This window comes from Paroedura picta, chromosome 8 (assembly GCF_049243985.1).
Source record: "Paroedura picta isolate Pp20150507F chromosome 8, Ppicta_v3.0, whole genome shotgun sequence".
NCBI lineage: Eukaryota > Metazoa > Chordata > Lepidosauria > Squamata > Gekkonidae > Paroedura > Paroedura picta.
Window position 1 is genome coordinate 5,785,811 of NC_135376.1, and position 144,179 is coordinate 5,929,989.

The 144,179-nt window shown below is 45.2% G+C and overlaps 3 protein-coding genes and 1 long non-coding RNA gene across 4 annotated transcripts; 3 read left to right on the forward strand and 1 right to left on the reverse strand.

Moving 5' to 3' along the window:
* Nucleotides 1–4,838: 4,838 nt before the first annotated feature.
* Nucleotides 4,839–32,761, forward strand: LOC143842891 (cytochrome P450 2J5-like). The gene is made up of 9 exons (XM_077348196.1): nucleotides 4,839–5,116; nucleotides 15,052–15,214; nucleotides 21,758–21,907; nucleotides 22,938–23,098; nucleotides 25,297–25,473; nucleotides 26,226–26,367; nucleotides 28,851–29,038; nucleotides 29,534–29,675; nucleotides 32,571–32,761. Exons 1-9 carry the CDS (start codon nucleotides 4,955–4,957, stop codon nucleotides 32,759–32,761), a joined length of 1,476 nt encoding a protein of 491 aa, XP_077204311.1. The 5' UTR covers nucleotides 4,839–4,954.
* A 25,157-nt stretch (nucleotides 32,762–57,918) lies between these two features.
* On the forward strand, nucleotides 57,919–84,305 carry LOC143842892 (cytochrome P450 2J5-like). Its single transcript, XM_077348197.1, has 9 exons — nucleotides 57,919–58,080; nucleotides 63,899–64,061; nucleotides 70,595–70,744; nucleotides 71,775–71,935; nucleotides 74,651–74,827; nucleotides 75,568–75,709; nucleotides 80,174–80,361; nucleotides 80,857–80,998; nucleotides 83,894–84,305. The coding sequence occupies exons 1-9, from the start codon at nucleotides 57,919–57,921 to the stop codon at nucleotides 84,082–84,084; spliced, it is 1,476 nt and encodes a 491-aa protein (XP_077204312.1). The 3' UTR covers nucleotides 84,085–84,305.
* A 2,962-nt stretch (nucleotides 84,306–87,267) lies between these two features.
* LOC143842894 (uncharacterized) lies at nucleotides 87,268–90,988 on the reverse strand. Its single transcript, XR_013233388.1, has 3 exons — nucleotides 90,915–90,988; nucleotides 89,841–90,082; nucleotides 87,268–88,773 (listed from the first exon to the last, which is right to left on the reverse strand). It is a non-coding gene; the product is annotated as an uncharacterized LOC143842894 (long non-coding RNA).
* An 11,176-nt stretch (nucleotides 90,989–102,164) lies between these two features.
* Nucleotides 102,165–128,870, forward strand: LOC143842893 (cytochrome P450 2J5-like). Its single transcript, XM_077348199.1, has 9 exons — nucleotides 102,165–102,326; nucleotides 103,801–103,963; nucleotides 112,631–112,780; nucleotides 113,830–113,990; nucleotides 117,409–117,585; nucleotides 120,380–120,521; nucleotides 122,636–122,823; nucleotides 127,008–127,149; nucleotides 128,683–128,870. Exons 1-9 carry the CDS (start codon nucleotides 102,165–102,167, stop codon nucleotides 128,868–128,870), a joined length of 1,473 nt encoding a protein of 490 aa, XP_077204314.1.
* Nucleotides 128,871–144,179: the final 15,309 nt, after the last annotated feature.

Consider the following 144,179-nt stretch of genomic DNA (forward strand, 5'->3'; position numbering starts at 1 on the left):
TGCAGTGTTTTCTTAATACACAGAATTTTTTGGAACATTCACTTCAGGACTGGTAATAATAAAAATTCTTTAGTACTTCAAAAAGAATCTCAGACAGGGTGTTTTCAAGAATGGTCTTGAGTGGGCCATATGAGTGGTGTACCACACACCCAATGCACCACCGGATATGCTGCTGGCCCCGCGAGAAGTGGAATTAATAGGAGCTAACCCCATTCCTAGGTCAAACCAATATGCACTGAAGGCCAGGCTAAAAATACCACCTCCTCCTCCATTGGGTGCTGAGCGTATCTTAACTTGCCCAAAGAAACTTATGAATCCAAATGTATTTCTCAATGCTCTGCGGGACCCAATGCCTCCTGGTGCTTCTCTAAGACTGTTTACGCACTGGGAATTTCACTGCCCCAGCTCCCGTGCAGGAGCAAAAATTGGGGGTGGATGAGGCGTACCAGGATAAATGCTTCTCCATGTGGGTGCAGGAAGAGGTGGGGCAACCTGCCACAACTAAAACTCTAGCCTGCAGCCTGGCATGAAACTTCCAGTGCATAAATGGTCTAAATGAGCTAGTCAAAAACTGGCATGACAGAATGCTGATTGTCATTAATGATATCACCCTCTAACATCCTGTCCATTGCCACCAAAAGTGGATCACCTCAAACACGGAGGAGCTCCATGAGATGAAATGGGAAGTGAGATGGCTACAGCAAGTTTGGAGGAAAACTCCTGATGAAGGATCGAGAGCATCCTTTTCAACTGTAGATTTCCCAGGGGGGCTGAAGGAGGCAGTGGTCTGGCCTCTGCTGAAGAAACCATCCCTGGATCCATGAGAGCCTAACTGGCACCCTGTCTTGCACTTAGCAATTTTAGGGAAGGTGGTGGGAAAAGCTTCCATGGACAAACTGACAGCATTCATGGAAGAAGCTTTGGTTCTAGACCCGGCCCAGTCAGGTTTCTGGCTTGGCTATGGGATTGAGACAGCACTGGTCACCCTGAGGACTTTCACCATCAGCTGGTCAGCACTGCTAATTCTACATGATCGCATGGCAGCATATAACACAGTAGGCCACGTGCTGCTAGCTCACCACCACGCCAACACTGGGATTTGAAGGACAGTCCTTCAATGGCTCATCTGTTTCCTCCAGAGTCGCAAACAGAGGACAGCAATAGGAGAGAACCAATCCATTGTGGGGTGCCACAAGGGGCCGTTCTTTCCCCAGTCCTATTTGACATCTTTATGAACCCTCTTGTCCAGCTGAAAAGGAGGTTTGGACTGGGATGTCATCAGAGGGTGTTAAAGTACCCATATGGAAAATCAGATCCGTCTCATGATGTAATAAACCATTTTGCGACATCCGTTTTCCCAAAGCAAAGTTCGGGCAGACATTCCAGCCCAATTAATCTTTTTTTTTAATAGTTTCAAATTTTATTTATAATCCATTACAAAAAAATACATTTAACCATCTCCAAAATTACATGTTTATAGATTATATTACATTTACAAATAAGAACTTCCAACTGTATTTGTTGAAGAATATACAAAAAAACCCATTAATTCTCCTATACAAAATTTCAATCCATTCTCAATCCCCCTTATAAATCATAAATCATAACCAATAGTCATAAATCCACAACTATACTTTTTTCTAATATACTCTATCCATACATTCCATTTTGTCTTAAAGTCCACTATTTGTTTCTCTTCGACATAAGTTGTCAATTTTGCCATCTGAGTGATTTCTAATGTTTTCAACTGCCAATCAAATATGGTGGGCGTCTCTTTTAACTTCCATTTTTTTGCCCAGACTATCCCCATTGTCAAATATCTAAATAACTCTCCATATTTCTTATCTTTTTCATTTACCAGAAAATCTAAAAGATAAGCTTCAGGATTTAGAGCTATGGAGTCCTTAAAGATTTTTGAGATTTCTTTGTGGATATCCTGCCAAAAGTGTCTTGCTCTTTTGCAGGTCCACCACATATGAAACATTGTCCCTCTCACTTCCCCGCATTTCCAACATTCGTTTGATAGGCTTTTATTCATTTTTGATAATTTACGCGGAGTCATGTACCAACAATAATGCATTCTGTAATAGTTTTCCTTAATATAATAACTATTCGTAAATTTCAGATCTTTACTCCACATTTTTTGCCAGGTTTCCAATAGAATGTTATGACCAAGATTCCTTGCCCAAATAATCATAAAATCTTTGACCACCTCACCCTCCGTATACAGTAATAAACATAATTCATAAATTTCTTGATTAAATGATTATCATCTTTACATAAATATAACTCTGTGATTTTTCTACTTCAAATTCCCATAGCTTCCTATCCCTTTCATATCTGTCCTTAATCTGTCTATATAGCCGCCAGTCTACATATTTATATTCTTGCACTAATTTCTCATGAGATTTAATTCTAACCTGCATTATCCCTTCTTGGGCAAAAGTCTCAGTTATATCCTTATAGTTCAACCATTTAGTTTCTGCTGTTGTTTGCCCTCTGAACAGAGCTTCCTGTGGTGACAGCCATAAAGGAATTTTAGAATATAATTTCCTTTCATACTTATTCCAAACCTTAAATAAAGCAAATCTTACAACATGATGTAAAAATTGTTTATTTGCTTTCTCTTTTTCGTACCATAAATATGCGTGCCAGCCAAACCTCAAACTTGCACCTTCTAATGTTAATAATCTCTGGTCTCTTAAAACTATCCATTCCTTTATCCAAACCAGACTACATGCAGCAAAATACATCCTTAAATTTGGTAATGCCTGGCCTCCCCTCTTTAGCATCACAAAGAATTTTTATTTTTATTTTTTCTCCCTCTCCAAACAAAACTTGCCAAATCCTTCTGCCAACTTCTGAATGGCTGCAGAGGAAAGAACATGCAGTAATGGGTTTAAACTACAAGTACAACGATATAGGCTAGATATCAGGGAAAAATTTTTTACAATCAGAGTAGTTCAGCAGTGGAATAGGCTGCCTAAGAAGGTGGTGAGCTCCCCCTCACTGGCAGTCTGCATATCTGAGGTTGTAGATATTTCTCCCTGCAATCTTAATCCCAATTTGTGACTCATCTAATCCTGCCTTTCTCATGATGTGCTCCGCATACCAGTTAAATAGGCAAGGCGACAGTATACAGCCTTACCGAACTCCTTTCTCGATTTTGAACCAATCAGTGATTCCATGCCCGATTCTCATTGTTGCTTCTTGACCTGCATATAGGTTTCTCAAGAGACAGATAAGATGCTCTGGAATTCCCATCTGTTTAAGAAGTTGCCACAATTTGTTGTGCTCCACACAATCAAAGGCTTTAGCATAGTCAATGAAGCAGAAGCAGATGTTCTTTTGGAACTCCCTAGCTTTCTCCATGATCCAGCATATGTTGACAATTTCATCTCTAGTTCCTCTGTCTCTTTGAAATCCTGCCTGTACTTCTGGGAATTCAAGGTCCACATATTTTGAGCAGAACTTTGCTAGCATGAGAAATGAGTGAAATGGCGCGGTAGTTTGAACATTCTTTGGCATTGCCCTTCTTTGGGATTGGCATGTAAATTGACCTTTTCCAGTCCTTTTCCAGTCCTGTGGCCACTGCTGAGTTTTCCAAATTTGCTGGCATATTGAGTGTAGTACTTTTACTGCATTGTCCTTTAAGATTTTGAATAGTTCAACTGGAATGCTGTCACCTCCACTAGCTCAGACTTCAGACCATTTCATATTTTGCTGAATTCAACTCAGTGAGGAGCAATTCGGGGGATACAGATTTGGCTGAAATGTTCTAAATATCTTTTCTGTGCACATGCCTTACTAGGTCACAATGGGGAGCTCATATTTGACCTTTGCTCTCCCAGCTGCACTGGCTCCAGACTGAGGGCTGAATCAGGTTCAAGGATCTGGTTGTTATTTTCGAAGCCTGAAATGTCCTGGGATCCTTGTGACAGCTTCTTCCACAATGCCCCCCAAAGAGCATTGAGATTGTAATCAGAACTTGTTCAGTATCCACAGCCCCATATAGGAAAAACTGACCAACCTGGGTCAGAGCCTTTTCAGCCCTGGCCCCATGCTGGTACCACCTTATGAGACCTTGAACAGTCCTGCAGCACCTTCAAGATGGAGCTCTTCCACCAGGCCTATGGTTGAGGCCTAGAAACTACATCAGGAGGCAGATTGGATTCACAGGTTGAAAAAAAATGCCTCATATTATTGTTATTGTTATTGTTATTGTTATTGTTATTGTTATTGTTATTGTTATTGTTATTGTTATTGTTATTGTTATTGTTATTGTTATTGTTATTGTTATTGTTATTGTTATTGTTATTGTTATTGTTATTGTTATCTTTCTATTTATTGCCCGCCACTCCCTTACGGCTCGTAAGGGACTCAATACAAGTTTGGATGTGCCATGTGATTTATATTATTATTGTTGTTGTTATTATTGTTATTGTTATTATTAATTTCCTGATTTATTATCTGGAGGAGATACCGCTGTAACTTCTGTAAGTTTTGTAATAATGCCACGTGACTCTAGGTTTCAACTAATATCTATCAATTAGTTCAACTAAAACTAAACATACTTTCTGTGGCGAAAGTCTATTCCAGTATGCTATAAATGGGAGGTATATTGCCACTAACATCTCCTGGGCTATAGCATTCTTTGTGAATCTTCTTATCAGCCGAAACCTTATACATTCATACTACGTGCCAGACCTTATCAGCCTAAGATAGGGATGGATCATAGTGGTAATTCCGAAACACATGGATTACCACATCCCCAAATTAGTTTTTATTGGTGCCAGGAGATGTCTTGTGTATTTATCTTTACCTCTTACTACAGAGTATATAAAAAGATGTCATTGGAAAAATGAGTTGCAGTCCGTAAGAACATTCACTGCAGGAAGGACATCCAGCCCAAATTCTGGAAAGATATCAAGACAGAGAAAAGGGAGCAAGGATCATGTTGGGAGTGTTGATTGCCCTGCTGACGTGTCTCCTGATGCTTCACTTCCTGAGACAACGCTGGTCACAAACGTCCTACCCTCCTGGACCCCTTCGGCTCCCCATGATTGGAAGTATTTGGCGAATAGGGGTCAAGGTTCATAAAGATACTTACATCAAGGTATGTAAATCCATATGAATAATCATTGTAGTTAATTAAAGTCAGAACCCTTTTGAATCATTTTCTTATGAGACTCACACAGAGGATGGAGTAGATTTGTTCTCTCTTGCCCCAGAGGGATGGATCAGAACCAATGAGAGGAAATTGATGCAAAAGAAATTCCGTCTAAACACCCGGAAGATGTTTCTGGGAGTTAGAGCAGTTTCTAAGTGGAACAGGTTTCCTTGGGAAGCTGGAGGTTCTCCATCTTTGGAAATGTTTAAACAGAGTCTGGATAGCACATCTGACAGTGGGGCTGATTCTGTGAAGTTTCAAGGGGATGGCAGGTTACAGTGGATGAGCAATAGGTTTGTGAGTGTCCTATGTTGTGTGGGGGTTAGACTAGATGACCCAGGAGGACCCTTCCAACTCTATTATTTTATGATTCTACTAGAAACTAAGCCTGCTGTAGTGCGAATACAGCGGGTGCTAGGAAGGCATCGCGGGGCTGGACCCGAGGCCTGGTGTAGTGGTCCGGGTGGTTGCAGCCTACCTGGCTCTGTGGGGCGAGCGGCTCCGGTGTCAGCAGGTGCGCAGCGTCCCGGTGAGGTTGTGAGTGCGTCTGGGTGGGGTGGCTGGTCGCGGCGGCCTGTTGCGAGGGTGGGTCCACGGCTCCGTGAGGCCGCGGCGGGAGCCACCGGCGGCAGCGTGTCCCAACGTGCGAGGCGTTGCGGTTGCAGCTGGATTGACAAAGGGAGTGTTGCTGGCGGCGGGAAGTGGCGGCACGGGCTGCTCCCAGCCGCGCAGGCCGTTCCTGGCCATACAAGCCACTCCCGGCCATGCGGGCCAGTGGCGAGGTGGGCGATTGCTGGGTACGGCGGCAAGCGGCGGCGCTGTGATGGGCGCGTTCGGAAGGCCCTCCAGGGCACGGGAGCAGGCGGCAATCAGCGGCGGCAATGTAATGACGGCGGTGGCTGGCGGCATGGGGCCGAAGTGGGAGGGGGCAGATTGGGAGGCTTTCCATGGCTACGGCGTTCTGAGGGCGGTGGGAGAAGGCGGCGATTGATGTCGGCTCCCCCCAATGGGCAGGGTCCCTAGGGTGGGAAAGGAGCAGGGACGAAGATGGAGGAGTGGCGCTTTGCGTGGCTCCCCATTGGCAGCTTGGCCATGGATGGACACTTGGAGGGCCCAATCAGGAGCCGCTTTGCGGCTCCTGATTGGACCCCTCTGAGTTTTTATCCCGGACGGGTCCCGCCCTAACTCCTCCCCACCAGCACTTACAGCTTTATTTAGTCCGCGGCGCCCCACGCCGCGGGACAGTTAAAGATGATTCTCCTTAGCTAAATGGAAATCAGTAACCATGTTCAAGAGAAAAATGACTTCTAGTGTTAATTTGACACTTTAGTAACAAACGGTATGACAAATCTTTAAACATTATTGCGCTGCATTACAAAAGCAAAGGCAAAAAGTTAGTTTTAATTTAGCCCTATATTCAAGCCAATTTGGGCAATCTAACAGGACAGTACTAACCCCTCAAAGCTGTTGGAAACAAAATTTTCCTGCATAGTTAAAGAACAGAGAAGGACCCTTAATTGTTACTATATGTAACATGTAGTAACATGCTCTCAACCCATACCAATCTACATGCCCTTGGCCCATGTCACATGCCCTCGATCCGCACTAGTCTGGTTTCCATCCTGGCCATGGGGTGGAGACCACGCTGGTCACTCTGACGGATGATATCCAATGCCAGCTGGATCGAGGCGGGTCTGCCATTCTCGTGTTATTAGATCTGTTGGCCGCATTTGATGTGGTCAACCACGAGCTATTGTTTCACTGCCTTGCCAGGACCGGAATTAGGGGGACTGCGCTGCAATGGCTGGTCTCCTTCCTCCGGAACCGGACACAGACAGTGGCAGTGGGGGGATGAACTATCGGATCCCTGCGAGCTCCCTTGTGGGGTTCCGCAGGGGGAGTAACTCTCCCCCACGCTGTTCAACATCTACATGCGACCTCTGGCCCAGCCGGTTCAGGGTTATGGACTAGGATGTCACCAATATGGACGGCCGGATTCCCCCCCAGATACATTCACCAGTTTTTTGGAAGCAGTAGCTGGATGGCTCAGGCAGAGTCACCTGAAACTCAATCCCTCCAAGACGGAGGTCCTGTGGCTGGGAAGAAGGGGACAGGATCAGGAAGCACATCTCCCATGCCTGAGTGGTGTACAATTAACATCTACACCAGTAGTCAGGAATTTGGGAGTGACTTTTGATGCCTCCCTGTCTATGGAGGCTCAGGTCACAAAAGTAGTCCAGATGGCTTTTTTTCATCTTTGCCAGGCCAGGCTACTAGAATGCTACCTGTCCTTGGAACACCTAGCCACTGTGATCCATGCAACGGTCACTTCCAGACTAGACTACTGTAACTCGCTCTACACAGGCCTACCCTTGACTCTGATCCGGAAGTTACAGCTGGTACAAAATACGGCAGCTAGGGGCCTCACTAGGACACCTTGGAGGGCCCATATTCAGCCAGTACTCTGCCATCTCCATTGGTTATCAGTCTGTTTCCGGGTCAAGTTTAAGGTGTTGGTATTAACTTTAAGGCCATACACAGCTTGGGTCCTACTTACCTGTGGGACCGTTTGGTTGCTTATGCTCCCCGCAGGGCTCTCTGCTCTGCAGGTATGAATCTACTTACTGTCCCGGGCCCCTGGGATGTTCGCCTGGCTTCGACCAGGGCCAGGGTCTTTTTGGTCCTGTTGGAATGAGCTCCTGGAGGAGCTAAGGGCCCTGTCGGAACTACCATCTTTCCGCAGGGCCTGTAAGACGGAGCTCTTCCGCCAGGCATATGGTTGAGGCCAGAATGCCATCTTTTTATTGTAATAATGGGGTATTTATGGGGTTTTATGTGATTTTCTATTTTATTGTGAACTGCCATGAGCCCTTTTGGCGAACGGCGGTATATAAATCCAACTATAAATAAATAAATGTAGAGAAGAAAAGGCTAGAGTAGAATACAGCAGGCACATAATGAAGTCCCAAATGAATCAGAGCAGATTGTAGATCATCATTGTAAAAACTTCAGAAATCACACAAGATGAATTTAACAATCATGGAATGGCCAAATTGTTCTAAACAGACTCGGCCATGTAAAGTATCTCCTACTCATGATTCATTTTAAATGGGAACCAAATTAGTTGATTCCTAAAAATGAAAAAGATGAATGGCATGGTAACATGTAATAGAGAAGAGGAAGGAGCATTTTAAACCCCAAAGATTTAACAGTCACTTCTAATTAGTTATAAGTAGGAAAAATAAAAGAATACATCAGACTATTCACAACTCTGGTAAGGAGAAAGGTTTTCCCATGTCTCTTAAAGAATATCTTTAGGATATCTATAAGAACAAGACAACTCAAAATACAGAAACAAGCAGTTAACTAACATCATGCTGGTATAGATGTTTTGGAAAAAAGGAGCTCAGAACGGGACAAACTAGTTCCATACATCCCTACTAATTAACATATCTGTCACATAACTTGTGAACTAGGAATATGCAAAGAAAAAGAATTCGGCACTTTTCAGATTTGGTTTGAATCAATTTGGCAGAATCCAAATCCACTGAACCGCTACGGTGGGTGGGGGTCTGATGGAAGATCTCCATAGAATCACAGAATCATAGAATCATAGAGTTGGAAGGGGCCATACAGGCCATCTAGTCCAAGGCCCTGCTAAACGCAGGATTAGCCCTAAGCATCCTAAAGCATCCAAGAAAAGTGTGTATCCAACCTTTGCTTGAAGACTGCCAGTGAGGGTGAGCTCACCACCTCCTTAGGCAGCCTATTCCACTGCTGAACTACTCTGACTGTGAAAAACTTTTTCCTGATATCTAGCCTATATCGTTGTACTTGAAGTTTAAACCCATTACTGCGTGTCCTTTCCTCTGCAGCCAGCAGAAACAGCATCCTGCCCTCCTCCAAGTGACAATCTTTCAAATACTTAAAGAGGGCTATCATGTCCCCTCTCAACCTCCTTTTCTCCAGGCTGAACATTCCCAAGTCCCTCAACCTATCTTCATAGGGCTTGGTCCCTTGGCCCCAGATCATCTCTCCTCTGTACCCTTTCAATTTTATCGACGTCCTCCTTGACGTGAGGCCTCCAGAACTGCACACAGTACTCCAGGTGTGGTCTGACCAGTGCCGTATACAATGGGACTCTGACATCTTGTGATTTTGATGTGATGCCTCTGTTGATACAGCCCAAAATGGAATTTGCCTTTTTACCGCTGCATCACACTGCCTGCTCATGTTTAGTTTACAATCCACAAGTACCCCAAGGTCTCGTTCACACACAGTGCTACCTAGAAGCGTATCCCCCATCCAGAAGGCATGCTTTTCATTTTTCTGACTCAGATGCAGAACTTTACACTTATCTTTATTAAATTGCATCTTGTTCTCATTTGCCCATTTTTCCATTATGTTCAGATCTCGTTGAACTCTGTCTCTATCTTCCGGAGTATTTGCCAGTCCTCCCAATTTGGTGTCATCTGCAAACTTGATGAGTAGTCCCTCCACCCCTCATCTAGATCATTAATAAATATGTTAAAAAGTACCGGGCCGAGCACCGAGCCCTGAGGTACCCCGCTACTCACCTCTCTCCAGTCTGATGAAACACCATTGACAACAACTTTTTGAGTGCGGTTCTCTAACCAATTCCCTATCCACCTAACTATCTGAAAATCCAGATTGCAGTCCTTCAACTTATCCATCAGAACATCATGGGGAACCTTGTCAAAAGCTTTACTAAAATCCAAGTAAATGACATCAACCGAATTTCCCCGATCCAGCAAACCTGTTACTTGGTCAAAAAAGGAAACTAGGTTGGTCTGGCAGGACCTGTTGGAGACAAATCCATGCTGACTTCCTTGGATCACCAAATTGTCCTCCAGATGTTTGCAGATCACTCCCTTTAATATCTGCTCCATTATCTTCCCCACAACAGAGGTCAGACTCACTGGTCTGTAGTTTCCTGGATCATCCTTCCTCCCTTTTTTGAAGATCTGAATAACGTTTGCTCTTTTCCAGTCCTCTGGGACATCTCCAGTCCTTAAAGAGATTCCGAAGATGATGGACAAGGGCTGTGCAAGTTCTCTGGAAATTTCTTTGAGTACTCTCGGGTGCATTTCATCCGGCCCAGGGGCTTTGAACTCATCCAGTGCAGCTAAATGCCTCTCGACAACCTCTCTATCCATGTTAACCTGCCACCCAGACACTATCCTTTGGCTACGGCCATCTCTAGATGTGCCTAAACTCTTTGACCTGTGGGAAAAAACAGATGTAAAATAGGCACTAAGCCTTTCTGCTTTCTCTGCATCTTTCGTTAGAGTTTGTCCATCCGCACCCAACAGTGGGCCTATTGCCTCCTTTACTTTACGTTTGCTCCTCACATAACTGAAAAATCTTTTCTTGTTACAATGGGCTTCCCTGGCCAATCTTAGCTCACTCTCAGCTTTGGCCTTTCTGATGATTGATCTACAGTGCCTAGTAACCTGTAGGTACTCTTCTTTAGAGCTCTGTCCTTCCCTCCATTTCCTGAACATTTTCCTTTTCTTTCTTAGTTCCTCTTGAAGTTCTCTGTTCATCCAAATAGGCTTCTTAGAGCTCCTGCAGTGTTTTCTTCTTTCTGGGATAGTCATTGATTGAGCATGCAATAGCTCTTGTTTGAGTAGCGCCCACCCTTCACATACTCCCTTCCCTTCCAGCATTCTCGTCCATGGTATGACACTCATCATGTCTCCGAGTTTATTAAAGTTTGCCCTACGAAAATCCAACATCCACGTCTGGCTACAAGCTTCCTTGGCTCCCCATCTCAAAAGGAATTCTATGAGGACATAGTCACTTCCCCCTAGGGTCCCCACCTCCTTCACCTCATCCACCAACTCTTGCCTGTTGGTCAGTATTAAGTCCAGTATGGCTGAACCTCTTGTGGGTTCATCTACCATTTGATAAATGAAATTGTCAGCCAGGCAGGTCAGAAAGTTGCATGACTGAGGAGTTGCATGACTGAAAGTTGCATGACTGAGTTGCATGACCGTTCATGGCATGAATGGTCCACCATGCTTTGCAGTGGCAGTAGCAGCAGGGGGCATGGGGGTACCACCGCTCAATGGTGGAGTAGCAGCATGCTTCACAAAGCCAAACAATATGTTTGGTGTCCCTGCAGGCTGTTGGCTGCAGAGGAGAGGACACGCAGTAATGGGTTTAAACTTCAAGTACAACGATATAGGCTAGATATCAGGAAAAAGTTTTTCACAGTCAGAGTAGTTCAGCTGATCCTGCGTTGAGCAGGAGGTTGGACTAGATGGCCTGTATGGCCCCTTCCAACTCTCTGATTCTATGATTCTATGATTCTATGACACTGTAGAGGAGAGGAGCCTGTTCTTAAAAGACCCGGCCCTTCCCTTGTGCATGGGACTGCCCCAGCAGGCCTCTGATGCTGGCCATGGCAAAAAAGGGAATGTGGAAGAATCCGTGTTCCCTTACTGCGGGCCATCAGAGGCCCTGATTCGGGCCAGGGCCAGGGAATAGCCAGGATGTCGGCAATGTTATCTCCAGAGTTCTTATTAACCTGGAATGTCCCTTTCTAATCCGCTATGACATCTTCATATAAACAGGATTTAGCAGAACCAAGTTCCAATGTCCAATCTGCCAGGAAGATACGACGCAGGTGGGAGGGAAGTGGTGTGTAACACCTAAGCTTCAAGGAAGAAGAAAAGGTTAAAATGCAGTGAACAAATAAATCATCCCTTAATATAGCTGATTTGTCTTGGACAGCCTTTTGACCATGGAGAAACCTCCAAAATATCTTTCAGGCTTCGAGGAACCCAGGAAGTGGTGACATGACCTTCAGAGAAGTGGTCACAAAAGTTAGATACGGGAGCCAACCAATCAATCGCTCAATCTTTTTTTTTTTATAGAAAGTTTTTATTTTATTTTCCAGAGTTAAAGACAGTGAGATACATGCAATCTACATTGTTAATACAGAAAAGGAGAGCTATGCTCTTCATTTGATACACTTGGTTCCCCATTTTAATCCCTTTTGTAAATAGTTCAGGTAAGGGCCCCATTGTTCTTGAAAGGCCTCTTCTATTCTTCCGTTAACTATTAGTGTCAGTTTGGCTTTCTTGGCAAGATCAGCTAGTTTATTCACCCAGTCTTCTGTCGAGGGTAGTTCTTGCGTTTTCCATTTCTTGGCCAATTCTAGTTTTGCTGCCGTCGTCGCATAGAAGAAGAAGCTCTGTATGTGGGTTAGGAAGCACTGTGGAAAAACATTTTGGTTCCCCGTTTCAATCTTAAAAACCCTCTTCTCTCCATTTAAGATTATAAGACTGGCTACAATATTATGGACTTTTACCCAAAGCTTATAGACTTTTTTCACGTTTACACCACATTTAAAAAGAGAAGTTTACTTTGTTACCATCATTTCAACATTTGTTTGCATAGTTTCTGATATTTTTAACAATCATAAACAGTTTATACTTAACGTAGTCCTAGAGCCCTCCACATTTCCACTAGAGAAAGGGAAAAAGGGAAAAAAAATAATCCTGCTTAGTTGTACAGAAAGAAGAGAAACAAATATATATAAGTGTACATTGTTAATACCAAAAATAATAAAATGGAGTCTTCATTAATTAGTAGAATAAATTTTTCGTTAGTTATATTTACACCTCTTCAGTTAGGAACCTCCTTTTAGTTATGCTTTAAATTTAGGCTGAAAGTCACTACAGAGATATGTTAGATAATTCAAATTCAGCTATCATAGGAAATCTAAAACCCCACACTATAATGTAAGCCCATTCCATTAGGTGTCTCCTTTTAGTTATGCTTTGATTTTGGGCTGGTAGACACTGCAAAATTAGGTTTATTAATACAAATTCAGCTTACTTAGAAGATCTTAGACCCCAGATTAACTTCTTAACTAGTTATATTGCCTATATGGCTACATATAGGAGGTAAAAGAGGAAAAGAATTTCAACCACTGTGTTACATTTCCATTCCCCAAGCTTCTTAAGGGGGTCTCATTTCGAGGCTTATTACGTCTTGTGGCTCCCGTTGACTAATGTTCTGTCCTATTGGTCTTTGGCTGGGAAAGTACAGTTGTAGTCTTTCCCTCGGAGTATACATCGATAAATCTTGAAGCAGTTGTACCTCCTGGACTCCAATATCAGTACAGATGTTTTTCCATGAAGCTCCTTTCAATCGATTGCTTTCACCGCTGATCCATATGTCTTTTAATTGATTCTTGTGTATTGTTGCTTTGGAGTGGCTATATATCTTCTCAGGTAGGGTGTCCTTATCTGAGCTGCAAGACTCTGACATCCCCTTTTCCATCTCCATAATTTCAGATTCCTCTTCTGCTGGTAATTTTCCACCTTGTTTAGAGCTATCATCAGCCACTACTATTGGTTCATCATTCCTGTTAGAGACTTCTTCCTTAATGCCTTTAAACTCCATGAGCATATTTTTAAGTGAGCCATTTATAGATTCTTTCAGGTCTTGTGTTTGTTTCTCTAGAAGATATGCAAATTTTTTAAACGAAAACATGTTCCAGGTTTGGAATTTTGTTAGACTTAATCAATTATGCATATGTTGTTTCCAAAATATATTTGCAATTTTGCAAATAACCAGTAGAGGTCCTACAGAGTCCTAACGAAAGCAACAGTCTGTTTTGAATTAAAGGAATGTCTCTAAGGCTTAGTTCTCGCGAGATTTCATGGCTCTAATCTCTCTTATCTTCGAAGACAAAAACAGATGCAATAAGAACTGTTACTTATTAGTTTGAGTTAATTTAAGTCCTTCTTCTGCTTAGAAAAGAAAATTAGCCTGCCTCATAATGAGGTGGCATCAAGCAGAGCCAGAAACGGGGGGAAAAGTAAAGACGGAGAAGCGGGAAAACACTTGCATCTCTGCGTTGATTAATGACTCAATATCTTGGAATTTGGCAGTTTCACCCCCTCAGTGGTAATAAATAAATAGTCTTCCTGTCACTCTGGCTTGTTTGGATTAGTGAGAGCAACTCTCCACGCCGAGAGTTCATTCCAGGGAAGAGGGTGCCGGGGGAAGCCCCACTCACTGTTTGTAGGCTCGATCTGATGTCTGCCAGATGTTTTCACTCCGGAGTTGTGGTGAGTCGAAGGTCTTGCTGGGAGGTATCCAATTAGCTTTATAGATTAAAATAAGCTTTGTAGATTGCAGAGTTGAAAAAGGAGGAAAAGGAAAAAAGATTTTAAGATGGCGGACGGCGCTTGCTGGACCCTGTGCACACTGAGCTTACGTTCCAGTGGGAGATTAATTTCCCTGCGGAACAGAGAGGCCCCAGAGATTCACAAGGAATTCCTGAGAAGATTTATGGGTGGGTTAGCGTACCCAAAACCCGATTCTGTCAATCACAGCAGCGATTGACCCTCAGTGGAACAGGAGCTCGAAGTATTCGAGCTATCCAAGTGCCATGGCTCCGCCTTCTCCCAATCGCTCAATCTTTTAACCCTTCCATAGGAGAAAGAGAATAGGCCTGTAGAGCAATAGCAAAAGTGGGCTTCAGTGACTTCTAGTGATGTCAGCGGCCATCCAAAGATTGGGAAAGGACCATAAACCCCCTGAGGAGCTCTCTTGTAACCCCAGGTTGCCCCAGAACACTAGTTGGGAATCCCTAGTCTAGGATTTGACTTGGACAGCTGGAGGTTGACAGGGAAGAGAAAAGTAGAAAAGATGCTGACAATGCCCCTCAGAAAAGGGAGCAGAGAGCAGGTGGGGAAAAGCAGAAATCTGAGAGAAGGGAAATGAGCAGAGAGTATCACATGGTCAAGAGCTGAAGAGGTAAAGAAGAGTGTACTGCAACAGTCAAACAGTCAAATTAATTTAATGTTTTCTCTTGTCTCTTTCCTTGGAAATGGCAGCTGGCCAAAAAATATGGAAACATTTATGTGCTGTGGCTGGGGCCTATGCCTTATGTTGTACTGTCCGGATATGAAGCCGTGAAAGAAGGCCTGTTCAACCATTCAGATGCTTTTGCTGCGCGGCTTTTGACACCATTCCTGAAAACTATTGCAAAGGGACAGGGTAAGATGTTGGGAAGGGTTTTTAAAAAAATGGCTTAAGTGAAATATTATCCTTGTCCGCCCTGCAGTCACAAGATACATGGCGCAAGAGAGAGAAAAATCACTTTTAAATTCATCTGTCTGGTGAAAACTGCAAATGAATACATATTTCTTTTTGAGAAGCAAAGCCCTCATTAACTTCCGTCTTCCAGTAGTCAAAAATCTAGAGCTGGTACACACCATACAACCTACCCAATACAAGCCACCTTGACCATTTCCAATTCTTAAGGCCCCTGCAATCCCAACAGTTACCTTTTGGTGTCACTAGTGAGCACCCAGGTGAAGTTTAGCGGTTTGGCATCTTAAGAACAACCCCACAGGACCAACTTTATTTATCCATTTATAATTTAATGTATACCCCGCCCCTCTCAACTAGGTCATCCCAAGGCAGCTTATAATAAAAAAAATATACACAATAAAACCCATAAAACATTAAAATACAATCCATAAAACAGAATTACCAAAAACAGAAATCCACAGATGACTGCAAAAAACCCACGGTTACTCTCCAATTCAATCAATCAGCAGTTAGAATCTTCCAACATCTACCTTCCTTAACTCCACTAGGCTTACTGCACAAGATGTAATTTGCACCTCATTGGGTGGAACCCAAGTTGGTCACTCTGGGCATTCCCCCTGGCCTACACCAAATGCCTGGTAGATGATCTCCATCTTACAGGCCCTGTGAAACCTTGACAGCTCCATCAGGGCCCTCAGCTCTTCTGGGAGCTCATTCCACCAGGCTGGGAGGCCAGGCATATATCCAACTATATAAACTGATTCTATGATTCTATGATATCCTGGGGCCATGGGACCACCAGCAAATGCATACTCCCAGATCCCTGTTGGGGGGCATAAGCAGATAAGTTGTCTCTCATGTAAGCAGGACCCAGGCCCTGTATAGCCTTGAAGGTTAGAATTAAAACCCTGAACTTGATCCAGAATGAAACTGGTAGGCAGTGCAGTGGTTTTAGCACACAGGATGAATATCGACCCTACAAGATGTCCTAGTGAGGACCCTCGCAGGTGCGTTCTGTACCAATTGCGACCTCTATGTCGAGGACAAGTGAAGGCCCACATTGAGAGAGTTACAGAAGTCTAACCTGGAAGTGACTGTTCAATGGACCACTGTACCTAAGTGTTCCAAAGCCAGGTAGGGTGCTAGTAGCCATGCTTGGAATAGTTGGAAAAACACCATCTGGACTACATTTGCAGGTGTTAATTTTACCCCATCCAGGCATCGGAGATACACTGCCTGATCCTGTCCCTTTCTTCCCAACCACAGGACCTCTGTCTTGTAGGGGTTCAGTTTCAGATGACTCTGCCTAAGTGATCCAGTCACTGCTTCCAAACAGCTGGCAAATGTATCTGTGGGGGAGTCCATCCATCCATCCCACAGAAGGTAGAGCTTGGTGTCATCCACATATTGGTGACAACCCAGCCCAAAGCCTCTGGGCTAAAGGGCACATATAGATGTTGGAGAGTGTGGGGGAGAGTATCACCCCCTGCAGCATCCCACATGGAAGTGTTGAGGAGTTTCATAAATCATCCCCCACCGCAATGTTCTGCATCCAATTCTGGAGAAAGGAGATCAGTGATTGCAGCGCAGTCCCCCAAATCCTGGTCACAGCGAGGTGGTGGGCCATCAGCTTGTGGTTGACTACAACAAATGTAGCCGACAGGTCTAAAAGCATGAGGATGGCTGAACCACCCCAATCCAGATAGCACTGAATAGCATCTGTTAAGGAAACCAACACAGTCTCCACCCCATGTTCAGGACAGAAAACAGACTGGTATGGATCATGGGCTGAAGTTTCCTCCAAAAACACCAGAAGCTGCTCCACCGCAGCCCCCTCCACTACCTTACCCAGAATCACAAAATGCAAGACTGGGTGGTAATTGGTGGGGTCCCAGAAGAGGGTGTACCACTGCCTCCTTAAGCCCTTCAGGGAACTCCCAGTTGTTAGGGAGAGATTTACAATCTCCCTCAAAGGGCCTCCTATCCTCCTGTCATGCAATTTGAGCAACCAGGACAGACAGGGATCTAAGGGGCAAGTGGTCGCCTTCACCGACCCCAGCAGTTTGTCCATTTCAGTTAACCAGAGCCATATGAAGCTATCAGATGTCACCTCCAGTTTGTGAACTGTATCAATCATGACAGGAAGGTCTTGGCAGAGCAACAGGACTTTGCCCACAGAATGGCTCGCTAAAGCCTCTAAGTTGAAATCCAATTCCTAAAATTTTGACACAATTCCTTGAGGGTGCTGAAAGATCTAATAACTCTAAATAATTTTGCCAAGTGAGAGCCTGCGGATTCAATTTCTGCGATCACCTTTTGCCGCTTTCACAGCATTCTAATATGCATTCGTAAGTGTGTGATGAGATGTCCTTGTTGCCTCATCGTGAGTGTTTCTCCACACCCGCTCTAGCCATCTCACTTCCCTCTTCCTCTCTCGGAATTCCTGAGAATACCAAGAGGCCCATTTGAGACAAGGTCAAAGAAGGTGCTGAGGAAGAATGTTATCAATAGCAGCAGACAGGTGGGACTCCCAATCATCCACCATATCTGCCAACAGAATGACACAGGGCATTGGGTCATGAAGAGCATTCAGAAATCTCTCAAATTCCATAAGTATCTGTGGGCAGACTAAAATACTTCCATAACCCAAACATGGAAGGGGTGGTGTCCTTACTTTCAGCCTTCAGGGCATGGTGTTTTGGGGGAAGATGTTATTCACCACCAGATCCAACTCAACACATATGCCAAAGATTTGGTTTTGTACGCGGTGGTGTCCAAATTGGCCGACGCAGCCAGAGCCACACCATGGGGGGAGGTACAGGTACCAGTGTGTCAATTGGTGTACACATGCAGGTGTAGAGCTTGGCACCTGTATGTCTGCGCCAAGTTGCGCACTGGTGCCCGCGCCTCCCCTCCCCCCTCTGCAGCATGATGCTGGCTGTGTCTGCCTGGAACGGCCAATTCAGATGCGAACATGCAAAACCCTATTCGAGTGTATGGCAATCCTGGCAATAAACTGTGAGAACCCTACTGTCTCCATGGCAGACTCCAGACCCAGACCAGAATCCAGAGATTGTGCATCCACATGGACATTGAAGTCAGCCAAAACAAAAAGCCCAAGTGGCCTCCACCTCTAGGAGGGCTGACAGGAAATCCGGGGGTACAGTGGGTAAACGGTACACCACCCAGATAGCCATATTCTTGACCGATTCCCATACGAAGCCGACACATTCAACCCCTGGAATCGAAAGCACAGGGAGTGTCTGGAAGTGAACGGTCTCCAGGATGAGGATCGCCACCTCCCTTAGCATGGAGCCAGTAGTGGTGCAGGACCAAGAACCCAGGCAGGGCTAGATCTTTCAAGGTGACAGTAATGCCTTCCCTGACCCAAGTTTCAGTCACGCAAGCCAGGTTGGCCTCATGCCTTGCAAAATAGTCTTGCAAGGTTGAGGACTTCTCAACCTGGCACTGCAAAAGATTAGCACTGGGTCAACACTAGCCCTCACTCCTCCAGACCTGGGGAATGAATGGAGGTTTGAAAGCTTGCGTATGTATTGACAAGGTGGATGTTCATGGGAAACCCATGGATATGGCCTTCTTTGACCTGTGTACTTTACCAGCTTCCTGAATTGTAATTGAACCAATCACTTGCTGATTGCAATTCCAACAATACCCCTTCTCAAGCAGCAAGTCATTTCTCAAACTTAGTCATCTGTCACTGCTACATATTGTAACGCAAATGCCATAGTAAAGATTTTAGTAAAGCTTTTGATAAGGTTCCCCATGATGTTCTGATGGATAAACTGAAGGACTACAATCTGGATTTTCAGATAGTTAGGTGGATAGGGAATTGGTTAGAGAATCGCACTCAAAAAGTTGTTGTCAATGGTGTTTAATCAGACTGGAGGGAGGTGAGTAGCGGGGTACCTCAGGGCTCGGTGCTCAGTCCGGTACTGGAGCAGGGCAGGATGCTGTTCCCATTGGCTGCAGAGGAAAGGACATGCAGTAATGGGTTTAAACTACAACAATATAGGCCAGATATCAGGAAATAATAAATACATAATAATCTGACAATACAGTAGTCATAAGAAATGGAAACCATCGAGCTGGCTTGAATTGGGTAAATAATATTGTGAGTACCAGCCCCAGATTTTTGAGTCCTGGAAGATGGAAGTTAATGAGGGTGCTGCTTCTCAAAAACAAATATGTGTTTGTGTACAATACTGTCAAGTCACAGTATTGTGAGGACAGGGTCTTTGAAAGCAAATGAGAAGCAGAATTTATTTGCCATTCTCTTCCTCTACAGAGTCGTCCTTGAAGGTTTTTGTACTGACCATATTTAACTTCAAGCATCTTGTGAGGTCAGACTATACCATGCTGCCTTCTATTGGGACTTTTGGACTAGACCTGACCCTAAGTCCCTCCAGAAAAATAGAATCGCAGAGTTTTTGTAGAGTGTTTGTAGGTATTGGATACTTTTTTTGTGGACTAGGCACAGATCCAAACTCACAGCATGTTGAGGTGAAAAGGTATAATTTCTACTAAAAACATTACATGTGAATTTATATCATATTCATCTGCTTCAGTCTCCTTACTGAAGCACAAAAACTTAGTGAGTTGTTATAAAGAAACATGATGCAATTCCCTATGGCTGAGTTGTACTGCAGAACTACATGCCCACACATTGGTAGATGGAGAGAGCTAATGGAGGATACTTCCTCTCTGCAAACAGAAGAGTCTTTCTCTTCCTGAAGAAAGAGGAAGTGGGTGGTAGCCCCCCTTAAAGAAAGGGATCTCCCAGCCACGATGACTGGAAATTTCCAACCACTTGGCTTGCATTCCCTGTGATCCCAGCAGTGACCTTTAGGTGTCACTAGTGACCACATGACATAACAACAACCTTACAGGGTTGACTTCACCCAATTATTTGCTGAATATAATTACAACACCTTTGATTCCCAAAGTAAACATAGGACAGTTCTTCAGGGCCTGAAGAACAGAGTTGTTCTACCAGGCCTATGAGATTGTGGCCTCCCAAGGTCAATTACTGCAAATTATTGTACACTGCAAGGCAATGGCCCACCCACCAGAGGATAAATGATACAGCAGTTTTGAAATGAGCTTTGTCTGTGCATTTAGATCAATAAAATCAGAGTCCAGTAGCACCTTTAAGTCCAACAAAGAATTGTTCAAGGTGTGAGCTTTTGAGTGCAAGGACTCTTCGTCAGGCTAAGAACTGACCATCATAACAGTAGGAATATATAAGCAAAAGTTGGTCAGTTCTTAATCTGACGAAGAGTCCTTGCACTCAAAAGCTCACGCCTTGAATAAATCTTTGTTGGTCTTAAAGGAGCTACTGGACTCTGATTTTATTGTGCTACTTCAGACCAACACGGCTACTCATTTGAATCTGTCCATTTAGATATTATGAATGATTATGGTATTATTTATTGTTATTATACATATTGCTACCCACCCTGAGACGCCAGGGAAGGAAGGATTTTGAATAAAATTTTGTTTTTATTATTTGGTTGTTGTTATTGTTAAAGTTATACAAGCTAGCCAATATCAGACACATATCACTGAGCCAGACAGAGACTGATTCTGCATTACAATGCAGTTGTATAATTTCTAAACAAGGAGTAGATTTCCAGCAATTAGCCATACTGAAGCATTCCATGTTGTTCTCTAGGCTAGCGGTCCCCAACTTTCTTGTAGTCGGGGACTGCCTCCAAGGGTGGGAGAGAGCCAGCGGCCCGGCCACAGCAGCTGCACATAAACGCGCACGTGCAGTTGCTGCGCATGCGCGTTTTCGCCACTGCGCATGCGCAGAACAGCCGCACGTGCACGTTTTCGCCAGCAGGGGGCGCAAACACGCATGCACGATGGCTCCGCATGTGCGCGTTTGCGTCGCTGGCGTGCCAGCGGCCATGCCTGCCTCTTCCCCGCCTCTCGCTGTGGGGGGGAAGGCAGGCGCGGCCACTGGCGGCCCGGTACCATGGCCTTAACGACCCAGTACTGGGCCGCGGACCGGGGGTTGAAGACCCCTGCTCTAGGCCACTGATCCCCAACCTTTTTCCGGTTGAGAACCATCTCCGTGGATGGGGAAGAGCCGGCAGCCCAGGTGCTGCAGATGCGCAGCAGCTTTGCACAAATGCACATATGAAGAGCTGCTGCGCATGCACGTTTGCACCCACGGGGGCACAAATGGGCATGCACTGTAGCTCCACGCATGCGCATTTGCGTCTCCCGGTGTGCCAGCGGCCATGCCTGACTCTTCCCCCTCCTGCAGCGAGAGGCTAGCCGGACTGCAAGCTTCTCACTGTGGCGGGGGGGGGGAAGAGGCAGGTGTGGCCACCGGCAGCCTGGTACCAAGGCTTTCGCGGCCTGGTACTGGCCCGCATACTGGGGGTTGACGACCCCCGCTCTAGGCTGTCAAACTTAACTTGAAAGCAGTAATTTCTCATTGCTTCTTCCTGGCTTTAGGTATTATATTTTCAAATGGCCACACCTGGAAGCAGCAGAGGAAGTTTGGGGTAACCACCATGCGAAAGCTGGGAATAGGGAAGAAAGGCATGGAGCACCAAATACAAGAGGAAGCCCATCAGCTGGTTGAGATCTTTGCACGTGCAAAAGGTATGTGATGTCAGGAAGCTGGGCTAGCCAACAGTCTACCAACACAAACATACCAGCCCCAATTTCGCCTCTGATGTTTGAGGTCCCACGGAGCCACACTTGTGAGTGCCTGGCAATCCTCCTTCCACATCAGCTAACTTCATCAGAAAGCCAGTTTACTGATGTGATTAAGAATAGTAGCCTCTAATCTGGAGGACCAGGTTTGAATCCCTTCTCCTCCTCCATAGGTAGCCAGCTGGGTTACTTTGGGCCAGTCAGTTTCCTCAGAGCTCTCTCAGCCCCACCTACCCACAGGATGTGGGGAGAGGAATGTACAGAACTTTGCTTCTGAACCATATTCTGCATGATCATACAACTTCTGGGGTTTCTCAAAGCCTAAAAAAATGTTTCAGGGGTTTCTCAATGGTAAAAAAGTTGAGAAATTCTGGCACAGACCCTCACATAGACCCCGGCCATCTTGGACATGCTGTTGTAAAATGAGCACCTGGGGAAGGACAGCAGTTGGCAAGCAGCTATTCCTCCAGAGGTGCACAAGGCAAGTGAGCTGTCCCCATAGTGACCAGGAGCTGGCCAGCAGGAGAAACAGGCCTTTGATTTGGGAAGGGAACATTCCCTGCAGGCCATTCCTTGCAAAGGTCATGTGGTGGGTTACCCATGACCGTAGGAAAAGCCTTGGAGGACAGAGTGGAAGCGGGCATACAGACTGAGCCACACGAAGACTGGCTCAAGCATGCGAAAAACTATTCACATTGCAAAAGTGAGGATTTCTGGAGGTCTTAAGGAACAAATGGAATCCAAGAAGACATCTCAGAATGACCTTTATTAAAACCTTTTGGGGTTGGGTGTGAGGGGATCGTTGTCTATGTTGTATAATGTGGGAAATACTCTGGTATATTCTTTTAATGTTTTCTGAAAGGTAAACCACTCTTAAGATTGCAAACCTCACTTCCTTTTACCTTGCACCACTACAATGTCCACTCTGAATGTACACAAAGAAGGGGAAATATTTTGAAACCAATTTTATTTGCAGGTCAGCCATTTGACCCCGCAATGCCCATTTTTAATTCCATCTCCAATGTGATCTGTGCGGTTGTTTTTGGACACCGGTTTCCAGTCGAAGATAAAGAATTCATCAAGTTGATGGGAGATGTTTATGGTTTGCTTACATTTCTATGTAGCATCTCGCAATTTGTAAGTCATTTTCTTTTATTTTCCTAGTACGGCATCTCCTAGATTTCCTTTCCTGACATCTTTATTTTTTGAAAAAGGTTCTATCAGTATGAGAAGACTTTCAATTTGATAATGAAGAACAGAAAAACAGACATCCTTCTTTTGTCATATTGATTTCCGTATAGACTAGGTGATATATCTTGTGTAAATGTATGGTCTTATTTTACCCATACGGGCCATGCAGAACCAGTGAGAAACATAGTCTATCTGAACAACGTTGTAGAATGGAAGTAAACAATTCTACTTATAGAGAAAGTATAAGAGTAAATTTACATGCAGCATAATGACAATGGTTAACACATTCCAGAGAAAATTAGGAAAAACAGCTGTTTGAATTTGTGTTCACTTGAGATTGACTTGCACAGGAAACATTTTGTGTACAATAAAGTGTCCACATCTTTCCCCAATACAATAAAACCAAAAGATTTGAGGACGACTCACTGCCTACGTGATTGGCTGTCCGTAGGTGTAGGCTTCCAATAGAGAGTGTCCACTTTCCCATGGATAGCCAATGGCGAGTCTGCCCTGCTCCCAGACACCTCCTCCTTCTTCCAGGTGGAAGAAGAGCTGGTTCTCTATGCTGGCCCACCTCCATAAGGTATGCCTGCCACAGAGTGGGGGCTGGGAGGGGGGGGAGAGGCTGGGCCACAGGCCAGCCCTGGGAAGCCCAGTGCAGCCTGTATGGCCACACACCCATGATCCTGTGGGCGGGGCCAGAAAGGATGACTGCTGGCCAAATGAGGCCCATGGTTGCCTGTAGATGCATCTCCGTGATCCAACCAACTCCAGAGCAGCTGTGGTATGCCTGGAAATTGTCACTCACCAGTCCTATGGGACGCTGGATGGTCTGGGAAAGCCAATCTGCAGCCCCTTATGCCTGGACCTGCATAACAGGCCCTGCAAAGGGTGCTCTCTGGCCCCATGGGGCCCACAGCAGCCTATTAGTCCTACTTCGTGACCAAGCCCAGGGATCACAGAAAGCCCTGGAAAGGCCCCTTGCTGGCCTTACAAGGCTCAAAGCAGCCTGTAGAGGCCCCACTGTGGCCCATCTGATTTCAGGGGGTGCAGAAGGCCCTGGAAAGCCCCCCCCCCTTCCAGCCCTACGGGTCCCATGGACACCTGTAGAGGAATCTCCATGGACCATCCCACTTTGGGAGGTTGTCAAAGGTCCAGAGTGCCCTTGGGGCACTCATCTGTGTATCCTAACAAGTGGGGGGACGGGGAATCTTCCTTCCTTTCTCTCTCACTCTTTCCCCATCTCTTTCTCTATCCCTTCCTTCATTCCCTTCCTTTTCTTTGTTTTTTTTTGTTTCTTCTTTAATCCCCCTTCCTTCCTTCCTTCCTTCCTTCCTTCCTTCCTTCCTTCCTTCCTTCCTTCCTTCCTTCCTTCCTTCCTTCCTTCCTTCCTTCCTTCCTTCCTTCCTTCCTTTCCCCATGGTTCCTTCTTCTTTTTCTTCCTATCCCTCTACTTCTATTACTTTCTCTCTTTTTCTCTCTTTTTCTCTTCCTTCCTACCTTCCCTCCTTCCTTTTTCTGTCTTCCTCCCTTTTTATCTCCCCCCTTCCCCCTCTTCCTTTTCCTTCCTTCCATCTTTCCTTCCTGTCTCTCTTCCTTCATCCCCCTTCCTTGCATTCTTTCATTTTCCCTTCCTTTCTTCTTTCCTGCCTTCATAGCAGGAGGCTGTTCTGTTGGCCGAGTTTAAATATGAACGAGAAGCTCCAGGCTGCTTAAAAGAGTCAAATAATTTATTAAGAACAACTATGTCTAGAAAGAGGAGAGATGAGTGTTTCCTAACTATCTCACTGTTGTCTGTTCAGAAGGGGGAAGGGTGCTCAATGGAGCAGGAAGTCTCCAGATGAGCCAATTAGGACGTAGGAGGAGAGTATTCGAAATACTAAATTGCCATCTGCTCTGACACCCCCTACAGGACTCTCTCTGTATTCTGCTCAATCATGCAGACTGCAGATTTTGCAGTTTTTAACTTGTCTAAACCTTACTGCCCAGCAGGTTCTTCCTTTGGTCTCACATTACACTCACTGAGTGAAAAATTAATTTCCATACTTGAACCCCCCCGTGCAGATTTGAGACCCCCAGCAGTGGTTTTATAGACTGAGCCAGCTGATAGTACTGATAGGATTTTGCTTCCATCTTCCTTCTAGATCTATGAACTTTTGCCAGAGATCATGAAACACCTCCCGGGGCCCCACAGGAAGGCCTTAGCAAGTGTAGAGGCTGTGCTTTCGTTTGCAAGGAAGGAGATAGAAAAGCATAAGGAGTACCAAGCTGTCCATGAGCCGCAAGATTTCATTGATTTCTATCTAAATCAGATGAAGAAAGTAAGTAGTCACCTTCTACATGAAATCAGATCCACTCAATAAAAAAGAAAATGATGACACCACATGCAAATGGCATTATTTGAAAACTGTATGGCTCTTTCACTGCGTGAGCTTCAGGTTTAGAAAACTGAATGGAGACCTCTCCAGCTCAGAAACTTTGTGCCACTTCTGTATCAGACAGGTGTGGTTTGGTATTGGTGGAATGAGAAGGGATTGATCTGAACAGCCAGCGTTTTCCAAGTATCCCTGTGGATGATCCCCAGCACAGCCAGTAAACCCCCACCCCCCAAAAAAAAGGGCCCCACAAGTTAGCCCTTCCCTATCAGTTCCAGATGAAACAGGAAATTCCAGCATGTGGTAGAGGCTACTTGTTCTTGCAGAGAAGAAGCAGTTCGTATAACTTCAGGGTGCAGTTCCCCACAGTCACCACCAGATGGCACTAGCAGGTAACTCTAGGAGTGCCATGTTGCACGTCCGGCGGCTTCACCGGATAGCTTCTGAAGGGAGATACTATTAAGTTGCAGATTTCCTCCCAAAGGGGAGCTGCTCCTCCTTGGATGACAAAATTGATTGCATCCATTAATCAGACTCATGGCATTCATAGGTTTCTTGTAGAATGTGGCTCTAGGTGTGATGGCAACCTATCTGATCCTCCCTCAGGCCATTTTGTGGACTCTTCTCTCCATGGCTTCAGAGTCAAAATGGTTATTGCTTGTTGAAAACGCCATCTCATTTTCTTTCCATCGACACAGAGCGAGAATGATCCCAACTCTACTTACAATGAAGAGAATCTGTCTCATTGTATTGTTGACCTCTTCATCGCAGGAACAGAAACTTCAGCCTTGACACTGCAATGGGGACTGCTCCTCATGGCAAATCACCCAAACATCCAAGGTAAGAAGGACTTCTGTATTGACTTGAAGAAAGGCCACCTTTATGGCCCACGGTTGTAATTCTTTTAAGCTTCCATACCGAGCAGCTAATTAACAACACAAGTTTCAAGGATTACCCCAGCACGTACCTGCAAAGGAAAGCAGAGTGGAAAATAGAAGACAGTAAACAAGAATCCCTAGGATTCTAAGTAAATATCATTGTGAAGAACGTGAGCATCTGGATGGTGTACCATTCACCCATGGCTACCCCCAGATGCCCTGCTGGGCCTGCTGGAGGAGGTGGCTGCTTGGCCATTGCAGTTCCCCAGATTGTTGATCCTGTAAAACTTTGATGTCTATGCGGACTCACTGTCCGCAGGTCCTGGCCTGTACCTGGTGTTGACCATGGAGATGCTGGGGTTCTCACAGATTTTTGCTGGTCCCATTCATCAGGCCAGCCACTCCCTTGATTTGGTCTTTGGTGCAGGGGTAGAGGTAGAACTGGTGGCAAATAACATCATTCCATGGTCTGACCACCATGCTCTGAAGGATAGACTCAGGACACCAACCCCTCCATGCTTGGGAGATGGAATAATCTTAGTCCACCCACAGAGACTTATGGAATCTGATGGATTCCTGAATGCTCTGCGGGACCTGATGCCCTCCAACATCTCGTTAGACTGGTTGGCTGCCATTGACAATATTGCTCCTGAGCACCCTCCCTGCCCTCCCCTCAAATAAGCTCCTTGGTTTTCCTCGGAGCTTTCGGAGAGAAAGACGGAGGTTAAATGGCAAGAGAGAGAGTGGCAGAAGACTTGTGATGAAGCAGCAAGGACATCTCATTGCACGCGTATGAGGGCATACGGGATGGTGGTGAAAGTGGCAAAATGAGAGTATATTATTGCGGAAAGGGCATCCACTAGCTCTTGACCTGCACAATTGTTTAGGGTACTTCAGACTCTTACCGCCCTTGAAGAAGGGCACCCAAATAGTAGTGAATTGGAATTCTGCTGAGAGGCTTTAGATATATTGTCGTTCCGCCACAACCTTACAGCCACGGTTGATACATATTGTGAAATGGAGGCTCTGTGGCCATCGAGGGGGATTAGTTTTGATCCAAAGTGGACAAATCTCTATCCAAAGTGGACAAATTGCTGGGATCAGTTAGGGCGACCACCTGCCCCCTTGATTCCTGTCCGTCGTGGTTGCTCAAATCAGATGACCGGAGAATAGGTGTTCCTCTGAGAGAGATTGTCAACCTCTCCCTTACATCAGGAGAGTTTCCTCAGAAGCCCAAGGTGACAGTGGTTCATCCTCTTCTGAAGAAACCATAGCTGGATCCGCTGGATCTCCTTCAAGGAGATCTGTGGTCAGTGTCATTTGCCTCCTTTTGTCCCTAATTTACTGGAGGGAAGTCTACCTGGCCTCGACCCTGGCCAGTGCTTCTTCAGTCCTGGCACCAACCTGGTGGAATCAGTTCCAGCTTTTAGTCCTGTAGGGCCTGTAAGATGGAGCTCTTTGCCAGATCTTTGGTTGAGGCCTAGCTGGTTAAGATCTTGTCTTCCCCCACTTGAGAAATTTAGATCAGCGTAGCTCCCCTGGCCCACACATATGGTGTCATCCATCTGTTTGTGCAGGGGGATAGGTCGCAGCTGGTTGAAATTGGCAATGTTTTGAGGGCGTGGTGGGATACCAGTTAAATCATAAATAAAAAACTTCTTGCTAGCAGGATAAAGAAACTCCTTGACCTATTTCCCTTGCTCTTCTAAGGGCCTGGCTCTTCCTGGATGCAGTTCCCTGGGAGGCTCCAGCCTTCTGGAATTCCCAAGAGATCTGAGCAATTCTGAAGCTGCTGCCCCCACGTCCCAGCTGTGACTTGTGCCCTCATTTCCCCACCATGCTGGTCATCAGGCAGTGGCCTGTTAAAGGGCCAGTCCCTCTCAAGCAATGGAGCAGAAGGCCATGTGAACATGTGATGCATGTTGGGTCATTAGAGCCCAGTAGAATCAGGGAACCTGGTGGTGGCCCAAATTCCCCATCCATACCTAGAATCTAAATAAAACATATATATGAATTCTATTCAGTGTTTTCATCCTGATGTTTTGCAATCCTTGTTGAAACATGTTCAAACTTTCATCCCCTACCACCCATTCACTTCCTTTCATTCTATTTTGGATCAGATAAAAACAGTTAAGTATCTATTTCATTCTTTGCACAAGCTGTGAACTATCTATACAACAGACTCAAATGACCCATTTATTGTATTCTACTTATGGAAAGGCCATTTGTCACGGGGACCAATTTGGGTGGAAAGACTCCAGTTCTTTTAATTTTTATGTTTCTTTTCATAGCAAATTCTATATGTGCTGCTTTGGGACCCAAGACTATACCTCAATTTATACTCCAATATTTTGAACATGTGATATTTAATAGTTTCACTGGTTCATCAATGAGGTTCAGAAGAATGTAGTACCCATAATAAAGATTTGTCATTGTTTTCCTCAGAGAAAGTCCACAATGAGATCGACGATGTTTTGGGCTCCTCTCAAGAATTCCACTACCAAGATCAGAAGAAACTGCCCTACACGAAGGCTGTGATACATGAGATCATGCGTTTCCAATATATCTTATTACCAGGAGGCCCCAGACAAAGTACAAAAGATGTGAACATGCGTGGTTTCTTTATTCCAAAGGTACAAGATATTCTTCTGGTTGCACTTTTGGATTCTAAGACTGATATATTTGAAATATTTATCTGTGACAACACCTGATTTATCCGGCTCCATCTGTGCTGATCATTCCTGAAATTCAAGTTGGAATGTCTTGTTTTCTTAGCTTCTCTGTCCATACATCTAAGTTTAGGTTGTTCTTCCTGGTTCCACCTTGAGGCAATTAGGATTTTACCTGCAGTTGTTGCACATGAGAAGATTGCTCTAGGAAGCAGACTGAATAAAGACTCAGACTGAATAAGGAATCCAATAAATAAATCAGGGTATATTGTGTTTTAACGTTATGGTGGTTGACTGGTGGTACAGGACTTCATAAGATTGCTCTAATTTCTTTAGAGTAGGGGTCAAGCAATTACTGGCGACCCTGGGACACAACAACTACTAGCATTGGGACAATGACTGGGAAAGAGCAATGTCCTTGTTTGTATGCATCCTGAAGCAACTGTTTCATTCTTCCAGGGAGCCATTATTATTTCAGATCTACGATCTGTTCTTCTTGATCCTACACATTGGGAAACGCCAGAAGAGTTCAACCCAAATCATTTTTTGGACGAGGATGGAAATTTTGTGGAGAGAGAAGCGTTTCTTCCTTTTGGTGCAGGTAAATGCAAAATGTGGATGTGGTGGAACAGGCCCTCTTTTGCTTTGCAAGCCCTATTCTGCCTTGCCCACCCCCTTTTCTGTCTGGTTGCCACTTCCTGGAGGAGGTATAAAGGTATATCTCAGGGTAACTGCCAGCACCACCTGGTTGTTGTACAGGGCTGCCTGCTTTGAGCATCAGCTACCCCTCCCAGTTCTGAAGTCTCAGTTCCATGCCTCCCACAGCCCAGCACAGAAGCAACATGGAGACAATTTACTGCAGGGTACATCCCTCCAGATGAGTAGCTGCTTTCCAATTTCTTTCCCATGACCCTGGGCTTTTCATTCGCTCTCAACTACTGTTTCCAAGATCTGAGTGCACAACATTGATCAAGGAACCACTGACAGCTTCAAATTTATAAAGTTGTATTAAAGGAAAAATATTTAAAGGCATACTTGTAGCACAGCATAGAGTTCAGCAAAAGAGTCAAGAGAAATTGGGTTAAACTCATTCTTTTTGTCTCTATTTGAAAATAAACCCTACCTGATATAAAAAATAGTATGCCCTCCTTTCTTAAGAGATTACAAATTCTTAGTGGATATTCAACCATTCACCAAGCAGCCACATGGTCCAAGATGGCTGCTCACCTCTTATCAAACCACATCATCCTCCTTCTTTGATGGTCAGTAGGCGAATGAGACCCTCCAGCTCTGGACAACTATTTCCAATGTGTAAGTGTATAACGTTGATTAGGGAACCACTGACAGCTTCAAATTTTAAAGGAATAATATTTAAAGGCATTCTTTTAGCACAGCATAGAGTTCAGCAAAAGTCAAGAGAAATAGGGTAAAACGCAATCCTTCTGTCCCACTGTGAAAAATAACCCTATCTGATATAAAAAATAGTTTACACTCCTTTCTTAAGAGATGACAAATTCTTAGTGGATAATCACCCATTCACCTGGCAGCCACATGGTCCAAGATGGCTGCTCACCTTTTATCAAACCACCGCAGCCAAAAGAAACCCTCCAGGGGCTTCAATCACCTTCTGGGCTTTCTGGGAAGAAGAAACTCTTCTCCCCTTTCAGATTCTGCCTACAGGAAGCGGAAACAGCTTGGACAACTCCTTTGTTTCCTGGCTTGATCAATTAGCATTGGAAGAAAGCTGAGCAAGTGATTAATGTCACCCTCCCTCTCTCACCGCAGGTCAGAGGAAAACAAACTCTGTCCTTTTGAAATAGCCTAGAAAGGGGAGGGGGGTAGCATTTCACCACACCTGTTGATAGCTGTTCACAGGATTCTCTGAAGGTTTAAATTTAGGAATATTTTCTTCTAGCACAGAATGTTCTTAGTAATCACTAAATTACCAAAACTTTATGACAAATATTAGTATGACATTTGGTTAGAAAACACCTGAAAATTAAATTCGTCATTTTTTTGTCTTTTTTTTTTGTTTATTTAATATTTATACCACCCTCCTGATGGACCCCCTCAGTGCAATGTACAATACCGTATATGAATATAAAATAACTAAAGAATTAAAATTGAATTAAAACAGCAATGGCCTTCAGTTTAAAATATCTGGGCCAGCAGCCCCATTTCTTGAACCCTTACCATCATGCTCAAATCAGAATTTTGTCTGGATCTCCCCAAATTGATGGTAGATGGTAAACAAATGGGTAGGTGGGGCATATCATCGGCCCAACCTACCTAGACACAGGACCTCTGCCTTTGAAGGGCTGAGTTTCAGATGAATCTGCTTGAGCCATTCGATGACTGATTCCAGACTTCTGGCAAGATATTCTTGGAGTGTATCTGGGTGGCTCTCTATCAGGAGATGGAACTGGGTGTTATCTTCATATTCATCACGCCAAAGCTCAAATCTCCAGATCACCTGGGGAAGAGGGCACATAAGGTTGCTAAACAAGGTTGGGGAGAGAATTACAGTTTGTGGCATCCCACAGTGGAGGTGACATCGCAGAGCCTGTATCTCTACAACAGCAACCCTCTAGCCACAGCCCTGGAGGAAGATCAGCCACTGATGGGTTCTCCCCTATAATCTGGCCTTGGTGAGGTGGTGAGCCAGAAACTCAAGGTCAAATGCTGCCAGGAATTCCAAAACCATGAGCAGCACCAACCCTCCCCAGTCCAGCTGTATCCTTGGAAATACCGGACAGCAGTAAAGAGTCAGAGAACTAATAAAATCCACCTGGAAAGATTTCTCAAAGTATTGAGGTCCTGAAGCTATTAAAATGTAGCTGTCTGGCCAATGTTAACCCACTGCAGATTGTAGTATTGTGACTATGCTTCTTGAAAGCAAAGAGTATGCTGAATTTCAGTCCAATTTGAGCTCTGTTTTTGCCATAATATGATTTTAGAGGCTATAAATCCATACAGGAGATAGGGATGTGTATTAAAAGGGATGGGAGTTTGGGCCATTCATCCTGCTAGGCCAACTCTATCATCCACCAAATTTTCCAGGATCCCTGGAATTTTTCACCTAGTTTCCTCCCACCCCCCTCCCCAAGCCCCTGCTGTTACATGCATTATGACATACTTAAAGGACTTGAAGAATGATTTGATAGCCAGATACTGGGTACAATGAGACTTCTCCCAGGGACAATCAATGGACTGCAGTTCAGTGTAGTCCTACTCTTGTGTTGGTTCTCTTGACTTTTGTTGGACAGGGGGGCAGAAGAACAGGAAGTAAACAGCTTGGCAATGACCTGCATTCTGGAGCATTTACTGTTGCAGCAACAGAAGTTGCTGAGGATCGACTTTTGAAGAGAGAAGTCTTGGCCATCAGCTCATGCTATTTTAATGAAGTCCAAGCCTGATGTTCACCGAAGTGAAGAATGAATAGGTCGCTCAGGTGAATAGGTTGCTCACTTGTTGCCTTCCTTTGTTTCCTTTTCAGGGGCCCGTGTCTGTCTGGGAGAGCAGCTGGCAAGGGTTGAGATCTTCATCTTCTTTGCCAACCTACTGAGGGCATTCACTTTTCAGCTGCCAGAAGGAGTGAAAGAACTCAACACAGATCCTATTGTTAGGTTAACATTAGCTCCCCGCCCATATAAGCTCTGTGCTGTTCCCCGCAACAGTTCATCATAAACAATATAAATTGGAATGGCTCATTTCTCCTTCAGTTCTTGCTTCATCCTTAACTCGCTCTCCTATGCTTAATTAATTCTGTCCTTGATTTCTCTATCAGAGCTTGACAGATGAAATTCCCCAAGATGAAATTCAGGCAAATCTGTGATGTTCCCCATTGGAACCCCGGGATCCAATAGGTTTAAATCAACCTACTACAATTCACCAATGGAATGCAGCGGTGGGAAGATCTATTGTTCTCAATTGTAGGTAGTTGGGTTTCTTGTGTTTCGGTTCAGTCCTGACTCTTGTAGCACCATGCTGAAATTGCAGTAGAGAGCTGATTGAACTCCCAGTGTGCCTGCCTTCCTTCCAACCCATGGATTTAATGCACTCCCTGCAGTGCTGCCCTTGAGGCTGATCCGGAAATGCCAGCTGATCCAGAACACAGCAGTACAACTCCATGCCAGGACTCAGTGGCTTCAGGCTGGATCAGGTCCAAGGTTTCATTGCTAACCTTCAAAGACCTAAATGGTCTGGGACCCTTGTAGCTATGGGACTGCCTCTTCTTCTCCACTCCCCAAGGAGCACTAAGATCCAGTGACCAACCCTTGCAAAGGACCTCAGTCTCAAATAGATAAGACTGGGCTCAACCTGAGATAAGCTTTCTTGGTGGGACGTTCTCCCTGATGAAATCAGGGCCCTCAGGGACCTTCAAAAGTTTTGGAGGGTCTCCAAAAGTGTTGTATAAAGTGTCACTGGAAGTTTAATCCTGTTATATTGGAAGACTACAAGATTTATGTTATTATGGAAATGTATTATTAATAAAGTTACTAATAAAGTTTTAAAAAAAAGTTTTGGAGGGTCTCCAAGACAGAGCTGTTCTGACAACTACAGTTGAGGCCAGGAAATATACACCAGACTGTAACTCCAGACTATAAAGAAATGCTGCTTTGGAAGGAGACTCTGAGGCATTGTGCCACACTGTGGTTCAGGGTTGCCAGTCTCCAGGCAGGACCTGGGGATTCCCTGGAATAACAGCTCCTCTCTGGACTCCAAAGATCATATCCCCAATTAAAGGGATGCTTGGTAGGGGGAATTCTGAGGCATTGCACCCCACTGAGGTTCAGAGATGCCAGCCTCCAGTTGGGACCTGTAGAAATCCAAAGAATTACAGCTCCTCTCCTGGGCCTAGTCTGCACACACAGGATAATGTACTTTCAATGTGCTTTGGTAGCTGGATTTTCCTGTGCGGAACAGGAAAATCTACTTCGAAAGTGCATTGAAAGTGCATTATCTATTGTGTGCAGACTAGGTCCTGGCAACAGAATCTCGTGGTGTTTAATCCCAAGACCAACACTGAATGCAGGGTTTGCTTTAGTGTGAAAGAATCGGTGGGAGTGGTGGGCATGGAGACAGGGTGAGTTCTGGTGGGGGTGTGACTTTTCTGGAGCCATTTTGTTAGTGGCCAGGGAGGGGATCAAAGTGGCTAGGAACTGCTGCACAGCCTTTGTTTTCTTTGAAGGCTCCCTATCCCGTTCCCCCACTAAGCTACAGACTTATGTTTCCATCTTCTCTTCCCCACCCTCTGATGGGGCAGCCCCTCATCTGCTGTTCCTGGAGAAGGGCGGTGCTGCTTCTGTGTTTACAGAGGCAGAGGGACATGACACGGTCTGCTCAGGGCATGGATTAACAGGGTATTTCCGCACATTAGTGAAAATAGCATTGTTCCAGCGGAATGGCAAAGCGTGTTATTTTATTGCGCTTCCCAGGCTCTCCTCACCTTATCTCTGACTCACCTTTGTCTGCTGCCATTTTGCATGTCTCACCCTCCACATATTCCGGCAGCTCCACATGACGTTGCACACATCCAGCATCTGGATAGCCGGCAGCTTGCTACATCCTCCTCTTTAAAGCACGAATTCGGGAATCACATGAAGTTGATTCACCAATCTAAAAAGCCCGATCGTAAGATTTTGTGATCTTAAGGTGACTAATGAAGGGTCTCACTGCCAGTGCGCACTCACAGCCACTATGTACTGTTTCATTTGATAGTTCATGCTGGGAGCAGTTACAAGACAGTCATGAGACAATCTTGGTTGCCTCACCTATCTTCCCATCTGTTCTGCTTCAGCAAAGTTTCTTAATTCTTTGGACGAGATTGTTATCCAGATACTGTTCTGTCATAATAATGCCATAATAATGTCTGATAAAATGAAAGAGGCTAGGCAGGTCCACATTTATGATAGAGAATCTATTTCTAGGCCATATTTTTCTACACCGAAGAAGGAAGAACACAAGCTGATGTGGATGAATACTCTTTAATGACAGGTAGATAGCCTACGGAGCCACAATTTGTCCAAGTACAGTGTCCATTTTTAGAAGTCCTTCATCAGTGATTCCGTGCAATAACAATACTATCAATAAAGAATGTATATAAATATGATTTTATAAAACATTACAATAAACAATACTAAGCCATGCATACCTTACAGTGCTTTCTTAATATACAAAATTGTTTGTAACATTCATCTAAAGACAGGTAATAATCAAAAATTCTTTAATATTTCAAAAAGAATCTCAGACACAGTGTTCTCAAAATGGCCTTGAGTGGGATGCAACCCACCTCACAGGGTGTCTGTTGTGGGGAGAGGAAAGGGAATGCAACTGTAGGCCGCTTTGAGCCATCCTTTAGGTAGAGAAATGCAGCATATAAGAACAAACTCTTCTTCATAAACTGAAAGCTTGGTCACCTGGGTGGTGTACCACATACCCAATGCACCACCGGATACCCTGCCATGGCTGCTAGAAGTGGAATTAATAGAAGCTAACACTGTTCTGTACTAAGACTACTATGCACTGAAGGCCAGGCTAAAAATACCACCTCCTCCTCCATCGGGTGCTGAGCATATCTTAACTTACCCAAAGAAACTTATGAATCCAAATGGATTCCTGAATGCTCTGCAGGACCAATGACTCCCGGTGCTTCTCTAAATGAGCTAGTCAGCAACTGGCATGACAGAATGCTGACTGTCATTGATGATATCACCCTCTGACACCCTGCCAATTCCCACCCTTGAATATGGAGGAGCTCCATGAGATGAAATGAGAAGTGAGATGGCTAGAGCGAGTTTGGACTGAAACTCCTGATGAAGGATCGAGAGGATCCTTTTCAACTGTAGATTTCGCAGGGAAGCTGAAGAAGGCAGTGATCCAGAAACCATCCCTGGATCCACAAGAGCCCAACAACTGGCACCCAGTCTTAGCAATTGTAGGAAAGGTGGTGGAAAGAGATTCCATGGACCAACTGACAGCATTCCTGGAAGAAACTTTGGTTCTAGACCCAGCTCAGACAGGTTTCTGGCCTGGCCATGGGATGGAGACAGCACTGGTCGCCATAATGGATGACCTTCACCATCAGCTGGTCAGCACTGCTAATTCTACATGATCTCATGGCGGCATTTGACACAGTAGACCACGTGCTGCTAGCTTGCTATCTCACCAAAACTGGGATTTGAGGGACAGTCCTTCAGTGGTTCATCTGTTTCCTCCAGAGTCGCAAACAGAGGACAACAATAGGAGAGAACCAATCCATTGTGGGGTGCCACAAGGGGCCATTCTTTCCCCAGTCCTATTTAACATCTTTATGCACCCTCTTGCTCAGCTGAAAATGAGGTTTGGACCGGGATTTCATCAATATGCTAATTACACATGCTAATTACACATTACATATGCTAATTTTCTTCATGGTGGATGACCCCCCTGACTCACCCCCAGACTCAGACTGAACTGCACAAAAACTGCACAAAAGTTGAGCGGTTTCTCAGTGGAACAGGCTTCCTCGAGAGGTGGCGGGTTCTCCATCTTTGGAAATTTTTAAACAGAGGCTGGAGAGCCATCTGACGGAGAGGCTGATTCTGTGATTCTGCAAAGGGGTAGCAGATTACAGTAGATGAGCGATTGGGATGTGAATATCCCGCATAGTTCATGGGGTTGGACTAGATAACCCATGATGTCCCTTCCAACTCTATGATTCTATGATTCTAAGCTTTAGTGACAGATATGATTTCCGCGTCTGAAAGACACTTTTTTTTTTTTGCAGGACTACAGTAGCAATCAAAATCAGGTTAACCTTCTTGAATTCATAGCACATTGAAGGTCTAACACTAGTCTACTAAGAAACTCTTTTGCTATCTTTCCATTAAGTAAAAATACAAGACAGAGGAACATCTGTGTTGTTCTACATATTTATGAATGATTTGGATATGGTATTAGAGGTGGTACTTATTAAATTTGCAGATGATACTAAACTGGGAGGGGTAGCAAACACAACAGAGGACAGAATCAGAATACGGGATGATCTTGATAAGCTCGAGAAGTGGACTCAAATGAATAAAATGAAATTCAGTAGGGACAAATGTAATGTTCTGTAGTCACTGGCAGTCTTCAAATAAAGGTTGGATACACACTTTTCTTGAATGCTTTAGGTTGCTTTGGGCTGATCCTGTGTTGAGCGGGGGTTGGACTAGATGGCTTGTGTGGCCCCTTCCAACTCTATGATTCTATGATTTAGGTTAAAAAAAAAACCCTTTACACCAATATAGGATAGGGGAGACTTGTCTTGGGAGTAGTATGGCCGAAAAGGATCTAGGAGTCTTACTAGACCATACATTGAACATGAGTCACTTTTATGTAGCTGATCAATCTCCCCCCGATACTTTACTTGTTTCTGAAACTGTGCCCTAGAGAATTTCCTGAGTGTTATTTAGCCAAAAGAATTCCCTCAGTTTTTCTTGGCACTTCACAATTTGTGGATCATCTAAGATGAGATCATTCATCCTCTATCTTCTTTGACTGCTTCTTTGATATTGCAGTGTTAAATCCAGAGGGAGTGGTCTGTGAAAGTGTTGAGGAGCATTTCCACATAAACCGTAATAAGCAGTAGACTCTTAGATATACAGCACTGGTCCGATATCTAATATATTGTTACTGTGATATTGTTACCCGCCACGAGCCACAAGGGAGTGGCGGGATATAAATATAATAATAATAATAATAATAATAATAATAATAATAATAATAATAATAATAATAATAATAATAATAATAATAATAATAATTGATGCTGATGTGAAAAGTAGGTGTAGTTTCTTTTGGATTTATTTCTATCTCTCTAAGCATCCACTAATCACATTGGTTCTAAATAATGAAGGGCTGTTTTTGGTATCTTAGCTTTTTTTGGTGTTTGTTTGCCTATCAATCAGTTGATCAGGAGTGGCCCCAAAATTTCCAACTATCAAGAAGAAGTTGATTCTTATATGCCAATTTTCTCTACCTGAAGGAGTCTCAAAGTGGTTTACAGAATCATAAAATCATAGAGTTGGAAGGGGCCATACAGGCCATCTAGTCCAACCCCCTGTTCAACGCAGGATCAGCCCAATGCATCCTAAAGCATCCAAGAAAAATGTGTATCCAACCTTTGCTTGAAGACTGCCAGTGAGGGGGGAGCTCACCACCTCCTGAGGCAGCCTATTCCACTGCTGAACTATTTTGACTGTGAAACTTTTCCCCCTGATATCTAGCCAATATCGTTGTACTTGTAGTTTAAACCCATTACTGCGTGTCCTCTCCTCTGCAGCCAACGGAAACAGCATCCTGCCCTCCTCCAAGTGACAACCTTTCAAATACTTAAAGAGGGCTATCATGTCCCCTCTCAACCTCCTTTTCTCCAGGCTGAACATTCCCAAGTCCCTCAACCTATCTTCATAGGGCTTGGTCCCTTGGCCCCAGATCATCCTCGTCGCTCTCCTCTGTACCCTTTCAATTTTATCTACGTCCTTCTTGAAGTGAGGCCTCCAGAACTGCACACAGTACTCCAGGTGTGGTCTGACCAGTGCCGTATACAAGGGGACTATGACATCTTGTGATTTTGATGTGATGCCTCTGTTGCTACAGCCCAAAATGGCATTTGCTTTTTATACTGCTGCATCACACTGCCTGCTCATGTTTAGTTTACAGTCCACAAGTAGCCCAAGGTCTCGTTCACACACAGTGTTACCTAGAAGCGTATCCCCCATCCAGTAGGCATGCTTTTCATTTTTCTGACCCAGATGCAGAACTTTACACTTATCTTTATTAAACTGCATCTTGTTCTCATTTGCCCATTTTTCCAATTTTTACAATCTCCTTCCCTTTCCTCCCCCTAAAACAGAAACCCTGTGGGGGAGGTGAGGCTGAGAGAGCCCTGATATTACTGAAGAAGAGTTGGTTCTTATATGACAATTTTCTCTACCCAAAAGAGGCACAAAGTGGCACAAAGTGGCTTACAGTCCCCTTCCCATTCCTCTCCCCACAACAGACACCCTGTGAGTTAGGAGAGGCTGAGAGAGGCCTGATATTGCTGCTCGGTCAGAACAGCTTGATCCATGCCGTTGCAATTCCAAGGTCACCCAGCTGGTAGCCTGTGGGTGAGCACAGAATCAAACCCGGTTCACCAGAAGTCCATTCTCCTAACTGCTACACCAATCTGGCTCTCAAGACCTTACCATCAGCAAAATCCAAAATGGTTTGGAAGAATTCTTCAAAATGCACTCTGTTACCATTGACTGGTTTGTAGAGGTTAGTTATAATCCAGCTCTTAACATCTGGCAGAACGAATTCCAGAAACAAGAAGTAACCCTCTGGTTCTTGGAGCAATCTTTCTTCTCTTAAATTTGGACTTTTAAAATAGATAATGACTTCTTGCTCCTTCACCTTTGATAAGACTACATGGAGCTGTTCCAATTTCTTTTATTTTGAAGAAGATCTCATATCCTTTTCCACATGTGCTTCGTGAAGGCTGAAAGTGTCAGCACCAGTATACTCGATCACTTTAGTACTTTTTACAGGTGAATTCAGGCCATTTACATCAACTGAGATTATTTTAAACTTGTTCATTTTTCTGTGTTGAAGGTCCTCGTTCATAATCAGACTGCTCCCGAAACTAAACAGTTTCTAGAAACTAAACAGAAACTAAACAGAAACTAAACATAATCAGACTGCTCCCGAAACTAAACAGGCCCAGCCCAAGAATAGCCGCCAAAAAAGCACCCAAATTGATCAGACAAAAAATAAAATAAAATAAGAAGAACCCCACCAACTTAGCCACAAAAATCCGAGGGAAAGCAACAGAACTAAACCCAAAATCTCCACAAACAGAAGCAAGAAGCAAGAACAAGTAAGAAAAAACAACAAAGAAAGACAGAAACGGTAAGGAAATCAACTAAATCAGCTAAAATAAAACAGAGGAAAAGAAACAGCAACAGCTGGGCAACAGCCACTGGCAGCCCACTAGCCCTGAGCTGCTCCACGGCCGGAGGCACCCAAAGATCACTGAAGCAGCTAGAAGGAGCCGATTACCCAAAGCAGCCTGTCAGCGCGAAAGCAAAGACCGCCCGCTGCAAGGGACCCTTCCACAGCTGCCCAAACAAAACCGGAGCCTCGGAGCCCGGCCAGTGCCTGCGACAACCGCCCGCACCCGCCACCCGCGGCCACCGCCCGAACAGAGCCGAGACCGCCACAGCTTGCCGCCGCCGCACCTGCCACCCGTAGCCGTAGCCGCCGCCGCCTGCGCCACGCTAGCAACTGGAGGCCGTCACACTCCACGTGCGCCTACAGCGGCCGCCGAACAGAGCCGATCTTTCTCTGGAGCTGCTCCGCCAGTACCGCGCCACGCTCACCACCCGTGCCCGGACCCATCGGCAAAAACCTGCCCACCATCACTGGACTCTGCTGCAGCTGCCCACCATCCCAGCACCGCAGACCCTTACTCCAGCCGCTCGGTGTGTGAGTAAGGAGAGGAAAAAGGAAAAAAGAAAGGAACACTCACATAGTCAAACAAAGAAGAAAAGTGAAGTACGGAACCCTTGGGGGGGGGGGGCTTCTCTCTATAAGGGAGGAAATTACAAACATTAATCTAATCTACCTATAAGGAAGAGGGAGGAATACACAAATGGACGTTAATTGAATTTATTCCTAAAAGGGGGGGGGAATATCAAACAGGCTATTGGAGACTCTGAGTGGGAATAATATCTCTACGTGGGGGAGGGAGAAAGCCACAAACAGACATAATTGTTCCCAGAGGGGGGAAGGGTTGTCAAGTGAAATACTAGAAATTGAGCAGGAATAAACTGGGCGGGAAGAAAATCAAGCGAGGGAGGGGGAGGGAGAAGGTCACAAACAGACATAACTTGCTCCAAGAAGAGGGAAGGGACACCAACGAACTGCTAGAATTGAGCGGGAACAAATCGGGCGGGAATAAATCAAGTAGGGAAAAAACTGTACACCCAGAAGACAGAGGGGAGGAGGGGAGGGGAGGGAGAGAGAGTGAGATAAAGGGGAAGACACCAACCAAACTACCAGCAACTGGGAGGGGGGAAATCAGGCGGGAACACTGTGATGTGCACAGGAAAAAGGGGGGAGAAGGAAAAAAGCCAGAGGAAAGAAGGGAGGAGACAGGAGGGGGGGGAGAAAAAGGGGGGGGAAAGGGGGAGGGAAGGAGGGAGATAACATCTTATATTCAAAAAAGGGGAGGAAGGGAAAGAGATTAGCCCCAATTCATTCATCAACTACCAACCCACATTGATTGAGCCCAAATTAAAATAACACCTCCACTCACCTACCCAGCCAATTAAATTAACACCTCCACTCACCTACCCAGCCAACTAAATCAATACCCCTACCCAGCCAAAGTAATAAATTGGCACCAACTGATCCATCCCAAACCAATACAATTAATTAATTCTGACTCATCCCAAATAAAATTAACACCTTTACCACCAAAAACAGTTAACTACCATCAACTGAGCTATCTCAACCAAGAAGGAGAGGAATAACATTCTATAATCAAAAAGGGGGGGAGAGGGAAAGAGATTAGCCCCAATCCATTCATCAACTACCAACCCACATCTGAGCGATCCCAAATTAAACTAACACCTCCACCCACCTACCCAGCCAATAAAATTAATACCCCACTCACCTACCTAGCCTATTAAATTAATACCTCCACCCACCTACCCAGCCAATTAAATTAATACCCCACCTACCTACCTAGCCTATTAAATTAACACCCCCACTCACCTACCCAACCAATAAAATTAACACCTCCACCCACCTACCTAGCCTATTAAATTAACACCTCCACCCACCTACCCAGCCAAAAAATTAATACTCCACCCACCTACCCAGCCAATTAAATTAATACCCCACCCACCTACCTAGCCTATTAAACTAACACCTCCACCCACCTACCCAGCCAATTAAATTAATACCCCACCCACCTACCTAGCCTATTAAATTAACACCCCCACTCACCTACCCAGCCAATAAAATTAACACCTCCACCCACCTACCTAACCTATTAAATTAACACCTCCACCCACTTACCCAGCCAATAAAATTAATACTCCACCCACCTACCCAGCCAATTAAATTAATACCCCACCCACCCACCTACCTAGCCTATTAAATTAACACCTCCACCCACCTACCCAGCAAATAAAATTAATACCCTACCCACCTACCTACCCTATTAAATTAACACCCCCACTCACCTACCCAACCAATTAACACCTCCACCCACCTACCCAGCCAATAAAATTAATACTCCACCCACCTACCCAGCCAATGAAATTAATACCCCACCCACCTACCTAGCCTATTAAATTAACACCTCCACCCTCCTACCCAGCCAATAAAATTAATACCCCACCCACCTACCTACCCTATTAAATTAACACCCCCACTCACCTACCCAGCCAATTAACACCTCCACCCACCTACCCAGCCAATTAAATTAATACCCCACCCACCTACCCAGCTAATCAAATTAATAATTCTGACCCATTCCAAATAAAATTAACACCTTTACCCACCAAAAACAGTTTACTACCACCAAATGATCTATCTCAACCCAACCACCAATTTACCTATCCCAACCCAACCACCAAGTAATCTATCCCAACCCAACATAATTAAATACCATCAGCTGATTCAGCCCAAACTCACCCGAACAATTAACGCTACCAATTGATTTACCCAATCCCAGCCTGAAGGAATTAAGCCAATCAACCAAACCTACCAACCTAATAATTCACCCCTAACCATCAACTACCCTAACAACCCAACTGAACCCCACCCGACTCATAAACCTATCAGCCCCAACCCAACATGAAATAACACACAGATCACATACACACCACACGCCCCTGGACTGGCAACCCTGAGATGCCACAACAGGCGATCGGGACCACCCTCCAGACAAATGTAACAATACACACAATACACACCCTACACCCAACACATAACTACACACAAGTGGAACCGGGAAGCCGTGAGATGCCATAACAGCGATCAGGGCCAACCTTCCACAGACACACAAAAATTACACATACAACTAGAACAAAAAAGAGCACAGAACCGGGGTTCAACAACAACCCTAGCTAGAACAAAAGCCAACAGTGTCCATGGAGCTCAGAAAGTTTAAAAAGACTGAGGAAGAAGAAAAAGCAGGGGCCCCAATGGGGTCAGGGATCCCAATAATAAGGGGAAAAGGCAGGGACAGCGGATGGCGGAGATACATCAAACCAAGGGGCCCAAAAACCACCCTTACTCGGGCCCCCTCCAGACTCCGCCCCATCCCTCGCGACACTAGGGTGGAGGCTGAGGTAAACAACCCGCCTCTGACACTGGTGCTGTGCAACGCCAGGTCAATAAACAACAAAACCTCTACCCTGCAAAACTACTTTGCGGAGCAAAGAGCGGACCTGGCGTGCGTGACAGAAACCTGGACCAGGGAGGGTGAAACAGTTGCCCTCAAAGATCTAGCCCCTGCCGGGTTCTCTGTCCTCCACCAGTCTCGGACAGCGGGGCGGGGAGGAGGGGTGGCAATCCTGACCCGAGAGGCTTTCTCCTTCAGGGCCCTTCCTGCGCCATCAATTCCAGGCATTGAATGTGTTGGCCTCGGATGGGGATCAATCGAGAGCGTGGCCATCTGGCTAGTGTACCGCGCGCCCAATGCACCGCCAGATGCTCTGCCTGCCCTGCTAGAGGCGGCGGCGGCCTGGATGCTACAGTTCTCCAGCCTATTAATTCTGGGGGACTTTAACGTCCATGCTGAGCTACCGTCCTCTAGAATTGGGCAGGACCTGGTGTCAACCATGGCAACACTAGGGCTCTCGCAATTTGTTGTTGGCCCCACCCATCAAGCAGGTCACACCCTGGATCTTATTTTCGGCGCAGGTTTGGATGTGGATCTGGTCACAACAACAGCCGTGCCATGGTCAGACCACTATGCTCTAAAGGCTCGGCTAAGGCTCCCACCACCTCCTCAGTTGGGCGCCGAGCAAATTTTAGCTCGCCCACGGAGACTTATGGATCCAATAGGATTCCGGAATGCTCTGCGGGAACCAATGCCTCCCGGCACTTCTCTCAATGGCCTGGTCAGTGACTGGCATAACAGACTGCTGACTGCCATTGATGAGATAGCTCCCCGACTCCCTCTCCGGCCCCGTCTCAAGCGAGCCCCCTGGTACACTGAGGAGCTTCGCGACAAGAAACGGGAACTGAGACGGCTAGAGCGAGTTTGGAGGAAGACTCGTGACGAAGCCTCGAGAACATCTTATAGAATGCAGATGAAAGCCTATGAGATGGCGGTGAAGTCAGTAAAACACAATTTTTACTCGGCTACCATCGCATCTGCAGACTCACGCCCAGCTCAATTGTTTAAGGTAGTTCGATCCCTCACTGCCCTGATTGAAGGGCAACAAAACAGTAGCCAATTGGACATCAGCTGTGAGGCATTTGCGAGTCATTTTGCGGACAAAATCTCGACACTCCGCCACGACCTCCCCCCAACCTTAGATACAAAAAGTAAACTAGAGGCCCCTTGGCCGTCTTTGGAGAAAACTATGAGTAACTTCAGACGACTCACGCTGACCGAAGTGGACAGGATTCTAGCGACAACAAGACCAACTACATGCCCACTAGATCCTTGCCCATCCTGGCTCTTGAAAACAGCTGGCATAAAGATAATGGGCCCCCTCCGGGAGATAATCAACCTATCTCTAACAACAGGAGAATTCCCGGAGGGTTTGAAAGAGGCTGTGGTACGTCAACTGTTGAAAAAAAACATCTCTAAACCCACAAGAGCCTAACAACTACAGGCCCGTGTCTCACTTAGCGTTTCTGGGCAAGATGATAGAAAGGGCAGTCGCAAACCAACTGACAGAATACCTGGAAGAAGCTTCGGTCCTAGACCCATCTCAGTCTGGCTTCCGGCCTGGCCATGGGGTAGAGACAGCTCTAATCGCCCTGACGGACGACCTCCGTCGCCAGTTGGATCAAGGCGGGTCGGCACTGCTGATATTATTAGACCTCTCAGCAGCGTTCGACACAGTCGATCACGAGCTTCTAGCTCGCCGCCTCATCGATGCTGGAATACAAGGGACAGCCCTTCAATGGCTGATCTCCTTCCTCCAGGATCGTGGACAGAGGGTTGCAATAGGAGAGAAAACATCAGGCCGCCGGCAACTTACTTGTGGAGTCCCACAAGGAGCGGTCCTCTCTCCTATCCTATTCAACATCTTCATGCGCCCTCTCGCACAGCTGGTACGGAAGTTCGGGCTGGGTTGCCATCAATATGCAGATGACACCCAGCTCTTCCTCCTGATGGATGGCCGCCCTGACTCTCCCCCAGAAGCATTAGCCAGCTGCCTGGAAGCAGTGACGAGATGGCTCAAGCAGAGTCGTCTGAAGCTCAATCCTTTAAAGACGGAGGTCCTGTGGCTAGGTAGGAAGGGCCCTTGCGAGGAAGCGCGCCTGCCTACCCTGGATGGCGTGCAGCTCTCCACGGCTCATGCCGCCAGGAACCTAGGCGTGATTCTGGACGCCTCCCTCACAATGGAGGCCCAGATCACAAAGGTAGCGCGGCTGGCATTCTACCATCTCCGCCAAGCCAAATTACTAGCGCCCTACCTGGCCCCGGAACACCTAGCCACAGTGATCCATGCGACGGTCACCTCTAGACTAGACTTTTGTAACTCGCTCTACGTAGGCCTGCCCTTAGCCCTGACCCGGAAACTACAACTAGTTCAAAATGCAGCAGCCAGGATCCTCACGGCAACACCGTGGAGGTCCCATATCCGGCCTATTCTTCATCAGCTGCAATGGCTACCAGTTGAATTCCGGATCAGACTAAAGGTTCTGGTAATTACCTTCAAGGCCATACGCGGTCAGGGCCCAGTGTACCTGAGGGACCGCCTCCCCGCCTATGCCCCCAAAAGAGCTCTACGCTCTACTGCCTCAAATCAGCTAAGGATCCCTGGCCCTAAAGAAGTCCGTCTGGTCTCGACCAGGGCCAGAGCATTCTCTGTTCTGGCCCCTACCTGGTGGAACGAGCTCCCAGAAGAGATCAGGGCCCTGACGGAGCTTAAACAGTTCCGCAGGGCCTGCAAGAAGGAGCTCCTCCATCAGGCATTTGGCCGAGACCAGACGTAATCAACAGCGACCAAGGGCCCCTGCTCCCCCCCCACCCCCCCTCAGAATTCAATCAATAAACCACCCCCCTCAGAATCCCATCAACAAGCCCTGGACCTGTTTGTATCACAACTGTTTACTGTTATACTGTGTTGTGTTTGGTTGCAATTGTTGGTTATTGACGTATATGTTTTACAGACTGTTTTATGTAAGGTTCCTTGTTATAATGTAAACCGCCCTGAGCCTCCGGGGAGGGCGGTATAGAAGTATGATAAATAAATAAATAAATAATAAATAAATAAATAATCTTTTTCCCCCCTATGTCTTGCTTCATGAGTTGAATTGATCTGCCAGCAACTGAGTTTGAGCTAGAGTCTTAATAATCCAATAATCCAATATCTGCAACGAGATACTTAACTTCTACAATTCATAGGGAGGGAAGGCAGATGACAAATATCTGTTCCAATTAATATTTTCAGTAAGGCCTTGAAGGAGGAGCATGTCTCATGGCTAAAATGGCACTCAGCGCTTAAGACCCACTTAGGGCAGCTGTCCAGCCCCTGAGTGCCTCCCTCTCCAACCAGCTTGCCTGTCAGTCGAGACGTCAGCCAATTGCCTTTCATACCCCACACCTGACCACCCCTCCTCCTTCCACTTTCCTCCAAGAATCAGAGGCAGCAAATCCTTGTTGCATGAGTGCTGCCGGTGAGTTCCCTTCCTAGGGGGCTTCAGACTGCAGCCTTTCCAGGTTCTGGGGGGAGGGAGATGTCATCTGCAGAGTTCTTCCACTCCACCACCACTTCAATCTAGCACCCGTTATATTCCTTAATGCAATCGGCTTGGCCCGTTGTAATATAATAATCTGACTCCAAAATAATCAAAAGGCTAATACAGGCAATAATACAGGTAATATCATCAAGATACGGTCAACGTAATAGCAATGTACATTGAGCAATATAATCAATGTGCATGAACAATATAAACAATAGAATTGCAATGCAGTATTTAGAAACAGTAATAAATGAACAGTAATGATGAGAAGCCAATATGAATAAAGAGAATGAACCAGTTATGGGCGAGAAAATGTACCGATTTGTCCTGAGTAGTAATTTGCTTCCAAAATTTATCAGAGTAGGAATTTTACTCCAAAATCATTCTGAGTAGGAATTTTGCACACTGTTGCTCGCCCCAACCTTCTCTAGCTCCAACTGTCTCTGTAAGATCAAATCCGTGTTTTGCCTCTCTGTCCTTCTCCTCCTGCTTCTCCTCCCTCCCTTTTATTTTATTTTATTTTATTTTTTATTGTGTTTGTTTGTTTATTTATTTACTGCCCTCCCCGGGGGCTCAGGGCAGTTTACATAAGAACAAACAACAGTACATAAAACAAGCTATAAACATGTGAATAACTTTACAATAATAACTAATGGTTGTACCCGTATAACAATGAAACAGTATAAATAATATAGACAATACAACAATGCAACAATGCAAACAGGTCCAGAGCATGTTGGTGGAATTCTGAGGGGGGCAGGGGGGGGAGCAAAGGCCTTTCAGTCGATGTTGATTGCGTCTGGTCTCAACCAAATGCCTGGTGGAAGAGCTCCTTTTTGCAGGCCCTGCGGAACTGTTTAAGCTCCGTCAGGGCCCTAATCTCCTCCGGGAGCTCGTTCCACCAGGTGGGAGCCAGAACAGAGAATGCTCTGGCCCTGGTTGAGACCAGGCGGACTTCTTTAGGGCCAGGGACCATTAGCCGGTTGGTGGCGGTGGAGCGCAGAGCTCTTTTGGGGACATAGGCGGGGAGGTGATCCCTCAGGTACACTGGGCCCTGACCGCCTATGGCCTTGAAGGTAATTACCAGGACCTTTAGTCTGATCCGGAATTCAACTGGCAGCCATTGCAGCTGGTGGAGAATAGGCCGGATGTGAGACCTGCTTGTCTGATCCCACAGCTGTTCCTGTTTATTATTCTTTGGTCTATATGTCCTCCACTTCCTCTTCCTCTCCTTCTTGGCAAGCCCAATTCTTGCGACATGGTTCTTATCGCTGCAGTGGAATGCTGCAACTATAAACAATTGAAAAAAGCATCCCAAAAGTGAAACTATCAAAGTTTATGTCTGATTTGTTTCCTCATATCAGGGATCCAAGGTCTTCAGTCTAGTATCAGAGTTGGTTGGAGTCCAAAAACCCAGTCACAAAGAACAGAGGCGGTGGGGGTAGAGAGAGACAAGCACAGTTCTAAACCAATCAAGTTGGCTGAGTGCAGCTCTTGGGAATACCTATAATTAAATCTAACCTTTAGAGTTGATCACCAAGAACAATTATTTAGTTGGGAAGGAAGGAAGGAAGGAAGGAAGGAAGGAAGGAAGGAAGGAAGGAAGGAAGGAAGGAAGGAAGGAAGGAAGGAAGGAAGGAAGGAAGGAAGGAAGGAAGGAAGAAGTCTGTAGAAGGGTGATCTTGATTTTTCAAAATCAGCCCCTGGTGCCCTTGCAGGGGCTGATGGGGGAGGTGTGGGGGCTTTTTGTAGTGCCCCCAATCCTGCAGGACCCAGTTTGGAGACATGCCTTTACACAGAGTTGGATGCAGCAGGGCCATCTTCCCCCGATCTCCAGAATTTGTTGTTTAGAAACCTAGCAATGATACCACCACTTCACAGAGCTCTCCTCCCACTGAAACCTTCTGTAATCCTGACTGAGCCAAAGGCTCCAACTAGGGATGTCAGGCCCCATGTGGGACCTGGGGATTTCCTGGCATTGCAAACTCTCCTGGTGGCAGAGATCTGGACCCCTGGAGAAAATGGTTGCTCTGGAGGGTAGACTCCATAGTTGATACTCCATTGCGGTCTATCCCTTCTCCAAACACTGTCCACTCTGAGTTCCAAAGTCTTCAGGTATTTCACAGTTCAGACCTGGAAACTCTAGCTCAAAGTGAATAAGGAATCCAACAAATAAATCGGTGCAGTATACAATATCATATATGAATATACAATAACCTCTTGAGACCGGTGCTGCCATAAATACCGAGGCATTGAGAATCATAAACAGATTCTTGGCAGTTGAAACTCATTCAGGCAGGGTAAGGACGCTTCCTCACTTGGTCCTTTCCTACCTAGACTCAGGACCCCTGCCTTTGAAGGGCCGAGTTTCAGATGAATCTGCTTGAGTCATTCGATCAATGATTCCAGACTTCTGGCAAGATAATCTTGGAGTGTATCTGGGTGTCTCTCTATCAGGAGATGGAACTGGGTGTCATCTTTGTACTGATCACACCGAAGCCCAAATCTCCAGATCACCTAAGCAAGAGGGCACATAAGGTTGCTAAACAAGGCTGGGGAGAGAATTGCACCTTGTGGCATCCCACAGTGGAGGTGGCATCACAGAGACTGCATCTCTGCAACAGCAACCCTCTAGCCACAGCCCTGGAGGAAGATCAGCCACTGACGGATTGTCCCCTATATTCTGGCCTTGGCGAGGTGGTGAAGGAGAACCTCAAGGTCAAATGCTGCCATGAGTTCCAATACCATGAGCAGCACTGACCCGCCACAGTCCAGCTGTATCCTTGGAAATCCTGGATGGCAGGAAAGAGGCAGAGAACTAATAAAATCCACCTGGAAAGGTTTCTCAAATAACTGAGCTTCTGAAGCTATTAACATGTAGCTGCCAGACCAATGTGAACCCACTGCAGGTTGTTGCATTGTGCTTCATAATGCTTCTTGAAAGTTCCATTGCAATGAGTATACCCGAATTCAGTCCATTTCGAGCTCTGTTTTTGCCATAATATGATTTTAGAGGCTATAAATGCATACAGGAGATAGGGATGTGTATTAAAAGGGATGGGAGTTTTGGCCATTCATCCTGCTAGGACAGCTCTCTCATCCGCCTAATCTTCTAGGATCCATGGAATTTTTCCCACAGAGACCCTCTCCCACAGAGACCCTGTTATTACATACTTATAGGACTTGAAGAATGATTTTGATAGCCATAGGCTGGGTACAATGAGACTTCTTCCAGCGACAATCAATGGTTCAGTGTAGTCCTAAACTTGTGTTGGTTCTCTTGTCTTTTGTTGGAAAGCAAGGAGGAAAAACAGGAAGTAAACAGCTTGGCAATGACACGCAGTATGGAGGATTTACTGTTGCAGCAACACAAGTTGCTGAGGATCGACTTTTGAAGAGAGAAGTCTTAGCCCATCACCTCATGCTATTTTAATGAAGTCCAAGCCTGATGTTCACCGAAGTGAAGAATGAAAGTCACACAGTGGGAGAGATATCACAAGAGCCGTTATCAAGGGAAATCTCCGTATAATGTAAAACAGTACAAATTAGCTCATTTATCTTTAAAAATTGTTCATATGTTTCACCTTTCCCCCAGAGTTTGAAAAAAAGACAAGAAAAACAAGCAGGAAAGTTTTTGTGAGAAAGATGAACTCACTGCCGCAGCTTGGTAGACAAGACAGGGGGAGGTGTACAAAAACAATTTAGTGTCATTCAAAAGTTACTCACTGATAGCAGGCATTTGAAGTTAGAGAACTTTGAAGTCTCTTCAAAGCAGTTCAGAAAATGAGGAATGAGAAAGAAAAGGCAATCCTTCTTAAAGAAGGCTCTGATGGTAGACTGCATCTTGGCCTTAGTCACGTATAGCTTAAGATCTTGAGAATCTCTCTCCACAGATCAGTAATGGGCCTTTTTAGGGCTCCGGAGCTTTCAGAAGCTCTTATAAGGAGAATTTAGCAAGGTTTGCGCACCTTGCTTGCTTCTGCAGGATGTAGATATGTTCAGCCCCCTATACGGACCAAGAGCTCCTCCTTAGGAGAAGTGGTCAAGCAGCCATCTTTCTCATCTCCTTGGTGCATAGTGCCTTTTGAACACCACCCCTTATGTGACCACAAGTCCCTTGAAAAAATTTAAATCATTTTTGATTTTCGGGGAAGAAATCTTTCAAGTGACACACATTGTGTTACAACACTGAAAAAATATTCTTTTATTTCTGGCATCGCCTGCACGTGTGTTCACCTATTTCTGACTCTGATCTTGGCACATCACCATTTTTAAAAACAAAAGAAGTTCCTCTTACTGGGAATAATGGAAAGGAAGGTGGGTGAGGGGTGGGATGATGCAGACAACTGTAGCGCATTTGAGTGCTGCTGGTTACGTGCTGCCTGTCTGCCGGTGGATCACACTTTTTAGGTTGGTGAATCCACTTTGTGGAGAATTCCACACACAATAAATATAGTGAAATGTTTACCTGATATAGGCATTATATTCCAGGCGCTCTGCATGGCATCATGCACATCGAGCAACTAGCCGGCTGACAGCTTGCTACATCCTCCATTTTAAAGCGCGAGTTCGGGAATCGCATAAAGTGGATTCACCAACCTAAAAAGCATGATCTTAAGATCTTGTGATCGTAAAGTGACTGATGAAGTTTCTCACTGCTAGTGTGTACTCACAGCTAGTTCATGCTGGAAGCAGATACGAGACAATCATAAGAATATCTTGGTTGCCTCACCTATCTTCCCATTTATTCTGCTTAAGCAAAGTTTCTTAATTCTTCGGACGAGATTGTTATCCACATGTGGATATGATTCTGTGATTCAATGTGCTTTTCAAGATAGTGTTCTATCATAATAACACCATAATAACATCTGATAAATAGAAAGAGACTAGGCAGGACCACTTTTATGATGAAGAAACTTTTTCTAGGCCCTTTTTTTCTATACCAAAGAAGGAAGAAAACAAGCTGACATGGATGAATAAAGTTTAATGATGCACAGTCACAGGTAGATAGTCTTCAGAGCCAAAATTTGCCCCAGTACAATGCTCATTTTTGAAGAGAAGTCCTTTATAAGTGATTCTGTCCAATAACAATACTATCAATAAAGGACACAAATAAATACGATTTAATAAAACAATGCAATAAACAATAAAAAAAACCCATGAATACCTGTTTTGCAGTGTTTTCTTAATACACAGAATTTTTTGGAACATTCACTTCAGGACTGGTAATAATAAAAAATTCTTTAGTACTTCAAAAAGAATCTCAGACAGGGTGTTTTCAAGATCGGTCTTGAGTGGGCCATATGAGTGGTGTACCACACACCCAATGCACCACCGGATATGCTGCTGGCCCCGCGAGAAGTGGAATTAATAGGAGCTAACCCCATTCCTGGGTCAAACCAATATGCACTGAAGGCCAGGCTAAAAATACCACCTCCTCCTCCATTGGGTGCTGAGCATATCTTAACTTTCCCAAAGAAACTTATGAATCCAAATGTATTTCTCAATGCTCTGCGGGACCCAATGCCTCCTGGTGCTTCTCTAAGACTGTTTACGCACTGGGAATTTCACTGCCCCAGCTCCCGTGCAGGAGCAAAAATTGGGGGTGGATGAGGCGTACCAGGATAAATGCTTCTCCATGTGGGTGCAGGAAGAGGTGGGGCAACCTGCCACAACTAAAACTCTAGCCTGCAGCCTGGCATGAAACTTCCAGTGCATAAATGGTCTAAATGAGCTAGTCAAAAACTGGCATGACAGAATGCTGATTGTCATTAACGATATCACCCTCTAACATCCTGTCCATTGCCACCAAAAGTGGATCACCTCAAACACGGAGGAGCTCCATGAGATGAAATGGGAAGTGAGACGGCTACAGCAAGTTTGGAGGAAAACTCCTGATGAAGGATCGAGAGCATCCTTTTCAACTGTAGATTTCCCAGGGGGGCTGAAGGAGGCAGTGGTCTGGCCTCTGCTGAAGAAACCATCCCTGGATCCATGAGAGCCTAACAACTGGCACCCTGTCTTGCACTTAGCAATTTTAGGGAAGGTGGTGGGGAAAGCTTCCATGGACAAACTGACAGCATTCATGGAAGAAGCTTTGGTTCTAGAACCAGCCCAGTCAGGTTTCTGGCTTGGCTATGGGATTGAGACAGCACTGGTCACCCTGATGACTTTCACCATCAGCTGGTCAGCACTGCTAATTCTACATGATCGCATGGCAGCATATAACACAGTAGGTCACGTGCTGCTAGCTCACCACCACGCCAACACTGGGGGGCTTTACGCACCGGGATCTTTGTAGCAAATTGGTCACTGAATGAAAAATCGCCATTTATAATAGTGGAATTCGTCGTTATGCATACCTGCCTTTGTAGTGGAATCCAGTTGCGTTTTGTAGTGTTTCCCACAGGCTTCCGGTCTCGGCAGAAATCGCTAGAAAGGAAGCGCTCTTGCCAAGCTCGTCCCGCCCCTGGCCATCAAGCAGCCAATGGGCAGCCGTTAGCATGCTCCCAAACAGCCCCTTTCCCTTTAAGAAAGGTTTTTTTTAAAAAAAAAAACAGACTCATTGCAACGAATCTGTGTAGATTCGTTGCAACGGAGAGACCCATCCAGCTGCCTAGTGTGTTTGAGCTGTCGTTTGATCGTTTGATGGTTTGATCGTTGCCACGCTCCCTCCGAGTGAAAAAAAAAAATCCCCCCCCTCTCACGGGCCCGATTTTCGGCTGAATGAATGTGTAAAAAATAAAGGGAAAATACGTCAGCAAACGGGATTTTCTGTGGTTTGTGCTTAGTGACTAAAGGGGAGGGACTGAAGCCAGGGAAGCCTCTAAACAGAAAGAGGCTCGCTGGTGTGTTTATCCCCGCTCGCTCGGAGAAAAAAAAATGGCGATCGCTTCGCCGGAAGATCAGAGAAGAGAGCCAGGGGGAGGGACTTTGTAGAAACCGCAACAATGTTAATGCACAGGTCTTTTTCGCTAGTGTTGCAGATTGGTTGCAGGAGTGTATCGCTTTCCGGAGGGTGAATCCACTTTTGGGGATTTCCCTGAAAGCGCTACAAGGAAGCGCTTTTTGCAGATTGGTTTCAGGTGTGTGGCAGATTGTCGACGACGTTGTGCAAAACAGCAAATCAATAGCGTTTTCAATTGGCAACCATTGTGCTATTTTGAAGGCGTGCAAAAAGCCCCTGGGATTTGAAGGACAGTCCTTCAATGGCTCATCTGTTTCCTTCAGAGTCGCAAACAGAGGACAGCAATAGGAGAGAACCAATCCATTGTGGGGTGCCACAAGGGGCCGTTCTTTCCCCAGTCCTATTTAACATCTTTATGAACCCTCTTGTCCAGCTGAAAAGGAGGTTTGGACTGGGATGTCATCAGAGGATGTTAAAGTACCCATATGGAAAATCAGATCCGTCTCATGATGTAATAAACCATTTCGCGACATCCGTTTTCCCAAAGCAAAGTTTGGGCAGACATTCCAGCCCAATTAATATATTTTTTTAATAGTTTCAAATTTTATTTATAATCCATTACAAAAAAAATACATTTAGCCATCTCCAAAATTACACGTTAATAGATTATATTACATTTACAAATAAGAACTTCCAACTGTATTTGTTGAAGAATATACAAAAAAAAAACCATTAATTCTCCTATACAAAATTTCAATCCATTCTCAATTCCCCTTATAAATCATAAATCATAACCAATAGTCATAAATCCACAACTATACTTTTTTCTAATATACTCTGTCCATAAATTCCATTTTGTCTTAAAATCCACTATTTGTTTCTCTTCGACATAAGTTGTCAGTTTTGCCATCTGAGTGATTTCTAATGTTTTCAACTGCCAATCAAATATGGTGGGCGTCTCTTTTAACTTTCATTTTTTTGCCCAGACTATCCCCATTGTCAGATATCTAAATAACTCTCCATATTTCTTATCTTTTTCATTTACCAGAAAACCTAAAAGATAAGCTTCAGGATTTAGAGCTATGGAGTCCTTAAAGATTTTTGAGATTTCTTTGTGGATATCCTGCCAAAATTGTCTTGCTCTTTTGCAGGTCTACCACATATGAAACATTGTCCCTCTCACTTCCCCGCATTTCCAACATTCGTTTGATAGGCTTTTATTCATTTTTGATAATTTATGCGGAGTCATGTACCAACAATAATGCATTCTGTAATAGTTTTCCTTAATATAATAACTATTCGTAAATTTCAGATCTTTACTCCACATTTTTTGCCAGGTTTCCAATAGAATGTTATGACCAAGATTCCTTGCCCAAATAATCATAAAATCTTTGACCACCTCACCCTCCGTATACAGTAATAAACATAATTCATAAATTTCTTGATTAAATGATTATCATCTTTACATAAATATAACTCTGTGATTTTTCTACTTCAAATTCCCATAGCTTCCTATCCCTTTCATATCTGTCCTTAATCTGTCTGTATAGCTGCCAGTCTACATATTTATATTCTTGCACTAATTTCTCATGAGATTTAATTCTAACCTGCATTATCCCTTCTTGGGTAAAAGTCTCAATTATATCCTTATAGTTTAACCATTTAGTTTCTGCTGTTGTTTGCCCTCTGAACAGAGCTTCCTGTGGTGACAGCCATAAAGGAATTTTAGAATATAATTTCCTTTCATACTTATTCCAAACCTTAAATAAAGCAAATCTTACAACATGATGTAAAAATTGTTTATTTGCTTTCTCTTTTTCGTACCATAAATATGCGTGCCAGCCAAACCTCAAACTTGCACCTTCTAAAGTTAATAATCTCTGGTCTCTTAAAACTATCAATTCCTTTATCCAAACCAGACTACATGCAGCAAAATACATCCTTAAATTTGGTAATGCCTGTCCTCCCCTCTTTAGCATCACAAAGAATTTTTATTTTTATTTTTTCTCCCTCTCCAAACAAAACTTGCCAAATCCCTCTGCCAACTTCTGAATGGCTGCAGAGGAAAGGACATGCAGTAATGGGTTTAAACTACAAGTACAACGATATAGGCTAGATATCAGGGGGAAAAATTCACAGTCAGAGTAGTTCAGCAGTGGAATAGGCTGCCTAAGAAGGTGGTGAGCTCTCCCTCACTGGCAGTCTGCATATCTGAGGTTGTAGATATTTCTCCTTGCAATCTTAATCCCAATTTGTGACTCATCTAATCCTGCCTTTCTCATGATGTGCTCCGCATACCAGTTAAATAGGCAAGGCGACAGTATACAGCCTTACCAAACTCCTTTCTCGATTTTGAACCAATCAGTGATTCCATGCCCGATTCTCATTGTTGCTTCTTGACCTGCATATAGGTTTCTCAAGAGACAGATAAGATGCTCTGGAATTCCCATCTGTTTAAGAAGTTGCCACAATTTGTTGTGCTCCACACAATCAAAGGCTTTAGCATAGTCAATGAAGCAGAAGCAGATGTTCTTTTGGAACTCCCTAGCTTTCTCCATGATCCAGCATATGTTGACAATGTCATCACTAGTTCCTCTGTCTCTTTGAAATCCTGCCTGTACTTCTGGGAATTCAAGGTCCACATATTTTGAGCAGAACTTTGCTAGCATGAGAAATGAGTGAAATGGCGCGGTAGTTTGAACATTCTTTGGCATTGCCCTTCTTTGGGATTGGTATGTAAATTGACCTTTTCCAGTCCTGTGGCCACTACTGAGTTTTCCAAATTTGCTGGCATATTGAGTGTAGCACTTTTACTGCATCATCTTTTAAGTTTTTTAATAGTTCAACTGGAATGCTGTCACCTCCACTAGCTCAGACTTCAGACCATTTCATATTTTGCTGAATTCAACTCAGTGAGGAGCAATTCGGGGGATACAGATTTGGCTGAAATGTTCTAAATATCTTTTCTGTGCACATGCCTTACTAGGTCACAATGGGGAGCTCATATTTGACCTTTGCTCTCCCAGCTGCACTGGCTCCAGACTGAGGGCTGAATCAGGTTCAAGGATCTGGTTGTTATTTTCGAAGCCTGAAATGTCCTGGGATCCTCGTGACAGCTTCTTACACAATGCCCCCCAAAGAGCATTGAGATTGTAATCAGAACTTGTTCAGTATCCCCAGCCCCATATAGGAAAAACTGACCAACCTGGGTCAGAGCCTTTTCAGCCCTGGCCCCATGCTGGCATCACCTTATGAGACCTTGAACAGTCCTGCAGCACCTTCAAGATGGAGCTGTCCCACCAGGCCTATGGTTGAGGCCTAGAAACTACATCAGGAGGCAGATTGGATTCACAGGTTGAAAAAAAAATGCCTCATAGACTCAATACAAGTTTGGATGTGCCATGCGATTTATGATGATGATGATGATGATGATTATTATTATTATTATTATTATTAATTTCCTGATTTATTATCTGGAGGAGATACCGCTGTAACTTCTGTAAGTTTTGTAATAATGCCACATGACTCTAGGTTTCAACTAATATCTATCAATTAGTTCAACTAAAACTAAACATACTTTCTGTGGCTAAAGTCTATTCCAGTATGCTATAAATGCGAGGTATATTGCCACTAACATCTCCTGGGCTATAGCATTCTTTGTGAATCTTCTTATCAGCCGAAACCTTATACATTCATACTACGTGCCAGACTTTATCACCCTGGGGAACAAAATTGAACAATTTTTCTGGCCTAAGATAGGGATGGATCATGGTGGTAATTCCGAAACACATGGATTACCACATCCCCAAATTAGTTTTTATTGGTGCCAGTAGATGTCTTGTGTATTTATCTTTACCTCTTACTACAGAGTATATAAAAAGATGTCATTGGAAAAATGAGTTGCAGTCCGTAAGAACATTCACTGCAAGAAGGACATCCAGCCCAAATTCTGGAAAGATATCAAGACAGAGAAAAGGGAGCAAGGATCATGTTGGGAGTGTTGGTTGCCCTGTTGACGTGTCTCCTGATGCTTCACTTCCTGAGACAACACTGGTCACAGAAGTCCTACCCTCCTGGACCCCTTCGGCTCCCCATCATTGGAAGTTTTTGGCGAATAGGGGTCAAGGTTCATAAAGATACTAACATCAAGGTATGTAAATCCATATGAATAATCATTGTAGTTAATTAAAGTCAGAACCCTTTTGAATCATTTTCTTATGAGACTCACACAGAGGATGGAGTAGATTTGTTCTCTCTTGCCCCAGGGGGATGGATCAGAACCAATGAGAAGAAATTGATGCAAAAGAAATTCCGTCTAAACACCCAGAAGAAGTTTCTGGGAGTTAGAGCAGTTTCTAAGTGGAACAGGTTTCCTTGGGAAGCTGGAGGTTCTCCATCTTTGGAAATGTTTAAACAGAGTCTGGATAGCACATCTGACAGTGGGGCTGATTCTGTGAAGTTTCAAGGGGGTGGCAGGTTACAGTGGATGAGCAATAGGTTTGTGAGTGTCCTATGTTGTGTGGGGGTTAGACTAGATGACCCAGGAGGACCCTTCCAACTCTATTATTTTATGATTCTACTAGAAACTAAGCCTGCTGTAGTGCGAATACAGCGGGTGCTAGGAAGGCATCGTGGGGCCGGACCCGAGGCCTGGTGTAGTGGTCCGGGTGGTTGCAGCCTACCTGGCTCCGTGGGGCGAGCGGCTCCGGTGTCAGCAGGTGCGCAGTGTCCCGGTGAGGTTGTGAGTGCGTCCGGGTGGGGTGGCTGATCGCGGCGGCCTGTTGCGGGGGTGGGTCCACGGCTCCGTGAGGCCACGGCAGGAGCCACCGGCGGCAGCATGTCCCAACGTGCGAGGCGTTGCGGTTGCAGCTGGATTGACAAAGGGAGTGTTGCTGGCGGCGGGAAGTGGCGGCATGGGCTGCTCCCAGCCGCGCAGGCCGTTCCTGGCCATACAAGCCACTCCCGGCCATGCGGGCCAGTGGCGAGGTGGGCGATTGCTGGGTACGGCGGCAAGCGGCGGCGCTGTGACGGGCGCGTTCGGAAGGCCCTCCAGGGCACGGGAGCAGGCGGCGATCAGCGGTGGCAATGTAATGACAGCGGTGGCTGGCGGCATGGGGCCGAAGTGGGAGGGGGCAGATTGGGAGGCTTTCCATGGCTACAGCGTTCTGAGGGCGGTGGGAGAAGGCGGCGAGTGATGTCGGCTCCCCCCAATGGGCAGGGTCCCTAGGGTGGGAAAGGAGCAGGGACGAAGATGGAGGAGTGGCGCTTTGCGTGGCTCCCCATTGGCAGCTTGGCCATGGATGGACACTTGGAGGGCCCGATCAGGAGCCGCTTTGCGGTTCCTGATTGGACCCCTCTGAGTTTTTATCCCGGACGGGTCCCGCCCTAACTCCTCCCCACCAGCCCTTACAGCTTTATTTAGTCCGCGGCGCCCCACGCCGCGGGATAGTTAAAGATGATTCTCCTTAGCTAAATGGAAATCAGTAACCATGTTCAAGAGAAAAAGGACTTCTAGTGTTAATTTGACACTTTAGTAACAAATGGTATGACAAATCTTTAAACATTATTGCGCTGCATTACAAAAGCAAAGGCAAAAAGTTAGTTTTAATTTAGCCCTAAATTCAAGCCAATTTGGGCAATCTAACAGGACAGTACTAACCCCTCAAAGCTGTTGGAAACAAAATTTTCCTGCATAGTTAAAGAACAGAGAAGGACCCTTAATTGTTACTATATGTAACATGTAGTAACATGCTCTCAACCCATGCCAATCTACATGCCCTTGGCCCATGTCACATGCCCTCGATCCGCACTAGTCTGGTTTCCATCCTGGCCATGGGGTGGAGACCACGCTGGTCACTCTGACGGATGATATCCAATGCCAGCTGGATCGAGGCGGGTATGCCATTCTCGTGTTATTAGATCTGTCGGCCGCATTTGATGGCTGGTCTCCTTCCTCCGGAACCGGACACAGACGGTGGCAGTGGGGGGATGAACTATCGGATCCCTGCGAGCTCCCTTGTGGGGTTCCGCAGGGGGAGTAACTCTCCCCCACGCTGTTCAACATCTACATGCGACCTCTGGCCCAGCCGGTTCAGGGTTATGGACTAGGATGTCACCAATATGGACGGCCGGATTCCCCCCCAGATACATTCACTATGGACGGCCGGATTCCCCCCCAGATAACAGAGGGGCCATACAGGCCATCTAGTCCAAGGCCCTGCTAAACGCAGGATTAGCCCTAAGCATCCTAAAGCATCCAAGAAAAGTGTGTATCCAACCTTTGCTTGAAGACTGCCAGTGAGGGTGAGCTCACCATCTCCTTAGGCAGCCTATTCCACTGCTGAACTACTCTGACTGTGAAAAACGTTTTCCTGATATCTAGCCTATATCGTTGTACTTGAAGTTTAAACCCATTACTGCGTGTCCTTTCCTCTGCAGCCAGCAGAAACAGCATCCTGCCCTCCTCCAAGTGACAACCTTTCAAATACTTAAAGAGGGCTATCTTGTCCCCTCTCAACCTCCTTTTCTCCAGGCTGAACATTCCCAAGTCCCTCAACCTATCTTCATAGGGCTTGGTCCCTTGGCCCCAGATCATCTTCGTCGCTCTCCTCTGTACCCTTTCAATTTTATCGACGTCCTCCTTGACGTGAGGCCTCCAGAACTGCACACAGTACTCCAGGTGTGGTCTGACCAGTGCCGTATACAATGGGACTATGACATCTTGTGATTTTGATGTGATGCCTCTGTTGATACAGCCCAAAATGGCATTTGCCTTTTTTACCGCTGCATCACACTGCCTGCTCATGTTTAGTTTACAATCCACAAGTACCCCAAGGTCTCGTTCACACACAGTGCTACCTAGAAGTGTATCCCCCATCCAGAAGGCATGCTTTTCATTTTTCTGACTCAGATGCAGAACTTTACACTTATCTTTATTAAATTGCATCTTGTTCTGATTTGCCCATTTTTCCATTATGTTCAGATCTCGTTGAACTCTGTCTCTATCTTCCGGAGTATTTGCCAGTCCTCCCAATTTGGTGTCATCTGCAAACTTGATGAGTAGTCCCTCCACCCCTCATCTAGATCATTAATAAATATGTTAAAAAGTACCGGGCCGAGCACCGAGCCCTGAGGTACCCCGCTACTCACCTCTCTCCAGTCTGATGAAACACCATTGACAACAACTCTTTGAGTGCGGTTCTCTAACCAATTCCCTATCCACCTAACTATCTGAAAATCCAGATTGCAGTCCTTCAACTTATCCATCAGAACATCATGGGGAACCTTGTCAAAAGCTTTACTAAAATCCAAGTAAATGACATCAACCGAATTTCCCCGATCCAGCAAACCTGTTACTTGGTCAAAAAAGGAAACTAGGTTGGTCTGGCAGGACCTGTTGGAGACAAATCCATGCTGACTTCCTTGGATCACCAAATTGTCCTGCAGATGTTTGCAGATCACTCCCTTTAATATCTGCTCCATTATCTTCCCCACAACAGAGGTCAGACTCACTGGTCTGTAGTTTCCTGGGTCATCCTTCCTCCCTTTTTTGAAGATCGGAATAACGTTTGCTCTTTTCCAGTCCTCCTTAAAGAGGTTCCGAAGATGATGGACAAGGGCTGTGCAAGTTCTCTGGAAATTTCTTTGAGTACTCTCGGGTGCATTTCATCCGGCCCAGGGGCTTTGAACTCATCCAGTGCAGCTAAATGCCTCTCGACAACCTCTCTATCCATGTTAACCTGCCACCCAGACACTATCCTTTGGCTACAGCCATCTCTAGATGTGCCTAAACTCTTTGACCTGTGGGAAAAAACAGATGTAAAATAGGCACTAAGACTTTCTGCTTTCTCTACATCTTTCGTTAGAGTTTGTCCATCCGCACCCAACAGTGGGCCTATTGCCTCCTTTACTTTACGTTTGCTCCTCACGTAACTGAAAAATCTTTTCTTGTTACAGTAGGCTTCCCTGGCCAATCTTAGCTCACTCTCAGCTTTGGCCTTTCTGATGATTGATCTACAGTGCCTAGTAACCTGTAGGTACTCTTCTTTAGAGCTCTGTCCTTCCCTCCATTTCCTGAACATTTTCCTTTTCTTTCTTAGTTCCTCTTGAAGTTCTATGTTCATCCAAATAGGCTTCTTAGAGCTCCTGCAGTGTTTTCTTCTTTCTGGGATAGTCATTGATTGAGCATGCAATAGCTCTTGTTTGAGTAGCGCCCACCCTTCACATGCTCCCTTCCCTTCCAGCATTCTCGTCCATGGTATGACACTCATCATGTCTCTGAGTTTATTAAAGTTTGCCCTACGAAAATCCAACATCCGCGTCTGGCTACAAGCTTCCTTGGCTCCCCATCTCAAAAGGAATTCTATGAGGACATGGTCACTTCCCCCTAGGGTCCCCACCTCCTTCACCTCATCCACCAACTCTTGCCTGTTGGTCAGTATTAAGTCCAGTATGGCTGAACCTCTTGTGGGTTCATCTACCATTTGATAAATGAAATTGTCAGCCAGGCAGGTCAGAAAGTTGCATGACTGAGGAGTTGCATGACTGAAAGTTGCATGACTGAGTTGCATGACCATTCATGGCATGAATGGTCCACCATGCTTTGCAGTGGCAGTAGCAGCAGGGGGCATGGGGGTACCACCGCTCAATGGTGGAGTAGCAGCATGCTTCACAAAGCCAAACAATATGTTTGGTGTCCCTGCAGGCTGTTGGCTGCAGAGGAGAGGACACGCAGTAATGGGTTTAAACTTCAAGTACAATGATATAGGCTAGCTATCAGGAAAAAATTTTTCACAGTCAGAGTAGTTCAGCAGTGGAATAGCTGCCTAAGGAGGTGGTGAGCTCCCCCTCACTAGCAGTCTTCAAGCAAAGGTTGGATACACACTTTTCTTAGATGCTTTAGGATGCTTAGGGCTGATCCTGCGTTGAGCAGGAGGTTGGACTAGATGGCCTGTATGGCCCCTTCCAACTCTCTGATTCTATGATTCTATGATTCTATGACACTGTAGGTTGGGAGAGGAGCCTGTTCTTAAAAGACCCGGCCCTTCCCTTGTGCATGGGACTGCCCCAGCAGGGCCTCTGATGCTGGCCATGGCAAAAAAGGGAATGTGGAAGAATCCGTGTTCCCTTACTGCGGGCCAACAGAGGCCCTGATTCGGGCCAGGGCCAGGGAATAGCCAGGATGTCGGCAATGTTATCTCCAGAGTTCTTATTAACCTGGAATGTCCCTTTCTAATCCGCTATGACATCTTCATATAAACAGGATTTAGCAGAACCAAGTTCCAATGTCCAATCTGCCAGGAAGATACGACGCAGGTGGGAGGGAAGTGGTGTGTGACACCTAAGCTTCAAGGAAGAAGAAAAGGTTAAAATGCAGTGAACAAATAAATCATCCCTTAATATAGCTGATTTGTCTTGGACAGCCTTTTGACCATGGAGAAACCTCCAAAATATCTTTCAGGCTTCGAGGAACCCAGGAAGTGGTGACATGACCTTCAGAGAAGTGGTCACAAAAGTTAGATACGGGAGCCAACCAATCAATCGCTCAATCTTTTAACCCTTCCATAGGAGAAAGAGAATAGGCCTGTAGAGCAATAGCAAAAGTGGGCTTCAGTGACTTCTGGTGATGTCAGCGGCCATCCAAAGATTGGGAAAGGACCATAAACCCCCTGAGGAGCTCTCTTGTAACCCCAGGTTGCCCCAGAACACTAGTTGGGAATCCCTAGTCTAGGATTTGACTTGGACAGCTGGAGGTTGACAGGAAAGAGAAAAGTAGAAAAGATGCTGACAATGCCCCTCAGAAAAGGGAGCAGAGAGCAGGTGGGGGAAAGCAGAAATCTGAGAGAAGGGAAATGAGCAGAGAGTATCACATGGTCAAGAGCTGAAGAGGTAAAGAAGAGTGTACTGCAACAGTCAAACAGTCAAATTAATTTAATGTTTTCTCTTGTCTCTTTCCTTGGAAATGGCAGCTGGCCAAAAAATATGGAAACATTTATGTGCTGTGGCTGGGGCCTATGCCTTATGTTGTACTGTCCGGATATGAAGCCGTGAAAGAAGGCCTGTTCAACCATTCAGATGCTTTTGCTGCGCGGCTTTTGACACCATTCCTGAAAACTGTTACAAAGGGACAGGGTAAGATGTTGGGAAGTGTTTTTTAAAAAATGGCTTAAGTGAAATATTATCCTTCTCCGCCCTGCAGTCACAAGATACATGGCGCAAGAGAGAGAAAAATCACTTTTAAATTCATCTGTCTGGTGAAAACTGGAAATGAATACATATTTCTTTTTGAGAAGCAAAGCCCTCATTAACTTCCGTCTTCCAGTAGTCAAAAATCTAGAGCTGGTACACACCATACAACTTACCCAATACAAGCCACCTTGACCATTTCCAATTCTTAAGGCCCCTGCAATCCCAGCAGTTACCTTTTGGTGTCACTAGTGAACACCCAGGTGAAGTTTAGCGGTTTGGCATCTTAAGAACAACCCCACAGGACCAACTTTATTTATCCATTTATAATTTAATGTATACCCCGCCCCTCTCAACTAGGTCATCCCAAGGCAGCTTATAATAAAAAAAATATACACAATAAAACCCATAAAACATTAAAATACAATCCATAAAACAGAATTATCAAAAACAGAAATCCACAGATGACTGCAAAAAACCCACGGTTACTCTCCAATTCAATCAATCAGCAGTTAGAATCTTCCAACATCTACCTTCCTTAACTCCACTAGGCTTACTGCACAAGATGTAATTTGCATCTCATTGGGTGGAACCCAAGTTGGTCACTCTGGGCATTCCCCCTGGCCTACACCAAATGCCTGGTAGATGATCTCCATCTTACAGGCCCTGTGAAACCTTGACAGCTCCATCAGGGCCCTCAGCTCTTCTGGGAGCTCATTCCACCAGGCTGGGAGGCCAGGCATATATCCAACTATATAAACTGATTCTATGATTCTATGATATCCTGGGGCCATGGGACCACCAGCAAATGCATACTCACAGATCCCTGTTGGGGGGCATAAGCAGATAAGTTGTCTCTCATGTAAGCAGGACCCAGGCCCTGTATAGCCTTGAAGGTTAGAATTAAAACCCTGAACTTGATCCAGAATGAAACTGGTAGGCAGTGCAGTGGTTTTAGCACACAGGATGAATATAGACCCTACAAGATGTCCTAGTGAGGACCCTCGCAGGTGCGTTCTGTACCAATTGTGACCTCTATGTCGAGGACAAGTGAAGGCCCACATTGAGAGAGTTACAGAAGTCTAACCTGGAAGTGACTGTTCAATGGACCACTGTACCTAAGTGTTCCAAAGCCAGGTAGGGTGCTAGTAGCCATGCTTGGAATAGTTGGAAAAATACCATCTGGACTACATTTGCAGGTGTTAATTTTACCCCATCCAGGCATCGGAGATATACTGCCTGATCCTGTCCCTTTCTTCCCAACCACAGGACCTCTGTCTTGTAGGGGTTCAGTTTCAGATGATTCTGCCTAAGTGATCCAGTCACTGCTTCCAAACAGCTGGCAAATGTATCTGTGGGGGAGTCCATCCATCCATCCCACAGAAGGTAGAGCTTGGTGTCATCCACATATTGGTGACAACCCAGCCCAAAGCCTCTGGGCTAAAGGGCACATATAGATGTTGGAGAGTGTGGGGGAGAGTATCACCCCCTGCAGCATCCCACATGGAAGTGTTGAGGAGTTTCATAAATCATCCCCTACCGCAATGTTCTGCATCCAATTCTGGAGAAAGGAGATCAGTGATTGCAGCGCAGTCCCCCAAATCCTGGTCACAGCGAGGTGGTGGGCCATCAGCTTGTGGTTGACTACAACAAATGTAGCCGACAGGTCTAAAAGCATGAGGATGGCTGAACCGCCCCAATCCAGATAGCACTGAATAGCATCTGTTAAGGAAACCAACACAGTCTCCACCCCATGTTCAGGACAGAAAACAGACTGGTATGGATCATGGGCTGAAGTTTCCTCCAAAAACACCAGAAGCTGCTCCACCGCAGCCCCCTCCACTACCTTACACAGAATCACAAAATGCAAGACTGGGTGGTAATTGGTGGGGTCCCAGAAGAGGGTGTACCACTGCCTCCTTAAGCCCTTCAGGGAACTCCCAGTTGTTAGGGAGAGATTTACAATCTCCCTCAAAGGGCCTCCTATCCTCCTGTCATGCAATTTGAGCAACCAGGACAGACAGGGATCTAAGGGGCAAGTGGTCGCCTTCACCAACCCCAGCAGTTTGTCCATTTCAGTTAACCAGAGCCATATGAAGCTATCAGATGTCACCTCCAGTTTTTGAACTGTATCAATCATGACAGGAAGGTCTCGGCAGAGCAACAGGACTTTGCCCACAGAATGGCTCGCTAAAGCCTCTAAGTTGAAATCCAATTCCTAAAATTTTGACACAATTCCTTGAGGGTGCTGAAATATCTAATAACTCCAAATAATTTTGCCAAGTGAGAGCCTGCGGATTCAATTTCTGCGATCACCTTTTGCCGCTTTCACAGCATTCTAATATGCATTCGTAAGTGTGTGATGAGATGTCCTTGTTGCCTCATCGTGAGTGTTTCTCCACACCCGCTCTAGCCATCCCACTTCCCTCTTCCTCTCTCGGAACTCCTGAGAATACCAAGAAGCCCATTTGAGACAAGTTCAAAGAAGGTGCAGAGGAAGAATTTTATCAATAGCAGCAGACAGGTGGGACTCCCATTCATCCACCATATCTGCCAACAGAATGCCGCAGGGCATTGGGTCATGAAGAGCATTCAGAAATCTCTCAAATTCCATAAGTATCTGTGGGCAGACTAAAATACTTCCATAACCCAAACATGGAAGGGGTGGTGTCCTTACTTCAGCCTTCAGGGCATGGTGTTTTGGGGGAAGATGTTATTCACCACCAGATCCAACTCAACACATATGCCAAAGATTTGGTTGAGGGTAGGTTTGTACGCGGTGGTGTCCAAATTGGCCGACGCAGCCAGAGCCACACCATGGGGGGAGGCACAGGTACCAGTGTGTCAGTTGGTGCACACATGCAGGTGTAGAGCTTGGCACCTGTGTGTCTGCGCCAAGTTGCGCACTGGTGCCCGCGCCTCCCCTCCCCCCTCTGCAGCATGATGCTGGCTGTGTCAGCCTGGAACGGCCAATTCAGATGCTACCATGCAAAACCCTATTCGAGTGTATGGCAATCCTGGCAATAAACTGTGAGAACCCTACTGTCTCCATGGCAGACTCCAGACCCAGACCAGAACCCAGAGATTGTGCATCCACATGGACATTGAAGTCAGCCAAAACAAAAAGCCCAAGTGGCCTCCACCTCTAGGAGGGCTGACAGGAAATCCGGGGGTACAGTGGGTAAACGGTACACCACCCAGATAGCCATATTCTTGACCGATTCCCATACGAAGCCGACACATTCAACCCCTGGAATCGAAAGCACAGGGAGTGTCTGGAAGTGAACGGTCTCCAGGATGAGGATCGCCACCTCCCTTAGCATGGAGCCAGTAGTGGTGCAGGACCAAGAACCCAGGCAGGGCTAGATCTTTCAAGGTGACAGTAATGCCTTCCCTGACCCAAGTTTCAGTCACACAAGCCAGGTTGGCCTCATGCCTTGCAAAATAGTCTTGCAAGGTTGAGGACTTCTCAACCTGGCACTGCAAAAGATTAGCACTGGGTCAACACTAGCCCTCACTCCTCCAGACCTGGGGAATGAATGGAGGTTTGAAAGCTTGCGTATGTATTGACAAGGTGGATGTTCATGGGAAACCCATGGATATGGCCTTCTTTGACCTGTGTACTTTACCAGCTTCCTGAATTGTAATTGAACCAATCACTTGCTGATTGCAATTCCAACAATACCCCTTCTCAAGCAGCAAGTCATTTCTCAAACTTAGTCATCTGTCACTGCTACATATTGTAACGCAAATGCCATAGTAAAGATTTTAGTAAAGCTTTTGATAAGGTTCCCCATGATGTTCTGATGGATAAATTGAAGGACTGCAATCTGGATTTTCAGATAGTTAGGTGGATAGGGAATTGGTTAGAGAACCGCACTCAAAAAGTTGTTGTCAATGGTGTTTAATCAGACTGGAGGGAGGTGAGTAGCGGGATACCTCAGGGCTCAGGGCTCAGTCCGGTACTGGAGCAGGGCAGGATGCTGTTCCCATTGGCTGCAGAGGAAAGGACATGCAGTAATGGGTTTAAACTACAACGATATAGGCCAGATATCAGGAAATAATAAATACATAATAAGCTGACAATACAGTAGTCATAAGAAATGGAAACCATCGAGCTGGCTTGAATTGGGTAAATAGTATTGTGAGTACCAGCCCCAGATTTTTGAGTCCTGGAAGATGGAAGTTAATGAGGGTGCTGCTTCTCAAAAACAAATATGTGTTTGTGTACAATACTGTCAAGTCACAGTATTGTGAAGACAGGGTCTTTGAAAGCAAATGAGAAGCAGAATTTATTTGCCATTCTCTTCCTCTACAGAGTCGTCCTTGAAGGTTTTTGTACTGACCATATTTAACTTCAAGGATCTTGTGAGGTCAGACTATACCATGCTGCCTTCTATTGGGACTTTTGGACTAGACCTGACCCTAAGTCCCTCCAGAAAAATAGAATCGCAGAGTTTTTGTAGAGTGTTTGGAGGTATTGGATACTTTTTTTTGTGGACTAGGCACAGATCCAAACTCACAGCATGTTGAGGCGAAAAGGTATAATTTCTACTAAAAACATTACATGTGAATTTATATCATATTCATCTGCTTCAATCTCCTTACTGAAGCACAAAAACTTAGTGAGTTGTTATAAAGAAACATGATGCAATTCCCTATGGCTGAGTTGTACTGCAGAACTACATGCCCACACATTGGTAGATGGAGAGAGCTAATGGAGGATACTTCCTCTCTGCAAACAGAAGAGTCTTTCTCTTCCTGAAGAAAGAGGAAGTGGGTGGTACCCCCCCTTAAAGAAAGGGATCTCCCAGCCACGATGACTGGAAATTTCCAACCACTTGGCTTGCATTCCCTGTGATCCCAGCAGTGACCTTTAGGTGTCACTAGTGACCACATGACATAACAACAACCTTACAGGGTTGACTTCACCCAATTATTTGCTGAATATAATTACAACACCTTTGATTCCCAAAGTAAACATAGGACAGTTCTTCAGGGCCTGAAGAACAGAGTTGTTCTACCAGGCCTATGAGATTGTGGCCTCCCAAGGTCAATTACTGCAAATTATTGTACACTGCAAGACAATGGCCCACCCACCAGAGAATAAATGATACAGCAGTTTTGAAATGAGCTTTGTCTGTGCATTTAGATCAATAAAATCAGAGTCCAGTAGCACCTTTAAGTCCAACAAAGAATTGTTCAAGGTGTGAGCTTTTGAGTGCTAGGACTCTTCGTCAGACTAAGAAATGACCATCATAACAGTAGGAATATATAAGCAAAAGTTGGTCAGTTCTTAATCTGACGAAGAGTACTTGCACTCAAAAGCTCACGCCTTGAATAAATCTTTGTTGGTCTTAAAGGAGCTACTGGACTCTGATTTTATTGTGCTACTTCAGACCAACACGGCTACTCATTTGAATCTGTCCATTTAGATATTATGAATGATTATGGTATTATTTATTGTTATTATACATATTGCTACCCACCCTGAGATGCCAGGGAAGGAAGGATTTTGAATAAAATTTTGTTTTTATTATTTGGTTGTTGTTATTGTTAAAGTTATACAAGCTAGCCAATATCAGACACATATCACTGAGCCAGACAGAGACTGATTCTGCATTACAATGCAGTTGTATAATTTCTAAACAAGGAGTAGATTTCCAGCAATTAGCCATACTGAAGCATTCCATGTTGTTCTCTAGGCTAGCGGTCCCCAACGTTCTTGTAGTCGGGGACCGCCTCCAAGGGTGGGAGAGAGCCAGCGGCCCGGCCACAGCAGCTGCACATAAACGCGCACGTGCAGTTGCTGCGCATGCGCGTTTTCGCCACTGCGCATGCGCAGAACAGCCACACGTGCACGTTTTTGCCAGCAGGGGGCGCAAACACGCATGCGTTTGCGTCGCTGGCATGCCAGCGGCCATGCCTGCCTCTTCCCCCCCTCTCGCTGCGGGGGGGAAGGCAGGCGCGGCCACTGGCGGCCCGGTACCATGGCCTTAACGACCCAGTACTGGGCCGCGGACCGGGGGTTGAAGACCCCTGCTCTAGGCCACTGATCCCCAACCTTTTTCCGGTTGAGAACCATCTCCGTGGATGGGGAAGAGCCGGCAGCCCAGGTGCTGCAGATGCGCAGCAGCTTTGCACAAATGCACATATGAAGAGCTGCTGCGCATGCACGTTTGCACCCACGGGGGCACAAATGGGCATGCACTGTAGCTCCACGCATGCGCATTTGCGTCTCCCGGTGTGCCAGCGGCCATGCCTGACTCTTCCCCCTCCTGCAGCGAGAGGCTAGCCGGACTGCAAGCTTCTCACTGTGGCGGGGGGGGGGGAAGAGGCAGGTGTGGCCACCGGCAGCCTGGTACCAAGGCTTTCGCGGCCTGGTACTGGCCCGCATACTGGGGGTTGACGACCCCCACTCTAGGCTGTCAAACTTAACTTGAAAGCAGTAATTTCTCATTGCTTCTTCCTGGCTTTAGGTATTATATTTTCAAATGGCCACACCTGGAAGCAGCAGAGGAAGTTTGGGGTAACCACCATGCGAAAGTTGGGAATAGGGAAGAAAGGCATGGAGCACCAAATACAAGAGGAAGCCCATCAGCTGGTTGAGATCTTTGCACGTGCAAAAGGTATGTGATGTCAGGAAGCTGGGCTAGCCAACAGTCTACCAACACAAACATACCAGCCCCAATTTCGCCTCTGATGTTTGAGGTCCCACGGAGCCACAGTTGTGAGTGCCTGGCAATCCTCCTTCCACATCAGCTAACTTCATCAGAAAGCCAGTTTACTGATGTGATTAAGAATAGTAGCCTCTAATCTGGAGGACCAGGTTTGAATCCCTACTCCTCCTCCATAGGTAGCCAGCTGGGTTACTTTGGGCCAGTCAGTTTCCTCAGAGTTCTCTCAGCCCCACCTACCCACAGGATGTGGGGAGAGGAATGTACAGAACTTTGCTTCTGAACCATATTCTGCATGATCATACAACTTCTGGGGTTTCTCAAAGCCTAAAAAAATGTTTCAGGGGTTTCTCAATGGTAAAAAAGTTGAGAAAGCCTGGCACAGACCCTCACATAGACCCCGGCCATCTTGGACATGCTGTTGTAAAATGAGCACCTGGGGAAGGACAGCAGTTGGCAAGCAGCTATTCCTCCAGAGGTGCACAAGGCAAGTGAGCTGTCCCCATAGTGACCAGGAGCTGGCCAGCAGGAGAAACAGGCCTTTGATTTGGGAAGGGAACATTCCCTGCAGGCCATTCCTTGCAAAGGTCATGTGGTGGGTTACCCATGACTGTAGGAAAAGCCTTGGAGGACAGAGTGGAAGCGGGCATACAGACTGAGCCACACGAAGACTGGCTCAAGCATGCGAAAAACTATTCACATTGCAAAAGTGAGGATTTCTGGAGGTCTTAAGGAACAAATGGAATCCAAGAAGACATCTCAGAATGACCTTTATTAAAACCTTTTGGGGTTGGGTGTGAGGGGATCGTTGTCTATGTTGTATAATGTGGGAAATACTCTGGTATATTCTTTTAATGTTTTCTGAAAGGTAAACCACTCTTAAGATTGCAAACCTCACTTCCTTTTACCTTGCACCACTACAATGTCCACTCTGAATGTACACAAAGAAGGGGAAATATTTTGAAACCAATTTTATTTGCAGGTCAGCCATTTGACCCCGCAATGCCCATTTTTAATTCCATCTCCAATGTGATCTGTGCGGTTGTTTTTGGACACCGGTTTCCAGTCGAAGATAAAGAATTCATCAAGTTGATGGGAGATGTTTATGGTTTGCTTACATTTCTATGTAGCATCTCGCAATATGTAAGTCATTTTCTTTTATTTTCCTAGTATGGCATCTCCTAGATTTCCTTTCCTGACATCTTTATTTTTTGAAAAAGGTTCTATCAGTATGAGAAGACTTTCAATTTGATAATGAAGAACAGAAAAACAGACATCCTTCTTTTGTCATATTGATTTCCGTATAGACTAGGTGATATATCTTGTGTAAATGTATGGTCTTATTTTACCCATACGGGCCATGCAGAACCAGTGAGAAACATAGTCTATCTGAACAACGTTGTAGAATGGAAGTAAACAATTCTACTTATAGAGAAAGTATAAGAGTAAATTTACATGCAGCATAATGACAATGGTTAACATTCCAGAGAAAATTAGGAAAAACAGCTGTTTGAATTTGTGTTCACTTGAGATTGACTTGCACAGGAAACATTTTGTGTACAATAAAGTGTCCACATCTTTCCCCAATACAATAAAACCAAAAGATTTGAGGACGACTCACTGACTATGTGATTGGCTGTCCGTGGGTGTAGGCTTCCAATAGAGAGTGTCCACTTTCCCATGGATAGCCAATGGCGAGTCTGCCCTGCTCCCAGACACCTCCTCCTTCTTCCAGGTGGAAGAAGAGCTGGTTCTCTATGCTGGCCCACCTCCATAAGGTATGCCTGCCACAGAGTGGGGGCTGGGAGGGGGGGGAGAGGCTGGGCCACAGGCCAGCCCTGGGAAGCCCAGTGCAGCCTGTATGGCCACACACCCATGATCCTGTGGGCGGGGCCAGAAAGGATGACTGCTGGCCAAATGAGGCCCATGGTTGCCTGTAGATGCATCTCCGTGATCCAACCAACTCCAGAGCAGCTGTGGTATGCCTGGAAATTGTCACTCACCAGTCCTATGGGACGCTGGACGGTCTGGGAAAGCCAATCTGCAGCCCCTTATGCCTGGACCTGCATAACAGGCCCTGCAAAGGGTGCTCTCTGGCCCCATGGGGCCCACAGCAGCCTATTAGTCCTACTTCGTGACCAAGCCCAGGGATCACAGTGTCGGGAACCCGCTTGCTAACTGAAAAAACAGGGTGCCCCTTTGAAGAAAACGTCACGCCAGGCCTGGTGAACGATACAACAGGAACAAGCTTTATTTCAGCAACGTGGAGTCCGCTGGTATGGAGTAAGAGCTTCCACCGAACTCCAGGTGGAAGCTCCCTTTTATACAAAACCCACCTCCTTAGGCTGTATTGCCCCACCCAGTACTTGCGGAGGGAACATGCTGATACAATCATGACTCATGCACATATGCGAGGTTTTCCGGGGTTCCTGATGGCCCATTTTCCTGGAACAAAGGGCCATCTCCGGGCCCTTGTCAAAAGGTGGAGGGGGACATTGAGGTTCTTTAGCGGCCATTGCCACCTCAACGATCGGGTGGGGCGCCCAGCTGCCGGCTTGCCTATGATCACCATGCCCTACCTCCGTGATCGCGGGCGCCTCTGATGGCGGGGTTCGGTCCCGTTCCCAAGCCACCAAGGACCGAACCACGACACACAGAAAGCCCTGGAAAGGCCCCTTGCTGGCCTTACAAGGCTCAAAGCAGCCTGTAGAGGCCCCACTGTGGCCCATCTGATTTCAGGGGGTGCAGAAGGCCCTGGAAAGCCCCCCCCCCTTCCAGCCCTACGGGTCCCATGGACACCTGTAGAGGAATCTCCATGGACCATCCCACTTTGGGAGGTTGTCAAAGGTCCAGAGTGCCCTTGGGCACTCATCTGTGTATCCTAACAAGTGGGGGGACGGGGAATCTTCCTTCCTTTCTCTCTCACTCTTTCCCCATCTCTTTCTCTATCCCTTCCTTCATTCCCTTCCTTTTCTTTGTTTTTTTTTGTTTCTTCTTTAATCCCCCTTCCTTCCTTCCTTCCTTCCTTCCTTCCTTCCTTCCTTCCTTCCTTCCTTCCTTCCTTCCTTCCTTCCTTCCTTCCTTCCTTCCTTCCTTCCTTCCTTCCTTCCTTCCTTCCTTCCTTCCTTTCCCCATGGTTCCTTCTTCTTTTTCTTCCTATCCCTCTACTTCTATTACTCTCTCTCTTTTTCTCTCTTTTTCTCTTCCTTCCTACCTTCCCTCCTTCCTTTTTCTGTCTTCCTCCCTTTTTATCTCCCCCCTTCCCCCTCTTCCTTTTCCTTCCTTCCATCTTTCCTTCCTGTCTCTCTTCCTTCATCCCCCTTCCTTGCATTCTTTCATTTTCCCTTCCTTTCTTCTTTCCTGCCTTCATAGCAGGAGGCTGTTCTGTTGGCCGAGTTTAAATATGAACGAGAAGCTCCAGGCTGCTTAAAAGAGTCAAATAATTTATTAAGAACAACTATGTCTAGAAAGAGGAGAGATGAGTGTTTCCTAACTATCTCACTGTTGTCTGTTCAGAAGGGGGAAGGGTGCTCAATGGAGCAGGAAGTCTCCAGATGAGCCAATTAGGACGTAGGAGGAGAGTATTCGAAATACTAAATTGCCATCTGCTCTGACACCCCCTACAGGACTCTCTCTGTATTCTGCTCAATCATGCAAACTGCAGATTTTGCAGTTTTTAACTTGTCTAAACCTTACTGCCCAGCAGGTTCTTCCTTTGGTCTCACATTACACTAACTGAGTGAAAAATTAATTTCCATACTTGAACCCCCCCGTGCAGATTTGAGACCCCCAGCAGTGGTTTTATAGACTGAGCCAGCTGATAGTACTGATAGAAGTTTGCTTTCATTGTCCTTCTAGCTCTATGAACTTTTGCCAGAGATCATGAAACACCTTCCGGGGCCTCACAGGAAGGCCATAGCAGGTGCAGAGGCTGTGCTTTCACTTGCAAGGGAGGAGATAGAAAAGCATAAGGAGCATCATGGTGCCCATGAGCCACAAGATTTCATTGATTTCTACCTGTCTCAGATGAAGAAAGTAAGTAGTCACCTTCTACATGAAATCAGATCCACTCAATAAAAAAAGAAAATGATGACACCACATGCAAATGGCATTATTTGAAAACTGTATGGCTCTTTCATTGCGTGAGCTTCAGGTTTAGAAAACTGAACGGAGACCTCTCCAGCTCAGAAACTTTGTGCCACTTCTGTATCAGACAGGTGTGGTTTGGTATTGGTGGAATGAGAAGGGATTGATGTGAACAGCCAGCGTTTTCCAAGTATCTCTGTGGATGATCCCCAGCACAGCCAGTAAACCCCCCCCCAAAAAAAGGGCCCCACAAGTTAGCCCTTCCCTATCAGTTCCAGATGAAACAGGAAATTCCAGCATGTGGTAGAGGCTACTTGTTCTTGCAGAGAAGAAGCAGTTCGTATAACTTCAGGGTGCAGGTCCCCACAGTCACCACCAGATGGCATTAGCAGGTAACGCTAGGAGTGCCATGTGCATGTCCTCCGGCATAGCTTCTGAAGGGAGATACTATTAGGTTGCAGATTTCCTCCCAGAGGGGAGCTGCTCCTCCTTGGATGACAAAATTTATTGCATCCATGAATCAGACTCATGGCATTCGTAGGTTTCTTGTAGAATGTGGCTCTAGGTGTGATGGCAACCTATCTGATCCTCCCTCAGGACATTTTGAGGAGTCTTCTCTCCATGTCTTCAGAGTCAAAATGGTTATGGCTTGTTGAAAACGCCATCTCATTTTCTTTCCATCGACACAGAGCGAGAATGATCCCAACTCTACATACAATGAAGAGAATCTGGCTCATTGTATTGGTGACCTCTTCATCGCAGGAACAGAAACTTCAGCCTTGACGCTGCAATGGGCACTGCTCCTCCTGGCAAATCACCCAGACATCCAAGGTAAGAAGGACTTCTGTAGTGACTTGAAGAAAGGCCACCTTTATGGCCCACGGTTGTAATTCTTTTAAGCTTCCATACCGAGCAGCTAATTAACAACACAAGTTCCAAGGATTACCCCAGCACGTACCTGCAAAGGAAAGCAGAGTGGAAAATAGAAGACAGTAGACAAGAATCCCTAGGATTCTAAGTAAATATCATTGTGAAGAACGTGAGCATCTGGATGGTGTACCATTCACCCATGGCTACCCCCAGATGCCCTGCTGGGCCTGCTGGAGGAGGTGGCTGCTTGGCCATTGCAGTTCCCCAGATTGTTGATCCTGTAAAACTTTGATGTCAATGCGGACTCACTGTCCGCAGGTCCTGGCCTGTACCTGGTGTTGACCATGGAGATGCTGGGGTTCTCACAGATTTTTGCTGGTCCCATTCATCAGGCCAGCCACTCCCTTGATTTGGTCTTTGGTGCAGGGGTAGAGGTAGAACTGGTGGCAAATAACATCATTCCATGGCCTGACCACCATGCTCTGAAGGTTAGACTCAGGACACCAACCCCTCCATGCTTGGGAGACGGAACAATCTTAGTCCACCCACAGAGACTTATGGAATCTGATGGATTCCTGAATGCTCTGCGGGACCTGATGCCCTCCAACCTCTCGTTAGACTGGGAGTACCGCCTGTTCGCTGCCATTGACAATATTGCTCCTGAGCACCCTCCCTGCCCTCCCCTCAAATAAGCTCCTTGGTTTTCCTCGGAGCTTTCGGAAAAGACGGAGGTTAAATGGCAAGAGAGAGTGTGGCGGAAGACTTGTGATGAAGCAGCAAGGACATCTCATTGCACGCGTATGAGGGCATACGGGATGGTGGTGAAAGTGGCAAAATGAGAGTATTTTAATGCGGAAAGGGCATCCACTAGCTCTTGACCTGCACAATTGTTTAGGGTACTTTTACCGCCCTTGAAGAAGGGCACCCAAATTGTAGTAAATTGGAATTCTGCTGTGAGGCTTCAGCGATAAAGTTTTGTCGCTCCGCCACAACCTTACTGCCATGGTTGATACATATTGTGAAATGGAAGCTCTGTGGCCATCGAGGGGGATTAGTTTTGATCCAAAGTGGACAAATCTCTATCCAAAGTGGACAAATTGGTGGGATCAATTAGGGCGACCACCTGCCCCCTTGATTCCTGTCCATCGTAGTTGCTCAAATCAGGTGACCGGAGAATAGGTGTTCCTCTGAGAGAGATTGTCAACCTCTCCCTTACATCAGGAGAGTTTCCTCAGAAGCCCAAGGTGACAGTGGTTCATCCTCTTCTGAAGAAACCATAGCTGGATCTGCAGGACCCAGCCATCTACTGCCCGGTATTGCATCTTGCATTCCTGGGTAAGGTAGTTAAAAGACCCATCATGGACCAGAATCAGGGAACCCAGTGGTTGCTCAGATCCTCCATCCTTAGCTAGAATCTAAAACATATTTCTAAATTCTGTTCAGTGTTTTCTTTTCATGGTGGCATCTTTATGTTTTGCAATCCTTGTTTAAAGGTGTTCAATACCCCCCCCCCTTGCCTCAAACTGGCTCCGTGGTATACTGTGGAGCTATGAGAGAGAAAGAGGGAAGTGAGATGGCTAAATTGAATGTGGAGGAAAGCTGGCAACGAGGTGGAACATCTTATTGCAAGCTTATGAAGGTGTACGAAATGGTGGGGGAGGTGGCTAAATGAGAGAGGTCACATCCGCGAGCTCTCAACAGCACAATTATTTAGGGTACTTTGGATTCCAACAGTCCTCAAGGACGGCTGGCAAAATTCTAGTTAATTGGATCTTGGTTTCAAGGCATTAGCGAACTTCATCAGGACCTTCCTGCCATGCTTGTTACACAAAGGGAACTGGAGGCCCCTTGTTGATTTCTGGTGATACGTTTGATGGTTTCAAGTGGCTCTCGGTAGCCGAAGTGCACAAGTTGCCAGGGATGGTGAGGGTGACCATTTTTCCCCTGAATCCCTGTCCATCATGATTGCTCAAGACAAGCAACGAGTGGATTGGAGGCCCTCTGAGAGATATTATCAACCTCTCCCTGTTTCCAGAGGCACTGAATAGGGCAGTGGTTCTTCCCTTACTGAGAAAGTCATTGCTGAACTTGCAGGAGCTGTCCACTCTTGCATTTGGCATTTCTGAGTAAGGTAGTTGAAAGGGCTACTGTGGACTAGCTCCTGGCATACTTGGAAGAAGCTTTGGTCCTCAAGCCATACCAATCGGGTTTCCATCCTGGCCACATGATGAAGACGGTGTTGGTCCCCTTGGCTGATGATCTCCGGTGCCAGCTGGATCGATGCGGATCAGTGGTGCTCATGATTCTAGACCTGTCAGCTGCATTTGATGTGGTCACCCACAAGCTATTGGCTCACCACCTCTCTGTGCCAGGGATATGGGGGACAACACTTCAGTGGTTGCGCTCCTTTCTCCGGAACTATTCACAGAGGGTTGAAGTGAGGAACAGTCCTTCCATCTCTCTTGCGGGGTTCCACAGGGGGCAGTTCTCTCTCATACTCTGTTCAACATCTCTATGGGCCCTCTGGCACAGTTGATTTGGAGTTATCAGCTGGGTTGTCACCATTATGCGGATGAAACCCAACTACATCTCCTTATGGATGACCACCAGGATCCCCTCCCTGGATACATTCGCTGCATGCTTGGAAGCTGTAGCTGGATGGTTAGAGCAGAGTTACCTGAAATTCAGCCCCTCCAAGATGGAGGTCATGTGGCTGGGTGGGAGGGGGTAAGCAAGGAAGTGTGCCTCCTCACCTTGGCCATGGTGCAACTGAACAAATTTCGTCACGAAATTTGGGAGTGATCTTGGACTACTCCTTATCTATGGAGGCCGAGATCACAGAAGTAGCCTGCTTAGCATTCTTCCATCAGCACCAGGTGAGGCTACTAGCACCCAACATGTCCATGGATCACTTGGTCACAGTGATTCATGCAATGGTCGCCTCCAGATTGGACTTCTATAACTCACTCTCCGTGTAGTAGTCCCTGACCCAGAAATTGCAGCTGGTACAAAATTCAGCTACAAGGGTCCTCACTGGTACATTTTGGAGGGCCCACATCCATCCGGTGCTGAGATAGCTGCATTGGTTATAGGTTGCAGCTCAGATCAGTTTCAAGGTTTTGGTATTAACCTTCAAGGAGATCTGTGGTCAGTGCCATTTGCCTCCTTTTGTCCCTAATTTACTGGAGGGAAGTCTACCTGGCCTCGACCCTGGCCAGTGCTTCTTCAGTCCTGGCACCAACCTGGTGGAATCAGTTTCAGCTTTTAGTCCTGTAGGGCCTGTAAGATGGAGCTCTTTGCCAGATCTTTGGTTGAGGCCTAGCTGGTTAAGATCTTGTCTTCCCCCGCTTGAGAAATTTAGATCAGCGTAGCTCCCCTGGCCCATACATATGGTATCATCCATCTGTTTGTGCAGGGGGATAGGTCGCAGCTGGTTGAAATTGGCAATGTTTTGAGGGCGTGGTGGGATACCAGCTAAATCATAAATAAAAAACTTCTTGCTAGCAGGATAAAGAAACTCCTTGACCTATTTCCCTTGCTCTTCTAAGGGCCTGGCTCTTCCTGGATGCAGTTCCCTGGGAGGCTCCAGCCTTCTGGAATTCCCAAGAGATCTGAGCAATTCTGAAGCTGCTGCCCCCACATCCCAGCTGTAACTTGTGCCCTCATTTCCCCACCATGCTGGTCATCAGGCAGTGGCCTGTTAAAGGGCCAGTCCCTCTCAAGCAATGGAGCAGAAGGTCATGTGAACATGTGATGCATGTTGGGTCATTAGAGCCCAGTAGAATCAGGGAACCTGGTGGTGGCCCAAATTCCCCATCCATACCTAGAATCTAAAACAGGGGTAGTCAAACTGCGGCCCTCCAGATGTCCATGGACTACAATTCCCAGGAGCCCCCTGCCAGCATTCTCTGGCAGGGGGCTCCTGGGAATTGTAGTCCATGGACATCTGGAGGGCCGCAGTTTGACTACCCCTGATCTAAAACATATATATGAATTCTATTCAATGTTTTCATCCTGATGTTTTGCAATCCTTGTTGAAACATGTTCAAACTTTCATCCCCTACCACCCATTCACTTCCTTTCATTCTATTTTGGATCAGATAAAAACAGTTAAGTATCTATTTCATTCTTTGCACAAGCTGTGAACTATCTATACAACAGACTCAAATGACCCATTTATTGTATTCTACTTATGGAAAGGCCATTTGTCATGGGGACCAATTTGGGTGGAAAGACTCCAGTTCTTTTAATTTTTTTGTTTCTTTTCATAGCAAATTCTATATGTGCTGCTTTGGGACCCAAGACTATACCTCAATTTATACTCCAATATTTTGAACATGTGGTATTTAATAGTTTCACTGGTTCATCAATGAGGTTCAGAAGAATGTAGTACCCATAATAAAGATTTGTCATTGTTTTCCTCAGAGAAAGTCCACAATGAGATCGACGATGTTTTGGGCTCCTCTCAAGAATTCCACTACCAAGATCAGAAGAAACTGCCCTACACGAAGGCTGTGATACATGAGATCATGCGTTTCCAATATATCTTATTACCAGGGGGCCCCAGACAAAGTACAAAAGATGTGAACATGCGTGGTTTCTTTATTCCAAAGGTACAAGATATTCTTCTGGTTGCACTTTTGGATTCTAAGACTGATATATTTGAAATATTTATCTGTGACAACACCTGATTTATCCGGCTCCATCTGTGCTGATCATTCCTGAAATTCAAGTTGGAATGTCTTGTTTTCTTAGCTTCTCTGTCCATACATCTAAGTTTAGGTTGTTCTTCCTGGTTCCACCTTGAGGCGATTAGGATTTTACCTGCAGTTGTTGCACATGAGAAGATTGCTCTAGGAAGCAGACTGAATAAAGACTCAGACTGAATAAGGAATCCAATAAATAAATCAGGGTATATTGTGTTTTTACGTTATGGTGGTTGACTGGTGGTACAGGACTTCATAAGATTGCTCTAATTTCTTTAGAGTAGGGGTCAAGCAATTACTGGCGACCCTGGGACACAACAACTACTAGCATTGGGACAATGACTGGGAAAGAGCAATGTCCTTGTTTGTATGCATCCTGAAGCAACTGTTTCATTCTTCCAGGGAGCCATTATTATTGCAGATCTACGATCTGTTCTTCTTGATCCTACACATTGGGAAACGCCAGAAGAGTTCAACCCAAATCATTTTTTGGACGAGGATGGAAATTTTGTGGAGAGAGAAGCGTTTCTTCCTTTTGGTGCAGGTAAATGCAAAATGTGGATGTGGTGGAACAGGCCCTCTTTTGCTTTGCAAGCCCTATTCTGCCTTGCCCACCCCCTTTTCTGTCTGGTTGCCACTTCCTGGAGGAGGTATAAAGGTATATCTCAGGGTAACTGCCAGCACCACCTGGTTGTTGTACAGGGCTGCCTGCTTTGAGCATCAGCTACCCCTCCCAGTTCTGAAGTCTCAGTTCCATGCCTCCCACAGCCCAGCACAGAAGCAACATGGAGACAATTTACTGCAGGGTACATCCCTCCAGATGAGTAGCTGCTTTCCAATTTCTTTCCCATGACCCTGGGCTTTTCATTCGCTCTCAACTACTGTTTCCAAGATCTGAGTGCACAACATTGATCAAGGAACCACTGACAGCTTCAAATTTATAAAGTTGTATTAAAGGAAAAATATTTAAAGGCATACTTGTAGCACAGCATAGAGTTCAGCAAAAGAGTCAAGAGAAATTGGGTTAAACTCATTCTTTTTGTCTCTATTTGAAAATAAACCCTACCTGAAATAAAAAATAGTATGCCCTCCTTTCTTAAGAGATTACAAATTCTTAGTGGATATTCAACCATTCACCAAGCAGCCACATGGTCCAAGATGGCTGCTCACCTCTTATCAAACCACATCATCCTCCTTCTTTGATGGTCAGTAGGCGAATGAGACCCTCCAGCTCTGGACAACTATTTCCAATGTGTAAGTGTATAACGTTGATTAGGGAACCACTGACAGCTTCAAATTTTAAAGGAATAATATTTAAAGGCATTCTTTTAGCACAGCATAGAGTTCAGCAAAAGTCAAGAGAAATAGGGTAAAACGCAATCCTTCTGTCCCACTGTGAAAAATAACCCTATCTGATATAAAAAATAGTTTACACTCCTTTCTTAAGAGATGACAAATTCTTAGTGGATAATCACCCATTCACCTGGCAGCCACATGGTCCAAGATGGCTGCTCACCTTTTATCAAACCACCGCAGCCAAAAGAGACCCTCCAGGGGCTTCAATCACTTTCTGGGCATTCTGGGAAGAAGAAATTCTTCTCCCCTCTCAGATTCTGCCTACAGGAAGCGGAAACAGCTTGGACAACTCCTTTGTTTCCTGGCTTGATCAATTAGCATTGGAAGGAAGCTGAGCAAGTGATTAATGTCACCCTCCCTCTCTCACCGCAGGTCAGAGGAAAACAAACTCTGTCCTTTTGAAATAGCCTAGAAAGGGGAGGGGGGTGGCATTTCACCACACCTGTTGATAGCTGTTCACAGGATTCTCTGAAGGTTTAAATTTAGGAATATTGTCTTCTAGCACAGAATGTTCTTAGTAATCACTAAATTACCAAAACTTTATGACAAATATTAGTATGACATTTGGTTAGAAAACACCTGAAAATTAAATTCGTCATTTTTTTGTCTTTTTTTTTTGTTTATTTAATATTTATACCACCCTCCTGATGGACCCCCTCAGTACAATGTACAATACCGTATATGAATATAAAATAACTAAAGAATTAAAATTGAATTAAAACAGCAATGGCCTTCAGTTTAAAATATCTGGGCCAGCAGCCCCATTTCTTGAACCCTTACCATCATGCTCAAATCAGAATTTTGTCTGGATCTCCCCAAGTTGATGGTAGATGGTAAACAAATGGGTAGGTGGAGCATATCATCGGCCCAACCTACCTAGACACAGGACCTCTGCCTTTGAAGGGCTGAGTTTCAGATGAATCTGCTTGAGCCATTCGATGACTGATTCCAGACTTCTGGCAAGATATTCTTGGAGTGTATCTGGGTGGCTCTCTATCAGGAGATGGAACTGGGTGTTATCTTCATATTCATCACGCCAAAGCTCAAATCTCCAGATCACCTGGGGAAGAGGGCACATAAGGTTGCTAAACAAGGTTGGGGAGAGAATTACAGTTTGTGGCATCCCACAGTGGAGGTGACATCGCAGAGCCTGTATCTCTACAACAGCAACCCTCTAGCCACAGCCCTGGAGGAAGATCAGCCACTGATGGGTTCTCCCCTATAATCTGGCCTTGGTGAGGTGGTGAGCCAGAAACTCAAGGTCAAATGCTGCCAGGAATTCCAAAACCATGAGCAGCACCAACCCTCCCCAGTCCAGCTGTATCCTTGGAAATACCGGACAGCAGTAAAGTGTCAGAGAACTAATAAAATCCACCTGGAAAGATTTCTCAAAGTATTGAGGTCCTGAAGCTATTAAAATGTAGCTGTCTGGCCAATGTTAACCCACTGCAGATTGTAGTATTGTGACTATGCTTCTTGAAAGCAAAGAGTATGCTGAATTTCAGTCCAATTTGAGCTCTGTTTTTGCCATAATATGATTTTAGAGGCTATAAATCCATACAGGAGATAGGGATGTGTATTAAAAGGGATGGGAGTTTGGGCCATTCATCCTGCTAGGCCTACTCTATCATCCACCAAATTTTCCAGGATCCCTGGAATTTTTCACCTAGTTTCCTCCCACCCCCCTCCCCAAGCCCCTGCTGTTACATGCATTATGACATACTTAAAGGACTTGAAGAATGATTTGATAGCCAGATACTGGGTACAATGAGACTTCTCCCAGGGACAATCAATGGACTGCAGTTCAGTGTAGTCCTACTCTTGTGTTGGTTCTCTTGACTTTTGTTGGACAGGGGGGCAGAAGAACCGGAAGTAAACAGCTCGGCAATGACCTGCTTTCTGGAGCATTTACTGTTGCAGCAACAGAAGTTGCTGAGGATCGACTTTTGAAGAGAGAAGTCTTGGCCATCAGCTTATGCTATTTTAATGAAGTCCAAGCCTGATGTTCACCGAAGTGAAGAATGAATAGGTCGCTCAGGTGAATAGGTTGCTCACTTGTTGCCTTCCTTTGTTTCCTTTGCAGGGGCCCGTGTCTGTCTGGGAGAGCAGCTGGCAAGGGTTGAGATCTTCATCTTCTTTGCCAACCTGCTGAGGGCATTCACTTTCCTGCTGCCAGAAGGAGTGAAAGAACTCAACACAGATCCTATTGTTAGGTTCACATTAGCTCCCCGCCCATATAAGCTCTGTGCTGTTCCCCGCAACAGTTCATCATAAACAATACAAATTGGAATGGCTCATTTCTCCTTCAGTTCTTGCTTCATCCTTAACTCGCTCTCCTATGCTTAATTAATTCTGTCCTTGATTTCTCTATCAGAGCTTGACAGATGAAATTCCCCAAGATGAAATTCAGGCAAATCTGTGATGTTCCCCATTGGAACCCCGGGATCCAATAGGTTTAAATCAACCTACTACAATTCACCAATGGCATGCAGCGGTGGGAAGATCTATTGTTCTCAATTGTAGGTAGTTGGGTTTCTTGTGTTTCGGTTCAGTCCTGACTCTTGTAGCACCATGCTGAAATTGCAGTAGAGAGCTGATTGAACTCCCAGTGTGCCTGCCTTCCTTCCAACCCATGGATTTAATGCACTCCCTGCAGTGCTGCCCTTGAGGCTGATCCGGAAATGCCAGCTGATCCAGAACACAGCAGTACAACTCCATGCCAGGACTCAGTGGCTTCAGGCTGGATCAGGTCCAAGGTTTCATTGCTAACCTTCAAAGACCTAAATGGTCTGGGACCCTTGTAGCTATGGGACTGCCTCTTCTTCTCCACTCCCCAAGGAGCACTAAGATCCAGTGACCAACCCTTGCACAGGACCTCAGTCTCAAATAGATAAGACTGGGCTCAACCTGAGATAAGCTTTCTTGGTGGGACGTTATCCCTGATGAAATCAGGGCCCTCAGGGACCTTCAAAAGTTTTGGAGGGTCTCCAAAAGTGTTGTATAAAGTGTCACTGGAAGTTTAATCGTGTTATATTGGAAGACTACAAGATTTATGTTATTATGGAAATGTATTATTAATAAAGCTACTAATAAAGTTTAAAAAAAAGTTTTGGAGGGTCTCCAAGACAGAGCTGTTCTGACAACTACAGTTGAGGCCAGGAAATATACACCAGACTGTAACTCCAGACTATAAAGAAATGCTGCTTTGGAAGGAGACTCTGAGGCATTGTGCCACACTGTGGTTCAGGGTTGCCAGTCTCCAGGCAGGACCTGGGGATTCCCTGGAATAACAGCTCCTCTCTGGACTCCAAAGATCATATCCCCAATTAAAGGGATGCTTGGTAGGAGGAATTCTGAGGCATTGCACCCCACTGAGGTTCAGGGATGCCAGCCTCCAGTTAGGACCTGTAGAAATCCAAAGAATTACAGCTCCTCTCCTGGGCCTAGTCTGCACACACAGGATAATGTACTTTCAATGTGCTTTGGTAGCTGGATTTTCCTGTGCGGAACAGGAAAATCTACTTCGAAAGTGCATTGAAAGTGCATTATCTATTGTGTGCAGACTAGGTCCTGGCAAGTCCAACCCCCTGCTCAACACAGGATAAACCCTAAGCATCCTAAAGCATCCAAGAAAAGTGTGTATCCAACCTTTGCTTGAAGACTGCCAATGAGGGGGAGCTCACCACCTCCTTAGGCAGCCTATTCCACTGCTGAACTACTCTGACTGTGAAATTTTTTTTCCTGATATCTAGCCTATATCGTTGTACTTGAAGTTTAAACCCATTACTGCGTGTCCTCTCCTCTGCAGCCAACAGAAACAGCATCCTGCCCTCCTCCAAGTGAAAACCTTTCAAATACTTAAAGAGGGCTATCATGTCCCCTCTCAACCTCCTTTTCTCCAGGCTGAACATTCCCAAGTCCCTCAACCTATCTTCATAGGGCTTGGTCCCTTGGCCCCAGATCATCTTCGTCACTCTCCTCTGCACCCTTTCAATTTTATCTACGTCCTTCTTGTATATGTGACCTTGCAAATGCAATTTCTGTTGCAGGATAATTTCCTCGAATTCTGTGAGTTCCATCTTTATACTATCCTGTGTTTTAAATTCTGTTTTAAACCTGGATTTTAATTGATTATATTCTAACCATTTTATTGAAAATCCTTCTTGGGTTAATGTTTGCAGATCTTTCATTTTCTTTGTTTTTGATATAATATCTTGTGTGATCCTAGCTTGCTGAGAAAAAATCATATACACTTCTACTGGCGATTTTAGCTTGGAGGGAGTGGGAGACAGTCTTTCTTTATATTTTTGCCATATTTTAAAAGCCCCTTTTGTCTGGTCTTTTGATTTATTGATGGCCATTTCATAGATAGTTTTCTCTATCCAGTGTTAGGTCTTTGTTCGTTGGATCAATCATCCAATCAGTAAGCATAGTCAACATACCTGCATGTGAATATAGTTTTAAATTTGGCAGGGCTAAACCTCCTCTTTTCTTGGCATCTTGTAGTATTTTAGCTGCTACTCTATGTTTTTTATACGCCCAGATAAAATTATGTAGTTCTGATTGCCATTTATTTAACTGTTTATCGCCCAACGCTATAGGTGAAACTTGGAATAGGAAGTTGATCTTTGGTAGTGTGTTCATTTTTACTATTGCCATGTGAGCTGACCACGAAATCTTCAACTTTACCCACCTTTCCAAGTCACTTTTGACCTTTTTCCATGTTCTCTCATAATTATTTTTCATCAAACCAGTCAAATCTTTATCTAGATATATCCCCAGATATTTTATCAGTTTTAGATTAATTTCACATCCAGATAGTTGTTTAATGAGATATTTTTCGTCATCTGTTATTCCTTGTAGAAATATTTGAGTCTTGGACTTGTTGGAGTGTTGGACTTGTATCCCACATGTCTGCCAAATAAATTTAATAGTTCAAATAATGTTGGAGTCGAAGTAATAGGATCAGTTACAACACACACCACATCGTCTGTGTAGCATTTTATTCTAAACTCTTTGTTTCCTACTTTAAGCCCTTTTATATCATCTGATGCACGTATTTTTGTCAGAATTTCCAGAATTAGATTGAAGAGTAGTGGTGATAGCGGGCAGCCCTGTCTTGAAGGACAGTCCTTCAATGGCTCATCTGTTTCCTCCAGAGTCACAAACAGAGGACAGCAATAGGAGAGAACCAATCCATTGTGGGGTGCCACAAGGAGCAGACCTCTCCTCAGACCTATTTAACATCTTTATGTACCCTCTTGCCCAGCTGATAAGGAGGTTTGGACTGGGATGTCGTCAATCTGTTGATTACACCCAGCTTTTCCTCATGGTGGATGGCCACCCTGACTCAACCCTTAGACTCTGACAGAAGGCTCATAAACTGCATAAAAATGGAGCCACAGTGAAGTCAATTTAAACCATTATTTATCGGGAACTGTTATTATTGCACTGTACAGCCTTTATGCGGAATTCTGGCAAAGTGAAATTGACCAGAATAATCAATGTGAAACCAGACCAAAAAAAATCATTAAAAACAGGAAAAATCAAGACGACAGGAAGATAGCACCGTGCTAGCCCGTTCTGTAACAGGCTCCCGAACCAAGAGAGGGCCAGGAGCAGAAGCACCTGGCAGACCTGAGCGAGGTGCACAAATCTCGCTCACTGGTCGCCCCAGGAGCCGGGAATGGCATCCTGAGGGTCCTACAGATCTGTGGAGACTAAGTTCTCCGGATCATCACTGCTTGTGCTCGGGGCCTCAATGGCGCCACTGTCAAAAACAACTTTCTAATCTTGAAACGACCAGCCGCATAAAATCCTGCATTCTTCTCAGGCTATCTCTTCCCAGCTTGAATAATCAACACAAGGAGCGGTAGTCTGGCGAATTACCATCATAAAGACTGTGTTCTCTGTTCGCTTTCTCTTTCTTTAAAGCCAGGCACTAGCCCCCCTTCTCCACCCCTAACCAATTCGCAAGGTAATTCTTTCTTCGGACGGGAGGCAAGCCAGATAAATACACTCATTAAAATAAACAAAAGAAAGAGCTTAAGATCTTACGACGGAGAGCCCAGCAGGAGTTGTTGACAGAACACGGAGATTGACTAACTGATAACTCCTGATCTCCTGAACTCTCACGAGACACCCTGTCCGTGATCTGTGATTATATGGTGGTGTATGCATCCTGCAGAGTTGATGAATATTGCAATGGAAAACCTAACCAATGCACAGATATATCGCCTATTATGCAAGGGCAATTCAGAGATATTGGAAGTAGTCAAAAAGGTTGAAAAGGAGATTCAAGACACCAAGAAAGAGCTCTCAGACAAAATCTATGGTTTGAAAAAAGTAGTTGATGAAAACACAACTCAGTTGGCAACACACCAAACAAGAATCCAACGTTTGGAAGTTACTCAACAGGAGCGGGAAAGAGTAGCAGAAGACAAATTCGAAGTCCTAGAAGTAGAATCCAAAGCTAGGAACGTAAAAATCAAAGGCATTTCAGAAGAATGTGGGTTAATATGTGATGGGAACTGACTATATACTTCTTAAGATAATATCAGACTATATTCTCATATGTATAAACAATTACTTTGCTAGCTGGTCGTTCTTTTCTTTTTTTCTTCTTTCTGTAAACGCTTTATATATAATTAAAAAAATTATATTGTTTATCATCATCATCATCATCATTTGGATTTATTACCTGCCACTCTGGGCCAATTGCTGTTGAAACCAGAGAGTTTTAAAGTACCCATATGGAAAATCAGATCAGTTTCACAATGTAATAACCATGTTGTGACATCAGTTTTCCCAAAGCAAGATTTGGATTGACATTCCAGTCCAATGAATCTTAATTGTTCTACAGAGTATGTTTTTCCAATAAAACAAATGCTTGCGAAATTTTTTGGCATTCCCTTCCTCTACAGAGCCTTCCTTGGTGGTACAGATCCTTCCATGGTACTGACCCTGCTTAACAGAAAGGAGACAGAAGCAGATGAATATGATATAAATTCACATGTAATGTTTTTAGAAGAAATTGTTACTTTTTACCTCAATGTGCTGTGAGTTTGGATCTGTACCTAATCCACAAAAATTATCCAATATCTCCGCTTTCAGAATGCTGAGTGGTGAAGGAACTAGAAACCACATGGGGCTAGTTCCTTTGGGGCAACAGTTTTGCCCTCTTGCATCTAGGTCTCAGTCAGGCATGCCAGATCTACCTCGTGCCTTGAGAAATAATCGTGCAAAGTCGAGGATATGTTGCTGATCGGCCTGGCATTGCATAATATCAGCGTTGTCTCCATCCTAGCCCTCACCCCTCCATGTTTTGGGATGGGATGGAGATTAGAAGACCAGCATGCATATCACTGTGCCCTTATTATTCAACCTCCTCCCATCGGTATGTCTCCCTTTGCTCTGAATCATTGGAATTCCCCCTCCCAAGGCCCCCACTTTCCAAACTAATTCCCCAGCCCTACTCAGAACTGCACTATCTACCCCTCCCTCCCCACATTGTCAGCAGTCCTAACTAGCATGTAACAATCCCCTTGGCTAGCCGAGAACTCCCTGGATCCCTCTATTCCTAGATTTTCTCTGTGAATAATCCCCAGAGCAGGCACTAAACACCGCCCTAAAAGGCAACTGGTTCTTGCAGTGGAGAAGCCGTTCTTATAGATTCAGGGTGCAGTTCCCCACAGTCACCACCAGATGGTATTAGCAAGTAACTTCTGGAGGGCAATGTTCCTCTGGCTTTACCCGATAGCTTCCGAAGGTTGCAGATTTCCTCGCAGAGGGGAGTTGCTCCTCCTTGGATGACAAAATTGATTGCATCCATGAATCAGACTCATGGCATTCATAGGTTTCTCGTAGAATGTGGCTCTGGGTATGATGGCAACCTATCTGATCCTCCCTCAGGACATTTTGTGGAGTCTTCTCTCCATGGCTTCAGAGTCAAAATGCTTATGGCTGGTTGAAAATGCAATCTCACTTTCTTTCCATCAACACAGAGCGAGAATGATCCCAACTCTACTTACAGTGAAGAGAATCTGGCTCATTGTATTTCTGACTTCTTCACCGCAGGAACAGAAACTTCAGCTTTGTCGCTGCAATGGGCATTGCTTCTCGTGGCAAATCGCCCAGACATCCAAGGTTAGAAGGACTTCTGTATTGACTTGAAGAAAGGCCACCTTTATGTCCCATGGTTGTAATTCTTTTAAGCTTCCATACCGAGCAGCTAATTAACAGCACAAGTTCCAAGGAATACCCCAGCACGTACCTGCAAAGGAAAGCAGAGTGGAAAATAGAACACAGTAGAAAAGAATCCCAAGAATTCTAAATATCATTGTAAAATGGGTAAAATGGATTAGTTCATTAATGCAGTTTTAGGAGGACCTGGATTGATCAAAACCAGGTTTAAAAAATATATTTTATATATTGTTTTAAAATATATATTTTGTGATGTACAATCAAGATAAGCTGTTGTCAGAGATTTTAGGGGAGCATGTGCGAAAGTGCCCTGATTCCCTCTCCCCGCCCTCCTGCAGTAAGAAGCTTCCCGGGTCGCAAGCTTGCAGCCTGGGAAGTTTTTTACTGCGGGGGGCGGGGAGAGGGAACCGCGGCCCGGCGCCCTCGCCTTCGCGGCCCGACACCGGGCCGCGGACCGCAGGTTGGGGACCACTGCCTTGGAATACCAATATTTAAATCTGAACTTTAGAGCTGATCACCAAGAGCTATTATTTAGCTGGGAAGGTAGGGGAAAGTCTGTAGATAAAAAGAAAAGTGTGGCGCTGCCTTGATCTCTACTCTCTGACGATCTGGATGACACTGGAGGCTTTTCAGATGCCTCAACTGTTCAGATTCAGCCCCTGGTACCCTTGCAGGGGCTGCCAGGGGAGGTGTGGGACCCTTTTGTAGTGCCCCCAATCCTGCAGGACACAGAGTCAGAGTTAGCAGGAAGTTGTCACACTGCTCACACTGCTAACTTTCCTGAATCTCCAGAAGATATTGCTTAAAAACCTTCCCCTGCAAAAATGCTGTGCAATGAAACACTGATAGCAGCACTTCACAGAGCTCTCCTCCCACTGAAACCTTCTGTAGTCCTGACTGACCTCCAAACGCTGTCCACTCTGAGTTCCACTCCAAAAGTCTTCAGCTATTTCCAAGCTAAGAGCTGGAAACCCTAAATCAGATTGAATAAACAGGGAATAAAGCATTTTTACTTTATGGTAGTTGACTGGTTATCCAGGAGTACATAAAATTTCTCTAATTTCTTTAGAGCAGGGGTCAAGCAATTACTGGTGTCCCTGGGACACAACAACTACTAGCATTGGGACAGTGACTGGGAAATAGCAATGTCCTTGTTTGTATGCATCCTGAAGCAACAGTTTCATTCTTCCAGGGGACCGTTATTCTGCTTTGCCTGCCCCCTTTTCTGGCTGATTGCCACTTCCTGGAGGAGGTATAATGTTATCTCTCTGGGTAATTGCCAGCACCACCTGGTTGTTGTACAGGGCTGCCTGCTTGAGCATCAGGACTCAAAGCTGCCCCTCCCAGTTGGGAAGCCTCACTTCCAAATCTCCCACAGCCCAGCACATAAGCAACATGGAGATAATTTACTGCAGGGTACACCCCTCCAGATGAGTAGCTGCTTTCCAAGTTCTTTCCCATGACCCTGGGCTTTCAATTTGCTCTGGGCTACTATTTCCAATGTGTAAGTGCATAACGTTGATTAGGGAACCACTGACAGCTTCAAATTTTAAAAAAGTATTAAAGGAATAATATTTAAAGGCATACTTTTAGCACAGCACAGAGTTCAGCAAAAGTCAAGAGAAATAGGGTTAAACACAGTCCTTCTGTCCCACTGTGAAAAATAACCCTATCTGATATAAAAAATAGTTTACACTCCTTTCTTAAGAGATGACAAATTCTTAGTGGATAATCACCCATTCACCTGGCAGCCACATGGTCCAAGATGTCTGCTCACCTTTTATCAAACCACCGCAGCCAAAAGAGACCCTCCAGGGGCTTCAATCACTTTCTGGGCATTCTGGGAAGAAGAAATTCTTCTCCCCTCTCAGATTCTGCCTACAGGAAGCGGAAACAGCTTGGACAACTCCTTTGTTTCCTGGCTTGATCAATTAGCATTGGAAGAAAGCTGAGCAAGTGATTAATGTCACCCTTCCTCTCTCACCGCAGGTCAGAGGAAAACAATCTCTGTCCTTTTGATATAGCCTAGAAAGGGGGGGGGGTGGCATTTCACCACACCTGTTGATAGCTGTTCATAGGGTTCTCTGAAGGATTAAATTTAGGAATATTTTCTTCTAGAACACAGTGTTTTTAGGGATCAATAAATTTCCAAAATCTTGTGACAAATATTAGTATGACCTTTGGTTACAAAACAACTGAAAGGTAAATTCTATCATTTCTTTCTTTGTTTGTTTGATTTTTATACTGCTCTTCTGTTGGACCAGCTCAGTGCAGTGTACAATATATGTATATACAATAACCAAAAAATTAAAAGAACAATGGCCTTTAGTTTAAAATATCTGTGCCAGTAGCCCCATTTCTTGAACCTCTTACCATCATCATCCAACAAATCATCCAACATCATCCAACAAAGGTTGGATACATACTTTTCTTGGATGCTTTAGGGTGCTTAGGGCTGATCCTGCGTAGAGCAGGGGGTTGGACTAGATGGCCTGAATGGCCCCTTCCAACTCTATGATTCTATGATTCTATGATCATGCTCAAGTCAGAGTTTTTTCTGGATCAGCAATAGTTGATGGTAGATGGTAAACAAATGGGAGGAGGGGCCCATAGATTTTAGCATATCATTGGCCCAACCAAAAGCCTGGTGGAAGAGCTCCTTACAGGCCCTGCAGAACTGTGGTAGCAACTGCAAAGCCTGGATATGTTCCAGGAGCTCAATCCATCTGGCCCTGGTTTAGGCAAGATGCATCTCCTTGGGGCCAGGGACCATCAACTGGTTTATGTTAGCACAGCATAATGCTATTCTTGGGGGAGGGATAGATAGAAATGCTATTTCTCAGATACAGAGGACCTGGACCACAGAACGCCTTATTGGTAACAACCAACACCATAAATTTGATCCAGAATTCAACTGGGAGCCAATGCAGCTCTTGGAATGATGGCTGAATGCATGCCAACCTGGGGTTTTTGTAAGAACCCTGGCAGCTGTGTTCTGGACCAGTTGCAGTTTCCGGAGCAAGGATAAGGGTAAGCCTAGAACAAGTTACAGCAGAGGTGCCAGTTGCACGGATGACTGTCGCTAGGTCTTCTGGGATCAGTTAGGGAACTAGTAGTTTTGCTTGTCAAATGTGTGCAGTTGTGCTACCCTTGAGACCTGTGCCTACATAAATAAGGAAGCATTGAGAATCATAAACAGACTCTTGGCAATTGAAACTCATTCAGGCAGGGTAAGCACACTTCCTCACTTAGTCCTTGGTTACCTCTGCTTTTGATGGGCTGCGCTTCAGATGAATCTGCTTGAGCCATTTCATTACTGCTTCTAGACATATAGAAAGAGAATCTTGGAGTGTATCTGGGTGGCTCTCTATCAGGAGATGGAACTGGGAGTCATCTGAGTGTCATCTTCATATTAACCACACCCAAGCCCAAATCACCAGATGACCTGGGCAAGATGACACATAACGTTGCTAAACAAGGTTGGGGAGGAAATTGCACCTTGTGGCATCCCAGAGTGGAGGTGGCATCACATCTCTGCAACAGCAACCCTCTATCCACAGATGGGTTCTCCTCTATAATCTGGCCTTGGCGAGGTGGTGAGGGAGAACCTCACGGTCAAACGCTGCCAGGAATTCCAATACCATGATCAGCACTGACCCGCCCAAGTCCATCTCTATCCTTGGAAATCCTGGGCAGCAGTAAAGAGGCAGAGAACTAATAAAATCCACCTGGAAAGGTTTCTCACAAAGAATAGCGCTTCTGAAGCTATTAAAATGCAGCTGCCTGGCTAATATGAACCAACTGCAGTTTGCCGCATTGTGGTTCACGATGCTTCTTGAAACTTCTATTGCAAGGAGTATGCCAGATTTCAGTCCATTTCGAGTTCTGTTTTTGTCATAAGCATTTCCAAGTGCAGGTATATCGGTATATGGAAGGAGACCTTCAGTAATTTATTCAATGATTTTAGAGGCTATAAATGCATGCAGGAGATAAGGATGTGTGTTAAAAGAGTTTTGGCCAGACATCATGCTAGGCCAGCTCTATCATCCACCTAATTTTCTAGAATCCCTGGAATTTTTCACCTAGTTTCCTCCCCCCCCCCCCCTCCCCAAGCCCCTGCTGTTACATGCATTGTTACATACTTAAAGGAATGAATGATTTGATAGCCAGATACTGGGTACAATGAGATTTCTCCCAGGGACAATCAATGTTTAGTGTAGTCCTACTCTTGTGTTGGTTCTCTTGTCTTTTGTTGGACAGGGGGGCAGAAAAACAGGAAGTAAACAGCTTGGCAATGACATGCAGTATGGAAGATATACTGCTGCATCAACACAAGTTGCTGAGGACCAACTTTTGAAGAGAGAAGTCTTGGCCCTTCAGCTCATGCTATTGTAATAAAGTCCAAGCCTGATGTTTACCAAAGTGAAGAATACAAGTGAATAGGTTCCTCCCTTCCTTTGTTTCCTTTGCAGGGGCCCGTGTCTGTCTGGGAGAGCAGCTGGCAAGGATTGAGATCTTCCTCTTCTTTGCCAACCTGCTGAGGGCATTCACTTTCCAGCTGCCAGAAGGAGTGAAGGAACTCAACACAGAACCAATAGTTGGGTTAATATTAGTTCCCCACCCACAAACTCTGTGCTGTTCCCCGCAGCAGTTCATCATAAACAATACAAATTGGAGTGGCTCATTTCTCCTTCAGTTCTTAATTCATCCTTAACATGCTGTCATGCGCTTGATTTATTCTGTCCATGATTTCTCTATCAGAGCTCCCATGATGAAATTCAGACAGATCTGTGACGTTCCCGATTGCCCATTTTGTAGCAACCCCAGGATCCAATAGGTTTAAATCAATCTACTACGATTCAGCCAATAGTACACAATGGTGGGAAGATCTATTGTTCTCAATTGTAGATAGTTGGGCTTCTTGTGGGGGTTTCGGTTCAGTCCTGACTCTTGTAGCACCATGCTGAGATTGCAATAGGGAGCTCATTGAACTCCCAATGTGCCTGGCTTCCTTGCCTAGCGCCCGCTGTATTGTGATTACAGCGGGCTTAATTACTAGTTGATATATATCACAGCAATGATGTATTATCTCTCATGTAATTTACAAACTTAAAAATGGGAGGTGAAAGGGCCACAAAAGTGGAAAAGCCTAGGGCCTCTTTTCATGTAAATCCGGCCCTGCTTCTAGCCTGGCGAGCCAGGTTTGATTCTACGCACCCACACATGCAACCAGTTGGGTGAATTTGGGCTCCCTACAACACTGATAAAGCTGTTCTGACTGAGAATTGATATCAGGGCTCTCTCAGCCTCACCCACCCCACAGGGTGTCTGTTGTGGGGAGAGGAAAGGGAAGGCAACTGTGAGCCACATTGAGCCTCCTTTGGGTAGAGAAAAGCGGCATATAAGAACCAACTCTTCTTCTTCTTCAGTAATATCAGGGCTCTCTCAGCCTCCCCTCCCTCACAGGGTGTCTGCTGTGGGGAGAGGAAAGGGAAGGCAAATGTAACCCGCTTTGAAACTCCTTCAGGTAGAGAAAAGCGGTATATAAGAACCCTCTGGTGGGGCAGCCCCTCATCTGCTTTTCCTGGGGAAGGGGGTAGGGTGCCGCTTCTGGCTGTGTTTGCAGAGGTACATGATACATTCAATGAAAAGAAACTACACTGTTAATTTCCGAATGTTACGGATAAGAGAAAAACGAAAAACGAAATCAGCAGGCCAAAAGGATAAGTCTCACAGCCACTCTTGTTTGGTGTATAAATCATATAATTTCTGGGCAATCAAAACGGGCTCCTAGGTATATTTTTCCCCCGTTTTCAAATACTTCTTCAATGATTGCCACTGCAGTGTCTGTAATCTATTCAACAGTTAATTACGACGTATCTCTCGTCTTTAAGCTCTCCATCTTGAGGCAATTTTACTCCTATGTGATACAGTCTGCTCAGGACATGATACAGTCTGCTCGGGTGTGGATTAACAGGGCATTTCCGCACATTAGTGAAAATAGCATTATGCCAGTGGAATGGCAAAGCGCATAATTTTATTTTGCTTCCCAGGCCCTCCTCACCTTTTGGCTCTCTGACTTTTGTCTGCTGCCTTTTTGCACGTCTCACACTCCACATATTCCGGCCGCTCCGCATGACATTGCCAGAATCCAGCTCCTGGCCAGCCAGCAACTTGCTGTATCCTCCACTTTAAAGAGTGAATTTCGGAATCACATAAAGCGGATTCACCAACCTAAAATGTATGATCTTAAGATCTTGTGATCTTAAAGTGACTGATGAAGGTTCTCACTGCCAGTCTACACTCAAAGCCACAATGTACTGTTTTATTTGATAGTTCGTGCTGGAAGCAGTTACAGGACAGTCATGAGACAATCTCGGTTGCCTCACCTATCTTCCCATCTGTTCTGTTTCAGAAAAGTTTATTAAGTCTTCGGGCGAAACGGTTATCCACATGTGCCTTCCCAGATACTGTTCTGTCATAATAATAGCATAATAACATCTGATAAAAGGAAAGAGGTTAGGCAGATCCACTTTGATGATGAAGAAACTTTTTCTAGGCCATATTTTTCTACACCAAAGAAGGAAGAACACGATCTGACGTGGATGAAAACTATTTAATGATGCAAACAGGTAGATAGCCTGCAGAGCCAAAATTTGCCCCAGTACAATGTCCATTGTTGAAGAAAAGTCCTTCATTAGTGATTCTGTGCAATGACAATAATATCTATAGACAGGTAATAATCAAAGATTCTTTAGTATTTCAAAAAGAATCTCAGACATGGTGTTCTCAAGAATGGCCTTGAGTGGGATGCAACTGAGAGCGTGGCCATCTGGGTGGGATACCACACACCCAATGCAGCACAGGATGTCCTGCCAGTGCTGCTAGAGGCAGAGGCTGCCTGGACATTACAGTTCCTCAGACTGCTAATCCTGGGGGGCTTTAATGTCAGCATTGAGCTACCATCCTCTGGAAATGGACTAGGTCTGGTGTTGGCCATAGCAACACTACGGCTCTCCCAATTTTTCACCAACCTCACCCATCCATCACATCTACAAACTCATGCCCCCGCACAATTATTCAGGGTAGTTCAGTCACTCACCGCCCTCAAAGAAGTGTGCCAAAACTGGATTTTAGCTGTAAGGCACTTGCAAATTATTTTATGGATAAAGTCTTGACATTCCACCATGACCTTCTACCAATTTCGGAAACAGAAAGGGAACTAGAGGTCATAGGCCACCCTTTGGAGGATGCCCTAAATAGCTTCAGATGTCTCTAGCTGAACCAAGTGGATAGGATACTGACTTCAGTGAGGTCCACCCCTTGCCCCCTGGACCTCTGCCCCTCATGACTTATCAAAAGGATGAACACAAAGATAGGGGCAACCCTCTGGAAGACAATCAAGCTATCCTTTTGAACTGGAAAATTCTCAGAGGGGCTGAAGGAGGCAGTGGTCCAGCCTCTGATGAAAAAAACATCCCTGGATCCAGGGGAGCCCAACAACTGCCACCCTGTCTCACACTTAGCAATTTTAGAGAAGCTGGTGGAAAGAGCTTCCATGAAACAACTGACAAGATTCCTGGAAGAAGCTCAGTCATATTTCCAGCTTGGCCATGGGATTGAGACAGTACATTCACCATCAGCTGGACTGAGGCAGGTCAGCACTGCTAATTATACTTAATCTCAGGACAGCATTTGATACAGTACACCGTGAGCTGTTAGCTCGCCACCTCGCCAACACTGGGATTTGAAGGACAGACCTTCAATGGCTCATCTCACCAGGGTTGCCCTCACCAGGGTTGCAAATAGTGGATATCAGTAGAAGAAAACCAATCAAATTGCTGAGAACTCCTCTGTTGGCTGCCACAAGGAGCAGTTCTCTCCCCAGTCCAATTTAACATCTTATGCACCCTTTTTCCCAACTGATATGGAGGGTGGACTATCATGTCATCAATATACTGATTACACCCAGCTTTTCCTCATGGTGGATGGCCACCCTGACTCACCCTCAGACTCAGACAGAAGGCTCTTAAACTGCATAAAAATGGCATCACAGTGAAGTCAGACCAAACTGCTATTTATTAGGAACAGTTTTTACACTGCTGATATTTTTTTTCACTCTTAAATAAGTTTTTATATCTGAATGTTTCCCTGTACTGTATTGTTATGAGTTATAACGTAAACCATGTGAGCCAAAAGGGAGGGCAGAATATTATAAAATAAATAAACGCTATACAAAACACACCATGAAAAGAAAATGACTCACCTACAAGTATCACAAAGCCCAGAAGGGTCAAATCATCTAAAGGAGCATATAGGAATCTGTGGTGTAAACCTACAATGAACCAGAATACCCTCAGAATAAATGCAGTGACCGCACCCTTCATACAGCCTTAAAGTGGAGCTCTGGCAATGTGAAATTCATCAGAACAATCAATGTGAAACCAGACTAAAGAATCATAAAAAGCAGGATAATCATAAAAAGCAGGATAAAGCAGAGGGTGATAAATTACCCATATTGAAAATCAGATCAGTTTCACAATGGAATAACCATTCTGTGACATCAGTTTTCCCAAAGCAAGATTTGGGCAGACATTCCAGTCCAATGAATCTTAATTGTTGTACAGGGTGTTGTTTTTCCAAAAAAAAAAAAACTGCTTACGAGGGGAGCATCCAATACACAATTCCAGATTCTGAGAATGTGTTCTAATATACGATCTCAAGGGGGCTAGTAGACGTTCCTACATACACCAATGCCTACATATACCAATTGACAGAAGCTGGACAGATAACTTATCATGATTGCTTTAAGCTGATATTGCACTGAGCAGGGGAATGGACTAGATGACCTATATGGGCCCTTCCAGATCTATGATTCTATGATTTTTTTACCTCAAGGAGAAGAAAAAAAATAATTGACTGGCAGCCTGGGAACAGTTTGATGTAATTGCACTTACAGGCAGCAGGAAAAGAGGAAGATCACAGATGAGGTGAATAGACTCAGCCAAGGAAGCCATGGCCCTCAGTTTGCAAGACCTGACTAAGGCTGTTAATAACAGGATGTTTTGGAGGTCATTCATTTGTACAATCAGCCTTTTGGTGGTCATTCATTTTCTTGATCTCCATTGTCATAATTGACATGATAACACCAAACTCAAAATCCTTACTCAAAGGAAATTATGGTGCCTCATTTAACTGAATTTGGCATTATACAAACCCCAATGGGGTCGGTTCATGACATAGAAATTGAAATAAATCACTGTGATTACTGGCTTCTATGTTTTATAATAATTGCAGATAAATTATGATCCTTACATGTTAAATTGAATGAATGATGAGAATACCACAATAGTCAATATGATCCTGTAACATAAATCAAGAAAGTCCTGTTGTATGATACTGCAGAACAGCTTATATAATGAGTTGAAAACAAGCACATCAAAATCCTAGTTTAGTAATCCTGTAGACAAGCAGATAATTAAACTGCAAACATTTCAACAATTGTAGATAAGCATCTAGATGTAAGATTGCTTCATAATTGACCTTCCTCAGAGGTTATTCTTACTAGGTATCTTTATAGAATTAACCAGGACTATTACATCTTTTAAACTACCCTATAGCTGAATGGAATTTAAATATTAAAATATTCACATATCCAGGGACTATCTTTGAGAGGTTAAAGGAGGCCGTGGCTAGGCCACTTCTGAAAAAAATTGGGACTGGATCTGTCTAACCCCGCCCACTGCTGCCTGGTTTCATATCTGCCATTGCCGTAGAGATCATGGAACAGCTATAGAGCTTACTGGATGAAACACTGGCTCTTGATCCATGCCAAGGTCATTTGTTGGAGAGAGCTCTGGTCACCCTCATGGATGAACTGTGGAGACAGCTGGGTCTTGGCATGTTTTTGCTGCAGTTCCTGCAAGACTTGGCAGCAGCATTTGACACTGTCAGTCATTTACAACTGGCCCAATGCCTTGCTGCTGTTGGGATTCAAGATGTTGTCCTCAAATGGTTGCAACCTTTTCTCCAAGGTTGGCATCAGAGAGAGGCACTAGCAGAGAGAAACTCTCAGTGGCAGGTCCTAGTTATGCGGAGTCTCACAGGGAACTGTTCTCTCCCTGCTTTTCTATAACATCCACATGCATCCCCATGCCCAGTTGGAGTTTGGGTTGGGTTGTCATCAGTATGGTGATGACTGCCAGCTATTTGTACTGATGGACAGCCATCTTTCTACAGCCCTGGACTCTTTGGTGAAATATCTGGAGGCTCTGGTGGACTGGATCAGGCAGAGTTGGCTAAAGCCAAAAATATCTAAGATGTACATCCTTTAACTGGGTCAGCATGCTGCAGGAGAGGTGGTGCAACTGCTGGCTCTTGATGGAGATCAACTGGCATCTTTGGCTACTGTTAAGAGTCTGGGTGTGATTATGGATGTCTCCTTAGCTATGGAGACTAGGACCAGGTGCTTTACCATCTCCTCCATTTACGACAATTTGTACCTTTCCTGTTGGTGTCCAATCTAGCTACCATGATCCATGCAATGGCTACCTCCACAGTAGACTACTGAAACTCTATGCAGGACCCTTGAAGCTGCTCTGGAAAATTCAACTGGTCCAGAACTCAGCTGCTTATATCCTTAGTAGAGATGGGTGATGTGGTTTAGATAAGCTGAAAAGTACCCAAATCAATGCTGATTCGGGTACTTTTCAGACCTATCTGAAGCAAATCACCCATCCTTGTACTTCAAACCAGGTGAACCTGCAATCTCCATATTGCGATTTGGTGATTCAGCCAGAATAATGCCAGGGTAAAGGAAGGGTGGAGGGAATAAAGTACACCAAGCAGCTGATCTCTCATGATCAGAGAGTTTTGGCTTGTTGGGGTGGGAGGCATTAAATAGGCACAGCAAGGAGCTAATCATGAGAGATCAGATGTTTGTCTGTCTGTCTGTTTGTCTTCTCCCCCCCCCTCATCCCCCCCCTGCCTTCCCAAGCAGAACCTGAGAATGGGGACATACTCATGATCAGTTGCTTGGTGTTCCTTTAAAAGCTCCACCACCACCCCTTTCTCAGGCAACAGGAATACTCACCACTGAAGAAAAATGTGGAGAGGAGTCAGAGGCAGGTGTACAGTAAAAAAAAACTCAGACCATTTCATATTTTGCTGAATTCAACCCAATGAGGAGCAATTTGGGGGATACGGATTTGGCTGAATCTGAAATGTTCCAAATATCTTTTCTGTGCACATGCCTTACTAGGTCACAATGGGGAGCACATATTTGACCTTCGCTCTCCCAGCTGCACTGGCTGCAGATTGAGGACTGAATCAAGTTCAAGAATCTGGTTATTATTTTCAAAGCCCTAAATGGTCTGGGATCCTTATGAGAGCCAGTTTGGCGTCGTGGTTAGGAGTGCGGACTTCTAATTTGGCATGCCGGGTTCGATTCTGCACTCCCCCACAGCCAGCTGGGTGACCTTGGGCTCGCCTGTGGGGTGGGTGAGGCTGAGAGAGCCCTGATATCCCTGCCTGGTCAGAACAATTTTATCAGTGCCATGGCGAGCCCAAGGTCACCCAGCTGGTTGCATGTGGGGGAGCGCAGAATCGAACCTGGCATGCCAGATTAGAAGTCCGCACTCCTAACCACTACACCAAACTGGTGTATACTATAAATGGGCTATAGCATTCTCTTCGTCAATCTTCTTAGCTGTAACCTTGTCCATTCATATTGTCCATTCATACTAAGTGCCACACCTTTTCCGCCTCGTGCATCAAAATTAAATATAGTAATATTTCCTGCATGTCAGAATGACAACATCCCAAAATCAGTTGACCCTATTTGTCATACCTCATTTGCCTATTCATCCATGCCCAGTATATTTGACAGTTTATTGGCCTAAATTAAATCCTGGCCAAGGGATTTAACATAGTGATAATCCCAAAATGCATAGATTACCACATCCCCAAATTAGTTTGCATTGGTGCCAGGAGACTTTCTCTGTATTTAACTCTAACTAGGGAGCATATAAAAAGATGCCACTGGGAACACGAAACGAGTGGTGACAGCGTGTAAGAAAAGAACATCCTGTGCAGGAAGGATATCCAGCCATACACTGGAAAGATATCAAGACAGAGACAAAGAAGCAAGGATCATGTTGGGAGTGTTGGTTGCCCTGCTGGTGTGTCTCCTGATGATTCACGTCCTGAAACAACACTGGTCACAGAGGTCCTACCCTCCTGGGCCCCTTCGGCTCCCCATCATTGGAAGTATTTGGCGAGTAGGGCTCAAGGCTTATACAGATACTACCATTAAGGTATGTAAATCCATATGATTAATCCATAGGCTCGAGAAGTGGGCTACACTGAATAAAATGAAGTTCAATAGGGACAAATGTAAAGTTCTGCATTTAGGTAGGAAAAACCATTCACACCAATATAAGATGAGGGAGACTTGTCTTGGCAGTAGCATGTGCGAAAAGGATCTAGGAGTCTTAGTAGACCATACATTGAACATGAGTCAGCAGTGGGAATCAGTGGCTAAAAAGGCAAATGGGATTTTGGGCTATATCAAACAGAGTATCGTGTCCAGATCATGGGAGTTGATGGTACTGCTTTACTCTGCTCTGGTTCGGCCTCACTTGGAGTACTGTGTTCAGTTTTGGGCACCCCAATTGGAGAGGGATGTTGACAAACTGGAATGTGTCCAGAGGAGGGCAACATGGATGGTGAGGGGTTTGGAGATCAAGACATATGAAGAAAGTTTGGGGGAGCTTGGTCTGTTTAGCCTAGAGAGGAGATGACTGAGAAGGGATCTGATAACCATCTTCAAGTATTTAAAAGGGTGCCATATGGAGGATGGAGCAGAATTGTTCTCTCTTGCCCCAGAGGGACAGACCAGAATGAATGGGATTAAATTAATTCAAATGAAATTCCTTCTAAACATCCAGAAGAAGTTCCTGACAGAGCGGTTTCTCAGTGGAACAGGCTTCCTCGGGAGATGGTAGGTTCTCCATCTTGGGAAATTTTTAAACAGAGGCTAGATAGCCATCTGACAAAGAGGCTGATTCTGTGAAGGCAAAGGGGTGGCAGGTTACAGTAGATGAGCGATTGGGATGTGAGTGTCCTGCATAGTGCAGGGTGTTGGACTAGATGACCCATGAGGTCCCTTCCAACTCTATTATTCTATGATTCTATGATTCTATGACCCCGGCCTGGAGCCCGGGAGAAATGTAGGAGGAAAACGAGGCATGAATTGGGATTCGTGACACTATGGTGGGGGGGAAAGAGATTCTATGTTCTTGTCTTTTCCCATGATACGAAACAATGGATGTTGGATGGGGTTATTCCCTTTGAGTGCCCATAGAATCAGACCCGGTTTTCCAAACTTTTTGACCCTTAGATGATCTTCTGGGGATATGTTCCTGCAGCAATGCTGTAAACATGGTGCCTCTATCTCAAATTCCATCCACCCACCCTCAGACCTTGGATTAGATGAAAGGGCAAAATTTCCCATTTAGTTTAATGGCCACAGGAACGATAATGGAATGGCTCAAACACAATTAAGATCTGACTATTTAAAGTGCAGGGAAGTTCAAATTGGTTCAGATATGAAGGGAAAGTATCCAAATTAGCAGTGATTCAGGTATTCTTCAGCTAATCCAAACCAAATTGACCATCCGTATTGTGAACTTTTGCAATATCATAGAATCATAGAATCATAGAGTTGGACAATCAAAACAGCTGAACTAATTTAATGTTTTCTCTTGTCTCTTTCCATGGAAATGTCAGCTGGCCAAAATATACGGAAGCATTTCTATGCTGTGGCTGGGGCCAATGCCTCTTGTTGTACTGTCTGGACACGAAGCAGTGAACGAAGGGCTGATCAACCATTCAGAAGATTTTGCAGAGCGAGTGGAGGCACCATTCCTGAAAATTGTTGGAAAAGGACGGGGTAAGATGTTGGGAAGAGTTTAAAAAAATGAATTGAGTGAAACATTATCCTTGTCCTCCCTTCAGGTACAATGTACAAGAGAGAGCAAAGGAAGTCATTTTCAGATTCATCTGTCTGGTGAAAACTGGATATCAAAATTGTTCTACAATTATGAGCTTAGTCATTTGGAGGAGTGAGGGAGAAGAAGAAGAAGAAGAAGAAGAAGAAGAAGAAGAAGAAGAAGAAGAAGAAGAAGAAGAAGAAGAAGAAGAAGAAGAATTTTTACTAGCTAACAGGATAGGGGAAACAGTAAGATAAAACAAGAAAAATGCATAACTTAGAATCATAGAATCATAGAATCAAATTCAAATGTATTTAATACAGCACTGCGGCCAGATAAAACAGATAGCAAGAAAAAACATTTCAGAGTAGAAAATTGCATAATCAGGGAGCCAGTACAAAATTTAAAATATATAAAATTGTATAATTGATGGGTACATTATAAAAAATGCATAGTAAAATTCCTCTAAAACTCTTCACTTAAGCTTAAGTTGTCTTTCCCGTGTGCTAAGCACATGCGCACAAAATTTGGCAACCTGCTTAATAATATGGCCCCTATTATTCCACAGGAGGAATTTTACTTTTTCTTTGAGATTTGTAGTTGAAATCAGTGCCTCCAATATAGCCCTTGGAGCTGTATTATTACAAGAAGGGTTGGCCACCAAGCCTCTGTTACCATGTACTCCAGACAACTTGCATCAGTGGAGTGGAACTGCAGTATCTGAGAATGGGAGTTGTTGGCCATCAAGGTTGTGTTTAAAGTATGGCATCATCACCTGGAGGGTGCCCATCAAAATGTTCCAACTGGACACCCTTCCGTGGCAGCTCATGCAGCTGGGAGCACTGCTAGCCCAGTGTTTGCAAAGAAAGGATAGGGATTATTCATTTCTTATTTATTTATTTCTTCAATTTGTATCCCGCCACTCACCAATGGGCTCGTGGCGGGTAACATGGTCTTAAAACCCCATTAAAACACCCCCATTAAAAAACATAACCCATAACATGGCGGATGATTTCCCAATCTAACTCCCCATCCCAACTAGAGGCATTGAGGGATGGGGAGACAACAGCAGTGGGCCCTGACAAGAACTCTTGGCTGCAGCAACTGGACCATTTCATAGAATCATAGAGTTGGAAGGGGCCATACAGGCCATCTAGTCCAGCCCCCTGCTCAACGCAGGATCAGCCCTAAGCATCCTAAAGCATCCAAGAAAAGTGTGTATGGCACAGGTGGAGTTCCAGTGCATGCTGCGGCACGCCCATCAGGACATGCTTTTCTCTCCAGCCTCGAGACGTCATATGAGCTGTGAGAGAAATGCGTCATGATATTCCAGCACTTCTGGATGAGATGTCTAAAGTCAGTGGCTTTGGCGGATGAACCGGTTCCCTTGGAACCAATCCCAAGGGCATCCTTCACCACAAGGTGGAGAAGGTGGGCCACACAGGAGATGTGCTTCAGGCCCATTTCCTTCAGGCCCATTTCCTTGACTGCCTTGGTCATGTTTAGGGCACCATCTGTCACCAAGAAGCCCTTGGTGAGCCCCGTCCCACTACCTACCCACCCATTTACCATTCTACGGATGGTGCCCTGAATGTTGTATGCCATGTGTCACGTATCAAAGGGCTCAATGTGCTGCAAGGCATGGCAATAGCCTACCGGGCAGCTCTCACCCTGCCTAACGGGCTCGACCCCACCCAGCACCTTCAGGACATCCCACCAATGTGCAGTCAGTGAGATGTATGCATCCTGCACATGACACAACGTCCATATGTCCGACGTGAAATGTATGGTCCCTGAAGCTTGGGACATCTCTACCTCCATGCAGCACCTGGCTGCCCTATAATGAGAGGGCAACACTGTCCTGCTAATCGTAGTACGACTAGGAGGCGTGTACCAGGTGGATATGCGATGACATAGTCGGCGGAAGTACAAGTCATCAACCAGATGAAAGGGGTACTCTTCCACAGGCCATGAAAGCAGAAAAGAACCACCACCCAGGGCACTACCCCAAAGGTGGGGTGGGGGCAAAAAAGAGAAAAATAGAAAAGAGGACAGGAAAAAAACCCTAAATCAAACCCTTGATGTCTTCTCCAGCGATGATCCTCAGGCAGAAGTGCAGCAGGGCAGCAGGCATGCAGGCATACAGGCAGCAAGGGTGGGATGCAGGCAGCAGACCTATGGGTCACTGCAGCTCTCTACCACCTGAGCACCAAGCCAGAGCTCAGCAACAGAGTGAGCTCCAGCAGGCAGAGACCCTGGCTTAAGTAGCCTCATGGGCAGAGGCTACACAAAGCCAGGGATTTAAAAATAAAAAACCTGCTGTGAGTAGCCAAATGCCTGTAGCTGAAAAGCTACAGGCATGCTGATTGGCCACTCACTCCCCCCTCCCCTCCCAGTGGTCATTTTAGACGCCAAAAAAAAAAAAAAAGGCAGCCAGGTCGCTGCAGCAGCCACGAGGCTGCAAACGGCTGGCTAATCAACCCAAATCGAATTCAGCCGAATCTCATGGATTCGGCCTTTTAAAAATGGCGGACTGTCCGTTTCAGACCGTTTTAGGCTCAGAAACGCCCGAAACGGCCACAATTCGGCCGATTTTGGCGTTTCTGAGCCAAATCTGCACATGCCTATTCATTAGCTCTACACCTGCTAAAGTTGTGGATGTAGTAAACAAGCATTAGGCATGAGTTCTGGGATCCAATTTTCCATGCTTTTGCTTTGGCACATAAGCATAAACTTTAGCTCCAAAATTTTTCAAATGTCTCAGGCTAGGTTTTCTGCCATTCCAAGCCTCATATGGTCTTTTGCCAATCACTTTTGAGTGTGATATATTATACAAGTATGTTGCTGTATTCACAGCTTCAGCCCAGCACACAGCAGGCAAATTTGAACCTAACAACATGCATCTAGCACTTGCCATCAAGGTTCTATTTAATCTTTCTGCGGTTCCATTTAACTCTGGGGTGTATAGGACAGTCTTCCCATGTGAAATCCCTTCTTGTTCAAGATAATTTTCAAATGCAGTATTACAGAACTCAGAACCAGAATCTGTAATTAATCATTCAGGAACTTTTGACATTTTTCCCTTAATATAGTTCACATAAGTTTTAAATTTCTCCAAAGTTTGACCTTTTGTTTTCAGGAAGTATACACAAGCATATTTTGTTCCAATATCAAATATTGTGAGAATATATCTTGCTTTTCCAGTAGGTCCTGTAATTGGACCAATCAAGTCAGCATGGACCCTCTCTAGAAGCTTGTATTCTTTGTTCTGAGAGTTCCCAGTTTTGCTGCCTCTTTGCTTTGAGATAAACTTCACATTCTATAATCTCATAATCAACATCATGCAAAGATTTCTTAACAGATTCAAAGTTTCTGTGTCCCATTCGCCTATGAAATGCATAAGCACAGTTCATAAGCACAGAGCCAGTTTGGTGTAGTGGTTAGGAGTGTGGACTTCTAATCTGGCATGCCGGGTTTGATTCTGCACTCCCCCACATGCAGCTATGGGTGACCTTGGGCTCGCCACAGCACTGATAAAACTGTTCTGACTGAGCAGGAATATCAGGGCTCTCTCAGCCTCACCCACCCCACAGGGTGTCTGTTGTGGGGAGAGGAATGGGAAGGGGACTGTAAGCCGCTTTGAGCCTCCTTCGGGTAGGGGAAAGCGGCATATAAGAACCAACTCTTCTTCTTCTTCTTCTTCTTCTTCTTCTTCTTCTTCTTCTTCTTCTTCTTCTTCTTCTATGCTTGCAAACATCCTTGTTTACATTAAGCAGCTTTTGCTTATCTTTCTGATCAGATTGCTTGTCTTTCTGATCAGATTGCTTGTCTTTCTGATCACAGTCTTGCATCTCAGTATTGAGAAAGAAAAGATTTCCTCCTTCCGTAGCTTTAACTGTCTCATCCACAGTAGAATCATAAATTAGCCATTAATCTCCTTTTGTATGAAATTCAAATCCTCCTCTTGCAAGCTTTGATACAAAGACCAGATTTAGATTTGTATTGGGTACAAAGAAAGTATTGCTTATATTATAGACCACAATATTTTCACTGATTCCTCTGGCTTGGAAAATTACAGTTCTTTATCCTGCATCCACAGAGTACAGAAACTCAGAACATTCCTCAAAAATAGTAAACAGTCTCTTGTCATTTGTGAACACAATTTCTGATCCAGAATCTAAACACCCAATTAATTCAGTTTCACAGAGTTTTTTCTTTCAGTCCCACACAACTGACTCCCAGACAGAGTCAACACATGCTTTTTTGTCTGGTCTTTATGATTGTCATCTTTACTTTTCTTTTCACTGCTTTGTACATTGGAATCTGTCTTATCCTTATTCTTATGTTTCAAGTAATACCAGCAAACACTTTTTTATGACCAGATTTCCCACAGCGATAACATAAAATTTGTTTCTTATTGAATTGTAGCACAGATGTGCTTTTGGACACTTGAGTTTCATTCCCAGTAGCATTTAAATCACTCTTGAGCAAATAGTCAATGGTGTAATCAATTGTGAGATTATCTCTGAACATCACATTATGTACCCTTGGTTCATAGCTCTTAGATAGAGATCCAAGTATAACACTAATTATTAAATCATCTTTAGTATCCTGTGCAATTTTCTTCAGTCTGTCTCCATATTCCAAAAGTGTGTTCAAATGTTTACGTAAGTCCCATCCCTCTTCCAGTCTTGTGGTCAGAAATTTTAAATAGAGAAGTCTTTAGGGCATTGCAGAATTACTCCTCTAATTTTTCCCATATTTCCTTGGCTGATTTAATAGTTAGAAACAGCTGTGCCACAGAATCTTGACTAGCTCCAACAATTATATGCATTGCAGCGTAATAATCCATTTCAAACTGTTAATGCTCTGGGGTTTTCTCATCTGGAAAATCTTTCTTTATAGTACGTACTAGTCTATGCATTCCTAGTAAATTTTGCACCTTGAATTTCCAACTAATAAAGTTATCGTTACTAAGAATGGGCAAAGATTACATTGAGGAAGAATTTAATTTTGGAATAGAGGTATTTTTCAGGGTGTTTCCGCACAAGGACCAATATTGCCAATTGGTCCCACAAAGCGGAAACGCTATTTTTAAAAGTGCAATCTCGGCGTTACGCATACCTGCTTTTTTAGTGGAATTCAGTAGCGTTTCATTCGTTTCCCACAGGTTTCCGGTCTTGCAAAAATCGCTAGACAGGAAGCAATTTTTCCTGTGCTTTGTCCCATCCCTGGCCTTCAGTCAAACAAACAGCCAATGGGCGGTTGTTATCATGCTCCGGGAAAGCCCCTTTCACTTTAAGAAAAGTTTTTAAAAAACACACAGACGTTGCAACGAATATACCTTGATTCTTCCTAACGAACAGACCCATCTAGCTGGCAGCTGGCATGTGAGCTGGTGAGTCAGCATTACCACGCTCCGCCGAGTGGAAAAAAAAATCCTCCCCTGCACGGGCGCGATTTTCAGCTGAAAATAAAGGGAACTTGCAAACAGGGGGCTGTGTTGTGCTTGGGGACTTAGGGGGTGTTTTAAAGCACTTCTGTGGAGGGACTGTAGCTGGAGAAGCCTCGCTGGGTGAATGAAGGCTCGCCGGTTCGTTGCTTTCTGCTCGCTCCGAGAAAAAAAAAATGGCGATCGCTTAGCCGGAAGTTCCCAACAATGGGAATGCACAGGTCTTTTTCACCAGTGTTGCAGATTGTTTGCAAGAGTGTAGCGCTTTTCGGAGGGTGAATCCACTTTTCCCGATTTCCCTTTAAGAGCTACAATGAATTTTTGCGGGACTGTTTCAGGAGTGTGGCAGATTGTGTGCGACGTCTTGCGGAACTGCAAATTAGTAGCGTTTACAATTTGCAAGCCTTCTGCTACTTTGAAGTCGTGCGGAATGGACCTCAGTTCCCTGATTGCTTCTGATTCATCTCTGCTGGCTGCTGGTAGCTGGCTGCATTCCAGAAGGTCTCTGGAGAATTCCCACCCATCCACACACAGCTGTGTTTCCTTTTTGCAGAAGGTCAGCATGGGCCATTTCTTGATGCTCAGCTATCAAAGAGGCTTTTCATCAGCTCTTTGCTCTTCCTCAAAGAAAATTAATCCATCTTGTTTTTTTTTTGCAAAAAAAAAAAAAACCCTCAAGACAATCTCCAATAAGGAAAATGCAAAAAAAATACTTTTGCTATCAAAAAACTTCCTATTCTGTTCTACTCTTTATTACACTGCCAGGTGCCACAAAAATCAAACATGCACAGGAAATAATATGTGGGCCAACATAACCTATATGGTGCAACCTGAGAGTATATATTGTAAAAAAGTAGCAGAGTTAATATATAAATGATGAGACCAGACAAGGCAGTTATTTTTACTAGCTAGCAGGATAGGGGAAACTGGAAGATAAAACAAGAAAAATAAATCATTTCCTTAGCTCATTCAGGAGATCTACAACTTAGCTGTTACATGGTGAAGATTCAAGATAGATTTGTTTGTTTGTTTGTTTATATACCGCCCTCCATGAGCCTCTTGTGGCGCAGAGTGGTAAGGCAGCCGTCTGACAGCTTTGTCCATGAGGCTGGGAGTTCAATCCCAGCAGCCGGCTCAAGGTTGACTCAGCCTTCCATCCTTCCGAGGTCGGTAAAATGAGGACCCAGCTTGCTGGGGGGTAAACGGTAATGACTGGGGAAGGCACTGGCAAACCACCCCGTATTGAGTCTGCCAAGAAAACGCTAGAGGGCGTCACCCCAAGGGTCAGGCATGACTCGGTGCTTGCACAGGGGATACCTTTACCTTTACCTTTATACCGCCCTCCACGAAGGCTCAGGGTGGTTCACATAAAAGAGAACAGAAACAATACAGATAAGTTAGATTAACAATAATGAATGACATGAAAAAATAAGAATATGGAACAGTAGAAACATGTGGGAAACATTAAATTAACTCATACTGATAGCCCAGTGGGTTAGGCGGAATTATGGTCGATGCCACAGGAGGTGGCTCAGGAGGAGGGCCCTTGGGTAAATAAGCTGGGAGCTTATTCCACCAGGTGGGGGCCAGGATGGAAAAAGCTCTGGCCCTGCTTGTAGCCAAGTGGGCTTCCCTGGGGCCAGGGATCACCAGGAAGTAAGCACACCTCCTTGCTTGGGTCCTCCCTGCCCAGCCACAGGACCTCCATCTTTGAAGGATTGAGCTTCAGGCTCTACTTGAGCAATCCCATCATTGCTTCCAGGCAGTTGGCTTATTTTTTTTCTGGGGGATTGTCAGGGCAGCCATCCATCTGGAGAAAGAGCTGGGTGTCATCCACATATTGGTGGCAACCCAACCCAAACCTCCCCACCAGTTGAGCAAGAGGGTGCATAAAGATATTGAATAGAATTGAAGAGAAAACTGCCACTTGAGGGACTCCACATGCCAGTTGGTGACAGCTTGATGAACTCTCTCCTAGCGATCCTGAAGGAAGGAGATCAGACACTGAAGGGCGGTTCCTTTTATTCCAGCATCGGCAAGGCAGTGAGCTAGAAGCTCATGATCGACTGTGTCAAACGCTGCTGAGAGGTCTAATAATACAAACAGCGCCGACCTGCCCCGGTCCAACTGGCAATGGAGGTTGTCCGTAAGGGCAACTAGTGCTGTCTCTACCCCCTGTCCTCCTTGGCTCCTCAAGGGAGGTGGCCAGAAGATAGGAAGACAGCTTAGAGACATCATCAACTCCACCCTAAGTTTGGGGGAGTTTCCTGAGCAGCTCAAGGAGGCAGTGGTTTGCCCTCTCCTGAAGAAACCATCACTGGACCTGCAGAATCCTGCCAACTACAGCCCAGTGTCACACTTAGCATTACTGGGCAAGGTGGTGGAAAGAGCCGCGGCAGACCAGCTCCTGGCATTCTTGGAGGAAACTTCGGCACTTGATCCATATCAGTCTGGCTTCTGTGTCCTGGCCATGGGATAGAGATAGTGTTGGTCGCCCTATTGGATGACCTCTGTCGCCAGCTAGATACAGGCGGGTCAGCCGTGCTGGTTCTCTTAGACCTATCGGTGGCCTTTGACATCGTGGACCACGAGTTGCTGATCCATCGCCTAGCCAGCATGGGGATACAAAGCTGGATACGTTGGATACACTCCTTCCTCCAGAACCGGTCCCAGAGGGTTGCTGTGGGGGAGGAGTCCTCGCGGCCCTATAGAATCCGTTGTGGGGTTCCTCAGGGCTCTCCTCCACATTGTTCAACATCTTTATGCGCCCTCTGGCCCAGCTGGTACGGAGCTTTGGGCTGGGTTGCCATCAGTACGCTGATGATACCCAGCTCTATCTCCTAATGGACGGCCACCCGGACTCTCCTCCGGAACCATTTGCCAAATGTTTGGAAGCGGTGTCCGAATGGTTCGAGCAGAGTTGCCTGAAACTCACCTACCCCCCCCAGCAGGGACGCAACTTACCATCATGCCCCAAACTAGGAATTTGGGTGTGACAATCGACACCTCACTTAATTGGACATGGACTGATTCTGCGTTGCATTATTGTTGTAGAATTTGTAAAGAATACTCTTTTCTAGCATCTAGCCATATAGAAGTATTCCACTTGCTGTTTTCCAGGCTGTCAACCTCAACTGGAAGGCAGTAATTTCTCATTGATTCTTCCTCCCTTTAGGTATTGCATTATCAAATGGCCATACCTGGAAGCAACAGAGGAAGTTTGGGCTAACCACCATGCGGAAGCTGGGACTGGGGAAGAAAGGCATGGAGTCCCAAATAGAAGAGGAGGCCCATCAGCTGGTGGAGATTTTTGCACGTGCAAAAGGTATATGAAGTCAGGAAGCTGGGCTAGCCAATAGTCTACCAACACCAACATACCAGCCCCATTTTCCTTTCTGGTGCTAGAGGTCCCAGGGAGCCACAGTTGTGAGTGCCTGGCAATCCTCCATCCTCATCAGCTAACCTCACCAGAGAGCCAGTTTACTGATGTGATTAAGAATAGTGGCCTCTAATCTGGAGGCCCAGGTCTGAATCCCCATTCCTCCTCCACCGGCAGGCAGCTGGGTGACCTTGGACCAACCACATTTCTCTCAGAGCTCTCTCTCAGCCTCACCTACTTCACAGGGTGCCAGTTGTGGGGAGAGGAAGGAACAGGTGCTTTGGAAGTCCGCTTTGGAACTCCTTCAAGTAGTGAAAAGAGGAGTATGAAAAAACAGCTCTTCTCTTCTTCTTCTTCTTCTTCTTCTTCTTCTCCTCTCCATTCAATAACAATAATAACTCTAGATAGAAACACCATCCGCTATACTTACATGGCTCCCAAACAATTCTTTCACCCTTCATTGACCATGAAGTATATAGAGAAGGAGTATCAAAAAAGATTTCAGTAAGGCTTTTACTTCTATTTCAGTAGGCTTTTGTCAAGGTTCCCCATGAAGTTCTGATGGGTAAACTGGAGGACTGTAGACTGCATTTTAGCTGATTAGGGCCCATTCTGCACACATAGGATAATGCACTTTCAATGTACTTTGGTAGCTGGATTTCCCTGTGTGGAACAGGAAAATCTACTTTGAAAGTGTATTGAAAGTGCATTATCTATTGTGTGCAGAATAGGCCTAGGTGAATAGGGAACTGCCTAGAAATCCATACCAAAAAAGTGGTTGTCAATGGTATTTCATCAGACTAGAGGGAAGTGAGCACTGGGGTGTCATAGGGGACAGTATGGGGTCTGGTTGATTTCTCAGAATGACCTTTGTTTGGGTGTGAAGGGATCGTTTTCTATGTTGTATGTTTTGGGAAATACTCTGATATATTTTTTTAATGTTTTCTGAAAGATAAACCACTCTTAAGATTGCAAATTGCAAATTTTATTTGCAGGGCAGCCATTTGACCCCAAAATGCCCATCATTAATTCCATCTGCAATGTGATCTGTGCTGTGGTATTTGGACACCGGTTTCCAGTTGAAGATAAAGAATTCATCAAGTTGATTGAAGACATTCACGGTTTACTTTCATATCTATGTACCTTCTGTCATATTGTAAGTCATTTTCTTTTACTGTGTTCAGTTTTGGGCACCCCAGTTGAAGAGGGATATAGACAAGCTGGAGCATGTCTAGAGATGGTGAGGGGTAGGTTGTATGGGTTGGTGAGGGGTAAGACGTTGGGGGAGCTTGGCCTATTTAGCCTGGAGAAGAGACGACTAAGATGGGATCTGATAAGGTAAAGGTAAAGGTAAAGGTATCCCCTGTGCAAGCACCGAGTCATGTCTGACCCTTGGGGTGACGCCCTCTAGCGTTTTCATGGCAGACTCAATACGGGGTGGTTTGCCAGTGCCTTCCCCAGTCATTACCGTTTACCCCCCAGCAAGCTGGGTACTCATTTTACCGACCTCGGAAGGATGGAAGGCTGAGTCAACCTTGAGCCGGCTGCTGGGATTGAACTCCCAGCCTTATGGGCAAAGCTTTCAGACGGCTGCCTTACCACTCTGCGCCACAAGAGGCTGTGGGATCTGATAGCCATCTTCAAGTATTTAAAAGGCTGCCATATAGAGGATAGAGCAGAGTTGTTCTCTCTTGCCCTGGAGGGATGGACCAGAACTAATGGGATGAAATTAATTCAAAAGAAATTCCTTCTAAACATCAGGAAGAAGTTCCTGACAGTTAGAGCCGTTTCTGAGCAGAACAGGCTTCCTCGGAAGGTGGTGGGTTCTCCATCTTTGAAGATTTTTAAATAGAGGCTGGAGAGCCATCTGAAGGAGAGGCTGATTCTGTGAAGGCTCAAGGGGGTGGCAGGTGACAGTGGATGAGCGAGAGGGTTGTGAGTGTTCTGCATAGTGCAGGGGGTTGGACTAGATGACCCAGGTGATCTCTTCCAACTCTATGATTCTATGATTCTACTTTCCTAGTATGCCAGTCTGGCATCTCCTAGATTTCCTTTAAGATGACTAGGGACAGAGAAGAATTTGGTAGACTCAAACTTTATGGTTTGAAATAGGTTCTATCAATATGAGAAGGTTTTCGATTTGATAATAAAGAACAGAAAATCAGATGTCAGTGTGGATGCCTCTTGTTCAGGGGGTTGCTGAGTGATCATTCCTTTGTCATATTGATTTCCATATAGACTAGGCGATATATGTTGTGTAAATCTAGGTCTTATTTTACCCATATGGGCCATGCAGAACCAGTGAGAAGCATTGTCTATCTGAACAAATGTAGGGTCCAGTGGCCCCTTTGAGAGGAACAAAGTTTTATTAATGGTATGAGTTTTCATGTGCACGAACATTTACTTAATGTTATGGAAAGGTCCCCTGTGAGCCCGACAGGTCCCACGGCCTGTAGAGGAATCTCCGCAGCCCACCTCAGTTCAGGGGGGCGTGAGAAGCCCAAAGACCCTATCCAGCCCAGGGTGGCCTTGAGATGCTCGCTTGTGTGCCCTACAAGTGGCAGGGGGGAAGGGACATTTGTTATCACTTACTTTCTTCCTCACTCTCTCCCTCCCTTGCCTTGCCTTGCCTTCCTTTCTTTTTTCATTCTTTTTCAATCTCCCTCCCTCCCTGTCTTTCTTTCTCTCTCTCTGTCTCTCTCTCTCTCTAGTCCTTCCTTCCTTTCTTCTCCCACCCACCCCTTCTTTTTCTTTTTCTTTCTCTTTCCCTTCCTTCCCTCCCTCTTCCCTTTTTTCTTTCTTCCTTCCTTCTTCCTCTTTACTTCCTGTCTTCCTTCCTTCACCCCTTCCATAATTTTTGTCTTTCTTTCTTTCTTTCTTTCTTTCCTGCCTCATATCCTTTATTCCCTCCTTCCTTCCATTTTTCTTTCCTCTCCTTCTCCTTCTTTCTTTCTCCCTTCCTTCTCTCCTCCTTTTTGTGTTTCCTTCATACTTCTTTCCTTCCTTCCTTTTTCTTTCTCCCTCCCTCTTTCTCTTTCCCCCTTCCTTCCTTTCTTTTTTCTCCCTCATTCCCCCCCTCTTTCTCTCTCCCTTCCTTCCCTTGTCCCTTTCCTTCCTTCCTTCCTTCCTTCCTTTCATTCATTCATTCTTCACTCTTTCCTACCTTCTCTCCTTTCTTCCTTTCCTCCTTCATTTTTTCTCCCGCCCTTCTTCCATCTTTCTCTCTTTCTCCCTCTCTCACTCTCTTTCTTCCCTTCCTTTCTTCTCCTCCTTTCTCTCATCTTTGTTTCCTTCTTCCTTCCAGCTGTTTCCACCAGAGGAAATGGTGCCTGGAGATCAGTTGTTATTCCTGAAGATTCCCCGCCCCCCAAGTAGAGGCTGGTGACCCAGCTGCCTGCACATAGAGGAAGAGTGGGGGACCAGACTCAGCCCTTGAGATTAGAGTCTGCTACTCTTTTTCCACTTCACTGTGCCGGATCTCAAGAACAAGTGAGGGGTGGGGAGGTCAACACCCAGGATGGACACAGTGCAACCCTGCGTTCTAGTGCAAGGTCTATTCCTGGGAGCATTTGGCTTTCCCCCTAGTTAAGAGATTAATGAGCAAACATATAATCAACAGCTGACATCAGTTAGCTGAGACCTTGCCCTTCTGCCGCCTCCCTCTCCTCTCAAGCATGGAAGCATCTCAGGGCATCATCCTCTCTGAAGTAGACCATTTCGCTCTCTCCTCTGTTCACAGACCAGAAAAAAAGCATATTAAATATGCCATTCTAATCTGCATTGCATCAGATTAGGCATGGTTACATTACAATCTACTTGTTCATATCAATGAATCCATCCAAATAAAAGGTAAATTAAATTACAGACAACATTTGGCCTTTCTGAGGGATTGTTAAGAATGCAAGTTAGCATATGTAGTGAATTTAAGAAGCCACTTTGAGTAGTAGAAAGCAGGCTGTAAAAATGAACTCTTCATTACAGAAGACATGCAACAATCGTCTGCTAATTTGTTTTATCGAAGAAAGGCAAGTTTTGAGATGGCAGCCAGGAAAGGAAAACAGGCAGGAGGCTGTTTTGGTGGCTGCGTTTAAATATGAAAGAGAAGAGAAGCACCAGCCCGCTTAAAAGAGTCAAATAGTTTTATTAAGAAGAGAACAACTACGTCTAGAAAGAGGAGAGATGAGCATTTCCTAACACTGTTGTCTGCAGTCATTCTTCTGTTCAAGAGGCAAGATGGGGGACGGTTGCTCAATGGAGCAGGAAGTCTCCAGATGAGCCAAGTAGGACATAGGAGGAGAGTATTCGAAATAATAAATACCCATCTGCTCTGACACCCCCTACTGGACTCTCTCTGTATTCTGCTCAATCATGCAGACTGCAGATTTTAAAGATTTTAACTTGTCTAAACCTTACTGCCAAGCAGGTTCTTCCTTTGGTCTCACATTACACTCACGGAGGGGGAAATTAATGGCCATACTTGAACCCCCCGTGCAGATTTGAGAACCCCAGCCGTGGTTTTATAGACTGAGCCAGCTGATAGTACTGATACGATTTTGCTTCCATCTTCCTTCTAGATCTATGAACTTTTGCCAGAGATCATGAAACACCTCCCGGGGCCCCACAGGAAGGCCTTAGCAAGTGCAGAGACTGTGCTTTCGTTTGCAAGGAAGGAGATAGAAAAGCATAAGGAGTACCAAGCTGTCCATGAGCCGCAAGATTTCATTGATTTCTATCTAAATCAGATGAAGAAAGTAAGTAGTCACCTTCTACATGCAAACAACATTATTTGAAACATGTATTTTTCATTCACTGCTTGAGCTTCAGGTTCAGAAAACTGAGGGCTATTCTGTACCCAGAAAATGAAGTGAAATGACATCATCAACATCCAGTCTTCCAGCAGCAAACTGACAGCTACATCGTCCATTTTAAAGCGCTAGCTGGGGAATCCACAAAACTGGATTCCCCCAGCTTTGTTGTGTGTATGGGAGGAGAGCAACCAGCAACCACCAGCGAGATAGCAGTGCATAACAACATGGCCAGAAGTAGCACAATCTCCATCTCCAGAGCCCTTCCTTTTGTGCCAATCTCCCTTCCCCTTCTCATTGGAACTGAGCTTTTTTGTTTTTGGTAGCAAACGGCCTGGAGCAACGAATACATATGGCTTAGGCCAGGTAGAGTAAAAAAAAAAAATTACACCCACCAGTTCCCTCTCAACCCCCCCTTCCCAAAAAAATCAGGAAAAAATTACTTTTGTGGATCTTCAAACCTCATATTCCAAAATGGGGTGGCATTAAAATATGCACTATCCATCTATGATTAGATGAATAAGCATAGCGACGGATAATTTCTACTTTAAAAAAATCACTTTCCCTTTAAACATAGAAGAAAGCTGATTGGTTGCCTGCCATGATTGACAGGTAGGGGGAGACTCGCTGGTATTGTGAGTCCCTCTCTGCAGCCATTTCAGTCAGCCATGCAGAGTGCCTGGAAGCATGGGAAAGCGGAAGGAGAGCGAGGAGGTGAGAAATGGCAGGGAGCGCGATTTTTAATAACGTTAAGCAATTGCACTGGCTTAACGCTACTTTTTTGGAAGTGCATAATAGCCCTGAATGGTAATCTCACAGATCAGTTGTAATCCATTTGTATCACACAGGTGTTGTTTGGTATTGGTGGAGTGGGAAGTGAATAATCTGAAAAGGCAGCATTTTTCCAAGTATTGCCTTCAGATTTGCAACCCAAGGCAAAAGGATGGAGACTAGGCATGTGCACTAAGGCTCCAATACAGACTGATTTAGCTTCATCCAAAGCCGCTTTGGACCAAAGCCGCTTTGACACCCATTAACTTGACTTTATTGACTTGACTGCTATTAACCTGACTGCTATTGACTTTAATAGGAATTGTGGCTTTTCTGACTTTCCTGGGGCCTGGGGGGTGAGGGTCTAAGTTACAGCCTCCAAACCTTCAGGGTAGCTCTGGGAGGGTCTTCCCTGACTCCCCTCCAAATTCCAAAATGATTGGTCCAATCAGTCCAATTCTAGGGCTCCCAAAGAGGATGCCCCCATGAGCTCCATTATATCCTATGGCAGGGGTAGTCAACCTGCGGTCCTCCAGATATTCGTGGACTACAATCCCCATGATCCCCTGCCAGCAAACACTGGCATGGGCTCATGGGGATTTTAGTCCATGAACATCTTTAGGACCACAGGCTGCCTACCCCTGTCCTATGGGATAGACTCTCCAACTCTATGATTCTATCTTTAAACCGCCCGCGGCGCTGTGGGCGCCGCGGATGAAATAAAACAGTAAGGGCTGGTGGGGAGGAGTTAGGGCGGGCCTCCTACTCCAACCTTCTTGAAACCTGGAGGGGAATTACAGAAGAGCCTCCCAGAGCTACCCTGAAAGTTTGGAGACTGTGACTTAAACTCTCCCCCCACCTGCCACCAGGTTCCGGGAAATGCAGAAAAGCTACAATTCCCATTAAAATCAATGGTGCCATTGATGATGCCAGACTCCAGGGGGACCTGGCAGCCCACCAAACACAACAGGGAGTGGGAAAGAATCCATGCCCACACGGACAATTCCTTTAGCCCTGGGGAAGCCTCAGAGAGCAAATGGAGGAGCTCAGGGTAACCTGAGTGCTTTATCCATGCTCTAATAATCACAGGCTCTCCCATCCAGCCTCCCCCACCCCCAACAAATACAGAAAAGTCAGGAGGAAGGCCTGTTTTTCACTACCCAAAGGAGTCTCATAGTGGCTTACAATCACTTTTCCCCCCCCTCATGCTGTATACACTTAGAGTGCTCTGACAGAACTGCTCAGTGAAAACAGCTCTGGCAGCAGTTAGAAAAATCCTCCCAGATGTCCGCACATTGAACACTAGGGTGGGGAATCAAACCTGGCTGCCCCCTTTAACCACTACACCATGCTCGTCAGCTAAGCACTGTCTTCATCATCCCTATACCTCGCTGCTCTCAGCCATCGTGCAGTGAGGGCCCCATGCCCCCACTCCCCCCCCCGACACCACTGCTGCCACTGCAGAGCGCTCCCGGTGCTTCCGTTGCATCAGGGCAGCCAGTGTGCGCTGGGGGAGCCCCTCCCCCATGCGTACGCGGGGAACGGCGGGGCTTTCTGCCCCACCACAAAGGAACGGCTTCCACCATGCATAACACGTCACAGAGGGGTTCTCTCTTCTCAGTGGATGATGCTCTTTTCTCCAATCAGTCTCGAACTTCGGCCATGCGTTGGTCACCAGATGGCACTGGAAGGCCTTCTCTTGCAATCTCTGCAACCACCGATGTCTCAGAGCCATTCTCCAGGCAGCTTTTGGTTGTGCTGGTTTACCTGGGATGACACAATTGGATTGGACCCATGATCAATCTCATGGCATTTGTAGGTTTCTTGTAGAATGTGGCCTTGGATGTGATGGCAACGGATCTGATGCTTCCTCAGTATATATACTGTAGAGTCTTCTGACCATGGCTTCAGAGTCAAAATGTTCACAGTTTGTTGAAAATGTGATCGCTCTTTCTTCCCTTCAACACAGAGCAAGAATGACCCCACCTCTACTTACAATGAGGACAATCTGGCTCAGTGTATCTTTGACCTCTTCATCGCAGGAACAGAAACTTCAGCCTTGACACTCCAATGGGCATTGCTCCTCATGGCAAATCACCCAGACATCCAAGGTAAGAAGTTTCAGCAAGACTTGTATCAGAACTGCAATAAAGACATTCCATATTTCTTTGAGAAAGTTTGTTTGACATAATAATTGACTAGATTCTGGAATTAGACCCAAATTCAAATCCACATTTGTCGGATGATCTCAGATTTCACTGGCTGATTTTGGGCTAGTCACTCCCTCTCACTAAAGATACAAGGGAAGAAAAGTAAATGATATGTGGTAAGAGCAGCAGCTTCTAAGCTGGAGAGCCAGGTTCAAATCCCCACCCATCCACATGTAGCCAGCTGGATGACCCTGGGACTAATCACAGTCCTGTTACACCAGTTCTCATAGAGCTGTCAGAGCTCTTCACTCCCACCTACCTCAGTGGATGTCTGTTGTGGGGAGAGGAAAGGGAGGCAGTAGTAAGCTGCTTTGAGGCTCTTCCTGGTAGTGAAAAGTGGCATATAAAAACCAACTCTTCTCCTATTCATTCATTCATTCATTCATTCATTCCATTTATAGCCCACCACTCCCCAGGAGTTCGCGGTGGGATACAATCGTCCAACAACCCCGATAAAATCCCATTAAAACATACATAAAAACATAAAAACAGTTACATATATAGAAACCCCTAAGATAAGGTGGCAAAATTCACCCCAGCTCTAACCTAATCCCAATATCTGAGGGGGGGGAGGAGGGAAGAGGGCACAGATGGAATTCACCACCACCACTTCTATGGGAGGGGCCCAGATCTACCTGGCTGCCCAGCCTCAACCTGGCAGAAGGGCTCCGCTTTGCAGGCCCTGCAGAATGTCGAAAGCTCCTGCAGGGCCCGCAGCACTTCCGGGAGCTCATTCCACCATTTTGGGGCCAGGATCAAAAAGGCCCTGGACCTGATCAAGGCCAGGCATGCTTCCCTTGGGCCAGAAGTGACCAAAAGATTCGCAGCCACAGAGTGAAGAGGCCTGTGGGGGGGGGGGTTGGGCAACAGGTGGTCCTTCAGATATGTCGGGCCCAGACCACATATGGCCTTGAAGGTCAAAACCAAAACCTTGAACCTGATCCGGAACACAACTGGCAACCAATGCAGCTGCCTCAGCCCCAGCTGGATATGGGCCCTCCAAGATGTACCAGTGAGGACCCTAGCAGCTGCATTTTGGACCAGCTGTTATTTCCAAAAGAAAGGCAAGATAAACTGGTACTAAATGAATAAACTAATAAAATATGTCATAATATCGGTTTCAGTTCATTTATTCAAGGGACCCTACATAGCACACATCATTTATTAATCATAGAATCATAGATTAAAATTAAGATTAAAATTACAGAGAAAACAGGGAAACATTATAGGTTTGAAATTTGAGTTTCCAGATTTGAATATGGGGTGCTAAGGGAGATATATAACTAGCTATAAACAATTGATGAAATCCCACATGGGGTTGACGACCCCTGACCTAGAGAACATCTTATACCAATTCTCCCTCAATTTGGGACATGGTAAAAACAGTTACCTGTTAGTTAATATCTGTTTCATTTCCATACTTTTATTTTTCCCTGGGAGAATTCTTCACACAAGCTGTGAACTATCTATACTACACACTCAAATGACCCAATTCTTATATTCTGCTTATGTAAAGGGCACTTTTCACAGGGACGAATTTGGGTTAAAGCAGTGGTCCACAACCTTTTTATCACCGGGGACCACTCAACGCCTTTTACTGAGGCTCGGGGGGGGGGGTAGTTTACTCCTCTACTCTCAACCACTGCCCTAACGCTCTCTGATCGCTGTGGTAATGTTTAAACATCCCTTTAAAATAAGATACAGACATGCCACAACAATGAAGTGTGTTGTAAAGGGCTGGGGGGGATGAAGTAAAGGGCCGGGGGGGGGGAGAGAAGGCGTCCTTCGGGGCCCACCTCCAATTAGTCGAAGGACCACATGTGGTCCGCAGCCCACAGGTTGGGGATCACTAGGTTAAAGGACTCCACTGAATGTATTGCTTTGTGACCCAAGCCTACAGCTCAGTTTATATTCCTGTAGTTTGAACATATGATATTGAATTATTTCATTGTTTCCTGAATGGGGCACAGGAAACTGCAGTGCAAATATTACATATTTTTTATTGTTTTCCTCAGAGAAAGTCCACAAGGAGATCGAAGATGTTTTAGGCTCCTCTCAACTACTCCACTACCAAGATTGGAAGAAACTGCCCTACACTAATGCTGTGATACATGAGATCATGCGTTTCAAGTATATCTTATTATTTGGGCTCCCCAGACAATGTATAAGAGATGTGAACATGCGTGGTTTCTTTATTCCAAAGGTACAGGATATCCTTCTGATTGCACTTCTGGGGTCTAAGAGTGAAAGTTGTATATGCATTGAAGAAAAGGAAGAAATTTTTAAACCCTGCTTTTCTTTGCCTTGAGCAGTCTCAAAGCAGTTTATAATCTCATGTAGAGGAGTTTCCTGTGTAGTAGTTTTTGAAGTCTAAAAGCTGACTTTTCCCCAGAATTATCAAATTATTACTATTGTGACAAATACCACCTAGAGAACATCTTATACCAATTCTCCCTCAATAGTTGACATTTTGATAGTTTGTTGGCTTCTCAACACATGCTGGTCTTTCTGTCCTTGCATCTTCTTGCTTCACCAAAGTAGGTTATGCAACCCACTCTATTTTGTGATGTCCTCTCGAGATAAGCTTCTGTCAGAGACTTTAGGGGAGAAATATTAGGACAGATCCCCACTATATATTTTTCCATATTTTTAAAAGACTGCTTCTCAACATATGGTGGTCTCACCATGCTTGCACCTTCTTGCTTGGCCAAAGAAGGTTATGCAACCCAGTCCCAAGGCCTACTTTTTCTTTCTTTAAGAATCTTCCTAGCAGTTCTTTCATCCAATCAGAAATTAACATAAGTCCTGCTGCACGGCAATCATAGAATCATAGAATCATAGAATCATAGAGTTGGAAGGGGCCATACAGGCCATCTAGTCCAACCACCTGCTCAACTCAGGATTAGCCCTAAGCATCCTAAAGCATCCAAGAAAAGTGTGTATCCAACCTTTGCTTGAAGATTTCCAGTGAGGGGGCGCAATAAAACAATATTAGGGACATTTAATTTCCCCCTTATTCAGTTGTCCTGCAGGATCTTAAACCCAATCCTGGATCTTCCAGATAAACGTATTCAACTGCCTTTGCCATTCTTACAGGTCCTTATATCTTAATTCAATTGGTAGAATTTGAAACAAAAAGGTCAATTTAGGCAATACGCTCATTTTAATTATTGTTATCCTAACTAACCAAGAAAAACTTAATTTAGTCCATCTTTGAAGGTCTTTCTGGATCTGCCATGCAATTTTGTACTTGTTTTGATACAACTATTTTAAATCTTTATCTATGTTGACTCCCAAGTACTTTACCTTCTCAGGAGTCACTTCACAACCAGTCAAAGAGGCCAATGCAGCAGCCTCCAAAGGATCTGCTTCTTCAATAACAATTTTAGTCTTTTTTGTACCAGCAATGTGTCCAAATTCATTTAAACAATTCATCAGCCTTGGAACTGATGTTCGAAGTTCTCTTATAGGTAGGACCACATCATCTGTATAGTTTCTAATCTTGTACTTTTCTTTGCCATGAAGATTTATACCAGATAGTTCCCTAACTTTTCTTATTTTAACTGCCAAGACTTCTAAAATCAGGTTAAATAGTAAGGGTGAAAGTGGACATCCTTGTCTGGGTCCTTTACTTATATCAATCTTATCTTCAGCAATTTACTAGAACTTTAGCTTCCTGATTGAAATAAATCTGTTGGACCCATTTTAAATAATTTTCTCTACAGTTCATTACTTGCAACAAGTTCTTGAGAAAGCAAGAAAGCAAGAAAACTTTCTCAGCATCTAAAAAAAATGAATGCTGATTTCCTTCCTGATATCATAGAATCATAGAGTTGGAAGGGGCCATATAGGCCATCTAGTCCAACCCCCTGCTCAACGCAGGATTATCTTTGTAAATTCCAAAGCGTTCAAAACAAATCACACATTATCTTTCACATATCTCTTTGGCATAAAACCAGTTTGCTCTTCATGGATAATTTTGGACACACATTTATGAATCAATGTTAGATACGCTTGCACTCAAGGTTTTAGGAAATCTCTGTTAGGCTGCTCAAAAACTCATTAATCACTAGCTGAAGTAGAATTGTAATGATCTGAATCATCTTCCTGTAATATTCTGCCATTAAACCATCAGGGCACTGTGCCTTCCCTTCTTGAGAGTCATTATAGCATCATTCACTTCTTGGGCAGAATCTTCTGATTCGAAATTCTCTGATGTTCTTCTGTGAATTTTTCTAAAGTTACATCTAATGGGAACTTCTTTCTTATCCTGAGTCTGAGTCTTGTGGAGTTCTTTGTTGAAATTCATGAAGCAATACTGAATTTCTCTTTCATTAGTATAGTCTACATCAGTGCTTCCCAAAGTGGGCGCTACCGCCCCCTGGTGGGTGCTGCAGCGATCCAGGGGGGCAGTGATGGGCCACAGGTGCATTTGGGGGCGATGAACAACTGTAAGGGGGCGGTGAAAGCATAAAAGAAAGAAGAGAAGATTTTTAAAAATTAATTTCCAGGGGGCACTGAGTAATATTTTTTCTGGAAAGGGGGCGATAGGCCAGATAAGTTTGGGAACCACTGGTCTACATTAACAGTCTTCATTGCTGTTATACTTTTCTGGTTTGCCTCTTTCCTTAGTCTATAAGCCAGCTGCCTTCCAGATTTGTTAGCATAGAATCACAGAATCATAGAATCATAGAAGAGAAGATTATTCATTCTCCATCTTCTTTGACCGCTTCTTAGATATTGCAGTTTTAACTCCAGAGGGGAGTGGTCTACAAAAGTGTTCGGGAGAATTTCCACATCAGCCATAATAGGCAATATCCAGCATTCATTCTATTTTGAGTATTCCTATCTCTCCAGGCATTCACTAATCACATCTGTTCTAAATAATGAAGAGCTGCTTTTGGCATTTTAGCTCCTTTTGTCATTTTTGACTTATCAATAGATGCATCAGGAACGGCACTGAAATCTCCAGCTCTGTAAGTTCCAGTCTGTGCTTTGCCACTCCAAGGTTCTCTGCTCCCACAGCAGTACCTGTTTGTTATCCCTCGGTCTCTATTCCCCTTCCTCTCCTTCTTGGCAAGCCCAATTCTTGCGAGATTGTTCTTATCGCTGCAGTGGAATGCTGCAAATATGAAAAAAGCCTCCCCAAAGTGAAACTATCAAAGTTTATGTCTGAATTGCTTCTAACCCTCTTATTAGGGATCCAAGGTGTTCAGCCTGGTATCAAAGCGGTTTAGAATCCCAAAATCCAATCACAAAGCACAGTTCAAAACCAAGTCTGTTCCTTGGAATACCTATACTTATATCTGACCTTTAGATTTGATCACCAAGAGCTATTATTTAGCTGGGAAGGTAGGGGAAAGTCTGTAGATAAAAAGAAAAGTGTGGCGCTGCCTTGATCTCTACTCTCTGACGATCTGGATGACACTGGAGGCTTTTCAGATGCCTCAACCGTTCAAATTCAGCCCCTGGTGCCCTTGCAGGGGCTGCCAAGGGAGGTGTGGGACCCTTTTGTAGTGCCCCCAATCCTGCAGGACCCAGGCTGGAGGCCTGCCTTCACACAGAGTCGGGGGCAGCAGGGAAGTTGCCTGCTCACAGCTCCATCTTCCCTGGATCTCCAGAATACGTTGATAAAAAACCTTTCCCTGCAAAAATACTGTGCAATGAAACACTGATAGCAGCACTTCACAGAGCTCTCCTCCCACTGAAATCTTAGAATCATAGAATCATAGAGTTGGAAGGGGCCATACAGGCCATCTAGTCCAACCCCCTGCTCAACGCAGGATCAGCCCAAAGAATCCTAAAGCATCCAAGAAAAGTGTGTATCCAACCTTTGCTTGAAGACTGTCAGTGAGAGGTTCACCACCTCCTTAGGCAGCCTATTCCACTGCTGAACTACTCTGACTGTGAAATTTTTTCCCTGATATCTAGCCTATATCGTTGTACTTGAAGTTTAAACCCATTACCGCGTGTCCTTTCCTCTGCAGCCAACAGAAACAGCATCCTGCCCTCCTCCAAGTGACAACCTTTCAAATACTTAAAGAGGGCTATCATGTCCCCTCTCAACCTCCTTTTCTCCAGGCTGAACATTCCCAAGTCCCTCAACCTATCTTCATAGGGCTTGGTCCCTTGGCCCCAGATCATCCTCGTCGCTCTCCTCTGTACCCTTTCAATTTTATCTCCCTTCTGTAGTCCTAACTGAGCTCCAAACGCTGTCCACTCACTCCAAAAGTCTTCAGCTATTTCCCAGCTAAGAGCTGGAAACCGTAACTCGGACTGATTAAGGAATCCAAAAAATAAACAGGGTATCTTGCGTTTTTACTTTATGGTGGTTGACTGACATTGGGACAGTTACTGGGAAAGATCAATACAGTTTCATTTTTCCAGGGGGCCATTATTATTATGGATCTACGTTCTGTTCTGCTTGATCCTAAAGAATGGGAAACGCCAGAGGAATTCAACCCAAATCACTTTTTGGACAAGGATGGAAATTTTGTGGAGAGAGAAGCATTTCTTCCTTTTGGTGTGGGTAAGTGCAAAATGTGGTTATGATGGAACAAGCCCTATTCTGCTTTGCCTGCCCCCCTTTTCTGGCTGGTTGCCACTTCCTGGAAGAGATATAAAGGTATCTCTCTGGGTAACTGCCACCAACACCTGGGCGTTGTACAGGGCCGCTTGCTTTGAGCATCAGCTACCCCTCCCAGTTGTGAAGCCTCACTTCCATGTCTCCCACAGCCCAGCACAGAAGCAATATGAACTAAGAACTAAGATAGCAGCAATTCATCTAGAGGGCTGTACCCCGCAGTAAATTGTCTCCAATTTACTGCAGGGTACAGCCCTCTAGATGAATTGCTGGTATCTTAGTTCTTTCCCAGGACCCTGGGCTTTTCATTTGCTCTGGACTACTATTTCCAAGGTAGATTCAAGTGGGTAGCCATGTTGGTCTGAAGCAGCACAATAAAACAAAATCAGAGTCCAGTGGCACCTTTAAGACCGACAAAGATTTATTCAAGGCGTGTGCTCCTCTTCGGCGAGCTCATTTCACGAGGTCTGGGCCAGGACCCAAAAGGCCCCGGCCCTGGTCAAGGCCAGGCGAGCTTCCTTGGGTCCGGGGATGACCAATAGTTTAGCCCCGACAGGCAGTCCCTCATATACGCTGTGCCCAGACCACGGATGACCTTGAAGGTCAAAACCAAAACCTTGAACCTGATCCATAATATAACTGGCAACCAGTACAGCTGCCACAGCCCTTTCCACTACCTTCTCCAGGTAGTTTCCCAAATAATTGAGCTTGTGAAGCTAATAAAATGTAGCTGCCAATGTGAACCCACTGCAGTCTGCCACATTGTGTTTCTTGCTGAACCACCATGATGCTTCTTGAAAGTTCCATTGCAATGAGTATGTCAGAATTCAGTCCATTTTGAGCTCTGTTTTTGTCATAAATTAGCATTTCCAAAGGCAGGTATATTGGTATATGCAAGGAGACCTTCAGTAATGCATTCAGTTATTTTAGAGGCTATAAATGCATACAGGAGATAGGGATCTGTATTAAAAGGGATGGGAGTTTTGCCCACTCATTATGCTAGGTCAACTCTATGGTCACGAGTGTGTGTGGGGGAACTAGCTGAAAAAAGATCCTGGATTTTTTCACCTAGTTTCCCCCCCCCCCCCGGACCCTGTTGTTATGTGCATTGTTACATACTTAAAGGACTTGATGAATGAGTTGATAGCCAGATACTGGGTACAATGAGACTTCTCCCAGGGACAATCAATGGACTGCAGTTCAGTGTAGTCCTACTCTTGTGTTGGTTCTCTTGACTTTTGTTGGACAGGGGGGCAGAAGAACAGGAAGTGAGCAGCTCGGCAATGACCTGCATTCTGGAGCATTTACTGTTGCAGCAACAGAAGTTGCTGAGGATCGACTTTTGAAGAGAGAAGTCTTGGCCATCAGCTCATGCTATTTTAATGAAGTCCAAGCCTGATGTTCATGGAAGTGAAGAATGTATAGGTCGCTCAGGTGAATAGGTTGCTCACTTGTTGCCTTCCTTTGTTTCCTTTGCAGGGGCCCGTGTCTGTCTGGGAGAGCAGCTGGCAAGGATTGAGCTCTTCCTCTTCTTTGCCAACCTGCTGAGGGCATTCACTTTCCAGCCACCAGAAGGAGTGAAAGAACTCAACACAGATCCTATTGTTGGGTTAACATTAACTCCCCATCCATATAAGCTCTGTGCTGTTCCCCGTAGCAGTTCATGATAAACAAAACAAAATGGAGTGACTTGTTCCTCCTTCATTCTTTTTGCTTCATTCTTAACGTGCTTTCACCTGCTCGATTCATTCCATCCTGATTTCTCTATCTGAGCTTGACAGATGCCTTCCCAAGATGAAATTCAGGCTGATATGTGATGTTCCCGATTGCCCATTCTACAACAACTGCAATGGTTACCAGTCGAATTCAGGATCAAGCTTAAGGTTTTGGTCATTCATAATTAAGGCTGTGAAAGTTGGACCATAAGGAAGGCCGAGCGTCAAAGAATTGAGGCTTTTGAACTCTGTTGCTGGAGAAGACTCTTGCGAGTTCCTTGGACTGAAAGGTGAACAAACTGGTCAGTCCTGGAGGAGATCAGCCCTGACTGCTCCTTAGAAGGCCAGATCCTGAAGATAAAACACCAATACTTTGGCCACCTCACAAGAAGGAAGGACTCCCTGGAGAAGAGCCTAATGCTGGGAGCGACTGAGGGCAAAAGAAAAAGGGGACCACAGAGAATGCGGTGGCTGGATGGAGTCACTGAAGCAGCCGGTGAGAGCTTAAATGAACTCCAGGGAATGGTGGAGGACAGGAAGACCTGGAGGATCATTGTCCATAGAGTCTCAATGGGTCGGACACAACTTCACAACTAAAAATAACAACAACAACAAATTACCTTCAAGGCCATATGTTGTCTGGGCCCAGTGTATCTGAGGGACCGTCTTACTGCCTATGACCATCAAAGAGCTCTGCGCTCCATCACTTTCAACCCACTGGTGATCTCTGGCCCCAAGGAAGTCCACTTGACCATAGCTAGGGCCAGAGCCATCTCTGTCCTGGCCCCCACCTGGTGGAACGAGCTCCCAGAAGAGATCAGTGCCCTAATGGAACTAATAAAGTTCCGCAGGGCCTGCAAAAGGGAGCTCCTCCACCAAGCCATTGGTTGAGGTCGACGGAAACTAAACACTATCTACTGGACCCCCGAACCTCCCTCCCTTGAATCTTTGATAAAAGAGAAATTGACTTTTATTAAGATAGCTTAACATTGGGAAGGGTAACTGGATTCTTTAATTAAGTTTATATAAGGAAAAACAGCTTTGAATCAGTGACTGTTAAAATTAGCCTGCAAAAAGTCTCTTTGTATATTGTGAAATGTAAACAACATAAGACTTTGGCTTATTGACAGTCAGCCATTAAACAAAATTCATTTGTGTTGCCATACTGCCGCCTAGTGGGTACCTGAGTAATTATACCTTAAAGGTAAAGGTAAAGGTATCCACTGTGCAAGCACCGAGTCATGTCTGACCCTTGGGGTGACGCCCTCTAACATTTTCATGGCAGACTCAATTCAGGGTGGCCTTGCCAGTGCCTTCCCCAGTCATTACCGTTTTACCCCCCCCCCCCCCAACAAGCTGGGTACTCATTTCACCGACCTTGGAAGAATGGAAGGCTGAGTCAACCTTGAACCGGCTGCTGGGATCGAACTCCCAACCTCATGGACAGCGCTTCAGACAGCATTTCTGCTGCTTACCACTCTGCGCCACAAGAGGCTCCTATAATTATACCTTAGGGATTATTATTTAATACATTTTGTGGATTACAAAAATTATTATTTCCTGGTTGTTGAAGATATTATACAAATGTTTAAATTTACATCAAGAAAGATGGCTCCTAAAAGGGATATTAACCCTCAGCAAATACCTGAAAAGCCAAGCACGGGGTCTAGTCAGAAATTTTTGACACAAGAAGAGCTAAGGGCCCCATCAAAGCTATCGCAGTCCCACAGGGCCTGCAAGCTGGAGCTCTTCTATTAGGCACTTGGTTGAGGCCAGGGTAGGATGATCTGTGGGTCTCTCCTTTGGGCCAGGATGGGTCTGTCTAGTTGAGTTTGAATTTTTAGGGTATTAGGTTTGGTCATTGTAATTATCATTATTTTCTTAGGTCTTTTTTTTCCTGTTTTTACATGTTGAAAACTGCTACAAGTCAGCTGGCCTGAGAGTGGCAGTCAATGACTCCAATAAATAAATAATGGGCCAGAAATTGGATCAGAAACTTGGCAAATTCGATCAGTCAGTAGAAAATTGACTCCTAGAAGAGTCCTTTAAAACCATACAATCGGAAGTGAAAGAAATATTAAGAAATTTGAGAGCTCTCTAAATATTCTCTTAGACGTAGTTCAAACCATTAAAGAGAAAAATGTAACCTTGGAAACAGATGGGATGGGGTCAATACACAACTAGAAACAAACAGATAATTTGGCATTCTTGGAACTCAAACAGAAGGAACAGTTCTTGAGGCTGAGAAATAATCCAGATATAGAGAGAGAGGCTATAAGACAAAGGGTAGTTAACGTATTTGCAGAATTCTTGGAACTCCCAGAGGGAGATGTACCAATTTATTTATTTATTTATCATTGAATTTCTAGGCCGCTGCTCCCAAAAACTGCCTCGCAGACGTTCACAAAAACAAAAAAGCAATATCAGTTAAAAGTACCCCCGATAAAACAATTTAAACACCTATAAATACAAAATGGCGGTATACTAAATAACTTAAAAAATCACTCCCTATATTTCGGACATCGATCTTAATATTGATAAAATATGTACCAGTTGGGAGATGGAAAATATGTACCGGTTGGGAGATGGCCCCCACAAGAGAGCCTCTTGTGGCGCAGAGTGGTAAGGCAACCATCTGAAAGCTTTGCCCATGAGGCTGGGAGTTCAATCCCAGCAGCCGGCTCAAGGTTGACTCAGCCTTCCATCCTTCCGAGGTCGGTAAAATGAGTACCCAGCTTGCTGGGGGGTAAACGGTAATGACTGGGGAAGGCACTGGCAAACCACCCCGTATTGAGTCTGCCATGAAAACGCTAGAGGGCGTCACCCCAAGGGTCAGACATGACTTGGTGCTTGCACAGGGGATACCTTTACCTTTACCTTTAAATACAAAATGGCAGTATACTAAATAACTTAAAAAATCACTCCCTATATTTCGGACATCGATCTTAATATTGATAAAATACGTACCAGTTGGGAGATGGAAAATATGTACCGGTTGGGAGATGGTCCCCAGTAGTCTAGCATTGCAGTAGGAGCCAGGGGGAGGGGGGATGACCAGATCAAATACCCTGGGGCTCCCACCCGGCCTCAACCAAATGCCTGGCAGAAGAGCTCTGCTTTGCAGGCACTGCTGAACAGAGAGTCCCGAAAGGTCGTACAGCTGGTCCAGAAGCTCATTCCACCAGGTAGGGGCCTAGACCAAAAAGTCCCTGGCCCTGGTCGCCAGGAGCACCTCCCAAGGCCCTGGGACCTTCAGCAGATTCATACCCACAAAGTGAGTGCTCTGCAGGGGGCATAAGGAGGCAGGCAGTCCCGAAGGTAAGTAGAGCCCAAGCGGCATTAAGCAGTGATAACCAATACCTTGAATCTGATCAGGAAGCAAATTGGTAACCAATTAAGTTGTTTAAGTAGCAGCTTAAACATGAAAGTCGATTCTGTTTATCAAGTGAATTCCAGATTGGCAACCATGAGGAAACACTGGCCCATTTTGTGAAGGAATCTACTAGAGATAGAATCCTACAACAACATTCCTAGAGATTTAGCCTAGAGAAGAGACGACTGAGAGGGGTTCTGATAACCATCTTCAAGTATTTAAAAGGGTGCCATATGGAGGATGGAGCAGAATTGTTCTCTCTTGCCCCAGAGGGACAGACCAGAATGAATGGGATGAAATTAATTCAAAGGAATTCCGTCTAAATCTCCGGAAGAAGTTCCTGGCAGTGAGAGCGGTTTCTCAGTGGAACAGGCTTCCTCGGGAGGTGGTGGGTTCTCCATCTTTGGAAATTTTTAAACAGAGGCTAGATAGCCATCTGATGGAGAGGCTGCTTCTGTGAAGGTTCAAGGGGGTGGCAGGTGACAGTGGATGAACGATAGGGTTGTGAGTGTCCTGCATAGTGCAGGGGTTTGGACTAGATGACCCATGATGTCCCTTCCAACTCTATTATTCTATGATTCTATGATTCCAAAACAGATCTCCAGATGGCAAGAATGTGATCATTCTGAAAGAAATCCCACAAAGAATTTTGAAGAAAAGCCAAGATTGTGTCTTTCTTACAGATAAACTTAAACAGGAACTGTTTAAGGATAAACAGGATAAACTTTAAGGAGACTTCTTCACATTTCAAGAACAGAGAGTCAAACTGAACTCAGTCCTTAAAGCGAGAGAATTTGCTGAAAGATACAAAACAGGATTGGGAGACTCAGAAATTCCACAAATATCAGAGTGTGACCGGTGGAAACAACCAGCAGTTCAGGAGAAAAACCAGCAGTCAAACAATAAGGAGGGGGGAAAGTCTCTGAGCCTTTTCGCACGGGGATCTTTGTTGCAAATTGTTTGCGGAATGAAAAATCGCCATTTAAAATAGTGGAATTCGTCGTTATGCATACCTGCCTTTGTAGTGGAATCAGTTGCGTTTTTTAGCGTTTCCCACAGGCTTCCGGTCTCGGCAGAAATCGCTAGAAAGGAAGCGCTATTGCCAAGCTCGTCCCGCCCCTGGCCGTCAAGCAGCCAATGGGCAGCCGTTAGCATGCTCCCAAACAGCCCCTTTCCCTTTAAGAAAGGTTTTTAAAAAAAAAAAACAGACCCATAGCAACGAATCTAGGTAGATTCTTTGCAACGGAGAGACCCATCCAGCTGCCTAATGTGAGCTGTCGTTTGATTGTATGATCGTTGGCACGCTGCCCCGAGTGATAAAAAAAAAATCCCCCCCCCCCTCTCACGGGCCCGATTTTCGGCTGAATTAATGTGTAAAAAATAAAGGGACTTTATTTCAGCAAACAGGCTTTTATGTGGTTTGTGCTTAGTGACTAAAGGTGAAGGACTGAAGCCAGGGAAGCCTCTAAACAGAAAGAGGCTCGCTGGTGCGTTTATCCCCGCTCGCTCGGAGAAAAAAAAATGGCGATCGCTTCGCCGGAAGTTTGGAGGAAAGGCTCGGGAGGAGGGACTTTGAAGAACCCGCAACAATGGTAACGCACAGGTCTTTAGCGCTATTGTTGCAGATTGGTTGCAGGAGTGTATCGCTATCCGGAGGGTGAATCCACTTTTCTGGATTCCCCTGAAAGCGCTACAACGAAGCGCTTTTTGCGGGTCGGTTTCAGGATTGTTGCAGATTGTCTACGACGTCGTGGGTTATGGCAAATTAGTAGCGTTTCCAATTAGCAACCATTGTGCTATTTTGAAGCCGTGCGAAATGGCCCTCTGAATCCGTTAAGACCTAAATATGGGTTACAATTTTTTTTTGATGTGGAATATAAACAGATGTGGAATATAATTTTTTGATGTGGAATTTTTTGATGTGGAATATAAATGGACTCAGTGCTTTTCAGAAAAGTATCTTTTCTGCTTTTCAGAAAAATTATCATCTAAAAAAGTTAAAACTAGACATGATCAGTTTCCATGAAATCTATATATTTTTTAAAAGAGATCACTAATGAACTGGAAAATAATCACAGGATCTGAGAGGTCTAGAGATATGACAGCAGCAGCAAGAATTACATATGCACAGAGCTGGGGAAATTTAAATATACCTAGAATCATAGATTAGGTTGTCATGTTGTTAGGACTGGCTGAAATGACCAAGCTCTCTATTTTGGTTGGAGAAAAATCGACACCCACTTCTGTGACACAGTGGAAACCTTTTTTGGCTTTTTATTGGGAAGGAAGAAAATGGATGGACAATTTCTGGACTTGAAGATGAAAGAATATAGATCTTGGAGTTTGTATAACAATGAGAGGAGGCTAATGATTGGAAGGTGGGCAAGATTTAATTTGGTTGGAGGTGAAGTAAGATAATCTAACAATAGTGATGCATGTAATCCTATATTGCAATGTAAAAGATATAAGATGTCTGTGCTTTGTACTTTTTCTTTAACCGTCCTATTCTTTATTAAAAATAACTCTTAAGTAAAAAAACACCCCAAAACCCAGGTGCCGTCAGGAGGTCCACCAGTGGGGCCAAAGTGCAGAAGCACTTCCACTGTTGACCCCCAAGCACCAAGAAGACAGCGCATCACTGCTCCCCACAGAGTGCTCCCTCTGCACCTTGTGGCTAATTATCACTCACGACCTCTGCTCCGTATGTTTATCCAGTCCCCCCTTGAAGTTGTCTATGCTTGTAGCTGCCACCACTTCCTGAGGCTGTGAATGCTATGTATTAATCACACACACTTTATAAGTCATTGTCTGCTTTCTAGATTAATTGATTAATTATGGGCCAACAGGTACATTTGCACCAGATCCCAAGCCCCACTCAAAACCCAGGGTTACTACCCTGAATTTGGTTCTGTGACTTTCCAGTGAACAATCATTCTAATGTACAGAGACCTCGTTTCTATGACATGACTCAAGAAGAATTTCTCCAGTCAAGGTAAAGATAGTTGAAGTCACACAGTATTACAACATTTCCTGCTCTATTACCTCCTTTATTTCATTTTGGAGACTGGATTAAGAACCTGAATGGTAGGCAGAAATCCTCTTCCACATCCTCAGGGGACTGGATAAATTATGTGTGGGAAGAACATCATTCATCATAGGATATAAGGAATTTGCCTATTAATAGTTCTGGGATAAAACAGAAAACACTCCTATGTTCAAATGTTATCAGGATAATAGCTCTTTCAGAGTCTCCTCTGAAAGATTAATACTCTCATTAAACACAAAGACAGATTCAGTTATCCGATAGTCCTGTGAAATCAGCTGCAACATTTCTGGCCAAATAATTCAGAAGTGGACTGACCAGCATTTCTTCAGTTAGGATGAAGTGTCGATGTTCGTAGAAATTTGATATTGGGAGAGAAAATGAAAATGAATTTTGATCTAAGTTCATTGTTACTATGACATCAGTCATCTCATTAAGTAAAAACAAAATGTCAACCAGAAATACTGAGGCCCTGGACAAAGATTGGCCTCCCTTCACATATTTGAGGAATATTTTTTAAAACACAGAATTAAGAAAGTGACCGGAGACCCCAGCCTTCTCCCGGGTAGCCCCAGCCTTGCAAGGTGGCAGACAGGGCTGCCACAACATCCCACCACCCCATCAAGTGCCAGTGATGCATCTGCTGGGGGGAGTGGCCCAAGTGACAGGTGCTGCTGCTTCCATGCCTTCCAGCATCACACTTGGCCCTCCCAGGGCTGGTGCAGACTCTGGAGGTGATTTCCTGAGGCCCCAGAAGGGGCTGGGAAAAGATATGACTCTCCACAGCTTTGCCTTAGCCTCCTGGAGCCCAAAGCCAGTTTGGTAGAGAGCCAGTTTGGTGTAGTGGTTAGGAGTGTGGACTTCTAATCTGGCATGCCGAGTTTGATTCTGCACTTCCCCACATGCAGCCAGCTGGGTGACCTTGGGCTCCCCATGGCACTGATAAAACTGTTCTGAACGAGCAGGAATATCAGGGCTCTCTCAGCCTCACCCACCCCACAGGGTGTCTGTTGTGGGGAGAAGAAAGGGAAGGTGACTGTAAGCCACACTGAGCCTACATCAGGTAGAGAAAAGCGGCATATAAGAACCAACTCTTCTTCTTCTTCTTCAAAGCTGGGTGAAGGCCACAGGGACATGGCGCCCCCTCCCCCAGCCATCCTTGCTGCAGCAAGCAGCCAACTGTAGAAATTAATTGGCACATAAGAACCAACTCTTCTTCTAAAATCGGAGATGCCAAGGATAGAACCTTTCTGTTACCTAAGAGATGTTGAACTCTCCCTGAATATATTTGTTGCATGCAATTATTATTCAGCTGAGGAAGTCCAACAATGAAACTAGTTATTGCCTAGGATACTAGTCCTACTCTTGGTCGCAACAAAAATAAAAGCAGAGAACCTTGTGAAAAATTCAGAAAGAGACAAATAAACGAACCGCAAAGAAATCACAAATGCAAAAATGATTATACAATTGGAAAAAGTATACAAATATTTTAAATAATATACATTCTTTACATCAGTGGTCCCCAACCTGCGGGCCGCGGCCCGGTGCCGGGCCGCAAAGGCCATGGCACCGGGCCGCGGCTCCCTCTCCCCGCCCCGCCCCCGCAGTAAAAAACTTCCCAGGCCGCAAGCTTGCGGCCCGGGAAGCTTCTTACTGCGGGAGGCGGGGAGAGGGAATCAGGGCCGGGCCGCGCCTGTGCGGGCCACGCCCGCTCGGCCCGATCCGCGGGCGCGGCCCGTGGGCGCGGCCCGATCCGTGGGTGCGGCCCGGGCGCGGCTCGCGGGCGCGGCTCGGGTGCGGCCCGATCCGCGGCCCGCGGGCGCGGCCCGATCCGCGGGCGTGGCCCGCACAGGCGCGGTCCGCGGGGGCGCGGCCCGATGCCCTGCCGGTCCCCAGCCTCGGAAAGGTTGGGGACCACTGCTTTACATAACAGTCTTTACAAAGACAATATACAATATGAATGATCAAACGTGACTCCTACTCTGTGAATGGTCAAGGAACCTCCCAACAGGACTCAGGAGCTCAGCCTGTTTTGCAATAATGTGGCAGTAATCCCAAAATTCAGAGCTAGAGACACAGGATGTTTTGTCATCTTTATTGGTAGCCTATGTAGGATTCCCTTTGTCCTTTAATTTAGGCTGGATAGTAAAGCTTTCTAAATTCTAGTTTGTGGCACTGACAACCAGCAAAGCGTTCGCTTACTCCAACTTCATATTAAAAGAAAAGCCTTATTCGGCTGTTTGCTCCTCAGCAGAAGCTATTGCAAAACAGGCTGAGCACCTGGGTCCTGTTGGGAGTTTCCTTGACCATTCACAGAGTGGGAGTTACCTTTGATCATTCATATTGTATACTGTCTTTGAGACTGTTGCATAAAGAATGTATATTACTCTCGGTTGTGCCTGAAGATTATTAAAGCTGTGGAAGACCAGAAAATGTTCTTCTCGCTCGGCTTAATGTTAATGTCCAGTGGAAATATACAAATTCTTTGGAAATTTAAAGGATTTATTGAGTCACAAGATTTTTGTTGTTGTTGTTTGCTTGCTCAAGGACAGAACCTGGAATCTTCCGTACGCTAATCCTTTGCACTACCTGTGATCCACCCATGTTACACTAAGGAGGGGCAAAAGCGGTGGCTTTTGTGGATTTGATAGTCATCCTTTTCTTTCTAATCAGGACATTGCTCATCTGTACTGAATGAATCATAGTCCTCAAGTAGTAATGCTGCACTCTGCTTTTGTCTCTAGCCTGAAAAGCTGACCCCAGCAATGGATGTCTGGGGAAAAAGTCAGAAGATTTCATACAAAAGGTTATCTGAAACCAGGGAAGTTGTTGTTGTTGTTGTTGTTGTTATGTGCGAAGTTGTGTCCGACCCATCGCGACCCCATGGACAATGATCCTCCAGGCCTTCCTGACCTCTACCATTCCCCGGAGTCCATTTAAGTTTGTACCTACTGCTTCAGTGACTCCATCCATCCACCCCATTCTCTGTCATCCCCTTCTTCTTTTGCCCTCGATCGCTCCCAGCATTAGGCTCTTCTCCAGGGAGTCCTTCCTTCTCATGAGGTGGCCAAAGTATTAGAGTTTCATCTTCAGGATCTGGCCTTCTAAAGAGCAGTCAGGGCTGATCTCCTCTAGGACTGACCGTTTTGTTCGCCTTGCAGTCCAAGGGACTCGCAAGAGTCTTCTCCAGCACCAGAGTTCAAAAGCCTCAATTATTTGACACTCAGCCTTCCTTATGGTCCAACTTTCGCAGCCATACATTGCAACTGGGAATACCATAGCCTTGACTAAACGCACTTTTGTTGGCAGGGCGATGTCTCTGCTTTTTAGGATGCTGTCTAGATTTGCCATAGCTTTCCTCCCCAGGAGCAAGCGTCTTTTAATTTCTTTGCTGCAGTCCCCATCTGCAGTGATCTTGGAGCCCAGGAAAATAAAATCTGTCACTATCTCCATTTCTTCCCCATCTTGTTGTTCCCCATCTTGTTGTTGTTACTTAGATTTATTGCCTGCCGCTATCAGACAAGCCGCCTCGCAGCAGGTTGCATAAAAATACCCCACAAAAATACATTAAAAATCATTAATACCGCATTAAAACAAATATCCTGGCGGAAAAACTCTCCCTTCCCACTCAGTAGACAATTTTCCCTACCTGTGCCTCAGGGATAACTTATGGATGCTGACTCCACTATAGGTGGTCAAATCTAGAGGGGCTCGTATGATCTCCCACATCCTGGCCTCAACCAAAGACCTGGAGGTAGAGCTCTGTCTTACAGGCCCTGCGGAACACAGAAAGCTCCCGCAGGGCCCTCAGCTCTTCCAGGAGCTCATTCCACCAGGTCAGGGCCAGGACAGAAAAAGCCGAGGCCAGGCAAACCTCCTGGGGGCCAGGAACGACCAGTAAGTTGGAACTCACAGAGCGTAACTCTCTGTGGGCGGCCTAAGGCAGCATAAGGATGGCCTCAATATACAACTCTGGCCAATATCAATTATGTCTAAGAGGTATGTAGGAAGGAGGAATGGCCTAGTGATAGAGTACCTGCTTGCTGTGAAGAGGGCTCCAGATTCAATACCTAGCGTCTCCAGTTTAAAGGCGTTGTGAAAGACTTCTGCTTGAGACCCTAAGAGTCACTGCCAGTCTAAGTAGACAATCCTGACCTTGATGAACCAGAAGTCTGACTCATATAAGGTAGCTTCATCTGTCATGTTCCCTCAAAAGAAGGTGGTAAAAAGGATCATAATGACCTGCTAATGAGTAGTTTAATGGGAAACTACAGAGGAGGAAATCCAGTTCAACATCTTACAACTGTCAACAGGTGACAGGAGGAGAATAAGTGTATGTATCTTGCAGGCCATCAACAACTGAAATGGTCACTGGGAGCACGCAAGCAGCCACTTTAGAGGCTGTATCTGTGTCAAAGGACCTCCTCCTTGGGACACACTTTCTAAAGAGGGGTGTAACACACCCCTAAAAGAAATGGAGTTTAAAAGTCATTTATCTGTCTACTCTAAGTACCCACCATATCTCTCCATCTTTGGGCCCAAAGTGAGTCACTACACTGTCTTGTTTTCCATCCTGTACTCAAAATGCCAGGTAGGATGGGCGAAGAGTGTGTTATTGTCTAAGCTAGTTTCTATGTGTCATGCAACAGCCAGACCTAGGGAGTCTGCTCTGACTTCTCTGATGAGGAACAGCTACCAACCACCAGCCAGCTGAACAACCAGATGGGGGATTGCAGCCCACTGTGGATACACAGTTGGGAGACAGTGAGGTACTGGTTTCATCTCTCAGCCCTGAGCTGCAAATTAGGGTCAGCCAGCTGTCCCATCTTTAACCAAGCTGCGTGAGGGACAACTCACGCCCTACCTGATTGGCTCTCCATGGGTGGAGGCTCCCAATAGGGAACATCAATTTAGTCATAGAGGTACAATGCTGAGTCTGCTCCACCCCCGGCCTCCTCCCCATCTGCCACCTTCAAGCCAGAAGAAGAGCCAGCCCACTTTGCTGGCCGACCTAGGAAACATAAGCCAAACAGAGAACAGGCTGGCTGGGAAGGAGGGAGGCTCCAGCTGCCCGTGGGCCCCATGGGGTCCATAGTGGCTTCTATGCTTGCCTGCTCTCAAGATCCTGGGGTGGAAGGCCCAGGAAAGTCCACTCACCGGCCCCATGGGGCCAGGGGTGGCCTTCAGAAGCCTCTCTGCAGACCTCCCAAGTTCAGAGGAGCTGTGGAAGGCCCAGGAAAGGCTCCCTGCCAGCCCTATGGGGCCCTGGATGGTTTTAGAGGCTTCTCTGTGCTCCCCCCTGAATTTGGAGGGCCCATATAAGGCCTGGGAAAGGCCACCAAAGGCCCCATAGGACTCCGAGCAGCCTTGGGATGCTCCTCCACTAGTGGGGAGGGGAGAGTCATTCTTCCTTCCTTCCTTCCTTCTTCCTTCCTTCCTTTCTCAATACCTGCCTTCCTCCCCCTTTCTCTCTCTACCTTCCTTCCTTCATCTTCTTTCTTTAATCCCCTTCCTTTCTTTTCCTTCCTTCCTTCCTTCCTTCCTCCCTTTTCTTTTTCTTTCTCCCACCTCCCCTCTCTTTCCCTCTTTCTTTCTCCCTTTCTTCATTCCCCTTCCTTTGTCCCTTTCCTTCCTTTATTCCTTCCCACTCCCTCCCTCTTACTCTCTCTCTCTTTTTCTGGAGACAATTCTTGTGTGATTTACATGACCTCCAAAACATCCCATCATTAGTCATACAAATGGAGGGCCATAGATGACTTCCTGCCTATCCTCAGCAATGTTAAGATCTTGATCAGCCACAGGGTTAGCATATTTTGAAAAGCAAAAAAAGAAGACACGTTTCCCAAAGGTAAATCCCTTTGGCAAATCTTTTAAATGCCTGGAGATCTTCCAGAATATACCTGATTCAGAGCAAGTTTAAGGATTCACAGGCCCTTGCAGAGCAGAACTGCAGTAGGAGCACCCAGACTGGGAGCACACCACAGTGGAAACAGGTGTCACTCTGAGTGTCTTTAAAGAGCTCTATCAATCAAGCTCACTTTTTTTAAAAGGCCCATGAAAGAGGGGAGAGGCACTGGTACCAATATGAGCACAGGGCATGGAGGAAAGAGCGGCAGTGGGTAAGAATGGCGACAGGCTTGGACTGCGTAGGACAAAACAGGCTTCTTCTCCAAACTGCGGTGCCAAGAGCATGCACATATAGGTGTACTCTTAGTTGCCACATGGTTAAACAAGCTCTGATCTGGGTGTAGTCTGCACGGGGCTTTTGACCCACTCCCAGATCGACTAAATCCCTGCAGTCTGAATTTAATGTCCATTTTGATTGTGGGTGCTTTAAATTTTCCCTCTACAACAAGCATGATTCATCCAAGGTGACCCTACCTTTCCCCCGCAATATTCTGGAGTGGATATAAGCCTTTGTATTTGAAAAATCACCATCAGTAAGATTAAAAATTTCTGCTTTTTGCGAATTAACTTCCTTCTCCTTGCCCTGTAGTAAAGCAGTCCTCCCTGATTGGCCAGGGTGCCACTTCGAAGACTTCCTGGCTCCCGGTTGCAAGGCTTGTCTTAAAGTGACTATGCTCCAGAAGCCCTAATTTCTCTCAGCAGAGATTTGCCTCTTGGAATTATTCCCCCTCCTCTGCTGTCCACAATCCTCTCCCCACCCTACCCTGTTCAAGAACAGAAAGAGACTCCTGCTACGTTTGGCTCTTCTCCCCGCTCTGAGCTTTCCCAATCAAGTGCAGAACACTTTCTGTTTCAATGTGTGAGGGGGGGGTAGAGGAAGACCCGAGTTCAAATCGATCTAAATTCAGCAGGATCCACAATGGAAAAAAACAAACTAAGTGCAGAATCAGCCCTGTTCCCCAGATAAGAGAACACTTCCCTAGGGGGTGGGGGTGGGGATGGCAGTTCTTGGGGGTTGATTCTACAGCATTATATCAAACTTCCTATTCGAGTATTTGGTTAATATGGCAGCATTTGTCCAGTCACAGAGATGGGATACTAAGTGCAGTCAATACATTTCTCACGAATATCGCAAAAAAATGGTAAACTGACATTAATTCAGGTCAACCTAGTTCGCCTTCAGGTTGGGGTCAAAAGGAGAGAAAGAAGCATCATCTGAAGAATGCTTTCCCTATCACAAGTGGCCAGCTCGTCCAGCATCATGGGAGTACGAGGGCATTGTCTCTACAGGAGAGACCTGCAGAGACGGGTGTCTCCGTGGAAGGCCATTTAAAGAGAGGGGAAAAACAAAGTGAGAAAGAGGACGGGGGTTGGACTAGATGGCCTGTATGGCCCCTTCCAACTCTATGATTCTATGATTCTATGATGGGTCAGAGGTCAGCTCCCAGGTTAGGACAAAGTGAGGCATTTCATTCAAGGAGATAATATCTATACAGAGTGATGTAGCACACGCATACACATGGCATGCCAAGTCGCTCACAACAACATTCCCTTACCTCCTTAGCTCCACCCTTCCCCGGATCCACCCCAGACCTCAATTTTTTTTCCATCCTACTGCTTTCCCAGTCAGGGTTTCATGAAACCGTGACGTTTTTTGCCAGCCCTAGAAGAGTTTCCCAAATGGGTGGGAGTTAATCCATATATATAGACAGCTAAACTTCCCAACCGTATTCTGAACAATCGTGCCACTTCTGGGGTTTCTCAAAGCCTGAAGAATGTTTTGGGGGTTTCTCAAGGGTAAAAAAGTTGAGAAAGGCTGGCATTAGCTTTTAGAAGTAGGCCTAAGTAGGAGGGTCTGTGTGGACGACAGCCAAGGGAGCCTCACTGGAGCGGAGGACTATCTCCTTGGGACTGAGGAAACCCCAAGGACATGAGGAATGTCATTAGCCAGGCTGGCACTCAGCCAATGGCTTTTCAGAAACACCAACCTGATCAGAAAGCTCTGTCCTGTTTCTACCCATGGACTCAAGGCAGACAGAATTCTCAAGGCTCTATTTGACAGGCCTCTGAAGCAAATAGATCTGACTGGGTGGGGGAGGAAGGCAATAAATCTGGGTGGCTGCCAGAGTATGTTTTATCTATAATGCCTTTGGCATAAGTTCAAGCCAAACCGGCTCCCTTCTCTGTGATGGTTCAGGCAGACAAGGCAATGATTCTCTCTGTTGACAAAAGGAGGTCAGAAAAAAACAGAGGTTTGAGTGGAAGATCACCTGCCCCCCCCTCTCCTGTTGGGCACTGTCACTAAGGGGGGGGGGGATTTTTAAAAACTTACTGCTATCACATACAGGAAAACCCGTGACAGTGGTAGCTCTAGGAATCACTGGAAACTCTATGGAAAACACAGCCACTCCAGCAATTCCTAGTGCGATCCTATATCAATTCTGGGATTTTATAGGAGGTCATGTAGTGCGGCCATTGGTGTTGCACCCCACCATGTCCCCACCCTCATCCTTCCCACCGGTTGCCAGGTAATCCAAGTTGAATGCAGGAACATGAGGGGGCATGACATCTCGGGTGTCACTATAGCACTCCTGGGAGGAAAATCTGGAAGTGACGTAGGATCGTTCGAGGAGTTGCCAGAAATTCGATGGTAAAACCACAGTTTCTTGGAATTCCCAGAGTTACCCCATGTCACTTCCGGGTTTCTCCTCCAAGTGGCTTAGCAATGCTGCTTAAAAGTTTTCTTCCACCACCACCACTAAGAATGGCCGCAGGCAAAACCGTACATGCATTCTGTGTAGTAGCCCCCACTCTATGGAAGGACCAACCTGAGCAGGTCGAGAAGGTTCCCACACTTTTCTCTGCCTACAAACTTGTTCTGGGTGGCATTTTTATAAAGGAAACTGGGGTGGATTGAATGATTAGAGAAGATGCTTCA

Coding starts and splice junctions, on each gene's coding strand:
- LOC143842892 (XM_077348197.1), top strand. CDS start 57,919: ATGTTGGGAGTGTTGGTTGCCCTGTTGACGTGTCTCCTGATGCTTCAC. Junction 58,081..63,898: donor ATAAAGATACTAACATCAAG/GTATGTAAATCC, acceptor TGGAAATGGCAG/CTGGCCAAAAAATATGGAAA. Junction 75,710..80,173: donor AAATCACCCAGACATCCAAG/GTAAGAAGGACT, acceptor TGTTTTCCTCAG/AGAAAGTCCACAATGAGATC.
- LOC143842893 (XM_077348199.1), top strand. CDS start 102,165: ATGTTGGGAGTGTTGGTTGCCCTGCTGGTGTGTCTCCTGATGATTCAC. Junction 102,327..103,800: donor ATACAGATACTACCATTAAG/GTATGTAAATCC, acceptor TGGAAATGTCAG/CTGGCCAAAATATACGGAAG. Junction 113,991..117,408: donor TATGTACCTTCTGTCATATT/GTAAGTCATTTT, acceptor TCTTCCTTCTAG/ATCTATGAACTTTTGCCAGA.
- LOC143842891 (XM_077348196.1), top strand. CDS start 4,955: ATGTTGGGAGTGTTGATTGCCCTGCTGACGTGTCTCCTGATGCTTCAC. Junction 26,368..28,850: donor AAATCACCCAAACATCCAAG/GTAAGAAGGACT, acceptor TGTTTTCCTCAG/AGAAAGTCCACAATGAGATC. Junction 29,039..29,533: donor GTGGTTTCTTTATTCCAAAG/GTACAAGATATT, acceptor TCATTCTTCCAG/GGAGCCATTATTATTTCAGA.